Source organism: Balaenoptera musculus, chromosome 3, assembly GCF_009873245.2.
Source record: "Balaenoptera musculus isolate JJ_BM4_2016_0621 chromosome 3, mBalMus1.pri.v3, whole genome shotgun sequence".
NCBI classification, from domain to species: domain Eukaryota; kingdom Metazoa; phylum Chordata; class Mammalia; order Artiodactyla; family Balaenopteridae; genus Balaenoptera; species Balaenoptera musculus.
Window position 1 is genome coordinate 159,972,495 of NC_045787.1, and position 140,240 is coordinate 160,112,734.

General features: G+C 50.7%; 5 protein-coding genes and 1 pseudogene across 8 annotated transcripts; 2 read left to right on the forward strand and 4 right to left on the reverse strand.

Annotated features, from left to right (window-relative positions):
- Window positions 1-40,747: 40,747 nt before the first annotated feature.
- AP1M1 (adaptor related protein complex 1 subunit mu 1) lies at window positions 40,748-80,279 on the reverse strand. Of its 3 annotated transcripts, XM_036846972.1 has the most exons (13): window positions 80,115-80,217; window positions 74,626-74,746; window positions 74,354-74,510; window positions 71,807-71,874; window positions 69,918-70,048; window positions 68,931-69,078; window positions 60,021-60,147; window positions 58,831-58,973; window positions 58,304-58,375; window positions 57,509-57,667; window positions 52,070-52,195; window positions 51,374-51,449; window positions 50,311-51,213 (listed from the first exon to the last, which is right to left on the reverse strand). In XM_036846972.1, the coding sequence occupies exons 2-13, from the start codon at window positions 74,653-74,655 to the stop codon at window positions 51,191-51,193; spliced, it is 1,260 nt and encodes a 419-aa protein (XP_036702867.1). In that variant the 5' UTR covers window positions 74,656-74,746; window positions 80,115-80,217; the 3' UTR covers window positions 50,311-51,190. The 3 variants fall into 3 exon arrangements, with proteins under 3 accessions (XP_036702866.1, XP_036702867.1, XP_036702865.1); XM_036846971.1 differs by lacking the exons at window positions 50,311-51,213; window positions 74,626-74,746 and adding an exon at window positions 40,748-40,760 and having other exon boundaries at window positions 51,357-51,449; window positions 80,115-80,279; XM_036846970.1 differs by lacking the exon at window positions 74,626-74,746 and having other exon boundaries at window positions 80,115-80,278.
- On the forward strand, window positions 46,295-47,185 carry LOC118892367 (annotated as a pseudogene).
- Window positions 80,280-82,494: 2,215 nt separating the features above from the next.
- Window positions 82,495-88,110, reverse strand: FAM32A (family with sequence similarity 32 member A). Its single transcript, XM_036848956.1, has 4 exons — window positions 87,966-88,110; window positions 87,734-87,875; window positions 83,962-84,015; window positions 82,495-83,659 (listed from the first exon to the last, which is right to left on the reverse strand). The coding sequence occupies exons 1-4, from the start codon at window positions 88,037-88,039 to the stop codon at window positions 83,591-83,593; spliced, it is 339 nt and encodes a 112-aa protein (XP_036704851.1). The 5' UTR covers window positions 88,040-88,110; the 3' UTR covers window positions 82,495-83,590.
- Window positions 88,111-99,292: 11,182 nt separating this feature from the next.
- On the forward strand, window positions 99,293-105,140 carry CIB3 (calcium and integrin binding family member 3). Of its 2 annotated transcripts, XM_036847796.1 has the most exons (6): window positions 99,293-99,343; window positions 99,560-99,594; window positions 101,533-101,644; window positions 102,619-102,766; window positions 103,593-103,788; window positions 105,014-105,140. In XM_036847796.1, exons 1-6 carry the CDS (start codon window positions 99,293-99,295, stop codon window positions 105,033-105,035), a joined length of 564 nt encoding a protein of 187 aa, XP_036703691.1. In that variant the 3' UTR covers window positions 105,036-105,140. The 2 variants fall into 2 exon arrangements, with proteins under 2 accessions (XP_036703691.1, XP_036703693.1); XM_036847798.1 differs by lacking the exons at window positions 99,560-99,594; window positions 101,533-101,644 and having other exon boundaries at window positions 105,014-105,035.
- Window positions 105,141-106,772: 1,632 nt separating this feature from the next.
- HSH2D (hematopoietic SH2 domain containing) lies at window positions 106,773-115,348 on the reverse strand. Its single transcript, XM_036847795.1, has 6 exons — window positions 115,282-115,348; window positions 113,254-113,401; window positions 111,416-111,505; window positions 110,245-110,410; window positions 109,640-109,774; window positions 106,773-107,453 (listed from the first exon to the last, which is right to left on the reverse strand). Exons 2-6 carry the CDS (start codon window positions 113,376-113,378, stop codon window positions 106,896-106,898), a joined length of 1,074 nt encoding a protein of 357 aa, XP_036703690.1. The 5' UTR covers window positions 113,379-113,401; window positions 115,282-115,348; the 3' UTR covers window positions 106,773-106,895.
- A 3,630-nt stretch (window positions 115,349-118,978) lies between these two features.
- On the reverse strand, window positions 118,979-137,574 carry RAB8A (RAB8A, member RAS oncogene family). Its single transcript, XM_036848684.1, has 8 exons — window positions 137,379-137,574; window positions 132,635-132,695; window positions 130,565-130,625; window positions 126,405-126,482; window positions 124,807-124,896; window positions 124,168-124,233; window positions 122,597-122,647; window positions 118,979-120,332 (listed from the first exon to the last, which is right to left on the reverse strand). The coding sequence occupies exons 1-8, from the start codon at window positions 137,500-137,502 to the stop codon at window positions 120,240-120,242; spliced, it is 624 nt and encodes a 207-aa protein (XP_036704579.1). The 5' UTR covers window positions 137,503-137,574; the 3' UTR covers window positions 118,979-120,239.
- Between the last annotated feature and the right edge of the window lie 2,666 nt (window positions 137,575-140,240).

The following is a 140,240-nucleotide window of genomic DNA, read 5'->3' on the forward strand; positions in this document are numbered from 1 at the left end:
GTCCATCTTCTGACTCTGCCCTCCGAACTCCCAAAGTTTAACTTCTAAGCATAGACCAGATAGATCATGAGCCCCGAAGTCCGGAAAACCCTGGCTCAAATCTGTTACTTTTCATCAGGGCTGGGATAGGGTAAGGCAAGTGAGGTGTCCAGGTGCAAAATTTAAGGAGGTGTCCATCAGCAGGCTTGTGGAAGGCAAGGTTGGAAAAAACTCCCTGAGACAACTTGGGCACGTGGTCTTGGGTCACCGTGACAACACATGATGCTACTCCTCCCTTGCTGCATCTGTGAAGAGGGGGAGGGGATGGTACTAGAGCTGAGGCATGGGTTAAATGAGATAATATATGGACGCCACGCCCAGGGAAGTAAAAGCCCTGGAAATAATGATAAGAATTCATAATAATTACTCAGCCTCCTAGAGCCTCTCTTCTAAGTGTTTAGTGCTTACAACAACGTAGGAACTATTGTTTGTTCCATTTTACAGATGAGAAGACTGAGACCCAGAGCTGGTGGCAGAGGCAGGATTCGAACCCTGGCTGTCAGGCCCCCAGCCTGTGTGCACTTTGTGCGTCATCACTGTGCACATCCGAAATCACAGCTCCACCCGAGTTCCTCTCCCCCGATAGCGCCTGGGTTTGCATCCTTGGCTGGAGAAAAGTGATTTAAAACAGGAACACCCACGGTGGCCCTGACTCTGCCTAAGTTCTGGAAGCAGGGCAGCCTCGGGACTCTGAACTTGGCTGGTGTTTTCCCCCAGCCCCGGGGCCCAGGGACGGGGGTTTGGCCTGTCTCAGGTCCCAAACCACCTGCTCAGCCCAGCATCCAGCCAGCCTGCGTGCGAGTGAGGGAGAGAGGGGACCCTCCGCTGTCTTTATATACCGGGGTTATTTTTAACCCGGCCTTCCAGAACATTACGGAGCTTCCTCTCTCCGACTCGCAGGAAGCCCTACTTGGCCGTGTTTCCTGCTAACACGCGGCCCCGAGATTGCTGAGAACAACAGGCCCAAGACTGCTCGGCTCCGGGAAAAAAAACCTGGCTCCCTTTCAAAGCCCTGACAAAACCCTTTCAGAGCTCTGCGCTCCCGCCAGCCCGAGCATGGCCCCCACGGCGCTGACAAATTGGTCGAGACTATGCCCAGGGCTCGCAGGCAGGGGGCCCGACTCCATCATCCCTTCCCAAGGTGGGAAAAAAAGTGTGTGCCCTCCCTCCACCCCCAACTGGATAGACAAATACCTGCATTGGTGGATTTTTTTATGCTTCTGTTTTTTATTTTTATCCATGTATTTTTATTGAGATGAAATTCACATAACATAAAATTAGTCATTTTAAAGTGGAAAATTTGGTGGCATTGGGTACATTCACCGTGTTATGCAACCACCGTCTCTGATTCCAAAACATTTTCGTCACTCCAAGATAAAACCCGGTCCCCGTGAGCAGTCACTCCCCATTCCCCCTGCCCCAGTCCCTGGCAACCACTAATCTGCTTTCTGTTTCTATGGATTTGCCTGTTCTGGACATTTCATATAGATGGAATCATTCACTGTGTGGCTTTTAGTGTCTGTCTTCTCTCACGTAGCATCATGTTTTCAAGGTTCATCCACACTGCAGGATGAATCAGTGCTTTGTTCTTTTTTATGGCTGAGTAGTATTCCATTGTATGGATGCCCCCATGTTTTGTTTATCCACTCCATTGTTGATGGATGGATTTTGCTTTCCAACATACTTTGAAGGCTTGCGTTTGGAAGAAATTATTTTTGTCAACGTCGTGTCATTTTCCTCTTGGAAACGTTGCCGTTTGCTGCAGAGCAATTCATGTGATGTCTGCACTTTGGCGGAAGGTGCGGAGAAAACGTAGTTCTGGACAGAGGCATCTTAACACTTCTGTTCTGGTTTGACCTGTTCTTCCTGTGGTCTTCTATATGCGGTGATGGTTTCTCACGGGGAGGCAGTGGGGTGTGGCGGGCAGCCAGGACCTGATTCAATCCAGCCTCCTTCACTTACCAGCCATGTGATGCTGGACGAAGCCCTATGGTTCTCTTAAAGCCTAAAACCTTTGTACTCTGACATCAGCCCCCAGTATCCAGAGAAACTTTGCTCCAGCAGGGCCCTCTCTTTTACAAATGTGGAAACTGAGGCTTGGAGAGGGCATGTGACTTGCCCAGGGTCTCACAGGTACAAGAAGCGCTGGGGATGCAGCCCCAGCCACAGCCTAAACTTGGGTGGGCTCCTCTCCTGGTTGGGCTTGGGAATTCCTGCGAGCAGCCCCTCCCCTGTCCCTCCTGGTCTCCTTTCTTTGGCCAGAGCCCTCAGAGAAGCCACTGCCTCCTTCTCTGATCTCTCTTGTCATCACCTCCTGGGGTCACCCATCCTGTTGTTTGCTCCTTTGTGGCTTTGTCTCAGATGGGATCTTGTCACCACATCCAAAGACATTTGCCTGAGTCAGTGGTTCTTACCTGGGGGAAATTCTGCACTCCAGGGGATGTCTGGCAATGTCTGGGGACATTTTTGGTTGTCACAACTGGGGTTAGAGGGTGCTATTAGTTTTGAGTGGGTAGAGACCAGGGAAGCTGCTCAACACGCCCCCCCCCCCAAACAGGGGATGATGGATTCCAAATGTCGATAGTGCTGAAGACGAGAACACTGCCTTGACATGAAAGACCTTGTTTGCTGTCTGTTATTCTATCATCTTTCATCAGTCTATCTATCAATTATCTATTTGTCATCTATCGATCATCAATCAATCTATCAATTATCTATTGACCATCCATCTAATAATCTGGTGTCTATCTATCAGTTATCTGTCTATATCTATCTACCACATCTTCTATCATCTATCAATTATCTATCTATCTATCTATTATCTATCTATGTATCTACCTACCTACCTATCACAGAGAATGATCCAGTCCCAAATATCAGCAGTGCCGAGAAACCCCAACCCAGTGAAGGCCCAGATGTCTGTAACAGAAGGGGCAAGGTCCTTTCTGGGCTGGGTCCTTCTCACCTCCCACCGCCTGTGATCCTCCTATAGCCCTGTGAGGTGGGATCCTTTATCCCCAGGTGAGGAAACTGGGACCCAGGAAGGTTAGGGGCCTCATGTGAGAAGCAGAGCTCAGGCTTCATTCTGAGGGCAGTAGGGAGCCATGAGAGGTGTTAGGGCAAGGGAGGGAACCGGTTGAGTCTGCATGTTGGGGACATGGCTCTGGGGCCAGGATGTGGTCTTGACTGAGGCAGGGAGATTAGAGGGGACCCCTGTGGGAGAGCTGAAGGACTCCCAGAGGGAGGGGGCGATCCAAGTGGGGTTCAGGAGAGCTACGGGGGAGAGAGAGAGAGAGAGAGGAGGGCAAGAGTGTCTCTGTAAAGCCAGCTGCAGGCTGTGGCCGCAGAAGGGAGGGGGCCAGATTCATTGGGCTCCTCCAGGTGAAGATGGGGGAAGGATGGCCATCTTCTGGGGGGCCAGCCGTGGAATCCCCAGCTTGTCACTGGATAAACATTCATCAACATTATTTCTAGGCCAGATACGGTTCAGTGGGGACACAGAGACTTCAGGGAGGACCTGGCATGGGAAACTCCAGTCTGAGGGAGACAGCTGGACACAGACACAGTCCTATGGGGTCAAGACTGGGCAGAGGGAAGGACCCAGTGCTGGGGGCACCCAGAGGGGGAGCAGGGCCTCTGCCTGGGACTGGGGAGCAGGCCAGGCTGCAAAGGGGAAATGATATATAGGTTCAGGCAAATGGGGGAAGGGTGTTCCAAGCAAAGGGCACAGCACATGTAAAGGTCCAGAGGTGAGACTTTGGCAGATTTGGGAAACAGGAGGAGTGGTGTGTTGGAGGGAAATATAGGGAGGTGAGGCTGGATTATAAAAGATGGTAAAGCGAGTTGGAGGTGGTATGATGGGCAGTTATGGGGATCAGATGCTCTCTCTTACCACCCGCCCCCATCCCATCTTAGCACCCTACAGGTGCAGCTTTGGTTGGGAGCCTCATCTTTTTTTTTTTTTTTTTTTTAAATTTATTTTTGGCTGTGTTGGGTCTTCGTTGCTGCGCCCAGGCTTTCTCTAGTTGCGGTGAGCGGGGGCTACTCTTCGTTGCGGTGCGTGGGCTTCTCATTGCGGTGGCTTCTCTTGTTGCGGAACATGGGCTGTAGGCGTGCTGGCTTCAGTAGTTGTGGCACATGGGCTCAGTAGTTGTGGCTCGCGGGCTTTAGAGCGCAGGCTCAGTAGTTGTGGCGCACGGGCTTTGTTGCTCCGCGGCACGTGGGATCTTCCCGGACCAGGGCTCGAACCTGTGTCCCCTGCATTGGCAGGCGGATTCTTAACCACTGCGCCACCAGGGAAGCCCAGGAGCTTCATCTTAATAACAAGGGACCCTTGGTTCAGGGCGAGTTTAAAAGTTGCATCTCAATTTATATCCTAGGCAGCTTCCAAGCCTGCAGCTATTTCTTGTCACCCTAGTTTGGGTCTGCTGCCCTGGACACCTAACCCTTTGTAGCTGGCTCCACCAGCCTGGCTGGTCACCCGCTTCCCGGCACTGAACTTAGCCATCCGGCTTCGCGCCACCCCGTGTTGAGCCCTGTGTCATAGTACGGGCTACTGAAGTCATGCAGGAAACCCTCAGACTTTGGGTTGCGTGAGGCTGGGACCCCTGGGAAGTCTCAGCTCCATCCAGGCCATGCCTGAGGGGCCCTGAGTCTGGGGAGAACGAGCAGGACACCCCAGCCTGTGTGGTCAGGGCTGGGCCTGAGGGAGGGACGGGACACGGGCAGGGGGAAGCAGCAGGGTCCAAAATGGAATCTGACACGTGGAGTTAAAATGGGGGGACAGAGTGGGGTTCCTCTTGCAGGGGAACAGCGTGTGCAAAGACCCAGAGAGCTGAGGCAGCCTGGGGCCCGCTAGTGGGTGAAGATGCCCAGGGCCAGCTCAGGCAGGGCCAGGAAGCTGTGCCTGGGGACTGGGAGCCTGGACCTGACCTAAAGGCAGAGGGGTTCCTTGGAATCTGGGGAACGCCTGGGTTCCATCCCATTTGGGGAAGGTCCATGGCGGGGGGTGGGGATGGGTGTCAGCTGAGCTGGAGGGTTCTTGCTGCTTTCGCTTAGAAGAGCTGCAAGCATCTTCTGGTTTCTCGCTTCCGTGGCCCTCCAGCAGTGGCTTGTCCAAACGTGGAGCATTTTACTTCACGGTGGACGCTCGTAGCGGCCCCACCCCTCCCCCGCCTCCTGCGATTCATCTCTGCACCCACTCACTCATTCCTTTCTTCATTTACTCAGTCATTCCTTCCCTGTCCCTGGGGAGCCTGGCACTCAGCCTGCTTTGGTCCCCCGGGACCCCGGGCTCACCTTTCAGAGCACACCCATCCTCACCCGGTTTTGCCTCGTGAACAAGTCCCCCTTGAGTCTGAGTTCCACTGGCCATTCTGTCTGGGCTTCACACATTGTTATTCCCAGCGCCAACCTGTATGGGGTGGCCCCGGGGGTCTGCAAACTACAGCCCGGGGGCCAAATCCCGCCTGCCGCCTGTGGTTGTAAAGCCTGTGAGCTGAGAATGTTTGCTTTCCTTTCTTTTTTAACTTGTGGTAAAATATGCATAACATAAAATTTACCATTGTAACCATTTAAAAATGTACAGTTCAGTAGCGTTAAGTACATTCACATTGTTGTGCAACTGCCATCACCACCATCCATCCCCAGCACTTTGTCATCTTCCCAAACTGAAACTCTGTCCACGTTAAACCCTAACTCCGCATTCCCCCTCCCCCAGCCCCTGGCGCCCACCATTCTACTTCCTGCCTCTATGAATCTGACTCCTCTAGAGACCTCATATAAGTGAGATCATACAGTATTTGTCCTTTTGTGTCTGGCTTATTTCATTTAGCGTAATGTCCTCAAAATTCATCCATGTTGTAGCATGTGTCAGAATTTCCTTCCTTTTTGTGGCTGAATAATATTGCGTTGTATGGATGGACCATATTTTGCTTATTCTTTCATCCATCAATGGACATTTGGGTTGTTTCCACCTTTGGCTATTGCGTGTTTTCTTTTTATAACAGCTTTAGTAAGATATAGCTCACATCTCATACAATTTCACCCACTTAGGGTGTACAATTCCATGATTTTTGGTATATTCACAGAGTTGTGCATCCGTCACCACAAGTAGAATATTTTCATTACCCTGAAAGAAACCCACACCCCTTAACTGTCACCCCCTGATAAGAATGCCATTTACATTTTTTAATAGTTGAAAAAAATACGAAAAGAAGAATACTATTTTGTGACATGGGAAAGTTCTACTGAAATTCAAATCGTGTACATAAATAAAGTTTTATTGGCACCTGGCCCTGCCCGTTGGTGTACATCTTTTTTTTGTTTTTTTTTTTTAAGTTTTATTCCTTCACCCACAACATGATCGTACTACTTTCTCTCTCTCTCTCTCTTTTTTTTTTCTGGCCTTGTGGCATGTGGGATCTTAGTTCCCTGACCAGGAATAGAAGCCATGTCCCCTGCATTGGAAGCACAGAGTCTGGACTGCCAGGGAAGTCCCTGGTGTACATCTTGTCTGTGGCTGCTCTCAGGCTACAATGGCAGAGTTGAGTGGTTTCGGCAGAGACTGTATAGTTCACAAAGCTGAGCATCTGTACCATGTGTACCTTGGCAGGAAAAGTTTGCCGACCCTGCCATTTCTCCTCACCTCGTCATCCAGGCTCCAATCCAGCTGAGCCCCCTCCATCTCGCCCAGGGATGCCAGCACCAGCCTCTTGTTTCCTCCCCTGATGGATCATACTGCAGTAGAGTGTGAGCATCAAGTGTGCCTCCTTCAAGGTGTGGCCTGTAAACATCACTGAGGATGGCGTGTTTAGATCTAAGTTCAAATGTCCCCTCCAGTGGCCCCTTTAGTTCAGGAACTGTCAGCCTCAGCACCATTGACTTGTGGGGCTGGATCCCTCTCTGTGCTGGGGCCATCCTGTGATTGTAGGGGGTTGAGCAGCGTCCCTGGTCTCCACCCACCAGATGCCAGTAGCATCCGCCCCCCACCAATAAAACCAAAAATGTCTCCCGATATTGCCCAATGTTCCCTGGAGGTTAAAATCACCTTCCCCTTCTGTCTGACCCCACCTATCCTGGTTTGGTAGGTGGCAGAAGGGGAGTGGGAGACCTACCCCTCCTCCCATGGACAGACCAAGGGATAGACTTTTCACACCTAACACCTCTCCCACCCTTCACCACCCTCCTGTGAGATGTGAATTACTCGCCCCTTTAGCAGATGGGTAAACTGAGGTGCGGTGAGGGAAGCCAGTAACCTGTCCTTCTGCTCCCTGCCCCCTCAGGCTTTCTCCGGGCAGCAGAAATTACAGCCCTCAGAGCCCCAAATAGCTCCTTTCTCTCTCCCTTCAAGGCAGCCGCTGAGCACACTGGCCTGTGGTTTAGACTCCAAAGCTGCAGGGGTAAAATAAGAGATTCAAATCTTGTCTGCTGGAGATCATAAACTTCAAAGAAGGCAAAGGGGTCTGGTCCCTGATGATGGGGGCCTGATTGTGTTTGCCCGCTGCCTTGGGGAACCACCAAAAGTGTCTGATGGGGAGAGTCAAAATGAGCCCCTGAATGGGGAGATGGTGAACCCCCTGGGCTGTTCTGCTCAGTGAGTTCAGAAGGAGGTTCCTACAGACTTTTTGGTGAGAATGTGGGACCCTGAGATGGCACTGGGTGCAGCCCATTTGCAGGCATGGCTTAGAGGTCTCCTCCTCCAGGAAGCCTCCAGGAATGCATTCCTTCCATCCTCACATAGTCCCCTTTACAAAACTTCTCAGGGTCAGGGAAGCCATCCCTGGGCCCTGATGGCTCCTCACCAACTGGCCAGACAAGATGTCGAGGTGAGGGAGCCCCAAGATGGGTGTGGAGGCTCAGGCCGGTGGAGCTTTGCAGTTTCTCTGCATTTTCAGAAAATAGAAGGTGAGTTAAGCTGGTCATTTTCAACTCTGCCTGAACAGTCAAGTGCCCCCAGGGAGATTTTAAGATCTATGATCCCACCACCTGAACCCAGAGAACACAGTTAACCAGCAATGGTTAACACATTGTCACCAGCAATGGGACAAGCCAAGGTCAGGTGCCTCAGAATACGAGGCACCAGGGAGGACCAGCATGACTCCTGCAGATCCTGCCCCAAGACACACAACTGAGCTGGTCACCAGGAACCAGCAGGCCAGCCCACCGGTGGATGTGCTGCAAAACAACTGCCTGGACTCTGCAAAAATGTCAAATGTGAAAGACACGAAAAGGCTGAGAAACCGCTCCTGATAAGGGAGGCAAGAAAGACATGAGAACAAAAGACAGCAGGTGAGTCTGTCCTGGATCCTAAATGAAGAAAGAAAAAGTTGCCATTAAAAGACTAAAAGACATTAAAAAAAAAAGCTTAGTCTTTTTGCACAGCCATAACACAATACCAGAGACTGGGTGGCTTATAAACACAAATTTATTTCTCACAGTTCTGGAGGCTGCAAGTCCAAGTTCAAGGTATGGGCTGATTTGGCAGCTGGTGAGGGTTTGCTGGTTCATAGATGCTGCCTTTTCACTGCGTTCTCACATGGCGGAAGGGGCGAGGGAGACCTCTGTGGTCTCTTTTACAAGGGCACTAATCCCATTTACTGGAGCTCCACCCTCATGACCTAATCACCTCCCAAAGGCCCCACCTCCTTGATACCACCACATTGGGTGTTAGAATCTCAACCTATGAATTTTGGGAGGACAAACATTCAGACCACTGGGGGCAGTGGGGTTCATTTGACTACAAAATGTAAATTAGATCATGCTATTTCTCAATGAAAAATTTGGGGAGTGTGACATTTGTCCTGGAGTTGTGTGAGAATCTCCTGGTTCTCAGGATAGGCAAGCAGAAGAATTTAGGGATCATGGAGCGTGATGTCAACAGTGTATTCCCAAATCGTTCAAAAATGATATTATATTGCTATGAACTGAACACTTGTGCTCCCCGCTCAGATTCACATGCTAAAGTCCTAACTCCCTGTACCTCAGAATATGACTGTATTTGAAGGTAGAGTCTTATTTATTTTATTTTATTTATTTATTTTTGGCTGTGTTGGGTCTTCGTTACTTTCTTCTAGTTGCGGTGAGCAAGGGCCTCTCTTTGTTGCGGTGTGCGGACTTCTCACTGTAGTGGCTTTTCTTGTTGCAGAGCATGGGCTCTAGGTGCGCAGGCTCAGTAGTTGTGGCGCACGGGCTTAGTTGCTCCGCGGCATGTGGGATTTTCCTGGACCAGGGCTCGAACCTGTGTTCCCTGCATTGGCAGGCAGATTCTTTCTTAACCACTGCACCACCAGGGAAGCCCAGAGGTAGGGTCTTTAAAGAGATGATTAAGTTAAAATGAGGCCATACAACGGGCCCTAACCGGATCTGACTGGTGTACTTATAAGAAGAGGAAATTGACACAAAGAGACACAAGGGATAAGTGTATATATGGAGAAAAGACCCTGCAAAGAAGCAAGAAGAAGGTGGCCATCTGCAAGCCAAGGAGAGAGGCCTCAGGAGAAACCAACTTGCTGACACCTTGATCTTGGACTTCCAGTCTCCAGAACTGTGAGGAAATTAATTTCTGTTGTTTAAGACACCCAGTCTTAAAATGGCTGTTATGACAGCTGGAGCAGACTAATACAATATTTATAAATATATACATTTTTCACCTGTATATGTAATATATACTATATATACAAATTTTACATCATTTGTATCAATTACATATATACACATATGTATCAGTATATATATATATACTTTATATTTATATATATAAAGAGAGAGAGGGAATGTGATAAATTGTTAGCAGCTTGTGGGTCTGGGTGCAGGGTATGTATTATTCTAGCAACTTTCCTGTAGGTTTCACATTTTTCAAAATAAATGTTGCAAAAACGCAAAACAGAGCCTTGTTTCCTGGCCTCACCAAGCCCACTGAAGTCAGATCCTTGGGCATGGGTTGGGCACCAGGATTTTTGAAAGTGGCACCCCAGCTTCAGAACTGGGGTTTGTGGTGATGTGGAAGCATCATGGTTGCAACAGGGGGACCAGGACAAGGGCCCTTCTCTGAGGGCCGATGGGGTTGGTGAGGCCAGGGGAGAGCATAGGCTGCAGGCCTGGGCAGAGGTCCAAGTTGCCCCCTCTCCACTCCCCTCCCCCACCTTGGCGACCTCATGTCCATTTCTCTGTGTGGTCTCCTGAGTTGCCCCTCATAAGAGCAGTGTTTGCTCCATTTTGCTTAATTGGAAGTTACAGGCCTGGTGGCCATACGCTGAGGTGCTTCTCATGCCTGAGGGCAAAAAAACCCCGTTCCCATTAGCAGTCACTCCCCATTCCCCTCCCCTGCCCCTGGCATCCACCAGTCTGCTTTCTTTCTCTGTGGATTTGCCTGTTCTGGACATTTCATATAACTGGGATCACATACTCTGTGGCCTTTCATGTCTGGCTTTTATCACTCAGCGTAACATTTTTCGAGGTCCATACGTGTTTAGTATATATCAGTGCTTCGTTCCTTTTTATGGCTGACCAAATACATTATTTTTTAAAATCAGGGCTTTGCTTATAGAAATGCAAAATGCTATATTTGTCAAACATCAGACGATGTTTTTTTTTTTTATCCCCTCCACAAATAGCTCAAAATCGACTCAAGCTGCCAAACATCACACACTCCCAATGTTTAACCACAAGCCCATGGGTCTCCTGTGGAAGGGGTTCGGGGCTCAGGCATCCTTGGATGGCCCCCATGGGAATAACATTTTAATTAAAAAGGCTTACAATGACAGACTCGAAATGTAAACTCCCAGGCAGTGAAGGCCCGGGCCATGCCTGACATTCCAGGCCGGCCTCCTTGGAGCCCCAGCAGCCGCAGAAGTCCCCAAGCCGAGCCAGGAATAGTTCTGCCTTTTATTTGGAAAGAGAATTACAGGGCTTGCAGCCTAGCCCCAAGCTTGCTGCTTCGAAGCTGTATTTTTGAACACGACCATAACCGCACACTTGCCTTCGATGGTCCGTGCCAGGCTAAATGCTGCCAGCTGCTTAGACGCTCGGCTCAAGGCTCTAAACACAGGTTCTTTTTTATTCCCATTTTAAGGTCTGCCCGACTATTTCTGTGCAAAAACAGATTGAAAATCTCACTGGCTCGGGAGCCTCTGGCAGCTACCAAGGCCGCCCTGTTCTCTCTGCTCCCCGCAAGTGGATCTCGGGTCTGCCTTGTCCATGGGGATTTGCCTACCTGGAGGAGCTCTCCCTGGGTTCCCCAAATCCTCCCCTCCTCATCCCAAGCCAGGGGAGGGTGGGACTCTGGGATCAACAGGCTCACTGGCTAGGATGAGATGGGTGATTCCTGGAAGGAGAACCAGAAAAAGCAGGATGCATGATGGGAAGGAAAACGTTCATGTGGTCACAGTGGTTGAGCCAAGATTTGAACTTGGGTCCTAGTTAGGTGAGAGTCACAGGGTTAAAAAATGTTGAGCCCTTGCTGGTGGGAGTGTACAATGGTGTAGTGGCTGAATTTTGGTGGGTCCTCCAAAAGTTAAACATAGACTTACCAGCAATTCCAGTCCTACCCCAAAGAATTGAAAACAGGTGTTCAAATAAAAACTTGTACATTCGTGTTCATAGCAGCACTAGTCACAATTGCCAAAAGGTGGAAACAACACAAATGTCCATCAAAGGATGAATGGATAAACAAAATGTGGTCCATCCATACAATGGAATATTACTCGGTCATAAAAAGGAATGAAGCACTGACATGGTACTATGTGGATGAACCTTGAAAACATCATGCTGATTGAAAGAAGCCAGACACAAAAGGCCACATATTGTGTGATCCCATCTATATGAAATGTCCAGAATAGGCAAATCTATAGAGACAAAAAGTAGATTAGTGGTTGCCAGGGGCTGGGGGAGGGGGAGATGGGGAGTGACTTCTAATGGGTACAGGGTCTCTTTTGGGGGTGATGAAAATTTTCTGGAGCTAGGTGGTGAACTAGAGATGATTGCTACACAACCTTTTGAATGTACAAAATGCCACTGAATTGTTTACTTTAAAATGGTTAATTTTATGTTATGTGAATTTCATTGCAATTAAAAAAAAAAGCAACTCAGCTCTACCCTTGGGTTCAAGGAAAGGAAGTGTCCAGGAGCAGGTGGGGGAGATAACGGCATATCAGCAACACCTGTGAGAAAAACTTCGGGGTTCTGTTGGGTTGATATGACTCAGCAGGGGGAGGGGGTGGGGCCCGGGATGCGGTGAGTCTCTGCCACATCAACAGAGGTACAGGGTCCAGATAGAGGGAGGTGGGTTCCCTGGCCAGACCACAGCCAAGGAGTTGGGCTCAAATCTGGGGAGGAGAGGCAAGGACAAAGTGGAGATTTGGGGAGGGGCTCAGTAGGGCTGAGAAAATTTGAAAGCCCATCCCTTCGAAGAGAAATAGTGCAGCATGAACTCTAGAGCTGGGCTAATTGCATTAAAATCCCAGCTCTGCCACTTACCAGCTGTGTGACCTTGGGCAAGCCCCTTAACCTCTCTGAGCCTCAGTTTCCTAAGATGTGAAATGGGGTTAAGAATAGTACCTGTTTCACAGCAGGGTTGTGAGAATTCTGTGCCTTGGCGTAACTGCATTATTCCCAGCAGAGGGAACTGCACATGGAAAGCTGTGGCGATGTGAAGCCATGAGGGAGAGTGGTGAAGAGTGAGCAGATCTGGAGAGAGGCTGGGTTTCTGCCTCAGAGACACCGAGCACACAGTAGGTGATCAGATGGCTTCAGGTGCCTGCCCTCGCCTGGAAGAAACTAGCCATTTCCATCCTCTTTGCTTCAGACTGGCCCCCAGGAATTAAAGGCCCCCAGTTCTAGTCTAAAGGAGTTACACAAATGGGCAAGAAGCACATGAAAAGGATGCTCAACATCACTAATCATCAGGGAAATGCAAATCAAAACCACAAAGCACTACCACCTCACACCCATGAGGGCGGATCCTAACAAAAACACAGAAAATAACAAATGTTTTCGAGGATGTCGAGAAATTGGAACACTTGTGCACTGTTAGTGGGAAAGTAAAACGGTGCAGCTGCTGCGGAAAAGAGTACAGGAGTTCCTCAAAAAATTAAAAATAGAATTACCTTATGATCCAGCAATCTCACTTCTGGGTAGATCCCCCAAAGAATTGAAATCAGGGTCTCAAAGAGATCCTTGTACACTCACGTTCACAGCAACATTTTCCACAGTAGCTAAAAGGTGGAAGCAACCCAGGTGTCTAGCAATGGATGAATGAATAAGCAAAATGTGGTCTATCCATACAATGGAATACTATCCAGCCTTGAAAAGGAAGGAAACTGTCACACGCTACGTGGATGAACCTTGAAGACATGCTGAGTAAAATGAGCCAGTAACAAAGGGACAAGTATGCATGATTCCACTTATATGAGGTCCCTAGAGCAAATTCATAGAGACAGAAAGTAGAATGGTAGTTGCCAGGGGCTGGGGGAGGGGGACTGGGGAGTTAGCGTTTAATCGGGACAGGGCTTCAGTTTTCCAAGATGAAGAGTTCTTGGAGATGGATGGTGGTGATGGTTATACAACAAAGTGAATATACTCAGGGCCACTGAGCTGTGCATTTAAAAATGGTTAAGATGGTGCATTTTATGTTACGAGTATTTTACCACAAATTTTACCACAATTTGAAAAAAACCACACATTCTGAGATGTATCTGTAACAGAATAGATAATTCATTTATACCTGGGGTGGGGCTCGCTGGGTGATGCTGGGTGAACATCTCACTCTTTGGGTGCCTGTTTCCTCCGGTGCAAACTGGGGGTGTGAGGCCAACCTCTGGCATCATTAGGAAGGTCAAGATGTCATATGGGGAAGCCAGATGGGGATGGGAAGGGGTCCCACCCATCCGCAGGTCCCGCTTGGGAAATCAAACCCTGAATGTTCTGTTTTGGCTGAGGGAGCACCATGCCTGCACTTTATTCCACAGAAAGATGCCAAGGACTTGGAGCAACCGTAAAACTAAAACTTGCTGGTGTTTGTCCCGTGCCTGCCACGTGCCTGGCTGGCACTGCGTCTGCCCATTTTACAGAAGAGGAAACTGAGGCTCAGAGGGGTGAAGTGACTTGCTCAGGTCACATAGCAGGATGTGGCCGGGGTGGGATTAGAAGCCCTAATTTGCCTGACCTCAAGCCGTGGAGGCCCTGAAAAACAGCGAGGGGGCTCCTCGTGATGGTTTAGAGACACGGGCAGCGTTGGTTTCTTCTGACACAACACACCACAGTTAGTTGAAGAGAGTTCTGTTCTAGCTGTGCAACTCTTCCATAAATGCAAAATGTATTGATTTTCTTCAATATGATGGAGAAGGGGGTGAAAGTGCTCTTTTAAAATGTGCTGCCTAAATGCTATCGTGGGGAGGGGGTCATCCCCGATGAGATCCTGGAATAGCAAAGGGAGACCTGGAGAAAATCCGAAAAAGGTCTGGAGTTTGACAAACAGCATCGTCCCAAGGTTAATCTCTCTGTTTTGACAAATGTACCGCAGACGTGGAAGAAAATGGCTTTGCGGAGGCTGAGGGAAGGGGAGACAGAACTCTTTGTACCATCATTGCAACTTTTCTGAAACAATAATCTGGATGATCTAAAATTATCCAAAATAAAAACTTCCTTTTTATAAAATCAACGTAATTTCGGCTCAGATGGGGATGTGTCTGCGGGGGAGTCTTCTGCTTTGGGCTGGAGAGGACACAGAGCCCTTTGTCCCCATCAAGAATTGGTGATCTTGGGTCAGATGGCCTTGGTTCGCCAGACTTGGGCCTCTGGCCACCCTGGGGCCAAGAGGATTGGAGGGAGGAGCAGGCTTGGGGACATGAGGGACACGTGCCCAACACTTTCTTTTTCTCCCCGCCTCCTCCAGGTCATTGGAAAGTCCTTTTGGCCCTGCCTCCAAAATGTATCCTCATTTTGTTCCTTCCCTCCACTGCTCTGCACCATCCAGCCTCCATCACTGCTCCAAGCCACCCCTCTGGCCTCCCCACCCTCGTCTCCCTCCTTCTCTCCCTCCATCACTCTGTTCCAGCCACACTGGTCTCCCCGCCCAGGACTTCTCCACCTCAGGGCCTTTGCACTGGCTGTTACCTCTGCCCAGAACACCCTCCCCACAGGAAACCATATAGCTCCTCCTCTAACTTCCTTCGGTTCTGTGCTCTGGTGTCACCTGGGAGCAGTCACCCCTAGTCACTCTGAATCAACAGTCCCCTCTCATTGTTTGCTGCCTTGCTTTATCACCTGTCTCCCCTGCCAGATCCTCAGTTCCAGGAGTACAGAGGACATTGGTTACAGCTTTACTGTGGTACAGTGGCTATACAATGAGCTGCACTTAGTTAAAGCATGTAATTGAATGACCTTAGGTAAAACTGCATGCCCACAATGGAATTGGTGAACAGGTTTATCCCTGCAAGTTTCCTGGGTCCCCTGGTAATCCCTCCTTCTCCTCCCAACACCCACCTTCATCCCAGGCATCCACAGTCTGCTGTCTGTGACTATAGATTAGTTTGTGCTTGCTAGAATTTCACATAAATGAAATCATCCAAGAGGTTGCTTTCCTGTCTGGCTTTTTTCACTCAGTATCACAATCCCGAGCTCCCTGCAGGCCATCACATGTATTTGCAGTCCGTTTCTTCTCATGGTGGAGGAGGGTTCTGCGGTGTGGACAGACACAGTTTCTCCATTTACTGTTTGAGGGGCATCTGGGTTGTTACCATTCTTGACAATTATGAATAAAGCTGCTATGAACATTCCTAAGAACATGTGTTTTCATTTCTCTTAAGTAAATACCTAGGCGTGGAATGATGAGGTCAAATTGTATGTATGTGTCTAACACTTTTTTTTTTTTTTTTAAACGGAGGTGAAATTTGCATGACATGAAATTAACAGTTTTCAAGTGAACAGTTCAGTGCATTCAGTACATCCACAATGTTGTGCAACATCTCCTCTATTTAATTCTAGAACATTTCCATCACCCCAAGATGTTTAACCTTTTAAAATTGCCAGGCTGTTTCCCAAAGCGGTTGTACTCTTTTACATTCCCTCTGCAGCGCTCGAGCGTTCCAGCTGACCCACGCCCTAAGAGTCAGCGTTTTTATCTGCCTGTTTTACCCAGAGCCAGCCCAGGCTCAAGCAGGTGCTAAAATATTTGTTGAATATGTGAACAAATGAACGACCGTGATGACTCCTGGGGTGGCTTCTGAAATGCACGGATGGGACCTGGACTAAATCCGCTGAGTGTTGAGGAGGGAGACCCCCCCTGAAGTTCGGAGACCCTGGGGCATGCGAGTCATGGTACAGCTCCACGTGCTGGCCACCAAGCAGTCCTCAGCTCATCTGCAGCACTAGTCCCATTTTACAGAGGGGGAAACTGAGGCTCCGGGAGCACCCGGAGGATGCGGCATTAGCAAGGACTCTACAAGGGCCCAAAGGGCCAAGGCAAGAAGCCTCAGCCTGCACAGAGGCCAGATAAGAGTGGTTGGCTTGGTTTCAGGGGACATGGTTCGAACCCCAGCTCTGCTGCTGTCGCTGTGTGAGCCCGGGCAGGGCAGCCACTGCCCTGATCTCCCCTTTCCTCTTCCATGAAGGATTTATTGAGGGTCTTATGCACATGGAGGTCATAGCTGTGACTAGGACACTTGGTCCCATCAAGTCAAATTCTAGGAGGTGAGACCAAGGAGGAGGGGCAAGCTGGGATACCATCAGGGCTCATTTGTCTCTATTTTTTTAACTAGCAAATATCCAATATCCCTGGTTTTCCTATACATGTAGTATCAATATATAATTACCTAAACAAATATTTATGAATATATAAATATTTACAGTAAGTCCCCTACATACAAACAAGCTCCGTTCCGAGAGCGCGTTTGTAAGTCCAATTTGTTCATAAGTCCAACAAAGTTAGCCTAGGTACCCAACTAACACAACTGGCTGTACTGTACTGTAATAGGTTTATAACACTTTTCACACAAATAATACATAAAAAACAAACACAAAAAATAAAGAAAACATTTTTAATCTTACATTACAATACCTTGAAAAGTACAGTAGTACCAGCTACATCACCATTGCTTTTACACTTGCTTCTGGACATCCTGGGCTTGAAATAAAGATACTGTACTACTCTATACGGTACTGTACAGTAAAGTACACAAAAGCACAACTACTTGTAGAGGACACGCACGTGACAATGTACGCCAGACACGTGAACTAATTTTCATGATTGGACATGCGAACGCACGTTTGCATCTTTTTAATTAATTAATTTATTTATTTATTTTATTTTATTTATGGCTGAGCTGGGTCCTTGCTTCTGTGCGAGGGCCCCCTCCTAGTTGCGGCAAGCGGGGACCACCCCCCACCGCGGTGTGCGGGCCTCTCACCACCGCGGCCCCTCCCGTTGCGGAGCACAGGCTCCAGACGCGCAGGCCCAGCAATTGTGGCCCACGGGCCCAGTTGCTCCGCGGCACGCGGGATCCTCCCAGACCAGGGCTCGAACCCGTGTGCCCTGCACCGGCAGGCAGACTCTCGACCACTGCGCCACCAGGGAAACCCCAACGTTTGCATCTTTGAAAGTTCGCAACTTGAAGGTTCGTATGTAGAGGAACTGTATGTAAATATACAGTTATATATAAATATAAATATATTTACTGTATATAAATATATTTACTTATATATTTATATAAATATTTACATATTTATGTATCAATATATTATATATTTTTATATTTTATATAATTTACTATGTTACATGCAGATATATGCAGTCAGTCCTCATTATCTGCAGATTCCTTATTTGCGAATTCTCCAACTTGCTAAAATTTATTTGTAACACCCAAATCAATTCGCGGACACACAGAGCGACAACAAATTTGAGTTGCCAAGTGCAGGGTCCCATCTGACGGGGGACAAGGCGACACTCTGCCTTCCTGTTCCAGCTCTCAGACTGTAAACAAGCATCCTTTTCATGATCTTTTTAGTGTCACAGTTTCCCCACTTCTGTGCTTTTCTTTGGTGATCTTGCTGTTTAAATAGGCCCCCAAGTGTAGTGCTGAAGTGCTATCTGGTGTTTCTAAGAGCAAAAAGGCTGGGATGCACTGTTGGGGAAAAATACATGTTACTTCATTCAGGCGTGAGTTCTGCACAATATATAGTAAACAAAGTGTCTTTAAACAGAAACACACAGAAAACAAGATCATGTATTGACTGGTTGATGCAAATGTTGTCACCAGAGGCTCGCAGGAAACTAACCCTGTATTTCATTTAGGGTCAGTTGTCCAGTATTGGCTAATTCAGTGTTTTTGGTGGATAATGAGAATTGACTACACACACACACACAATATGTAGACATATATAAATATATGCAAATATACTATAATGTGCAAATGTGTAATATATGTAAAGCTATTACATATAAATATATACTTATATTTGTTTATACAGACATTTAAAAAATATATATATATATATATTTTTTTTACAGTTGGTTTGTTTGAATCCTGTTCCAAGCCAATGTGCAAGGACCTAGAGTCTGTCATACAGAGTGAAGTAAGTCAGAAAGAGAAAAACAAATATCGTATATTAAGGCATATATGTGGAATCTAGAAAAATGGTACAGGTGAACCTATTTGCAGGGCAGGAATAGAGACTCAGACGTAGAGAACGGATGTGTGGGCACAGGGGGAGGAAAGGGGGGAATGAACTAGGAGATTGGGATTGACATATATACACTACCGTGTGTAAAACAGATAGTGGGAACCTGCTGTATAGCCCAGGGAGCTCAGCTCGGTGTTCTGTGGTGACCTAGATGGGTGGAATTGGGGGGTGGGAGGGAGGTCCAAGAGGGAGGGGATATATGTATACACATAGCTGATTCACTTCGTTGTACAGCAGAAACTAACATTGTAAAGCAACTATGCCCCAATTAAAAAAAAAAAAAAAAAAGCAAGAAATGTCTTTTTCGTCTCTTTAACTTATAGCTTTTCCTCCCTCCTTTCTTTTCCTCTTTACTTTTATTTGTGAGGAACTGGGGTCACACGCGTGTCCTGTAGTTTCCCCAAATCTGGATTTTGCCGCTGGCGTCCCTACATGTTGCTCACTTTGCTGTGACTCAAGGTTGATTTTCTGGCGCGTTGACCCCCTTGAGGCACGGGATGGGTCACTGAGCTCCGTGCCATCAGAGGGACCCCGCATCGTCACGTCCTGTCCTCGCAGCCTCCAATGACCTCCGCCTGGAGCCACGGCCTCTGAGGCGGCTGCGTTTGGGGCTGGACAGCTGTCCCTCTAAAGCCAGGTTTCCGTCTGGGACTGGGGTTAGGACAGCGACGTGGGATCCCACCCCTGCTGGGACAGACTCGTCTTAATTTAGAACAGGGATACTTTGTTCATCGTGGATATTTTTGCACGCATTTTGATTTTCAAAAAGATCGCATTACATATTATTTATCTCGAAGATGGAGTTTTTTGGAGCACCCTGGGCCCCCCACCTCCCTCCTCTGGGTCCCCTGACTTTGATCCTCATCTGCATGGGAGAATAATAATAATATCTCCTCCCCCCACAGGGTTGGGGTGAGGCTGAAAGGAACCCACAGGCGAGAGAGTGGTTTGGGCCCCCTCCCCCCCAGGACGAGGTGGCCCTGGAAGGAAAGTGGTTCAAGGAGGGAAGTTGAGAAAGAAGAGGGTCAGCTGGTCACTGGGCAGCGGGGGTGGGGGACAGAGGAGCAGGGCACATTCCTGCCCTCCCTGGCTCTGTTGCTGCACCTGTAGCTTGAGGTGGCATCCCCATTCTTCTGCCTCCCTCTCTGTCTACAGACTTCAGGCTTTCAAAAACTGACATCCCCTGGTTCTCTGAGTTTCCTGAACACCTACTATGTGCTGAGCTCAGTCCCCGACCCTGGGGACACAGCAGTGAACAGGACAGGTCCAGTCCTGCGTGATAGAGCTGACATTCCAGGGGGATCAAGTCTGATGATTTGATTACAGGTCATGATAGATGGGGAATTGCATTAAACAGGGTGCTGAGAGAGGGGGAATCTGGGGGCTACTTTAGTCACTAGGGGAGGCCCAAGGGGCCCTCTTTGAGGAGGTGACATATGAGTTGAAGCCTGAAGGAGGTGAGGGAATACACTGTGTGAGGATCTGGGGGAAGGATGCTTTGGACAGAGGGCATGGCACGTGCAAAGGTCCTGGGGTAGGGAGCAAGCTGGGCTTTTGAGGAGTCATGGGGCTGCAGAGTGTGTGGCCCAGGCAGGGAGGAGGTGGGGGTGGGGAGGTGGGCAGAGGTTTGCCAGAAACTTCAGGGAACCAGGAGATCAGTTCAGGGATAAACATGCGAATCAGGCTTTCAGATGTAATTTCTCATAGCATCTGCCTTTCTGGGGCCCTTTGGCTGTGTTCTGCCTCTGAAGCACTCTCCCTCTCCGACCCTGCACTCCTCTCATCTTGGAGCTGTGTATTGGGAAACAGAATTATCTCCCTTGGCTTTGGAACAGGCTATAAATGCTCAGGGGTGGGGTGAGGGAGGCAGTGAGCGCTATGCCAGGTCCCTCCAGGTTTCAGGTCTGTGTGTGTTGGGAGGGAGGGTGTAGGAACCATGGCAGAGCCCTAGGAACCCCCAACCTGGCCCAGATGGGCATGGGCATCCTGGAGGCCTTCTTGGAAGCAGCGTCCAAACTGAGGCCTGTTCCCAAGCAGCCATATAGGGTAGGGTCTTGCTAAATTCTGTATCCCGGACCCCTGCCTGGAGCTCTGGTTGGCCTTGAGAGACCCAGTGTTTTCACATCCCCACCCTCCCTCCTTGCAGGTCCCTGAACCACCAGGAACAGAGCTCCTGGTGATGGCACACAAAGGCCTGGAGGGAAGGGTTCTTTTCCATTTTTTTTTTTTTTTCCCCGTCTTGGGACTCTCTGAGGGCAGGGGCAGGGCCAGGGCAGACCTTGGGGAGGTCCCAAGGGTCCTGCTCCTCAAACTTTGCCTCTTGGAGGTGGGAGGTGGGGGTGGGATGGGGCTGGACCCAACCTGACCCTCCCCTCAAAGCAGAGCATTTCTTTGAGGTTTCAGGGTGTATTTTGAAAACTTCTCTGAAGTTTTCACTCAACCCCTTGACGTTTTCTTGTTAACTTTGCTGTAAAACCACATGCGATTTTCTATTGAATCTGTGTGCACACTTCCCCCAGACACAATTTTCTCATTATTTAATGAATAGTCACTGAATCCATGATGGGCACCGGGGATGGTCGAAGTCCCTTCCCATATGGGGCTCTCGGGCCAGCAGGATGCGAATGATATCAGTAAATAGACACCAAATAGAATTCCAGGTACTGAGATGCTCGGAAGAAGGAAGGCCGGGGGGAGAGAGGGCGCATTCATGCCTGTGACTGTAAGCAAGCAGGAGGGCTTCTCGCAGGAGGTGAGAGAGGCCAGAGGGAACAGCCAGTGCAAAGGCCCTGCACCTCACAGCCATCCCACGTGGTGGGCGATTTTAATCCCATTGCTCAGGTTTAGAAACTGAGGCTCAGCTATCCTGCTGGACCCTCCAGTGGGTTAGTGGCAAAGCTGGCTCAGAATTTGGACGCTTGTTTCTAGCAGGAGGGTCTGGACTGGGCCTCCCTCCTGACCTGTCCCAGATTCATCCTGGGAGGTCCTGCCTCTATAGAACACTCACAAGGATGCCAGACAGGGGGATGCAGGTGGGGGTGGGGTGGGGAAAAGGAGGGCCAGGCCATGCCAGGAGCCGGGGGGAAGCCAGGCACCTGCAGGCAGACAGACAGCCAGGCAGCAGCCCGCAGAGGAAGTGGCTTAGCAGGTAGACAGGTAGCAAACGCATGGAAACCCCAGGCGGGCCTGGCGTCGTGGGCAGGTGGGGGGCCTGGTGACTGATGCCACATCTGAGGGGCAGCCCCTGGCACCTGTCCCACCAGAGGAGGGGCAGGAACAGCTGGGGCAGTTGGGGTTCCCAGCGGAGGTTCACCTGGCCCCGGCTTGGGTGACGGGGAGCTCACTATCTCCCTCCTTCAGCATCCCTCAAAACACTTCTTACCAGGAGGTTCAGCATTGCGTCCTGCATTTTCCAGCTCCGAGGAAGAAAAGGTCTCCTTTGTGCTTAAGTTTTGTTGAGATATAAATGCACATACCATGTAATTCACTCATTTAAAGTATCCAATTCAATGGTTTCTAGTATATTCACAGAGTCGTGCAACCATCATCACTGTCCGTTTTAGAACATTTTCATCACCTCAGGAAGCAACCCCGTACCCTTTAGCTATCACCTCACTATTTCTCCCCATCCCCACCCCCGGCCCTAAGCAACCACTAATCTACTTTCCATCCATATGGATTTTCCATTATCTTGATGGTGTCACCGGTCCAGCTCCCTCCAGTCTGTCCCAAGTGGTCTCACTTTATCCTCACACCACCCCCACGGGGTGAGTGCTACCACTATGCCCATTTCACAGATGAGAAAACCGAGGCTCAGAGAGTGCAAGTTGTGTGGGGATTTGAACCTTCACCTGCCCCTGTCCGTGGCTTAAGCTGTGCCAAGTCCCCACTGCTTTCGAGATAAGGCCCAGCTCATTAACTTCAACTTGCCAGGTGGTCCTCACCTCCAAGCCTTTGCCCATGTGAGTCCTTCCTTCTGCCTGGAGTGCCCTCCCCACTTTCTGCAACTAACCCTCACTCACTCCCCCGAGACCCCCTTCCAGCGTCCCTTCCACCAGGAAGCCCCCTGGAGGCCCTGGCATAGCCGTTCTCCCCCTCACGCCAGCCCTGACCCTTGGCTGTGAGACCAGGAGGCATCCGGCTGAAAATCTTAAAAATAAGTCCTGTAAACAAGTCATTGGGTGCATTAAAGGCTCTAATCGGCCGGGATCATGATGGGGGACCTGATAACCCGGCTGTTTTGTACTAGCTGCCCTGTGATGACATGGGCCAACTCTTCTGAGAAGTGTGCGCATGGAGAGGCCCCAAAACCACCCTCCCCCTGCCGCTGATAGCAGATAACATCCCCTGAGCTGTGGTTTTCGCAGCCATCAGACTTGTGGTGCCAGGTCGACCGAGCAGAGCGAGATCAAAACAGTATCTGGGCCCGGCCGTGGTCAGGAGCGAAGGGCAGCGCGTGGAGCGCTCGGGGATGCGAGGGGGAGGCAGGGGCCCCCAGTGCCTGATGAAAGCAGTGGGTTGGTATTATGCACAGTGGGGCTTTTTCCATTCATTTCACACTGGAGAACTTGAAGTCCGATCGGTCCTCATGCCGCATTCCCTGGGTCTGTCTTGGCCAAGTAGGCGTCCCGATGGGTACCAAACACCCTTTGCTTCATAGACAGGGTTCAGGAGTACTGGAATGAACTGCCGTCAGGCCTGGGGCTGTCCAGGGGAAATGTGTGGATCGTCTTAGGGGTTGGCAAGAAGTGCCAGCAGCTCAAGATCCTCTGCCTAGGATGGTGGCCTCTTTTCTGTCACACGATCAGGTCTCTGCAAAGGGGCAGCATGTGGGGGGCAGTCCTGTCTTCCTGGGTTCAGGTTCGAGGCTGGCAGTTGTTGGCCAAGGACTTGGGTCCTAGAGAGGCCAACTCAGCTGGGCTCTGCTGGAGACACAGCCTTGGCTCCAGAATGCACCCATGCTGTTCCACACCGTTTCACACTGTTCCATCTTCCTCAGGAGAGCACACACAGGCTCAAATTCACTGCACTCTGGGGCTTCCAAGGGCAGGTCTGAAGGCCCTGAAGTTCCAAAGGCAGGGCTGGGTCTGTGGTACATCCATCCACTTTCAGCAAATATTTTCCGAACAGCTGTATCATGCTGTAGCATACCTGACCCAGGTATGTCCACAGGCATGTTTAAGATAAAATCCAAACCCTTTGTTGAGGCCCACAAGGCCCTGTGGTCTGGCCCCTGACACCCTCTGACCCCATCTTCTCCCATTCCCAACACACCAGCCTCCCTCCTGTGCCATGATTGCATCGGGCACTGTCTGTCTCTGGGTCTTTTCACTGGCTGTTCCTTCTCAAGAATGCTGTTCCCTTGGCTCACTCCCTCTGGCTCACTCCCTCACCTCTTGCAGGTCTGAGCTCAAACAAGGAGGCCTTCCTTGACTTTCCCAGCTGAAATAACCCTCCTAGTCCCTCCCATCTCCTTAACTTGATTCGTTTTTCTGTATCATAAAGATTTTTCCTGATGTTATGTTGCACGTTTATACACTTACTGTTTCTTTCTCCATTGGCAGGTATCTTGTCTGTCTTGCTCACTGCTGTACCCCAGCCAGGCATGCTGCATCTGCATAATAAATAGCTGTGAACGGATGGATACAGTCAAGGGGAGGTGTCGGGGGCTGATTTGGGTTGGGGGAGGTTGGTGGAACCTCTCTGAGATGACACTGGATATGAGGCTTGGAGAGTTTGCTCCTGGGGAGGTCGGCCCAGGCGTGGCCCAGGACAGGGACAGAGCAATTGGGAGCTGCAAGGCGAAGGGGTAGCCAGAGTCCCTAGGCTTTGCTTGGGTCCCAGGTTCTGAGATTATTCTTTTTCTGTTCCCCCCATAGGATTTGGGGGTTGATGTGTGTTCATGTCCAGCTAACTCTTTAAATAAACTTTCTATTTTGGAATAATCTTAGGCTTCCAGACAAGTCGCACAGGCAGTACCCTGTAGCCCTCCTCCCAGCCTCCCCCATCAACATTTGACATTTTCACGGTACCTTTGCCAAATTGAAGGAATGAATGCTGGTGTGTTTACGTTACTATTAACGAAATGCCAGACTTTATTTGAACCTCACCAACTTTTCCACTGGTGCCTTTTTTCTGTTCCAGGATCCCACATTGCATTTAGTTGCTGGGCTGTTTTAAAAATATGGATTCTATGTATTGGAAACCCAGCTGTGAAACTGGAGAAGGCTTGAATGGGGGGGCTGGGTGGTGTCTGTGGACCTCTGTGAGGCTGTCCCTGAGCAGGAGGTCCCCAAGGTCAAGGGCATGCTGAGGGGAAGCCAGGGGAAAGTTGAGGCTCCATCTGGGAAAGAATCTGCTAACCCTGGGAGCCGATTCAGGGGCGAGGGTCCCACCAGGTTGCCCCATGGGTAGTGAGCGCCCTGTCATGGGAGCATGCAAGGAGGTTCTATTTGGGTTCCTAGAGATTTTATGCAGACCTCTGGCCTGTGCAGGAAAGTTGGATGGGATGAGCAAGTCTCTGATTCCTACTTGAGGCGAATTCCCTGGAGCACATCTGCCCTGTTCTCCTTGTGATCTACCCACATTTCTCTTTGCCTTCAAGTCTGAGGAGCTGAGTTTTCACGCTGTGCAAGCAGGTCCTCCTCTCTGAGCATGTTTCTCTGTCTGTAAAATAGGGGCTTCCACTTTTCACGCACTAGGATGGCTATCTTCAAAAAGACAAAAACAATCAAGGGTTGGTGAGGATTTGAAGAAGTTGGAACCCTCCTATACTTCTGGTAAGTATGTAAACCGGTTTAGTCGCTTGGAGAAGAACTTGGCGGTTCCTCAAAGTTAAACATCGAGTTACCATATGACCCAGCAATTCCCCTTCTAGGTGCAGACCTAGGAGAAGTGAAAACACGTGTCCACACAAAAACTTGCGCACACACACATATCCACACCAGCACTAGTCAGAGTCGCCAAATGTGGAAACAACCAAATGCCAATTGACAGCTGAGTTCATAAACAGAAAGTGGTCCATCTGTACAATAGGATATTATTCAGCCATAAAAAGGAATGAAGCTCTCATACATGTCACAATGTGGATGAACCTCGAAAACATTAAGGTGAGTGGAAGAAGCCAACGCGAAAGGCCACATAGTGTGCAATCCCATTTATATGAAATATCCAAACAGGCAAACCCGCAGAGACGGAAAGCAGATGATAATGGTTTGTCAGGGCTGGGAGTTGTGGGGGGGAGGAGAGAGTGACTGCTGATAGGGACAGGGTTCCTTTTGGGGTGATGAAAATGTTCTCTGGAATTAGATAGAGGTGATGATCGCACCACATTGTGGATGTGCTAAAAACCACTAAATTCGTACCCTTTAAAATGGTTAAAATGGTGAATTTTATGTTATGTAAATTTTATCTTGATAAAAAATCGGAGCTAGCCTCTGTGATCACCCCTAAAGTGGGAGTAGTTTTGGGGGGGGGGCACCTGTACTGTCCCCTCCCCCCCTCCCTTTGGACCCTCAGAGCAGGGTGGGCGCCGGCACCCAGCCCAGTGAGGGCGCCCAGTGCCCACCGACGCTCCTGCCCCACCACGCCCAGGTGGCAGCTACTCAGGCTAAGGATGGTTAAGGGGAAGTGGGGCTTTCGTGGTTCCAGGGCCCCTGGATTTGCATCGGCCACTTTTACATAAAAATCTTTCCAAGCTGTGCCAGCGGGCCCTGAAGCCGGCCATGGGGTCGGTGGGCTGTGCACCGGGGGGCGAACTTGTTGGAGGCTTCTGCAATATCCAGTCCGACCCACTGGTTTCCTGTTTTGGGGGGAATGTTATCATTGCTGGCTTCTTAGAAAGAGCCCGAGGTGGGGGGAGCCTACCAGCTCCCAGCGAGTCCTGGCGCCACCTTTGCTCTCTCTTTCCCTGGGGTTGGGGGGCAGACAGGAGCTCTATCCGGGGGTCGGCAGGGGCACGAGGCCAGGGGTTGGGGGGGCGGTGATGACAGGGCCATTTACCAAGCACTGCCTGTGTCCCTGGCTGTCTGTGTGCTGTGGGTTATCTCCTGGGACCCCCCCCCCCATAAAATGTGTTTCCCCCAAACCCATAGTTCAGCTGAGAACACAGGGGTTCATAGAGGTGTGATGGCCAGACTGAAGCCAGGCTGGGGTTCGAGCTGCTGGCCTGGTGTCAAGCCCAGGCCGATAAATCTCCTGTTGAGATAAGCTCGGGGGATGGCCTGCCACAGTTTATTCAGGCAACAAATATTTACCGAGCTCCTCCTGGTGCCAGGGTCTGGGCTGGGAGCCGGAAATTTGATGGGCAGCAAGCCGGCAAGGTCTTACCCTCCCAGTGGCCGATGGCCAGGGGACAGATGAGAGAAAGTCAAATGAGTAAGGTGATATCAGAGAGCATGGTAGGGTGACAGGGGTGGGTCCCAGAGCCACAGGGAGGGCCTGAGCAAGGGAGGTGGGCAGGGGGGTCTTGGTGGTGACCGGTTGCCTGCTCTGCGCGAGGTGGGTGTCCCCTGACAGGCGTCTCTTCCATTGCTCTCCCTTTCCTGCTTTGGTTTCACCCCCTCGGGCCTGCATTTGCATTATTGGGACATTTCTTCTTTTTAAAACTCCTACCTTCTGCCTTCTCTGCAGAGTCTCTCTTGGTGCAGGCTGGAGGGTACTGCTCCTATCCCACGGTCCCCCATAAACAAAGGATTTCTTCCTCGGCTTCGGGTTTCTCAGAAAAACCGCCTCCGTGGTCCCCGGGTTATGAAATGCCCCCTGAGCTGACCAGGAAGACCCTGTTGGACTCACTGCCTACCGAGTGCCCCCTGCAACAGGACTGGAAAGGACCCCTCATAACTTTCCCGGGTCCCCATTTTACAGATGAGGACCCAGAGGCCAGTGAGCTCAGACTGGGACCCGAACCCGGGATGCCTGCCTCTTGGGCGCAACGATCCTTCCTACCCTGAGGTGCACGGGGCATCCGACTGGAAAGAAAGAGACCCTGGGAGAGTCAGGCAGGCTCACACTGCACCTCCACCATTAACGTGTAGCCAAGTAGCCTGGCCTTGCTGGGCATCAGTTTTCCCCTCTGGCAAATGGGCTGAGCATTCCCCCCTCGCTCCATCATAAACACTCCTGCTTGTGGCTTCAGTGGCCTTTGCCTATGTCCACCCCATGTCGTCGGCCTCCACTTAAACCTCTTGATGGCATTGCTTTGGTTTCAGGATAACGTCCATGCTCTTGGCTGTGGCTTTTGAGGCTCTGTGTGGCCAGTCCCTGCCCCCGCCCCAGACCCGGGTCTCTGCCAGATCCTCAGACACATGAGGCCCCCCCCCCCAGGCCCCCAGGCCTTTGCACTTGCTCTTCCTGCAACCATCCATGCCTCTGAACCTCAACCAGTTATTGCCTACTTACCTGTCAGTCTCAGCCTGACGTCAAACTGCCTTCTTTCTTTTTCTTCTTCTTAAATGTTCTCTTCAAGTGTAACATATAGACAGAAAAGTGCCTAAATCCTAAGTCTACAGCTCGATAACTTTTCACAAAGTGAGCACACCTGTGTAACCAGCGCCCAGATCAAGAAACAGAACATCCCTAGCCCTAACCCCTCCTGCCAAACTTCCTGGTGGGCTCAACATTTTTGAATTGATGATTAATGATAACATGAGGGGCCCTCTGTCTCTGACGTAGCTGCCCAATAAGCTGCTGGGTCCTTGGGCTGCATTAATAGAGGTATAGACTCTAGAACAAGGGAGGTGATTTCTCTCCCCATTCTGGGTTGATCAGAGCAGGCAAGCAGCTGCTCCTGCCACTTTGAAATAAGGCAGACAGACAGCGGGTTCAGTGAAAACCACCGTGGTATGTATGTGTGTGTGTATACACTTCAGAGTGGTGCCCGGGGAGAAGGCACTGGAGGCTTTAAGGCATTTAACTTAGAGAAGGACAGACCCAGGTCCCTGTCACCTCGTCCGGGTGGTTCCATGGCAGAGCAAGGCAGGGTGGGGGTCCACTCTGAAGGAGGCACGGGTTCCAGGCTACTTTGATGGTAGCGAGCATCCCGTCAGGAGAACGATGGCAGCCTGATGCCCGGGGGGGCAGCAAGCGGAGCAGGAGCTCATTACTGCAGGCTGGCCAAGACAGGGGTAGTCTAACGCCTTACCTCACACCAGGCCTTGTAGAGAGGAGGGGGAGGAGGAGGACTGCAGGGGACACACGGCCATGCTGAGACCTTCCTCAGGGGGGAGATGGAAGCCCAGAACCTGCCTAAGCTCATTCGGCCAAAACTGGCTTTCCAGGCACAGGCCGGCCTTGGAGCTCTGGCTTTGGGTGGAGTTCAGGTCAGGTTATATCTGGCATGGCCGTTCCCTCTCGCCGGCTGCAGCTGCCCGGGGTGGGGGCCACTGGGCACGCTCCAGCACCCGCACTGGCAAGCGGCCGCAGGTGCTGGGCCGGCCACTTTACATAGCCACGCTTGGTCTCCCCTGCCTGGCTTGCTGTCCTGCCCCCTCGCCTCTCACCAGGAAAGGGCCAGGGGTCTGAGAGCAGGCGCCGACTCCGAGCCCCACTGAGCTCTTGAGTATTTTTATTTCACTTCTGCGTTTCACTTTTACTGGTCTTGGGCGAAATGTGCATGCTAGTCAGGCCCCAAGCAGTAGCTACTGGGTTAGGGATGGTTCTGTTCTGTGTCGACCAGGGTGGGGATGGGGGAGCACACAGACCCGGGTTTGAATCCCACCCCTGCCACTGGCTGGCTGTGTGGCCTCAGGAGCTACACTCAGCCCCTCTAAGCCTCCTGAGAGGTGCATGGGGTGTGGGAAGAGACCTCGGGCCTGGGCTCTGATGCGACCCTGCCTCTGGCCTGCTGTGTAGCCTCAAGCAAGTCCCTTCCCCTCTCTGGGCCTCAATTCTCTCTTCTGTAAAATGGGAATAACTACAGCCACATCCTTGGAATGTTGTCTCTCTGATCCAGCACTTGTTCAGGGTCTGGCTGGGTGCTTGTCCAGGGGAGGTGAGGCATCCTGGAGAGTTTGGACCAATGGCATGTCCTTGAACTTGAGAAGCTTGAGCTATAAGGATCTCATCACGCAGCTAGTTTAAAATGCAGATTCCTGGGCACTTCCCAGGGTCAGGAGGGGGCGGGTTGGCCCTCAGGTGTCAGCAGGTGCCACATCAGACCGAGAAACTTTAGGAAAGGCTCTGGGACCCGAGTTTGTGTTTCCTGGGACAGGACGGAGGGCTGTGGGGAGGGGAAAACCAAGGGCCAGAGAGGTGACGTCGTTCACCCTGGGTCGCTCAGCCGGCAAGTGGCTGCACTGGGACTGAACGGCGAGTCGCACACACAGGCCCCGGCCCCTCCAGCCAGCCGGGCGCGCTCTGCTCTGAGCACCCAGGTGTCCGTGTTCCACCAGCCTCAGGGCCAGCGGGAGCTGCCGAGGAACGTGACGCTTCAAGCTTCCCCCGGGAACAACTGGCAGCCCGGTCGGGGTTTATATAGTGGCTCCCAAAATATCTGGCCGCAGATAGGCTGAGGCAGGCGAGGGCGCGGCTGGCCAGTGCCGTAGCTTCCTGTCCTGCCAAGATGTTTCCTGCCGATAGCCAGGCCCAGTGGCCTTATCTATGACCCTGGGGCCGCCAGAAGGACAGCACCCCCTACCAGGGGACGGGCTGTTCTGGCCCGGGGAAGGGGCTGCAGGGACCCAGGAGGGGGTCAGAGCAAGCAGCAACCCTCTGAGGGTGGTGGGTAGTTAGGTCAACTCACAGGTTTGGGGAAGGAGCACTGTACTCGGAGCCCAACGGCCCCAGGGTTGAGTCTGCGGCTTTGGGGCTAAATGACTGGGTGACTCTCGGGAGTTGGGTCCCTCTCAAAGTCACCCTCATCCATCAGGTGGGGATAGTGGTGTCTCCATTTTCATTTAACATCCCCCACCCTGGCCCCCCAGACTGGCCCTCAGGGAGCCCCAAGTCTGGGGGAGACAGAGCTGGACACAGATCCCGTCCCCAGCCCTGCAGCATCAGGGCTTGGCTAGAAGGAGGGTGGAGGCTGGAGGAATTCAGGTGTCTGTCTAGGGTGGCTGCCTGGAGGAAGGATGCCACAGCTGGGGTTTAGTGGATATGTAGGAGCTCATCAAGCAGAAGACATGGAAGGGATGACCAGGCTGAGGGAACAGTGTGTGAGAATGCTTGGAGTCAAAGTGACACTCTCCCCATTTCACAGAGAAGGAAGCTGAGATTCCAGGAGGAAGTGATTCCATGGCTCTGAAACCTGGCTCTTCCTCCTGTACCTGCTGACCCGAGCTCCTGGGAGGGGACATGTTCCCTCTCAGTCGAGACCCTGGGACGTGGGGGACTTTTGTTTTTAATTTCAAATTTGATTTTACTGCAGCCCAAACAGTACAATTAATTATACATAAATAAACTATATATATGTATTATGTATATACATATGTATGTATATGTATATGCATACACATTTTAAGTTACAGGAAATAACAAAGTGAATAAAATTTTCTAGGAAATAAAGTTTATTTTGGTAGATGGTGTTAAAACTGAAGTTGCCTACAGCCATAACTCAACATCCTTAATTTGGTATAAGTGTGACACATTTTCTTGCCTTCCTGTGTCCTGCCAAGTCACCGTACCTACTGCTTTATTAAACTGATACGCTGATATTAAACATTACTCATTTCACTTACGCTCTGATTCTAAAAAGGGGTTTTCACCTCTGACTCTCACCAGCTCCACCATGGTCCTCCTGACCCTGGTGGCCAAGGCTAGGGGGTCTGATGGGAGCAGCACGGAGGGACTGGGGTCAAAGATGAGTCTCAAGCTTCCAGCTGGGGTCTGAGACAGGGTCACTGGTCCTGCCTCTGTCTTACCCTGTGGCTTCAGGGAGGTTGTCCACACCTCCCTGCCCTTGGAGGGAGGGGCCGAGATGCCCCAGAACACCAGCATCCCTGGACTCTTTACCCAAAACAACCCAGTTCCTGCCTGCTCACCCCATCCCCCCCTTGCTGGTTCAGGTTTGGAGATTTTGTGCACAAGGCAGGGAGGGTTATTGGGGTGAGAGGTGAGGGAACTGCTGGTTTTCATCCCCTCTTTCATGTTTTTCAAGAGACGTGAGCAAAATATGGAACTTTGTTCTATAAATCAGTGCTGCCTCCATGGGGCCTGAGCCACTTGGGTCTCCTGGTTGGAGGACTCAAAAATGTGTGGCAGAGGGACTCAAACAAATACATGTACATGAATATTCACAACAGCATTTTCACAGTAGCCAAAAAGTGGAAACAAACCAAATGCCCATTGATGGGTGAAGGATAAACAAAATGTGGTCCATAATACAAGGAAATATTAGCCATTAAAATGAATGAAGCCTGACACATGCTACAACGTGGATGAACCTCAAATTTGTCACACTGAGTGAAAGAAGCCAGACACAAAAGGCCACATAGTGCATGATCCCATTTATATGAAATGTCCAGAAGAGACAAATCCGTCGAGGCAGGAAGCAGACAAGCAGTTCCAGGGACCGGGGGAGGGGGGGACAGGGAGGGACTGCTCATGGGAACAGGGTTCCCTTTTGGGGTGATGAAAGCGATCTACAATTAGATACTGCTGGTGGTTGCACAACTTTGCAAATGCACAGAGTGCCCCTGAACTGTTCACTTTAAGATGGCTCCTTTTATGCCATGTGAATTTCACCTCCATTAGAAAAACGATTTTTAAACTGTGTGGCAGTGTCCTGGGGCTGGTTTCCGGGTGGTTTCAACATTTCAAATGGTGAAGCCTTGTGCTATCATCTGATTTTCTTGGCTGAGGATGGGATGGGCTCCCCCATTATGCAGTCAGTGCTCCTAGGAAGGCCTGCTATTGGAGCTGGGGTGATGGTGGCCCTGCCTCTGCTGTTCTGACCTCCATGCGGACGAAACACCTGAGCGCTTTAGCTCTGCCAGCCTGCTGGACCCTCAGCTGCACAGGGCCCCCTAGCCCCGAGTCCCCTCACAGAATCCTCCCTGAGACGCAAGGGCCACTGTGAGCCCATTTCCCAGATGATGGATTGAGGCTCAGATGCTCTTGGTTACCCAGCCGGCAAGTAGCCGAGCCCCGGTCTCACTCAGGTCTGGCTGGCTCCAACGCTGTGTGCTCGGCACCTCGCAGGTCCTCACTGTTGGGTCTAGGACCCCTCCCTCCTCAAGCGGTGGCGTGGTGGGTGCTTCAGTGTGACTGCACGCCTCCACACACACCCACTCACGTGGCTGGGCTCTTGCTGCTCCAGGCCTTCTGGGAAGCCGTGCCAGGTGCAACCTGTTTCTCTTAGAAGGGAGCAGAGCCAGGAGGGGGATGGGAAATGCTCTCAGTGTCTGAGTGCGGGCAGGGTGGGAGACGGGCTGTGCAGGAACTGCTGAGGGGCTGGGAACGTTCTGGGCTATGTGGAGAGGCGGGCAGCCTGTGGTTTTGGGAGCTGGGACAAGCCAGCCCCTGCTGGTTGACACTAGGCACATCACTCCTGCTCTCCAACCTGTTTTCTTCTATGAAATGGGCTTTATAAGAGCCACTGCCTCTCAGAGCAGATCTGAGGGATGGATGAGACAATTGAGGGGTCTAGCCGATGGGGAGCCCTGCTTGGCAGGCGGAAGTTGGGGCAGGAAGGACTGTTCAGGTCCTGGATGGGACGACTGAGAAACACTCTGGTTTAAAAACAAACAGCCAACAGTATGGCAGTTCCTCAAAAAAATTGAAAATAGATTGCGACAGACGAATGGATGAACAAAACGTGTTATATATGTATGATGGAATATTATTCAACCTTTAAAAGAAAGGAAATTCTGACACCTGCTACAGCAGGGATGAACCTGGAGGACATGATGCTGGGCGAAAGAAGCCAGTCGCAAAAGGACAAATACTGTGTGATCCCACTTATGTGAGGTCCCTAAAGTAGACAAATTTGTAGAGACAGGAAGTAGAATGGGAGTTGCCAGGGAAGGAGGGAAAAATGGGTAGTTAGTGTTTAATGGGGACAGAGTTTCAGTTTTGCAAGATGAAAAATTCTGGAGATGGACAGTGGTGATGGTTACACAACAGTGTGAAATGACTTAATGCCACTGAACTGTGATCTTAAAAATGGCTAAGATGGTGAATTTTAAGTTATGTGTATTTCACCACAATTTTAAAAAAGAAGCAAACAGCCCGATGATCCCTCCTGGTGGAGCAGCTCTGGGCTCAGACTGCACTAGATGAAGTTACCAGGTTTGTCCCTCTGACTAGAGGACCCCCAAACCATCTGCCTGCCAAGCTCCAGCTCATCCTCAAATGTCCCCTCCTCCAGGCAGCCCTCCTTGATCTCCCAAGTAGATTCTAGCTCTGCTATTGGGCACCCCCCAGCCCTTTCTCTGGCTCACCCCTGACCTCTCTGAGATGGGGTGTCTGCATCCGGCTCAGTCAAGGGGTGAGGCTGAGCCGATGAGAAGTTGGGGAGTGGGGAGCTCTGCTTTGAGGTTGGGAGAGTGTGGAGGCAGTAGCAGGGGAGAGAGGCTTAGGGGACCAGGACCTTTTGCTCAGTAGGCATTGTTGACTGCCCCTCCCACACCTGCCATGTGCCCTGAGGAGCCCCCAGGGTGGGGGACAGAGCAGGACACACAGTGTGTGGTCAGGACTGGGCAGGGGCTGAGAGGCAGAGAGGGACCTTTGACACCGGCTCAGTGACACTGGAACCTGGCCTGGCCCTGTGGCGGGAGCTGGGGGCCCGGGGGAGAGAGAGGGGCAAAAAGGATTGTCCCTCAAAGGCTGGCCTGGAGAGGGTGCGTGTGTGTTTTTGTGCTGTAGGCACACGTGTACGTGTGTATCTTTCTGTGTATCTGTGTCTGTTGTAGGCGTGTCTCTCTGTGTTGTGTGTCTCTCTGTGTGTCTGTTGTGTGTGTAGTTGTGTTTCGTGTGTATATCTGTTCACGCTTTGTGTCTCTGCGTGCTTATGCACGCGTGCGTGATGCACCCATGTGTGTGTGCGCGCACGTGCCTATGTGGCATTTTTGAGGAACTGAATCCCCTGCTCGGATGTGTTTGCTGCCCAGAGAGTATGGGAGGCCCTTCCATGCCGTCATCACCGCCACAACCTCCCTACCCCACAGCCCCAAGTCCCCAAGCCTTCTCAGCTCTCTGGCCACATCCCAAATCCGACCTCTTCTCTCCATCACCCAACACCCCAGGCCTCCCCACCTCCCTCCTGCCTGGGTTCTCCTCTCTCCCATCAGCCGCCAGGGGAAGCTGTGAAAACCTAAACCTCTCTGTGGCTCCCCATCCCCTTCTCTGGGGGGTCCTGGTCTTCGTTCTTCTCTCCCTGCCACGCCTGGCTGGCTGCGTCCTGCCCGTCCCAGGCCTCAGCCTCTACACTGAGTGCCCTGGGATGCCTCTCCACCCCATGCCAGGCCGGGGCCTCCCTGCCCTCATGCAGGTCCCGGCATGCTGTGGTGGAGATATCTGTTGCCCTTACCTCATGCCCCCGAGGGGAGGGGTTTTGTTTTTGTGGTTCAGTTGCCTCCTTGCATTGAGAACGTGGCCTGGTACTCAGCAGGTTCTCAATAAATATCCGAATGAATGAATGAATGAATGAGGGTGGGAGGAGGGGCTGGAGAGGTCAGAGGAACCAGATGCAGCAGGGACTTGCCTGAGGGCCTGGTCAGGGGACAAATGCTAAGAAGTGGGCCAGACAACACCTAAGAGGGGCAACGCATGGTCTTAGAAGCACGTGGTGTGAGTTGGACAAGAGGCAAGTGCCAGGGCTGGTAGGACATCCAGGACAGCTGGGCGCATCCAGTGGAGATGCAGGGGCTTAGGCTAGGAGGGTGCGGGAGGGGAGGGGAGAAGTGGGGGAGCTGAGACTCAGGAGGTGGAAAGGGTGGGATCATGGGTGATCCATGTGGGGGAGATGAGCCTCGATTTCCCGTTTGTGCTTTGGAATAGCTAGGCTGGCGCTCACTGAGGCAGGAGAGGCCCCCCGGGGTGAGGAGGAGAAGTAGAGTGTTGGGTCCTTCGGGGGATCCCTTAACTCTGTGGCCATTTCCTGGGAGGCAGGAGGACCTGGAGACCTTGTTTCAAGATCAAGCCGAGAAAGAGGATCCACGGAGGGGATGGAGACGAAACAGTGGTAGGAAAATACAGAGGGGGATGGTGGCCCAGAAGCCGAGGGCAGAGGGGGCCGCTCAAAAAGGTGGGTGTGGTCAGCACCCCACTTGTTCCTCAGTGGGGAGCTTGGCACAGAATCCGGTGGGTGCAAAGTCCAATTGCAGTGGGGTTGGAACATGCATGAACCACAGCCCTACCAGCAGGGCTGAAATGGAAAAGTCTGATAACCCTAAGTGCTGACGAGGATGTGGAGCAAATGGAACCCTAGCTCACCTCTGTGGGAGGTAAAATGGCACAGCCACCTTGGAAGACTGTTTTGCAGTGTCCACTGAACATAGATTCCCCCCTCCCCTATAACCCAGACATTCCACCCCTGGGTGTTTATCCACAAGAGATGAAAACATGCAGTAGCCACAGGACCTGGGCACACCCGCTTGGAGAAGCTCTGGACACAAGCTGAACACCCATCGACAGAACTGGCCAAACAAATTGCTGTATGGTTGTGCTGTGGAATAGTATACTGCAAGGAAAAAGGATGGAGGATGTGGGTGAATCTTTCAGGTACGATGATGAGCAAAAGCAGTGAGATCAAAAACTGGACACTCTGTGTGAGTCTGTGTACCTGAAGTTCAAGAACAGACAAAATGAACCAATGGTGTTAGCCAGCAGGATAGTAGTTCCTTCTGGGAGGTGGCACAAGGGAGCCTGCCTGGGGGATGGAGCGGTGTTATGTTATGTGTCAATTTGAACATACACAGAGGTAAAAACGCATCAGGCTACACACCTCAGATCTGAGTATTTGGCACAAATTGCTGTGTGTTATATCTCAATCCAAAGGTGAATATATACAGTCACAAAAAACAATTTGGGCAGCACTTGAAATACATGAGATTTGGTTCTGTAGGGAGGCTGGGCAGTGATCACTGAAAAGAACTTGCCAGAAATTTCCAGGCATGGTATTCCCAGTTTGGCCAGGAGTCATGGCCTTTTAGTCTTATAAAAACCAGTGAAATTCCTCAAAAAAACTAAACATGGGATTACTGTATGATCCAGGAATTCCACCCTTAGGTATATACCCATAAGAACTGAAGGCAGGGATGAAGATAGATATTTTTACACCTATGTTTATAGGAGAATTATTCACATTAGCCAAAAGATGGAAACAACACAAGTGTCCATCTACAGAGGAGTGACTATACAAAATCTGGTAAATCCACCCAATGGAATATTATTCAGCCATAAAAAAGGAATGAAGCACTGATACATGCTACAACATGGATGAACCTTGAAAACGTCATGCTGAGTGAAAGCAGCCAGACGCAAAAGACCACATAGCACGTGATTCCATTTACATGAAATGTCCAGAACAGGCAAATCCACAGAGATGGAAAGCAGATTGGTAGTTACCAGGGACTGAGGGAGGGGGATGGGGAGTGACTGCTCATGGGGACGGGTTTCCCTTGAGGTGATGAAAATTTCTGAGATTAGATAGAGGTGGTGGTTGCACAATATTGTGAATGCACTAGATTCCGTGGAATTGCCCACTTCAAAATGGTTATGTAAATTGTTATATGTTATGTGAACTTCACCTCAGCTAAAGGAACAAGAGTGAATTGGCGACACCAGGGCCTTGCACCTTCTAAAAGGATCTTGGCCCCTAGAGAGGGCAACTGAATAGTTCCTACATGGTTGACAACAACCTAGAACTTCCTCTCTTCTAACAAAATGGCATGTAGAAGCCCCATGTGGACATGGAAACAGGCCCAGAGAGGGTCAGGAGTCTGCTTGAGGTCACACAGCAAGGGGAGCCAGTCTGTGGGGCTCGGCTTTGGACTGGGGTTCCCGGCTGAGCTTGAGCAAGGGACAGACCCAGTTCCACATCTGTTGAATAGCTGGAAGGAAGTGGGTGAGGGGTGCCCTGTCTGCTCTCCCCCAGGAGGCCCCCGTCCCGACCCCAGGGAGCAGCACTGGGTGTAGGGGACCTGCCCAGTCCTGGTGCCCTGAGGACTGCTCCAGCCTGTCTTTGGGCCTCAGTTTCCCCATGTGTTCAGGGGGGCTGCAGGGCTCAGGCAGGTACTGGGCCACCTGCTGTGAGCTAAGGTTCCCTGAGTCTGGGAGGGTCAGACTGACTCCTTGGTGGCCCTAACTTGATCCTTTTAGCCAGGACAGGCTGGCCGGTGGGGATCACAGGCACCACCCGAGATCAGGGCCCCAGTGCCCCTGTCCTCCTTCCAACCATAGTTTCCCTAGCTTCTTCTGGCGGGGGTTGAGAGAGCACAGCTGAGTGATCTGGGAGCATTCGGAAACTGAGAACTTTCTATGACATTTCCGAGCCTCAGTTTCTACATCTGCCACAGTCAGGCTAAATGAGAATCCCCCAGAAAGGATAACATGTGTCTGGGGCACCCCCATGCTCAGAGAGGGCCTGATCTCCCCATCCCCAGGCCTGTCCCGCCCACCTTTCTCTGTGGCCTTGGACCCAAGTCCGCAAGCATTTATTTCTGACCCGTGGGCGCCCCCTGGTGGCCACCACTGGCAGAGCCTTGTGGGCATGTCCACAGGTCCCAGTCCCAGCCTAGCACTGCCCTGGATCCTGGGGACACAGCAGTGACAAACCAAACAGGGGACCCTTCCCTTGGGGGGCTTCTAGGCAGATAGGGGACACAGGAAATGTGGAACAAAGAACAATTGTATGTATGGACAAGCTGGCCTGGCTCGGGGAAGGCGAGATTTGAATTGAGATGTGAGTGTTGGGAAGGAGGCAGCCGATATGGGTACACGAGGTGGAGGTATCTGCGAGTGCAGAGGTGGGAACAAGCTTGGGGCACATAGGTGGGGGTGGCAGGAGCAGAGGGGAGGAGGGCGAGACTGGAGGCCTGAGAGGGGATGAGACCAGACAGGTGAGGAGGGAGGGTTTTACTCTGAGGGCACTGGGAGCTATGGTAGGATTTTGAGTGAGGGTGGGACAAGCTTTATTAACAGTGATCTTGGGCTGTCACAAAAACACTGATGATAATTTAACATGTATGCACCACTGACCAGAAGAAATATAAAACTTGACAATGCAATCAAGGCCCATGGTCCCCAGCTCAGCCCTGGGCGTTCCTCTCCCTGCCCCAGAGGGTACCTCTGTCTAGAATTTGGAGTTAGTCTCTCCCGTATACCAGCGGTCCCCAACCTTTTTGGCACCAGGGACCGGTTTCATGGAAGACAATTTTTCCATGGGCCCGGGGTGTGTGTGGATGGTTTTAGGATGATTCAAGCGCATTACATTTATTGGGCACTTTATTTCTATTATTATTACATTGTAATATATATTGAAATAATTATACAGCTCACCATAATGCAGAATCAGTGGGAGCCCTGAGCTTGTTTTCCTGCAGCTAGATAGATGGTCCCATCTGGGGGTGATGGGAGACAGTGACACCCGAAGTGTGTTGCTTATATCTAGCCTACTCTGTATGATGCAGCTTCATGGTCACTTGCCACTCACTGATAGGGTTTTGATATGAGTCTGCAAGCAACTGATTTATTATGGTCTCTGTGCAGTCAAACCTCTCTGCTAATGATGATCTGTATTTGCAGCCACTCCCCAGCGCTAGCGTCACCGCCTCAGCTCCACCTCAGATCATCAGGCATTAGATTCTCATAAGGAGCGCGCAACCTAGATCCCTCGCATGCGCAGTTCACGGTAGGGTTCTCGCTCCTATGAGAATCTAATGCTGCCACTGATCTGACAGGAGGCAGAGCTCAGGCGGTAGTGCAAGCGATGGGGAGCGGCTGTAAATACAGATGAAGCTTTGCTCGCTCACCCGCCCCTCACCTCCTGCCGTGCAGCCCGGTTCCTAACAGGTTGGGGACCCCTGCCTTATACGATTTTATATTTTATTATATACTATGTGACCATAGATGTCAAAGTGTTGTTTTATGTGATTTTAAACTTTGTATAAATAAGGGGGTGGGGAACATCCTCCTGCAGTTTGCTCATTTCATTAACAAGGTTTATGTATTTTTAGCTATTAGTTTTTCAGTTTATTTTTAAACTTTGAAAAACTGAGGTATAACACGTGCACATAAAGTGTTTAAAGTGCATGTCTTCAGTGTACGTGACTTACACATGTGTAAGCAGCACCCAGGTCACAATGTAGAGCTTTCCCATCATTCCAGAAGGTTCCCTCCAATCAGTAGCCTCCTGGTCCCAGCAACAGCTGCTTTCGCTCGTGCCTGTGATCCGTTCTGTGGTGGCATGGGGAGAGCCCTTCTGCTTTTTTTGTCGCTGTATAATATTCCATTGTGTGGCTCATCTACACCTTGTGTTTCTAGTCTGGGGCTATCATGTGTCAGGCTGCTGTGAACATCTGAGCCCCTGTCTTTTCATGGCATGTGTGCTCAGTTCTCTTGGGTGAATGCCCAGAGGTGGAACTGTAGAGTCACAGGCTGGGCAAATGGTCAGCTTTGGTAGAGACCACTGGGCGTAGCTGAGAGATGTGGCCGTGTCAGCATACCCAGCCCTGGGCCATTCACTGAGCGAGCAGAATATGTGCCTGGATAAACTGACAACTGTTCTGCCATCATCCCACCAGCTCCCATTTGGTCATTTCCCATTGTTAGCTCTTACAGAGCTATGGTGAGTGTTCTTGGACCGTTTGTGCTTGTGTGAGGGGTATACAGGGGACTTGTGATGGAATTTGGGCCAGGGCCATAGGACAATGACATTGTTACTTTAGCCTCTAATTAAAATTCAGCATTTCTGAGGCGGGGCTGTGAAGTCATAGGGGGCTTAGGGGGGCATCGATTACTGGCCCTTCCTGCCGGCTGTGTGCCTGTGCCAGAGAAAGCCTTTCCTTCTGTGCTTGTCTACTAGGATCTCTGAGAGGGGCACTTTCTGATGTTTGATGGTAAATGGGGATCATTTATGATGGGGAAGTAGCTTCCTTCTATCCCTACACCTGTTTCTACTAGAAAAGTCTGCTGTGTCTTAAGCATTCCTTTCCCAAATTTACTGATATGGTTCAGTTTGGTGGTGGGATGAGTTATGTGGATCGAGTGGACACTGTGGAACCCATATCCTTCCTGGAATAAACCTTGCTTAGTCAGAGCATGTTGTAGTATTGACCTGCCGCTCAATTCTGGTTTGCTAATATTTTGTTTAGAAGTTTTGCTTCTAAAGTAAGGCTCATCTACATTTATTTATTTGTTTGTTTTTATTTTTGGCTGCATTGGGTCTTCGTTGCTGCGCACGGGCTTTCTCTAGCTGCGGCGAGAGGGGGCTACTTTTCGTTGCGGTACGCGGGCTTCTCATTGTCGTGGCTTCTCTTGTTGCAGAGCACGGGCTCTAGGCACGCAGGTTTCAGTAGTTGTGGCACGTGGGCTCAGTAGTTGTGCCTTGCGGGCTCTCGAGCACAGCCTCAGTAGTTGTGGCGCACGGGCTTATTTGCTCCGCAGCATGTGGGATCTTCCCGGGCCAGGGCTCGAACCCGTGTCCCTTGCATTGGCAGGCGGATTCTTAACCACTGCGCCACCAGGGAAGCCCCTTTTCCCCTATCTTTAACGGGTCTGGGTATTCAAGTGCTGACTGCTTCCAAGACTGAACTGGGGAGCTTTCCACCATTTTGATTGCCTGGAATTAGAAGCATCTGATTTGTAATAGATTAAACTGGGGGGAATTATAATATCGTACTGTAAAGTACATGAAACAGAAATGTACAGTTTAACAGAATTATGAGGCAAACATCTGTGTTACCACCATCCACTCAAGAAACAGAGTACGGGAAGCATCCCAACCGACAACCCCTGGTCCTTCTCCTCTCCTCCCCCTCCCCCAGGTAGCCCTGTTCTGACTTAACCTTCATCTTGCTTTTTAGAGTTTTTCCCTTACTCTGGAAGCATCCCTGAAGAATACAGTTTAGTTTAAGCCTGTTTTTGAACTTCATCCCAAAGGAATCACCCTGTTTATGTTGTGTGTCTGAATCACTATCCATTAAGTAGGTCTTGATGCCCAGCTAAGAAAGCCATCCCATCTTATTCTTCTTCAAGATTCTTAATTATTCTTGGCCCTTTGCTCTTCCATGTACATTTTAGAATTCGCTTGTCAAGTTCCACAAAAACCTGACTGGGATTTTGATGAGGAATGCATTTAATCTATAATTCAATTTGAGGAGGGTATTAGCTTCTTATTGCTGCGGTAACAAATTACCACCAAGTTAAAACAACACAAATTTATTAATATAACAGTTCTGGAGGTCAGAAGTCTGGAATGGGTCGCACCATGCTAAAAGCAAGGTGTCAGCAAGGCTGTATTCCTTCTGGGGGCTCCAGCGGAGAATCTGTCTCCTCACCTTTTCCAGCTTCTAGAGGCTGCCTGTGTCCTTGGCTCACGGCCCCGTCCTCCATCTTCAAAGCCAGCAACAATGGGCTGAGTCCTTCACACACTGCCACTTTCTGGTTCTTCCTCCTCTGTCACTTTCTTCCACATTTAAGGACTATTGTGATTACATTGGGCCCATCCAGGTTATTCAGGGTAATCTCCCTATTAAGGTCAGCTGATTAGCAACCTTAATCCCATTTGCAAACTTAACACCCCTCTGCCATGTAACTTAACATATTCATAGGTTTGGGGGATTAGAATGTGGACGTCTTTGGGGGGCATTTTTCTGCCTACCACAAGGAGTACTGGCATCTTTGATACTGTGACCCTATAATCATGGTGTATCTACCCACTAGGTCTTCTCTAATGACCCTCCATAAAGTTCCTTTACAGGCCTTGTATATTTTTAAAAATTTAATCCTAGGTACTTCATTTTTTTGACACTATTGTCAATAGTTGTAGTTTGCTTAAGAGTTGTTTATTCTTTTAAATCATAAATGAATGTTTAATTTTTTCAAATACTTTACCTGTACCTACCTATTGAAATGATCACATATGTTTTCCTCCCTTACTCCTTTTAAGATAGTGGATTGCTTTTCCAGTATTAAACCAATTTTGCCTTTCCAGGATTTAACCCAATTTAGTCACAATGTTATGTCCTTTCTATACATTGCCAACTCCACCCCCCCACCTCCTGGAATTTTATTTAGGATTTTCACATCTATGGTCATCAGTGAGATTGGTCTATAATTTTCTTGTCTCAGATTGTTTCATGGACATGCTGATTTCCTAAAATGAGTAAGGGAATGTTTCTTATTTTTCTATTCTTTGGGCAGAGTTTGTGAAATTCTTCTTCTTCTTCTTTTTTTTTTTTCTTTAATGTTTGGTAAAACTTTCCCAATAAAGTCATCTGGATCTGGAGTTTTGACTAGTTTAATTTCTTTAGTAGTTATAGAACAATTCATATTTTTCATTTCTTTTGAGTCAGTCTTTTTCCCCTCTAGGAATTTACCCCAGTTATCTAAAATTTTCAAGTTTGCTGGCATAAAGTTGTTCATAATACCCCTTTATCCACTACTCCTTGCCCATATGGTATCTTCAGGTGGATTAGAAAAAGACAGTCCTCCTCGAGGTGGATGAAGCTTTGGGCCAGGCACACAGCTTGGTAGACAGAAAGTGGGCTGAGTGTCTTTGTGAAGTGGCACTTACCTTATTCTCATCTTTTTAATGTTTCAAAAGCTACAGTAATGTCTTTTTTCCCCCCCCATTTCCAATAATAGCTATTAGTGCCTTTTTTTCATCTTGCTCAAAATTTCCAGCAGTTTTTCAATTTCATTCATCTTTTAAAATAGCTGACTTGTTGATTCTTTTTATTTGAATGTTTGTTTTCTATTTCCTTCATATCTGCTCTTTATTATTTTCTATCTATACTCAGGTTTATTTTGTTCTTTTCCTAAATTCTGGAGACAGATGCTTAGCTCATCATTTTCAGTCTTTCTTTTATAATATATATTTTATCAATATATATAATGTTGTATTACATATTACATATATGCAACATATATTGCATATATTTCAATGTCTAGTATTAATACACTTAAGGCTACAAATTTCCTTCAAAATGCTACTTTAGCTGCATTGCACAAGTTTTTAAATGAAGTATTTTCATTATCTCTCAGTTCAAGATAGTTTTCCAAAAATTTAATTATTTCCTAAAAATTAATTTCCCTAAAATTTCCTAAAATATAATTTTCCTAAAATTTCTTCCTTGATCAATGGGTTACTTAGAACTGGTTTCCAAAAAATGGAGATTTTTCTTATTATTGTTTTAAAATTGATTCCTAACTAAATAATGTTTTGGTAAAGGGACTATTTCCTTCAATCTTGCTTTATAACCCAGTGTGTGCTTAAAAGAAGAATGTATTTTGTAGTTGCTGAATACAATGTTCTACATATACAGGCCCATTAGGTCAAATTTATTAATTGTATAGTTCAAATATTCTGTATCTTTACTGACTTTTTTGGTTTATTTGTTCTATCAACTGCTGAGAGAGATGAATTTAAATTGCTCATTATTACTGTGGATTTAACTATCTCTCCTGGTAGTTGTGTCAAATTTTGCTTTATGTATTTTGAGGCCATGTTATTAGGGTCACACAAATTAAAAATATTTTTATCTTCCTGATGAATCTTTTATTATTATTATAATATGTCCGCTTTATCTCCAGCAATGATTTCGGCTTAAAGCATATGTTGTCTAATATTAATATAACCATTCCAGCTTTCTTATGGTATTTCTATGGTTATTTTCCCCATCTGTTATACATTTTTAAAAATTAATTAATTAATTAATTTTATCTTTGGCTGCGTTGGGTCTTCGTTGCTGCACGTAGGCTTTCTCTGGTTGCGGCGAGCAGGGGCTACCCTTTGTTGCAGTGCACGGGCTCTAGGCTCGCGGGCTTCAGTAGTTGCAGCACGCAGGCTCAGTAGTTGTGGCACATGGGCTGTTGCTCTGCGGCATGTGGGATCTTCCCGGTCCAGGGCTCGAACCCATGTACCCTGCATTGTCAGGCAGATTCTTAACCACTGCGCCACCAGGGAAGTCCCCATCTTGTTATTTTTTTTTTAAAGTTAAGAGTCTTTTTTTTTTTTTTTTTAATTTATTTCTTTATTTATTTTTGGGTGTGTTGGGTCTTCGTTTCTGTGCGAGGGCTTTCTCCAGTTGCGGCAAGCGGGGGCCACTCTTCATCGCGGTGCGTGGGCCTCTCACTATCGCAGCCTCTCTTGTTGCAGAGCACAGGCTCCAGACGCGCAGGCTCAGCAATTGTGGCTCACGGGCCCAGTTGCTCCGCGGCATGTGGGATCTTCCCAGACCAGGGCTCGAACCAGTGTCCCCTGCCTTGGCAGGCGGACTCTCAACCACTGCGCCACCAGGGAAGCCCCCCATCTTGTTATTTTTTTAACTTTCTGTATTTTAACGGTTTTTATGTGTCTCTTATAACATAGAGTTGAAATTTTTAAAAATCCAGTTTGACAAACTGACCTTTAGCTGGAGTGTATAGTCCATTTATACTTAATGTAATAATTGATATCACACTTAAATCTAGATTTAAATCTACCCTATTAATTTACTTATTTTTACCCTTTCTATGTTCCTTTTTATCCCCCCTCTGGCCTCTCTGGCCTCCTTTTAGGTTGTCTGTGGCTTTTTAAAAAAATCATTGTCTTCCCTCTGAACATTTGGAAGTTACAATTCTGCTTTTATTATTGTAGTGATTCCTTTAGAAGTTATAATGCATGCTTATCAAAATGCAGATTTCATCGATGTTTTTTACTTTTGTCCCACACAATCGTGGACTTGGAACACTTTAACTCCATTTACTCCCTGAGGACTTTTTTTTTTCTGTTGTACATTTTAATTCTATCATTTTTTTTAACTCCAGGAAACATTATTGTTGTTTTATGCAACCTATGTTTATTTAGGTTTTCCCATGTATTTACTCCTTCTTTATTCTTTATTCCTTCTTACATCTTGACCTTCCATCTGGGATCACTTTCTTTTTGCCCAAAGTAATATAATTTAGAATTTTCTTTAGTGTGAGTTGGCTGCTGGCAAACTCTTATGGGCTTTGTCTGAAAAAGTTTTTATTTCAACCTCATTCTTGAAATATTTTTGTTGGGTTGGCAGTTTTCTTTCAGCACATTGAAAATGTCATTTTGCTTTCATCTGGCTTCCTTTATTGCTGATGAAAAGTAGGCTGTTTACCTTGTCACATTTTTGAAGTTAATGTGTTTTCCACCCCCAGCTGCTTTACAGATTTGTTGTCTTTTTTTTCTTTATAAATTTTACTGAAGTGTAACATATATACAGAAGAGTGAGCAATCATAAATGCTTGATGAATTTTCAAAAGTGAGAACACTCATGTAACCTGCATCCAGATTTAAAACAAAATCACTGGTATTTTCTAATTTCCATTACATTTTCTTCTTTAATTACACGTGGTAATTTAGAAGTGTTCTTAAAAACTATATTTGAGCTCAGTGATGTGGCGGCCCGGGCAGGCCCGGGGCGTGGCAGTCTTGGTGGTGGCGGCGGAGCTAGAGCAGAGTGGAGCCACCATGGGGCCCTGGCTGAGCATGTTGGGCCACGTGGTCCTCTCCCCAGTCTGGTTCCTGTGCAGCCTGCTCATGAAGCTGTTCCAAAGCTCCACCCCAGCCATCACCCTCGAGAACCCGGACATCAAGTACCTGCTGTGGCTGATTGACAAGGAGGTCATCAGCCTTGACACCTGATGGTTCCACTTTGCTCTACCGTTGCCCCAGCACATCCTGGGCCTCCCTGTAGGGCTAGCACATCTACCTCTCGGCTCGAATCGATGGGAACCTGGTCGTTCGGCCCTACACGCCTGTCTCCAGCGATGACAAGGGCTTTGTGGACCTGGTCATCAAGGTTTACTTCAAAGACACCCACCCCAAGTTTCCCGCTGGAGGGAAGATGTCCCAGTACCTGTAAAGCATGAAGATTGGCGGCACCATTGAGTTCCGAGGCCCAAATGGGCTGCTGGTCTACCAGGGCAAAGGAAAGTTTTCCATCTGTGTGGACAAGAAATCCAACCCTGTCATCAAGACAGTGAAGTCTGTGGGCATGTTTGCGGGAGGAACGGGCATCACCCCAATGCTGCAGGTGATCTGCGCCATCATGAAGGACACGGATGATCACACCGTGTGCCACCTGCGCTTTGCCAACCAGACTGAGAAGGACCTCCTGCTGCGGCTGGAGCTGGAGGAACTGAGGAATGAACATTCTGAGTGCTTCAAGCTCTGGTACACAGTGGACAGAGCCCCTGAAGCCTGGGACTACAGCCAGGGCTTCCTGAACGAGGAGATGATCCGGGACCACCTTCTGCCCCTGTGCTGATGTGCGGACCCCCGTGCATGATCCAGTACGCCTGCCTGCCCAACCTGGACAGCGTGGGCCACCCCAAGGAGCGCTCCTTCGCCTTCTGATGGGCGGGCCCGGGCCGCTGGCTCTGCCCCACACTCACCGTGCCCTGTCCGCACCCACCCCTCCTGCTGTTGTCTGTTAACACCACTCTTCCCCACATCTCCCGCTGCGGCCGGGTTCAGCCTGGCCTGCCCGTGCCTGGGAGTTCACCCCGCTGGGCTGGTCCCCAAGGGGCCCCTTTGGGAGCAGGGCTCTGTTAGACGTGGGCCGCTGTCAGCCACCTTTAGGGCAGATTCCTGTCTGAGCCTCACTGGAGATGCCCTTCCCCACCCCCTCTTGGCAGGGGCTGCTGGGTGAGAGGCTGCCTCGACCCCAGGGCACAGCAGGCCCAGCCAGCAGGGAGTTGCGCTCTCCCTGGGGCTGGAGTAGGAGGAGGGGGCTGGCCGAGGGCCCTTCCAAAGCCTCAGCATTTCCCCAAAACACCCAAACATTCGGGCAGCTTTGGAAGCTCCAAGCAGTCGACCTCTGATTGACCAGCTTGGGGTCCCGGGCTGCCAGCCCTGATGGCAGAGCTAAGACGATGTATTTATCCCTCTGTCCCAGACCCCCCTCCCGCTGCCCTCACCCCAGGTGGGGGAGATTTTGAGCAGAGCCTCTTGTCTGAGGGATATTCTCAGTGGCCTCGACGTTGCCTTTAGACCACAGCGTGTCAGCCTCTTGCATATCGGCATTTTAGAGTCATTTATGAGCAAACATAACATTGAAGTAAAACTTTGTTAATTTGGAAAAAAAAGAAAACTAATTATATTTGTAAATATTTTAAAGAAATTCATTTGTTGTTGAATTCTAACTCAATTCTCTTGAGAATTCCCTAGAGAATGTGGACTCTAATACCAAGAATTCTTGGGAATTTGTGAAAAGTGTTTCAGGGTCTAGTACACTTTTTTTTTTTTGGCCTGAAGTCTATTTGGTCTGATATTAATATAACTACATGAGGTTTATTTTGGTATTGGTTAGCATTATTTTCCTTTTAACTGTGTTGTGTACTTATATTTCAGGTGTATATTTCACAAACAGGATATAGCTGGATTTTGTATCTTAAACTAGCAGGTTTGCTTCGTTTACATTTATTGTGATTCCTAACATTTGGATTTATTTCTACAATCTTATTTTGTGGTTTCTATGGCACAGTATGAAAAGTTGTGCAGTTTTAAGTGTTATTATTAAAAGATTCTCAGGACACCTTGTATTTATCCCGCTTTTTCATGCTCCTCTCTCCTTTCCTGTTGGTTTGTTAAAATTTTCTTTAAACCGTTTCCCAACCACTGGTTTGGAAGTTATACAAGATATAGCTTTTTTAGACTTTAGTCCATCTTCTTCCCAAACAGTGTAAAGACCTTGGGAGGTATCGATGCCAACTGCCTATCTATTTTGCAGGATGCTGTCCAGAATTTTAGTTGTACCTTATGTTACTACTCAGACATTACTAACTCATCATTACCACTGCTTTATACAGTCAATGATAGTTTAGATATTCCCAATGTTTTCCAAGCTTTTTCAGCAATCCTCCTCAAGTCTCTTTCCTTCCTCCTGCATTGAATCCTTTTTTTTTTTTTTTTTGTTGGTGGTGTTGGGTCTTCGTTGCTGTACACGGGCTTTCTCTAGTTGTGGAGAGCAGGTGGCTACTCTTTGTTGCGGTGCGCAGGCTTCTCATTTTGTGGTGGTTTCTCTTGTTGTCGAGCACGGGCTCTAGGTGCATGGGCTTCAGTAGTTGCAGCACGCAGGATTCAGTAGTTGTGGCGCATGGGCTTAGTTGCTCCGCAGCATGTGGGATCATCCCACACCAGGGCTCAAACCCGTGTCCCCTGCATTGGCAGGCAGATTCTTAACCACTGAGCCACCAGGGAAGTCCTGAATCTCCTTCTTGTTGTACGCCAAGTTGCTTCGTGAGGGTCTGCTATTGTTAAACTTCTAATTTTGTTCTTTTGCTGGGCACAGAATTGGTCATCACAGATTAGTCATCTTCTCTCAGCAATTTGAGCCTATTCTTTATCTTCTGACTTCCATTCTTGCAGTTGTGAAACCAGCTCTCAGCCTAATTGCTTTTTTCTTTTGTGTGTGTGTTGTGTGTTTTTATCTTCTTTGCATTGCTTTTTATGATCTTCACTGAGTCTCTAATGTTCTGCATTTTGACTGTGATGTTTTTTAGTTTTAGACTTAGGTTTGTTTATCCTGATTTGGGCTCACTGGTTTCCTGAATCTGAGAATGTAACGATTTTACATTTAAAATGTTTAATTTTGGAAAATTCTGGTCATTGTCTCTTTGTATATTGTGGCCCCCCAGGGTCTTCTGGAGGGAGGCCACCAGGGCTTGCTGCAGATGTGGGCATGAGAGTGAGGGGTGGGGCATTAAGGGTACCTGCAAGGGCTTTGGCCTGAGCCCTGGGCCAGGGCAACGTCCTTTACTCCACGCAGTAGAAGGCCAAGATTCCACTCAGGCTGATGCCCACTAGACCTCCAAGGAGGAGCTGGGTGATATGGGAGAGGGAGGAGAAAACACAGCCCTTGAAGGCAAGAGGGTGTGGGCCAGGAAGGGCCACTAGCGTTGGAAGGACAGTGGGTGCAGTGCCTGCAGTGGGAAGACAAGCTCCTCCTGCCCATGTGCCCACCATGATCCCCTCTATGGACCAGGCAGCGGTTCTCAGACTCCAGTGCGTGCACGAATCACACGTAGAGCCTGTTAACCGGTCTCCTGGGCCCCATCCCGAGACTCTGCCTCAGCAGGTCAGGGTGGGCCTGTGAACCTGCATTTGTAGTGAGCTCGAAGGGGACGTTGATGTTGCTGGTACCAGGACCACACTCTAAGGAAGACCACTGGGCTGGGGAGGGATGGGGGCAAACTGCTGGTGATCTGAGGATTGGGGGTTGTAACAGTCATCTCAGATGAAAGGGATACATTTTGCTCATGTGCTCTCCTCTGTGTGGCCCCCCTAGAAGGGGTGGCCCTGGTGGCCCAGTGCAATGGCTCTGCCGCCCCACTGCCTGTTCCCGTCTTCCCTGGGGGATGTAGGGGCACTGGGAGCTGGTGACACCACACGGAGCCACACATAGGTTGGCGTGAGCCTGCACCTCCCCCTGGTCATCCAGGGGGAGTCAGCACCACGCTGTATCAGACGGAAGGCAGGCAGCATGTTTAATTGGCGGAATTTAATGTACTCATGACACAAACACAGACAGGGTTGAAGGGGGTGGTGTCCAAGCACGGATGTGGATGACCCGTGCGCCCCACCCTCCGAGGCCGGGGGCCCTTCCTGGACCCCACCTCCCCTGGTGGGACAAACACTGATGTGGCTGAGTGACAGCATCGTGTGGCACAGGCTGGCCCTGAGAAGGCGCCTCTGTTGAAGCCTATGCGTCCAGGCCAAGGAGCCTCCAAGGAACAGCCATAAGCTGCAGCCTCCGATCAAAGTGCCAGGTTCCGGCCTGATGTGGGAAGGCGACCCAGCGTCAGCCTCGCTGGGGAGGAGGGCGAGGGACGGGGAGGTCCTGTCCTCGCCAAGTGCTGCCTGAGCGCTTCAGGATGAGGGGCAGGAGGCGTGGACAGTGAAGTTCACGTAAACAGCAACGGACCAAGACAAAAATCCAGGAACACTCAATAAACCTACAACATTCAACAGAACGGCAGCAAAACGGTGGCCCTGCCAGCCCGGCCAGACAGTGGTCTGGCGAGCATTTCCCAATCTTTTTGTGACTAGGAGCTAAACAGCACAGAAGGCTGTATTTGAACTCTGGAGGGAAAGATTTCTTTCCTTCCCTTCAAACTGACTCGGGGGCAAAGAGACGAGACTTCTTGAAGATACGCCTCTTCTGGGAAAAGGGACTTGGGGGATAAGAGTGGCGACGGCACAGCAGGTGCACCTGGAGGAGGAGGGGCCCCTGGGTGGAGCCGGGAGGGTGGCTGGTGTCCAGGGGAGCCCTTCCTTCCGGCAGGCTTGGCAGGTGCTTCCTCCCAGTGCTTCCACCAGGAGCCCCGGTGCCGGGCCGGGAGCGCTGGCCACCATGGCCCCTCACTGGGTCCGGAGCTGGTAATCTAGGAGTGGGGAGGAGGCGTCTGTCGTCTGCTCTGCACCCTGGACCCACCTGCCCCGACCCTGGGGCTGCTCCGTGAGCACCACCCCGGAGACAGCGGCATGCCCACCAGGGACCTTTTCAGCACCCCCCGACCTGCCCCACGGGTGGGCCGCACGCACCTCCGTTCTGAGTGATGTAACGAACCCACGGCAGGGCCTGGTAACCGCTCTTCTCGATGATCTTCAGGTAGCGCACCTGGGGCACAGGTACCAGGGCCCTAAGCATGCACACGCCCCCATCCCCCTTCCTGGTCCCCCCTCCGTCATTTCTCCCGGGGCCGGGCTGTGACCAGGAGGGCGAGGGAGGGGGCAAAGGGCCTTGATCTGTCTGAACCTCTCAGAGGCTGAGGGAGGGTGGAGGTACTTCTAGAAGATGCGGCAAAGAGCCAAATGTGCACTCTCGGGCACAGCCCTCCAGCAGATTCCTGGAGAAGGGGTCCCGTCCAGGGTTCTCGTCCCCATGCAGGTTTTCTGCGGAGGAGCCCAGGAAAACGGGTCCCATGGTGGCAAGTGTGTGGATGCTAGAGGCTCAAACTCTAGTTTTGGGGACTGGATGCGTCTCTGAGCTTGGAGCTCAAGAACAGGTCAGGTCTGGGTAGACAACTGTGGGCCTCTTCCCATTAGGGCCGGGCTGCCCTTGGAGACACGCAGAGCCGGGGAGCACCGCGGAGCCCCGGGACAAGCCAATTAGCACCCTTTCCTAACTGGTTGCACTGATGTCTGTCACCTGCAGCCCTGTGAGCCTGGACTGACACCTGGTCCCGGTCCCTGTGAGGCCCCCCTGGGCCTGCCCATGTCAGCCCTGGCCGCGCGTACCTGGATGCCGGAGGTAGTGAAGTAGGGGATCTCAAACTTGACACTGATCGGGGGCTTGCCCTCCTTGTCCTCCGCCTCCACGCTGGGCAGGCCGAAGTGGGCCCGCATCAGGTACTCCTTGCCGCCCTGGGGGAGAACACCAGGCTGGAGGTGGTCAGGCTGAGGCTCCGGGCAAGCTCAGCCAACGGCTGCCCCTGGAGAATGCCAGGCTGCTGGCTCGGCCACCAAGCCCCTTCCTGTGTGGCCTGCAGTCACCCAGTGCCTTGGCTTCTCCAAAACACTCACACTTGTCCTCCAGGCCTCACGGGCTGCCCCCACCAGCCCCGCTGGGGAAAACTGTTGAATTCTGAGGATGAAGAGAAAATTTCACAAGTTGCCAGGCACAGAAGTCTAGCTGCTTCAAGGGAAATAAGACCAACAGGCCTTGGGAGGGAAGAACAGAGAGGGAGAGCGTGCGCACACAGCACAGAGGTGGGCTGCCGTGGGACACGGGCCCTGCCTGCCCAGGCCAGAGTCCAGGTGAACAGCCCAGAGCCCAGTGTCAGGAAGGTGTGTGAAAGCAAGAAGGACACGTCAGAATGAAGAAAAGGGAACAGGGAGAGGCAACAAAATAAGAGACCAAGGTCGGGGGCTGACTGATGAGCTGGCCCCGGGTCTTGCCCCCAAAGGGGGTGGCTCTGGCCCTGGAAGCTGAGCAATGACTCCAGAGACGGGGCGTGGAGCAGGGCCAGGAATGACTGGAACCCTCCTCTCAGCACGAGGAGGCAGGAGTCCTGGCCTGGTTGTCCAAGCGCCCGGTGAGTCTCACCCAGAACAGCAGGGAGCGGTGGGAAGCACGGCTCTCGTCACACGTGGGACATGGAGGGTTTTGATCCCCAGGCCTCTGGCAACAGGAGTCACTGCCGACCAGAGCTACTTCTGCATGCCTCGGGCAGGGCACGGCAGGGCAGAGCCACGCCTCCCCAGGGCTGAGCTCATGCTCCCCTGCCTGGGATGAAGCGAGTGGGCAGTCTCTGCTCATCAGTGCACGAATGTGGACTCTGCCTGACTCGGTGCTATGTGCTGAGCGAAGATTCTGGGACAACGAGGGGAGAATAATGTGGTCTCAGCAATAAACGAAGTAGGCAGCAAAGGAATAAAGTCAGCTCCATCAGCCTGTGTATGAAACAATAACCTGACCAAAAATCTGAGCCTTATCAAAACAAAGTGGAGGGACTTCCCTGGTGGCGCAGTGGTTAAGAATCCACCTGCCAATGCAGGGGTCACGGGTTCGATCCCTGGTCCGGGAAGATCCCACACGCCATGGAGCAACTAAGCCCATGCGCCACAACTACTGAGCCTGTGCTCTAGAGCCCGCAAGCCACAACTGATGAAGCCTGTGTGCTCTAGGGTCCACGTACCTACGTAACTACTGAGCCTGCATGCTGCAACTACTGAAGCCCACGCGCCTAGAGCCCGTGCTCCGTAACAAGAGAAGCTACCGCAACGAGAAGCCTGTGCACCACAACAAAGAGTAGTCCCCGCTCGCTGCAACTAGAGAAAGCCCGCACGCAGCAACGAAGACCCAAACGCAGTCCAAAAAAAAAAAAAAAAAAGTTAAGAGTAGTAATTAAAGAAAAAGCAAAGTGGAAAATGAAAGCAAAACAACATGCAGAGAGACAGGCCCTCTCTGGGGGGTGGTGGAAGTCTGCAAGCCTACCTTGTGTCAGTCATGTCCATGTAAATGGGTTTACTTCTCCTATTAATGAGAAAGACTTAGAGGTTGGCTCACAGACCAAAACCCAACTCCACACTGTAAAAGCAGAGTGAGAAAGGCTAAACCAGTAGAAAGAATGGGTGAAGGCGTGCCAGCCAAAGTCAAACAAAATAGAGCAGGGCTGCTGCCACAGCAGAGAATTCAGGGCAAAGAATTACAGGTGCAGAGGACGATAGTCCACAATCCTAAAGGCTATTCTTATGATCCATAGGGAGGATACAATAGATAGGAGTATCTATGCACCAAATAACATGGCAGCAACTTTTGTTAAGCAGATGCTACAAAAGAGGAGAAGAGAACCAGAGGAAGGCAGAGCTGGCCCAGCTCTCTGTCTGACTGATGCTGTCATGGCATCATGGCAGACCTCATGGCACATGTGTCAAATTCTCTACCCCAATAACAGAGGCCCTATCTTCTTCTCAACTACATATGGGATATTCACAAACTTTGACCTTTTATTAGTGCACAATGAACACTTCAATAAATTCTAAAAGTAGAAACAGCATGAATAACATTCTCTGGTCTCAAAGCACCAAATTTATAGTGAAGACAAAATGGAAAAAACCCCTTGACCAGGAAATTCAAACAAAACAAAACTAAACAAAAAAACACTCTCCATTCAATTACAGAATTTCTAGATAATATCAAATATTACATGCAAGATCTATGGGCTACACAGCTAAGGCAGGGTTCAGAGGAACATTTGTGGCTTAAATATTCATTTATATCAATACAAATTTTAAAACAAAATAATCAAATTAAAATACATAACTTGAAAACTAGAGCAAAGAAAGGATGAAGAAACTAAAATTAAACACTTATAAAACTGAAAACTATTACAACAAATAAACTAAAAAGTGAATCTGGAAAAAAAATACACAAACCACCAGGTAACCTTATCAAGGAGAAAAGAAGGCACAAGTACGCAAAATAAGATATAACAAGGGAGAAGTAATTGTCATAAGAGAAGGGGAAAAAAAGACACCAATTTTCTACAACTCTGTGTAGACAAATTTGAAAACCTGGTTAGGGTGGATAATTTTGTAGAAAAATACAATTTACCTAAACTGACTCCAACAGAAATAGAAACTCTAAACGGTCTAATTTCCACAGATGAGTTAGAGAAAGTAACAGAGATACAGATGGTCACACAGCCAAATTCTACCAATCCTCTCAAGGCGAGACGATCTCAAGGCTACTTAAACTGTTCTGCATCATGGAAAAGGGAGACAAAAAAATAATGAAATGGGTACAATATTGATACCTGATAGAGACTGTACCAAAAAAAAAAATCAATCTCAGTTATGAATCTCAATGTAAAAATCCTACATACAATGTTAACCAACAGGATTAATAGCACATTAAAGAGAAAATAGATCATGATCAAGTGGAGCTTGCCAGAATGCATGGATGGTTCAAGATCCATCCTATATTAATATAGGAACTTATAGACACTGAAGAGGCGTTTGGGTAAATTCGCTGGCCATTTGTGCTAAAAACACCGTAAAGGGGACTTCCCTGGTGGCACAGTGGTTAGGACTCTGCGCTCCCAATGCAGGGGGCCCGGGTTTGATCCCTGGTCAGGGAACTAGATCCCACACGCATGCAGCAACTAACAGTTCGCACGCAGCAACTAAGAGTTCGCATGACACAACTAAGGAGCCCGTGTGCTGCAACTAAGGACCCCGCCTGCCACAACTAAGACCCTGCGCAACCAAATAAAAATAAATAAATATTAAAAAAAAAACAAACAGTAAAGTAGGACTGAAGTGAATTGTAGCCCAAAGCAGCAACACACTTAAGAGGGGAAACCCTGCCAGCTCCAGCTGGGGGCAAAGCCAGGAGGCTGCTCTCTCCACCGCCATTTACAGGCAATGGAGACAGCAAGTGAAGCAGTGAGACGCCAGAAGCCATAAGGTACCCAAGAATGGGAGATGAAAAGGGGAAACTGCATCTGGCTGCAAACAGTATGGAAGAATATCTAAAAACCCATGAGAATTGAAAGAAAAACTACCACAAACAAAAAATTTAGTAAGTTACCAGGACACAAAATTACCATACAAATGTTAGCAACCTGTTGTAAGATATAATGGAAGAGAAGACCCCGTTTACCAAAACATCAACTTAAAAATTATCCTAATGAGAAATATGCAAAACCAGAAGAGATCCTTGGGGTGTCCTGGAGGCAAGGAGTGTTCTGTGGCTTTTATCCGGTTCAGTTGTGTTCACTCTGAGGAAATTCACTGAGTTGTGCACATATCACTTGTTACTTTTCTGCATGTTATATTTAAATAAAAGTACCTTTAAAAACAATGGGAAAGGCCATATGAGGTATATATAAGGTAAGCATTAAAACATTCCCAAAAGGCACAAAGGTGAGACTGGGACAAGGCTATTGATAGGATAATTCGGCCTCAAAAAGGTGTTAATCCTTCCCAATTAACTTACAAATTTAGTGCAAACAAACTGATTCTAAAATTTATAAGAAAAATGAAACAAGCAAGAGTTGCCAGGAAACAGACAAGCAGTGGGGTTGTGGGGAGTTACGATGGTGGGGGTAGGGTTGGCCCTACCAGATGTTAAAACATAAAGTTAAAATGTGGCTTTGTGGCATGGAGAGACAGACAAGAGGATACCCAGAAAGAGACCTAATGCCGCATGAAAATTTGATTTTTGAAAAACACGGCATTTCAAACCACTGGGGAAAAGATGGGACTTTTTAGTAAATGATGTTAGGAAGCTGGATAGCCATGTGGGAAAAGATAAAGTTGGATCTGTATGTCACCCATTTACCAGACTGTGCTCCAAAAGGACCTAAAGTCTAAGGTGAAAAATACTACTGTCCTCGTTCTTGAAGCAAACATGGGTGAATTGCTTTATAGCCTGGAATGGGGAAGCCTTTCAAATCATGACTTAAATTCCAAACACAATAAAAGAAAAAGACTGAGAAATGTGACTACATTAAACAACAGTTAAAAGAAGAAGCAATCAAAAAGGTTACACAGCAAAAAACACCAGAAGCAAAGTCAAAAGACAGACACCAAACACTGAGAAATACCATTTGCAAATGATATCAAAGAGAAGGTACTAATCTTGCCCATGTGTAAACAGCTTTTGGAAACTAAGAAGAAAATGAGCAAACTTGATAGAGAAGTGAGCAAGAGACAGCTACGACAGTTTCCAGAGAAAGAAGCACACACAGTCCTCTGAGACATGGAAAAGGTGCTCCACCTTGTTTATCATGAGGATGGCAACGGCCGCACCCTGAGTCGGCACAGCCGCGTACCCATCTTCCAGTCCCAGGGCACTCTCCCCACAAACCCAGACTCAAGTGCTCCAAATCCTGAACACAAGCCAGGTGGCTCTACCAGCCTGTGGGCCGGGGCAGGAAGTGCTCTACCTTCCTGGAGCTGGTGCTGGATTCCCGTGAGGCTCTGGCCCCAAGGCGGTCTGTTCCCCAGGAGGGAAGCTGAGTTCTAAACAGGAGTGTCAGAGGGAGAAAGAAGGAGGGAGAGAGGGAACCCTGCCGTGACTCTGAAGACAGGCCGGTTCACACACAAGAGGAAGGTGGAGTGCCCCCCTACCCTGGGCCCCGGCCCCGCCCCTGCCCCAGCCAGGCTGAGCGGAGCCGGCCTCTGCCCACGCCTGTCTGGAGGCGGTGCCCCGCCGAGAAGGGTGCTCACCGGGAAGGACTTGATGGACCACACAATCTCACTGTTCTCGGGGACCCACTTGACGCTCCCCACCGTCGTCTTGAACTTGGGTGAGTCGGCATCGTTGGGCACGGGGATGTGGATCTCCACGTTGTTGGCTGTTGACCGCCGCTTGAACTGGCTCTTGGCCTGGAGACGAGGCCGATGCGGCCAAGGTTGTGGCGGGCGAAGGTGAGACAGCCTGGCTCCCACCCAGCCTGCTCCCACAAGGGCCACATGCCCCTTGGCCTGGCCTCTGGGAGTCCCCCCCCCAGCACCAAGCTGACCCCCACGCCCTCTTCCCACCCCGAGGTTTTCCTTAAGCTCAACTCCGGACGGTCAGTCTCTGCCCTCCTGTCCCCTTGGCCTTTGGGACTCCCGATCCCTCCCTCTGGCCCTGGCCTCCAGGGAAAACGTCTGTGTGACCAGGGCTGGCCTGGGCTAGGCGAGGTGACTGAGTGGCAGGAGTGCTCCACCTGGACACTTGGTCACAGGCCACTGCCACGGTGGCCGCACACAAGACCCGGGCAGTGTGTCCTCTCTGTGCCCAAGGCCCACGCTGTGCATGAGCTCACAGTGAGGCAGCACGGATGACAGCCACAGGCCTCACGCCTTGGGCAGGTGTCACAGAGCCCCAGCGTGCCCCCAGTCCTGGGTTAGGACCCTGTGCCAAAGGCCCCGGACAGGCCAGAGATACCAGAAGGCCTGCACCAGGCGGGGAAGCCCAAATCCCCCCTCTTACGGCCCGCACGCCTGGCTGATGCTGCGTGCAGGATGCACACGCACCTTGATCATGTACTCGATGCGGCTGTGGGAATGCTTTTCAATCACGGACTCGATCCAGATCAAGGGCTTGACCTGTCGGGGAGAGTGAAGATGGCGCTCACAACCAGTCGTTTTACAAAGCCCTGTTTCACAGAGGGGAAACTGAGGGCAAGGGACCACTGGGCCAGGTGTGAGCCCAGCACACTGCTGCTCGGGGCTCCACAGCTGGTGCCAGGATGGGTCAGAGCATTAGAGAAAATGCAGAAAACATCACCGAGGACGCTCTGGTGGGGATGCCTGGGAAAGGGGCAGTGGTGCCAAAGGCCCCTCAGTTCAGAAAGTTCAGAGCCTTGCATTGTCAAACAGGCTCCTTGGAGCCCAGGCTGCTCGTGGGGAGCCGTGCCCATCCTGGGCATCACCTCACAGACGTGAGACTCGCTGTGGACGGGGACGGCTCCCAGCCAGCAGGGGAGAGGAGGGAGGCTGCCCCAGGGGAGGAGCAGGGAAGGGGCCTGGGGGCCCTCTTGGCTGGCGGCTGGTGCACTCACATGGGTGTTGAGGCGGTAGGACATGAGCTCGAACTCGCCATCAGGTGGGATGAAGGAGATGGTGCGGTCGTTCTCAAAGCGAGAGAGCCGCACACACTGGTGGAACTTCACGTCCTCCAGCTCCACGGACTTGCTTTTGCCACCTGAGGGGAGGTGGGGGTGAGGGCGGGACAGTCCTTAGGCTCCCCAGGCCACTCTCTCAGCAATGCTCCCACTGTCTGGGGTCCACTCCTGACAGAGCACAGCAGAGCTGCCCCCAAATCTGTGAGAGTATCTTGGCCACGAACACCAAGGGGGCCGGCTTCTGAGGCAGCCACGCCCCATCTCTCCTCACCCCCCTGGAAACCCCATCACGTCCCAAGATTGGGCTGAGGGCAGGGCTAGTAGGCCTAGTTCACACTGAGTCCCCAGCCAGGGTTGCTGCCTGGGACATGTTTGCTGAATGATTAACAGACCCCACTGGGGGTGCTCGGTGATGACTTGGGGCCCCCTGAGGGCCCCGGTCCTGTCATCCCTGGGGTTCTGTCTTGGTTTCCCAGCCCAGAGAGGCTGTGTGGGTTGAGCTCAGTCCTGAGAGCGCAGCTGCTCTGATGGGCTAACGTCAGAGAGGCCCTCACTAGCGATGCTGCAGACGTAACTATGACAACACGCGCCACTGCTCCGGCCGCCGGTGGACCTGTGGTTGGCGGGGAGGTTGGTGGTCCAGTTTGCAACCACGGAGCCCGAGCCACCCTGGGCTCCTGAGGCCGCTCTAGCCATGCCCCACCATGGGAAGTGCTACATCCAGGCCAGGCAGCGCATGCTCGAACCACTGTATGTGGCTTTTGAACAGCCCAGACCCAACGCCAGAGGTGAGGGCAGAAACTGGGCCCGGGAGGGGAGAGCGAGCCCCGCGGTACCTTCCAGTAGGTGGAGGTGAGGACCTGTGGCATGATGCTCCACGCGCTTTGGCAGCTACGGTACTCACCTGCACCTCTGGCCCTCGGAGCAACAAGGGGGCTTGACTTGAGGATTTTCACTCTCCCATGTCCTCTAAGTCCAGGTGTTAGTTTATTCGTTTTCACAGTTGTCTTGTAAACAACGTGAAAATGTTTCTAAGCCAAGTGCTTGAGATGAACTTGTTCATCACGCAGATGAACAGTCCCTCAGCTGCCCCAGGGGTGAAACCTGGGCCCCGGTGGCATACTCACGGCCCGTGTTGTCGAAGAGAACCTTGTCGTTGAGGCCCAGGCGCAGCTCAGGCATGCCCGACAGGAAGACCCGCATCTTGATGGAGCCCACAATCTCACTGCGTAGGACGTTACCGTTGGCGCTGACCTAGGGGGTGGGAGGAGGGCTGAGGGGAGGCCCCACGCACCGGTCACTGTCCCCCCCACGCTGTGTGACCCTCCCGGCCACTCCCGTTCTCAAAGCCCTTCTCACTGTCCCCTGAGCTGGGGAGGCAGTGCCAGGCCAGGCCAGGGAGGCAGACACTTACAGGTCCTGCCTTCTAGGCCTCAGGCCACACGAGGCTCCTCCCTCTCAGATGGGCCAGGCGATACTGCGCCTGGAATCCTCTCTGAGGGCTCTACTCTAAGTTGCTCTTGGGATGCCCGGGGCAGACCTGGTGGCTTGAGGCTGCATGCTCGGCTGGCCTGGGCAGGGACTCTACCAGGTCTGCTCATCTGCTAGGCTCTCTTGGAGCAGGCCAGACTCACTTTCCTGGAAATCTCTATTTCTCCATGTGGGGCCTGGCAAAGCCCCTAGGGCTTGTTGAAGACGGAGCTTCCTGGGCCCTGCTCCCAGGGCTGCCCTGATGTCTGATAACCACTGATGCAAAATAACAATACACTTAAGCAAATACAATCAGAGCTACAACACTCCTCAACAGGGCGGGGCTGTGACTTGGGCGACCTTTTAACTCCTGTGCAAACCAGAAGGCATCTGAGAGTGCAACTAAAAATCACAGCAGGACGATGGGCAAACCCGGAGACTGTCCTCAGGGACCCAGGCTGCTGGAGCACCTCTCCTTGGGCCCATTTTAGAGACGAGGACACTGAGGCACAGAGAGGATGCCACACGCCGAGGGCACAGAGTGGCTGGCAGAGGTGCTGGGGCCACAGCCTGGACCACCACCCCGTAGTGCCATTCTGTATGAGGCCACATCCACACCAGCAAGTGAAACAGAGGGCTACAAACTCAGAGGCCCTAGGGCCATATGGGTCGTTCCTTGGAGGGCCCGAGTTTCCGATTTCTGCAGAGAAGCAGGAAAATCTGTCCAGTCTTTAACTCAGACGTCTGGAAGTAACACGTGCACACGTGAAAGCCCTTCGCCTCTGAGGGAAGTGGAGAACTGAGGCGCCATGTGGATGACGACCCCGAGAAAGGCGCAAAACAGGACAGAAGGCCCTGCAGGGTGTGGCTCCGTCGCTTCCCGTCGCTCACTATACTCTGACCACGCTGGCCTCTCACTGGCCTCGCCTCGGCAGGCAGCGAGCTGACCCTGCAGCACACAGAAGCCGCTTCCCCCTGCCTCTCGCCAGCCCTGTCTGCCTGTCCACCCATCCTGTCCGCGCTCTGGCGAGGGGCCATGGCAGGCTGCTCACTGCTGGGTCCAGCACGAGGACAGTGCCTGAGGCAGCGGGCACTCGGCGAGCCTGTGCAGACACGGCCCTTCGCCCCTGGGCTCTGGGCAGCTGGCACTACCACCTGCCTTCCTCTGCAGGTCCTCCGTGTTCCCCCCGACAGTCTGCCCTTAGACCCCCTTCTCTGGGGGGCTATCTCCCCTTGGGGAGTTGGGACTGCACCGCCCTCTATAGCTGAACGATGGGAAAGAAGGCTCAGGAAGTGGAGACAAAAGCCATGCAGCCTCTAAGGCTAATCCTGGCTCTCTGGGCAGCAACCAGGACGGTTCTGAGGCGTGACTGGCAGCCCAAAGCTGGTGCCTTCCCCAGGGGGGCGTGGAGGAGATGTTTGCTGGGGGATCGGCTGCCTAATTATACTAGTACAACAAGATTTTCAGAATCTGGAGGCCAATGTTGACTCTGAAGGCCGCCAGTTCTGCAATCAGACTTAGGAAGGTGTGTTCCAACATGCCTGGGATGTCCATACCTGCCTCTTGCTGCCCCTTATATGGAAGAACAGGGGTCCTTGGGCAGTGCCATGTGTAGGGACACACTGTGGCTGGGACGCCCCTGAACTCCCGGCACTTTCCCAGGCAGCTGTTTATAAGCTGCTCCCTGGGATTGCTTCTCCACCTTAGGACACCCTACAGCCATGTTCTGGGCTCAGTAAACAATTCAGACGAAGGTCCTCAGGCAGGAGGGGAACGCAGTGAGTGAGGCCACTGTCTTGCCTCATGGCTTAGTAAGTAAGACAGCAAATACGTTTACATTCAGTCCACTGGGAGAATCTTTTTGGAAAGCACTGTTACTTAGCAATTGCATGTCTGGGAACTCGGCCCTCCAGAAATCCTGCCCAGATAAGGGAGATGCCCAAACACACGTCTGAGGATGAGCAATCATGCTCATTTCTGCACTGGCTGTAACAGTCAGAAATGGGCACACCTAAGTGGCCCACATGACTGGATTGGCCCAGCCAATCCTTGTCTGCCCAAGTAATGGGAGTGAGGCCCTCTCCCGTGCGGTGACAGGCAGGCTGCAGGTGAGGTGGAACTGGCTTGCATCACCCTTTCTCTACCACTGACTACAGCTATAAAACCTGGGCAGGAGGCATGGGCAACTACTGGAAGACTGAAAAGGTGGGTCTGGGAGGAGCCAACTGAATGGGCAGTCCTCCCTACCCGCCTACCCATGTGAAAGTGCAGCAGAAACCTGGAAGTGGAACCAAGAAGTATGGTGCAGTCAGAGCTTGTGGAAGCCTCTGGCTCTAGCTCCAGGGCCAGAAGGGGAACTCCTGCCGCTCAGAAGGAGTATGGAAATCCCTCATTTACCCCCTTTTCTCTGTTTTCTCACATCCCAGGCCCTAGGCAATTCAGCTGCCTTTCCAAGATGGTGGGGCAAACCCAGGATTTCAGCCCAAGTGCAGACAAGCATGAGAGTAGGGATCTAGAGCCCCAAGTTTTTGGCCACAGAACCAAAAAGGGAAGCCCCCAGCCAGAAAGCACCAGGTAAAGAGCAGAGAGTGAAAGGTTCAGGTAAACAACCTCGTGAAGTTGTTTATGTCTCCAGATCTCTCTAGAACCAGGCGTGCATGGATATGATCCTAATTAGCACGCCAAAGACATCAAGAACCAAACTCTCCCCAGTCCCGGACGGACCACTGGGCAGTGCATATTTGGGATAGATTTAAATAGCAAAGGGCACAAAGGCTTTGAGAACTGAACTGATACTCATGGCCCATAGATTGGGGGTTGAAACTTGTGGCCTGAACCTAACCAGGACAACTGTCAGCTAAAACAAACAAACAAACAAAATCAACATTTTCTGTATAATTTAAATAAGACCTAGAATCTTACCCCAGGATATAATCTAAAATTACTCAGCATACAAAGAACCACGAAAATTTCAGCTCACATGGAAAATACAATCAACGGACACCAACAATGATATGGATATTGGGATTATCTGACAAGACATTAAATAGCTAGGATAAAAACTGCAAACACTCTTGCAACAAATGTCAAACTAGAAAGTCTTGGGAAAGAAACAAGACTATAAGAAGAAGAATCAAATGGACATTTTAGAACTGAAAAATAAAATAACAAATAAATCACTGGATGGGCTTAATAGCAGAATGGAGATAACATAGGAAAGGGTCAGTGAACTTGAAAGCAGATCAATAGGACTTATCCAATCTAAACAACAGAGAGAAAAAAAGATGGAATAGAATGAACAGAGCCTCAGAGACCCTTGGGACAATAACAAAAGGTCTAACATTTATGTCACTAGAGTCCAGACAGAAATGAGAAAGAGTGAAATGGTGAAAACATATTTTAAGAAATAATGGATGAAAACATCCCGAGTTTGGTAAAATACATAAATCTACAGATCCAAGAAGCTGAACAAGCCCCAAACAGTAGGAATCCAAAGATATCCATACCTAGACACATCATAAGCTATCTGCTGAAAACTAAAGACAAAGAAAAAATGTGGAAAACAGCCAGAGAAAAACAACACATTACCTACAGGGGAATACTGATTCGAGTGACAGTGGATTTTCATCAGAAACCATGGAGCCCAGAAGGAAGTGACACAACATTTTTAAGGTACTAAAAGAGAACTGTTAACCCAGAATTTTATATCCAGTGACAATATCCTTTTGGAATCAAGATGAAATAAAGACATTCTCAGATGAAGGAAAACGAAGGGAATCTGTAGCCAGTAGGCCTGTTTTGAAAGAATTGCTAAAAGAATCTTTTTAGATGGAACTGAAATTGTACCAGAAGGAAACCTGGAAAATTGGGAGTGAGGGGAGAGCAACAGAAATAGTAAATATCTAGGTAAATATGGTAGAGAGTCTTCTTCTTTTTGTCCTCTTGAGTTCTTTAAAGTATGTTTGACAATTGAAAGCAAAAATTTTAACACTGTCTGATACGGTTTTCAATGTATATAGAAGAATATATAGGACAACTCTATAAGAGGGTAGTAAAGTTTCTAAATTCCAATTGAAGCTGTAAAATATTAACTCTAAGTAGAGTATTTTATAGCAACCACTAAAAAAACTATACGAAGAAAAAAAAGAGTGAAGAAACAAAATGGAACACTACAAATGTTCAAGAAGATCACAGAAAGATAGGAAAAGGAAACAAAGGAATGAAAAACAGAAGGCAAGTAATAAAGTGGTATATTTTAATCCAAGCAAATTAGCAGTTACAGTAAGTATAAATGCTCTAAATATATAAAAGACAGAGACTGTCAGAATGGATTTTAAAAAATGAATAAATTATATGTTTGCTACAAGATATATGACACAGGTTAAGTTAAAAGTAAAAGGATTAAAAAAAAAGGAGTAAAAGGATAGAAAGACATATACCATGTTAACACTAATCAAAAGAATTCTGGAGTGACAATATTAATAGCAAAACAGACCTCAGAGCAAAAAAATTATCAGGAATAAAGAGGGGCATTATATAATGATAAAGGGGTCAGTTCACCAAGAAAACAGAAGAATCCTAAATCCATTTGCACCTAATAGAAGAACTTCAAAATATGTGAAGCAAAGACACAGACAAATTCACAATTATAGCTGGAGATCTTAATGCTCCTCAGTAACAGGTAGAACCAGTAGACAGAAAATTAGCAAGAATTGCTAGAAGAATTGAACAATGCCATTAACCAACTGGATTTAATTGGTATTTACAGAACACTCTCTCCAACAAGAGCAGAATATACATTTTTTTCAAGGGTACGTGGAACATTCACCAAGATAGATCATATTCTGGATCATTAAAACAGACCTTAACAAACTTTAAAGAACTGACAGTATATAAACTATATTCTCAGACAGTAATAGAATTAAATTAAAAATCAATGACAGGGAATTCCCTGGTGGTCCAGTGGTAAAGAATCCGCCTTACAATGCCAGGGACGTGGGTTCGATCCCTGGTCAGGGAACTAAGATCCAACGTACCACAGGGCAACTAAGCCCGCGTGCCACAACTATTGAGCTTGCGCGCCTCAACTAGAGAGCCTGTGTGCCTCAAACTACAGAGCTCAGGTGCTCTGGAACCTGCGCACCACAACTACAGAGCCCATGCGCCCTGGAGCCTGGGCGCCACAACTAGAGAAGAGAAAACCTGCACGCCACAAGTACAGAGAAGCCCGTGCACCGCAGTGAAGATCCCACATGCTGCAACTAAGACCTGATGCAGCCAAAAATAAATAATAAAAAATATATATAAATAAATAATAAATAAATCTTAAAAAAAAAATCAATGACAACGAGATAACAGAAAAACCTGCAAACATTTAGAAATTAAACAACACTTTTATTAAATAAGCCATGGGTCAAAAGAAAGTCTCAAGGGAAATTTGAAAATATTTTGAAAAAAAATGAAAATCCAAGATATCAGTGTAGGATACAGCTAAAGTAGTGCTTAGACAGAAATTTATAGCATTAAATGTTTATATTAGAAAAGAAGAAAGTTTCAAATTAGTATCTTTAGTTTCCACTTTAAGAAACTAGGAAAAGAAGAGCAAAATAAGCCAAAGTCATGAGGAAGAAAATATTAGAGATAAGAGCAGAAATCACTGTGACTGAAAACAGAAAAATAATAGAGGAAATCAATGAAATCAAAAGCTGATTCTTTGTGAAAATCAATAAAACAGATAAACCTCTCATAAGATTGATGAAGAGAAAAGAAAGACAACATAAATTACCAATATCAGAAATGAAAGAGAGGGTATCAGTACAGACCCTGTACACATGAAAAAGGTAATAAAGGAATACTATAAACAACACTGTGCATATAAACTCAGTGACTTAGATGAAATAGATCAATTTCTCAAAAACAGCAAACTACCAAAACTCACTCGAGATGAAACAGAAAACCCAAATAATCCTATAACCATTAAATAATTGAAATTCGTACTGAAAAATATTCTGAAAAAGAAATCTCCAGGCTCAGATAGTTTTGCAGGTGAATTCTACCAAATAAAATAAAAAATAATAAATTTACAATGGCTTCCAAAAAATGAAATACTTAGGTATAAATCTAACAAAAAATTTGTACATGGTAAAAACTAGAAAATGCTGATGAAAGAAATCAAAGATGACCTAAATATATAGAGAGAGACATACTGCACTCATGGATTGTGAGACTTAATATACTAAAGATATCAAATCTCCCCAAATTGATTAATAGAGTTACTTAACACAACACCAATCAAAATCCCAGACAAGCTGATTCTAAAACTCTACACAAAGGAACTAAAGAGCTAAACAATTTTGAAAAAGAAGAATGTTGTGAGAGTCACATTATCTGATGTTCAGACTTACTATAAAGTTACAGTTATCAAGACAGTGTGGTTTTTGGTGAAGGAACAGATATACAGATCGATGGAAAAGAACAGAGTCCAGAAATAGACTTGCACAATATGGCCAATTGTTTTTTGACAAAAATGCAAAAGCAATTCAATGGAAAAAGAATAATATTTTCCAAAATGATTTTACAACAAATGAAAAAAATTGTTCGATATGCAAAAAAACGGATATATGCCTCATACCTCAAATAAAATTTAACTCAAAAATATCATAGACCTAAATGTAAAACTATAAAACTTTTAGAAGAAAATTTAGGAGAAAATCTGTGTGACCTTGGGTTTGACAATGAGTTCTCAGACATGGCACCAAAAGCATAATCAATTAAAAAAACTGACATTGGACTTTCTCAAAATTAAAAACTTTTGCTCCGTGAAAGACAATGCCAATAGAATGAAAAGAAAAGTGACAGACTAGGAGAAAATATTTGCAAATCACACATCTGACAAAAGACTTTATCCAGAATATATAAAGAACTTTCAAAACTCAACAATCAGAAAACAAACAACTCAAAAATGATCAGAAGATATGAAGAGGGACTTCCCTGGTGGCGCAGTGGTTAAGAATCCGCCTGCCAATGTAGGGGACACGGGTTCGAGCCCTGGTCCGGGAAGATCCCACATGCCGTGAAGCAACTAAGCCCGTGAGCCACAACTACTGAGCCTGTGCTCTAGAGCCCGTGAGCCACAACTACTGAGGCCACGAGCCACAATTACTGAAGCCCATGCGCCTAGAGCCCGTGCTCCGCAACAAGAGAAGCCACAGCAATGAGAAGCCCGCGCACTGCAACAAAGAGTAGCCCCCGCTCACTGCAACTAGAGAAAGCCCGTGCAAAGCAACGAAGACCCAACCCAGCCAAAAATAAATAAATAAATTAAAAAAAAAAAAAGATATGAAGAGACACTTCTCAAAAGAGCATAACGATGACAAAGAAGCAGATAGAAAGATGCTCAACATCATTAGCCATCAGGGAAATGCACATTAAAGCCATGATGAGACACCTATTAGGATGACAAAAATAAAAATGTTGATCGAGGATGTGGAGCAACCGGAACTCTCATCCGCTACTGGTGAAAATGCAAAAATGTTAACAGCCACTCTGGAAAACAGTTTGGCAGTTTCTTACACAGTTAAACATACACTTAGCATATGACCCAGCAATCCCACTGCAGGGTATCTGCCGTAGAGAGATGAAAACTTCTTTCCACACATAAACCTATACATGAAATGTTTATAGCAACTCTTTTCACAACTGCCAAACATTGGAAACAACCAAGATGCCCTTTGATGGGTGAATGGATAAACACACTGTGGTTCAAAATATAAAATAAACAAATATAAGAAGAAATAAACTTTTGATAACAGAGCAACTTGGATGACTCTCAAAGGCATTATACTGAAAGAAGCCAGATTCAAACTGACACACACTGTATGATTCCACTCATACAACAATCTCAGAAAGGCAGAGCTATAGTGATGAAGAGCAGATCAGCAGTAGCCAGGGGTTGGGAACAGGCAGAGGGTGTGACTACCAAGAGGCAGCATCCAGGGAGGTTTCTGAGGTGATGGAGCTGTTCTGATTCCTGGTTATGATAATGGGTACACAAATCCGTACACGTGCTAAAATTCACAGAAAATATGGTCCATTACCAAATAGTAACTTAAAAAAATAAAATTAAAAAACAAACAAACAAACAAACACAAAACAGTAAAAACCAAAAACCAAAAAACCCCAAAAACAAGGCACAGAACTACATCTTATGCTCTCAGTTTCACAGAAAAACAACGTATGTCTGTGTATCTACAGCACGAGGTCCCAAAGGATGACAATGAATCCTTAAGCGATGTGGCCTTTCTGATTAAAGAGCCCTGCACTTTCAAACTCTATACACTGCTTTTTTTTTTTTAAATGATGTGCATGCATTCACTCTAAATAAGAACAGAAACTAATGAAGATAAAACAAGCTCGCATTGCAATGAGCAGCCCAAACTGAATCCCGCTGATCTGCTATCACACAGAAACTACCTGTTTCTCAGGGCCTTGCTAATTTTAAAAGTCGAGCTGCTTTTATTTCCAATCATGGAGAAGACAAAATTTTAAAAAAAGAAAAGGAACCTACCAGGAGATTGACGGACTCAATGACGTCCAAGAACACCTCGTTCTTCCGGTACTTGATGCCCTCAGAGCGCCAGGACACTGCGTTGGTGACGGTGGCTGGGGGCCGTGGGGCCCCTGTTTCCAACTTGTGGCCTTCCTGAGTTATGTACCTGTGGGCCCAGGCTCACAGTTAAGCAGCTCAGGCACTGACATTCTTCAAAACAGCCCCTCCCTGTAGCAGGCACCAGGAAAGGCAGGCTCTGGTTTCACCTGAGGCTGTTTAACACAAGAATATCTTAGGATTTCCAAAGCCTCCAACAAACTCTTCAGTTACAGTGAGTGCAGAGTGGTCACTTTTAGGGGGCCAAGGAGACAGTGTTGGTGAGGAAAACAAGAAGTGGGCATGAAGTGCTCCCCCGCTGGGGGTGCAGAAGGGACCAACCTCCTGGGGGTGTAATCTGGTGACCCTGACTCCACTTGGGGAACAACAGATGTGAGCTGTGCTGAAGTTATGCGGCTTCTCTGAGTGCCCCTCTGCTCCCCTGTAAAATGGGAAGACAGCACCTCTGATTGTGAATGGAGTGAAAAAAAGTGCTTGCACAGGGCCTGGTTCACAGAAGTGCTTAATTCATGGTGACTGTTATTTGATGGGCAGGATTCCAAAGGAGGGAGATTTTTCATCACAGCTTCATTTATGACAATAAAAACAAAGGCAGGTGACTCCCTAATAACAAGCCATTTAGCACACTTCTGTGGATGGAAATGAAGACCTCGCAACAGGAAAAACGCTCATGCTATGCATGGATGCTGAGTGGAAAAAGGACCCACAACTGTCCCAGTGACTTAGTAAACTTCTGGTGCGGCTGGAGACAGGGCAGGGGGACCAACAACATGAACATACGTTTGCTTCCTCCACCTCCAAACCTGCTGACGACATCAATGTTGTGACGTCACCCAGGAGGGGCCTGACCCCCGCCCCCCATCCCCGGGCCCCATCCCACCCACTCACTCCTGCAGGATCTTGCTGTCTGTGGTCTGGGGGTAGCCGAAGTCCATGAGCTCATCCAGCAGCTCGTAGATGATGACGAAGTTGTCGCGAATACTCTCCTCTTCCAGCTCCTTGAAATATTCCGAAAATACCTGTGGTGTTGCGTGGGGGGCAGATCGTTGAGAGGAAGGACGAGGAGGGGATGAACGCTTGCATGAGTTCATTTGCCCTTCATGCCCTGAGGCCCCTGCTAACAGCCCTTTTGTCCACAAGCTGCGTTTGCCCGTTTCCCAGAGTGCTATGGACGAGGCCTTGGGCTCAGGGAATGTGGGCAGGAGGACAGCAGTGGCCGCCTATGAGGCGGGAACCAGGCTGGGGTAGTACAGGCATCAGGCCTGGTCAGAAGCCCGAGTTCCCACCCCTGCGGGCCCACTCTCCTCCCCTCCCTGACAGACACTCCCAGGCCTGGGGCCCCTTCCCATCTGCTCTTTAATCCTGACTGTAACTATCACCCTTTGCCTCTTGAGTCAGGAGCGACTCAGGTGAGGGAGAAGAACCACTGCGGATGGGACAAGCGGCTCTTCCGGCCTCCTCTGGCCTCCCTGAACTCCAGTCTGTACAGCTGTGCCTGCAGACGAATCTGCCCCATCTCAGCAGAATATTAAGAGGATCAAAGCAGGGACGCCAAAGGAGACCAAGTGAAGAGGGGCTTGGCAGAAGCTCTTTCATGAGCACAAACGCTGAAGCAGAAAGGCAGTGCCAAACACTTCAGGGAGGAGAACCTTCCTCCTTCCCGCTTCCCCGTCTCCACACCCCAGGACTGCAACCGCTGGGCCTCTCCTCTGAAATCACAGGCAGCGCAGCCCAGCCTGCGACAGCTCCGGAATGCAGGCCTACCCCTCAGCCTGCACTCGGGGCCTCCCCGGGGGACATGCTGCTCTCCTGCCCCCATGTCCTCACTGCCCACACCAGCCTGTTCCCTAGCGTCTGGCGTAGGTGCCTCTTGATCGGGCTGCACAGGGCACCATCTGAGGGATGAAAGCTTCCCTGGGCCCACCCCAGGCCTCCTGGGCCCAGCTGCCCACTTTCTTCAACCCCACAGCCCCCACTTTGGCCGCGCCCCTCCATCTCTCTCCTGGAAACCTGTCTGGCCTCCCAGCTGCCTTCAAGTGCTTTTTCTACTCAGCAGCCAGAGATGATCTTACCTCGAATCAGGTCTTGTCAGTCTCCTGCTTAGTGCCCTCCACCGTCTCTCACGAGACTTGGAATGAAATCTGAACTCCTCACGAGGCCCTGTACATCCCACCCCCGCCCACCCCGCCCACCCCTATGGTCTAGCCCTGTCACCTTGCTGACAGCAGCCCCGCACTGTCCTGAGCACACTGGCCCGCCTGATGTTCCCTGACTGCACCACGTGCACTCCCACCCCAGGGCCTTTGCATGTGCTGCTCTCTGCCTCCCCAGCTGTCAGCTGGGCCTGCTGTGTGTCACCTCTCTCCAAGGTAGGGTCTCGGGCCTCTGCGCCTTTAGGTACTCCTCCCCCCCCCAACCCCGCAAGATTCTGAGCAGAACTTGGCTCCGCCCTCCTCCTGCTTATCCCACCTTCCGAATCTCTGACGCATCAGGTTACCGTCCACCCTTCCATAGCCAGCTAGGGGGCGTACCTGTCCCTCTTGGAGTCATGGCGCACCCCTGGCCTGAGCCCCACCTCCCGTTCACTTTCCTCTCCTCACCAGGCAGAGGGGCAACTAAGGCTGCAGAATCCCACTCACGGATCACGTGGAGCTCCCCCATCCCACTTCTGGGGTTCCAGCTCCAAACTCCCTAGGGATGCTGCAGCCCTCGGGTGGCTGGTATGGAGAGGCACACTGCAGTGCCAGGGCGACGGATACCCCTGTGGCTCAACTCACCTGCACCACCTTGTAGAGGAAGGAGAACACCAGTGACACGCACGCGTTCTTCTTAGAGGTGGCGACCACTGCGTGGCGGCTGCAGTTAAGGAGCAGTCAGAGGCCTGGGCTGCCACCCCACAGACCCCAGTTCACTGCACGTTTTGGAGCCACCCCAAGCCATGACTCGGCCCTCAGCGGGTTACCGAGCTCCTGGTCTGAGCTGGGCCTGGGACACAGCAGTTACAGCCAGAGGAGGTCCCGGCTCCCAGGGAGCACTCAGCTGACAGAGGGGCAGCAGGGGGCACAGGGAACCCACCCCAGCTGCTGGGCAGCAGGGGCTGCCCTGAGGAGGTGATGCCTGAGCTGAGGGCTGAAGCCCAGGGTGTGGTAGAGGGCACTTCAGGTGGGGTGAGCAGCCTGGGGCGGGAGGAGGTAATGCGGGTCATCCCAGAGCGGGAAGCAGGAGCACAGTCGGCCCTTCTCCAAAGCCCATCGCTTACGTGACCCTCCTGAGGTCCAGGGCTCCCCGGGCAGGCTCCGGCGGAAGCAGCCGGGGCCAATTCTAGCTCAAGCCTTTCTTTGAGCCTTTGCCCCTGAAGCAAACCTTTTGAATGAAGCCTCCATTTTCTCACTAGTATGATGGGGGCCTGAGAGTGGATTTACTGAGGTGATGTATGTAAAGTGTCTGGCACACTCCCTCTGATGGGCGGGGGGGACGGGGGGTATGTCCCCACCTCTTGGGGTCAGTGTATACTGGGCACTTCCTGTTCCTCTTTCCTTAAAGGGCCTCAAGCCACCCAGGGAGGCCAGTTCCTGTGCACTGCGCCCTGGCCATTCACAACAAGCCTGTGCCACCCCAGGGCCAAGCTGTGAGCTCTGGGAGGGAGAAAGGGACTGCCTCCACCTCACTTCCTGCCTCGACCGGCCCAGCGCAGGGCCCCAGGAAATGGAGCTGGGCCAGTCAAAGGAGTGCTGGCTTCCCACCTCTAGTCCGGGCAACATGCCGTCCAGGTGCTTTCTAAGGAGGGGCGGAGGGCACCTCTGACCCTCATGGCTGGGCCTTGCTGGAAACTGCCACCTGACGATGGAACTCAGGCTGGAGGTGAGAGGGTGTCCACTCAGGCAGGGTGTGCTGGGCACTGGCACCCAGAGGGGCAAGCCCTCGATGTCTCCTCCCTGGCTGCCCATGCGTGAAACACTGGGGCCCAAGTGGAAACTGGTCTGACGGCTCCTGCTGCGCTGACACAGCTGCCCCTCCCTCCTCTCCATACCTGGGCAACCACTGCCCAGACCCAGGGCAGCTTCCAAGATAGCCAACTCTTGGCTCACAGGCCACCTGCCATACTCTACAGAGCTGCCCCTGAGGCCTTCCGGAGAGGGGTGAAGAAACAGAGGCACGATGAAGGGAGCCAGACCTCAGGGCACTGGATGAAGGTCCCAGGCCAACACCTCCCACCCTGTAACATGTACACAAGTCACTAGGGATGGCCTTGCTACAATGCAGATTCTGACCAGGCAAGGCTGCAGGGGGTCTGGGATTCTGCATTTCCAAAAGGCTCCCAGGGGATGCTCGGGCCCGTGGACCACACCTGCACTAGCAAGGTCCTGTGTGTCTCCATGAACATGGGAAAGGGGACAGAACCCACGTCTGCCGGGTGTGATGCATATGCACCAGCTCAACGGACCCTAAGAGTCCTGCTCTCACTGGACCGTGGGAAGGTGAGGACTTGCCTCCTGTCACATAGCTACTGGAGCTTGGGTCTGAACAGGGCTGTGTGCTGCAAAGCCATGCCCTTCTTGCAGCAGTGCGGATACCGGAATGTGCCTGACCAAAGCCATGGGGGGGCCGGTCAGACCTCACGGATGGAAACTGGCTCAGCCAGGTCTCCACATGAGCCTGAGCATGGGGGACTCTGAGATCTGGGCAGGGTTGGGAGGAATCTCTCCCCTCCTCTGTATCCCACCACCCTTCATGGTCCAGGCCACCACCCCACCCACGTGGATGCCAACCTCGGCCTCCCTACCCCTCCCTATGCCCACTTCTGATCCCTGAAGTCTGGCGTCCACTCAGCAGCCAGAGACTTTCAGAAAATGCAAACATGCCCGTGTCACCCCTCTGCCTGAGAACTTCCAAAGACTTCCCAACACACTTAAGGTGATTTCCTGTGAGGCCTTGCAGTGCACACCCTGCTGACCACTTGGGCCTTGCTCCTACCATGCAACCCCCTCCAGCACTCCGGTCACCCCTACTGCAGCTTCGGAATGGGACTTCGCCTGGGCTAGCGCTCCTCGTGCCGGCCAACTCCTGTGGCCTTCCTGCAGGTCTCCTCCAGGATGTCACCTCCTCAGGGAACCCTTCCTGGCTCCTTGGACCTCTGTCACACTGGTCATCCTTGGGCAGCAGGGAGCTCCAGAAAGACAGGGCTGTGCCTCATGGCCCCCACTGGCCTGAGCCAGCTCTGGGTCAGCCGGGGCAGGGGCCGGCAGCCCTCAGTTGCACGTGTGTGTGTATGCACACACATGTCCACACAGGAGCCCCCTGGGAGCACCCCAGCCAAGGGATACGATACAGGTTGTTGTGCTTGATCCACATGAAGCGGACTCCCCCATGGGCCAGGATAGGTGACAGCATCCCCTCCTCCTCTTTCTCCATCAGGATGGGCATGAAGTGCTCCACCTCCGACATGTCCACGTCGCCGCGGTAGTTCCGGCAGATGAGCACCTGCGTGGAGGTGGAAGAGAGGGAAGACACTTTCATCTTGAGTTCCACCAGCTGGATGGCTGGGGTGGGGGGTGAGACGCACCAGCTTCCTTCCCTCCAGGGACCCCAAACACACCTGTCCATCAAAGGGCCATCCGATCTCCATCCCCCAGGGGATTCCTCAAGGAAAGCATTTCGCCAAGTGAACTTCCACAGGGGCCAGTGGAAATCTTCCCAGAGGGAGCGTTGGGGGTGGGCTATGGGGCAAGAGTCCAGGACCGCGTCACTCGGGAGATGCCAGGTTAAACAATGTCCCGTAGGCTCTCATTGCAGACCTTCTCAGAGCCTTTCTGCTAATGAGCCCTGCTCTTCTGTCTGTGTCAGGAGAGGGACACTGCTAAGTGTTTGCATCTACTAGAACCTGCCTGTGGCCTGAAGAGAAGCCCTGCTCCTCATCTCTCACGGCCTGTGGGCTTGGATGTGCATCAGCGCTGCCGATAGGACAGGAAAATGGGACAACCACTTTGGTAAAGTTTGACAGGTTCTCAGAAAGTTATACTCCAGCTTATAACCTAGCCATTCCTCTCTTAGGTAGTCACCCAAGAGAAAGGAACCATACGTCCACATGAAGACGCGTGCATGGGTGCTCACAGCAGCTTATTTTAAATAGACTCAGGCTGGCGAGAATGCCAACGTCCTTCAGCAGGTGAGTGGAGACATAAACTGTGTCCATCCACACCACGGAACACTCCTCAGCTATGAAAGGGAATGACTGCTGACACCGGCAACAGCATGAGAGAATCTCAGGATCACTGAGCCGAGTGAAAGAAACCAGACAATGGAGAACGTATCTACGTGATTCCACTTAAATAAATAAATCCTGGGAAATGGTAACAGAAAACACATCAGTGACTGCCTGGGGACACGCTGGATACAGACGGGTGTGAGGAAGCTTTAGAGGGTGATAGAATGTGTGCTTATGGTTTCCTGGGTATACACAATGACTGAACTCATCAAACTATATGCTTTAAATAAACACAGTCTGTTACATGGAAGTTACACCTCCCTGAAGGAATGAAAAAGGAGGTGTGAAGCTATGCCATGCTGAGCAAGGCCCCATTTGGAGATGCCGCCTAGAGCTGCCGCCACTCTTGTGTGTCCATGAGGACAGCTGGCGGCGTAACTCAGTAATGTGCTGAGAATGACACCACAGAGCTGACCAGCCTGGGAGCCGCCTGCCTCAGAACCTGTAGTTTCGTAAGATACACTGTCTTACTGTTTCAAGCCAGAGAGAGAGAGAGAGCGCGGGCGAGAGAGAACCTTCCTTTTCTAGTCTCTCCTTTGTGGCCTATGGGCAAGGGACCCTGTGCCCTCACTGCTGTTCAGAAGGCCTCTTAGAGACTCAGCACCCAGTGGGTGAGCTTGTGGGTACCTGGACCAGGCCCTGGCACAGGGATTCCCACGTACCCTCTCACATACTCTTTGCCAGGAGTATATATTGCCTCATATACTCCCCCCACCATGAAGCAGGACTGGTAGTTTTAAAGAGATGGACAGTGATGTCCAGAGAGGTGGCACCACCTGCCTGAGGTCACACAGCAAACAACGGTGAGCCAGGATTCTAACCCCACTTCTCACTCCCTGCAGGGCCACTTCTGCTTGATAAATATTGCTTTCCTGGGCTTCCCAAGCCCACCTTCTACCCCAGGTATCCAATTTTGGGGGATGCCACAGGCATGGAGTCCCCGGGCCCCCAGTGTGTTCAAAGGAAAGAGCAGGGAGCAATTTATTTTGCTCACCTTCATCACCAAGGCTGCAGAGAGGTCCACTCATTCATACCGTCTACCGTACATCATGCTGGGCCTGGAGACACAGGGGTGACCAGGACAAACAGGGTCCCTGCACTGAGACAGCTACCTGGTCAGGGGGAAGTGAGAGACTCTGCAAGGGTATGACCTTCAAACTGAGGCCTGAGGGGACAGGCAGGATAGAAGCAGAGGGACCAGTGTGGCTAAAGCCATGGGGTTAGGGGTGCAGCCCATGTGGGCGTACCCAGGAGCACTGGTTAGGTAGAGTAGGGGCAGCCTCGGACCTCAGGCTGCAGGTCAGGACAAAGGCAGGAGACAGGACAGATTGGAGGGAGGCAGGCAACAATGAGGGGACAATCCTCAACCCCTGCTGCTGATCTTGACCCCACAATTCCTTCCTCGCAGAGAGTGAGACAGGCCTTCTTAAACGGAATCAGATCAGATTGCTTCTTGTTTAAACTGCTGCTACCCCAGCCTCCCCTCATACAGAACAAACTGCAAGTCCATCCCCATGGCACGTCTTCACAGCCCCTCCAATGCCTCTCCATCCACGCTCCCCGGGCTCACCCCATTCCAGCCATCCTGGCCAGCACCCTAGCTCTCTCTAAGCGATCTACATTTGCTCCTGCCTCAGGGACTTTGCACTTGCAGTTCCCTCTGCCCAGAATGCCCTGGCCTAGATCTTCTCGGTTCTCAGACCTCAGCTCAGATGGCACCTCTTCCAAGAAGTCTTCCCTGCTCACCCTGGCTAAGATCATATCCTGCCCCTTTCCACTCCCAAGCCCTCTTTACCTTCACTGCCCACATCACCACTGCATTATATATTCATATCCTCATTTATCATCTGTCGCTTCTACCAGAGTCTAACACTCCCTGAGAACAGTGACTACTTTCGTCTTGTTTACGGCTGTGTCCCAGCACCCACAACAGAGCCTGGCCCATAGGAACTGCTCAGTAAAGTCTGTGCAGTGAACATGGTGGTGAGGAAAAGGAGGCCAGGATAATGCCCATGTCTCCAATGTGGGCAGCTGCATGGATGGTGGTGTCAATCACTGAGATGGGGAGAGAGAGCAGGGCTGGCGGGTGGCGGGGAGCTCATCTGGGGAAATGCCAAGTTTGCGGTGGCCGTGAGACCTCCAAGGTGTCCTGGAGGCCAGTGGATCTCCAGATAAGTGCTCTGGACTTTGGAACAAATTTGAGAGTCATTGGCACAGTGACATAAATCAAAGCGTGCCTCAAGGACAGCAACAGTACGGGAGGCACGCCAGGCCCAAGCACGAGGAGCTGACATCCAAGGGGAGGGCAGAAGATGAGGGGCAGCAGTCAGTGAGAGAAACGGGGAAAACAGAGAGCACAGCAACCTCGAGGCCAACAGAAGCCTGCTGAGGAGAAGCGCAGTAGTGGTGTCAGAAGCTGCAAAGAAGCAAGAAAGATAAGGGCAAGAAATATCCATGGAGGGCTTTCTATCAGCTGAATGTGGCCCCGTTGGTTTCCTCGGTGATCAGAGGCTCTGGCTGGCAGGTAGATGTGTGGTTGTGAATTTCCTGACCTTATTTTTTATTAAATGCAGTCTGCACAGAAGGCAAACTTTCAAAACATGAGGTCCGTGGGGAGTGGAATAATAAATGGCGTGATGGTCACTGAGGACAGGAGGCAAACCCACAGCTGCCTCAGGAGCTTCCTGAGAGGCACGTATAATCATGCTTCTTCCAGGCTATTGTCTCCTTATGGTGGCTGTTCCTTCTTGGGATCAAAGTGGTCCCCTCTGTCCTGCTCTCCCGTCTGGACATCCTCAACACCCACGGCCCTCTTGGTGCCATCCTCCAGGCTCCAGCATTACCCAGGACTTCTGGCTTGCCAGCGCCAGCGGGCTCACTGTGACACCTCCTCGTTCACCTGACTGCCACCTGGTCACCTTCCCAGGTCTGGCGTCTCCCTCCTCCAGGAAGCCTTTCGTAACCACTTCTCCTCCCGCCAGCCCAAACTGAGGTTGGGTAACTGCATTACCTGGGGCCTTGTCCTTGTGGCTAATGGGATCTGACCATTCGGATCCACGCATCTGCTTGGATCTGTCAGCTTCCATGCACCTCCCCTACCAGAGCTCTAGGTCCGTGGGGACTAACGTGGCCTGTGGACTATGGGTGGTGCTGAGCCTGTCTGGTGCGCCTGCTCAGTGAGTTCACACACTTGCCCTAGGTCATGCGGCTGAGCAGCAGAGACAGGTTTTGAGCCCAGCCCTAACTTCTCAGTCACAGAGCGATGGTCCGCACTGGAATTGGTGCCTACTAGGTGCTCATGAAATGTTTGCTGAAGAAATGAGTGATCTGAGTAGGCAGCCTGTAGGACCTCTGGCGACACAGTGGCCAGGGAGGAAACAAGAACACGTGCTACAAAGACTTGGGGAACACTGCACCCTCCCAGCCCCTGGTGTGCCCTGTGTCTTTCTTTGCCTCCAAGAAGGTTGAAGAAGGGAGCCTAGTACTGGGTCTCACTAGCTGTTGACTTTGGGTGGCATCCAAGGCAGGCAACCCACTTAAGGGACTCTGGGAAAGTGCTGGGGGTGGGGAGTGGAACAGCAAGGGACAGTCACTTCACCTCTTCACTCCCTACTGCTTCTGAGCTAACTACTGCCCACTTCACCTAGGCCCGACACCCATGTTTCTCTCACTCACTGATGTGGGGCTTGTTTAATATTGTTGGTCCTGTCCTATTCTTGTTACTCCCCAATGCAAGAGGCCACATACTCGCTTGGCTTCTAGCCGGGATGGACTTGGGGGAAGGCAGCAGGTCACTTCTGAAAAGTTTTGAGATCCCTCCTTTATGAAGCTTTCCCAAAAACCCCTGGGAAAGGCACCCAAGTCCTAGTTATGTCCAATTCCTCCTTCATGTCTCAGCCGGGTTTGTCACTCCCCCTGCGCAGCCCTTCCTGACCCCCAGCAGAGGCTGACTCTCCCTATTATATCATCACTGCTCCACCACTGCAATTTATATTTCTTTGTGCTTTTTGAGATCAGTGTCCCTCTCGCCCACCAGATTGTGAGCTCCAGAAGGACAGGGACTGATTCTGATTTTGCCCCCCAAAGGCAGCCCAAGGCTTAGCACCCTGCCTGGCACTTAGTAGGTGCTCCTCAAATATCAGCTGAATGAACAAATGATTCTGGGTTCAACTCCTAGACCTGCCACTTCTCTGTGACCGGTGTGACCTTGGGCAGGTTGCATCGCCTCTCTGTGCCTCAGTTTCTCCCTCTGTTAAATGGCACTCCCACCACCCACTTCACCTGACCGTTGTAACTCAATGTCACAGTGAACGTTAAGAAATCCCTACAGGGACTGGCACAGAAAAACCGCTGAATAAACATAAGCTGCTGCGCTCCCAGAGGGCGGGACTGGCCCGAGGGCACACTGTCCCGGCAACGCCTCACCACCTCTGGTCAAGGGTCGTGCAGCCCCTCGGCGCCAGGCCTGGCTTCCAAGCGGGCTGCGGTCCGCGCTCCCCGTGGCCTCGCGTTCACCGAGGTCCCCACGGAGGCCTGGGCCACCAACCCACAGGGGTGGGGATGAGGGTCTTGCAGCCGGTTACCTGGCAACGGCGGCAGCCCACCGCGTTACCTAGCAACGAGGCAGGGCTAAGGAGGACCTAAGATCCCTTCCTGGATACTTAGCAACAGGGTGGAGGCCTCAGGTGAGGCCAAACGGCTTCCTTGCCTAAGACCAGGATGGCTCCCATTGGCCGGTTAACTAGCAACAGGGTGGGTCCCCATGGGGCGAGGCCCCTGCCAGTTGCTTGGCAACGCGGAAGGTGGGGCGCCCTCGGTACCTTGCCCTTCAGGTCCAGCACGTAGACGGCACTGGCGGACATGGCGGCTGCGGAAAGCCTCGGCACTGGCCGAGGGCGGCGGCGACAGCGAGGACTGCCAGGCGGTGAGCCAGGCCGGGCGCGCCCCGCGACAGTTCCTTTCCACTTCCGGTCCAGGGAGCCGCGCGCGGACCGTTATGTCCGGCCGGGGACGAGCTGCCAAGAATGCGCCGGCGCAGGGCGCAGGGTGCGCAGGCGCAGTATGTCCAATGCGCCCTAATTTCCCGCTCCTCCCTCAAGCATCACGGAAGTAAGACGAGAGGGGCGGGGGCGGGGGCGGGGGCGGGGGCGGGGGCGGGGGCGGGGGCGGGCCGGGCCGGGCCGACTGAGGCAGGGCACTCTAGCTGCCTGACTGGGCGAAGCCCCTGCAGCTGAAAACCCCACTTTGTGGGCCAAGTTAGGTAAGAGATCCTGGTGGTTGAACCCACCTGGGGCCCAGCCGTATGGAACTCATAGCCTGGTGGGAAAGTCGAAAACAAATATAGTCACCAATTGTGATACCCTTTATAGGGAGGGGTAAGGTGGTGGTTACTTGGAAAGAAGTTAAACTCTCTGGCAATCGAGCCGTATCAACAGTCAGTTCCTGTCACCTGTCAGTGTCAACGTTTGTCAGTGGACAAGTGTGCCAGTTTATTGCCTGAAATGATCTCCTGAAAGCCACACGCCACTGAACCTAGGCAAAAAGCAGGTGATTTATTTCTGTAGTTAGTGGTCACTGTGGGTAATGCAAACTGTGACCCCCAATTAATCTAATTAAATTATATTTTATTTGCTTTTGTGAATACTCAGCCTTTGGAGAAATGCCTGCATTCTGTCCCAATGAACCATCACAGTGCCCTGGGCCCAGTCCTGCAGTATCAGAACCATTTACCCAGGCTGCTTGCCTCTCTCTTATCTTTTATCTTCTCTACTACCTCCACTTGGGGTTTTCAAAGATAGTTTTTGCAACTCTGTGGTTGTATATCCTCTACTTGGGGTAGAGATGTAAGTGCAAGAAAATCCAGAGAAGAAAACTGGAATCTTTAAAGGTTATCAAGTGAATCCTGGGCTGGAAGAATTCTTCCACAAAGCAGCCAACTGAGGCTTTTTGACACCAACTCTCTCTTAAGAAATCCTACCGTGCCTAGCCTCATACCTTGCCCAATTTATTGCAGTGTTTTAGAAAAACATGTCTTTTTTCTAACTACAAAACTGTACATCTCACTGAAGAAAAACTGAGGAAATGCCAAAAAGCATAAGGCAGAAAGAAAAGCCACCCAGGAGAGGCAACCCTTTCCATTATGGAGGATTTCTTTTCAGGCTTGCTGTGGGCATTTTAGATGTTTAATACAGTATCGGGGGGCTAGGAGGACAAAAGTCTTTTGAGGAAACAAAGACTTCCAAGTGCCAAGAGTACTGTCACAGTAAACACTGTTTACACATAAATTACTTGTAACCTCCTTTTCTCCACATGTGGAGGCAGGAATTTGAATCATATCTGTATTTCATTCTTGGCAATTAATGTATAAGTCAGATTTGACCTCTGTGACATCTCAGAAAAGACCATACTGATTGTGCTAGACCAGAGTTTTTCAAACTTTGCTGCATGCTGGGGTCACCTGGGGAGCTCTGAAAAATCTCATGATGGAACCCCACCCCAGACAGCATCAGTGGTTCTTAATGCTCCCCAGGAGAGCCTAACATACAGATTTTGAGAACCACTGTGGTAGACTGTAAGTGATGGCCCTCAATAAACCACATCTTCTGGTGTTCGTGCCCTGTGCAATTCCCTCCCAGAGTGGGTTTGGCAATGACTTGTGTTGGCGATGGAACAGGTTATGTAAAGGGAGATTCTGGAGGACGTTCTGGCCCCAGGTAAGTCAATGTAACTTACACATGAACTAAACTACACCTCATGGAGCAGAACCATCCAGCTGGGCATGGTCAACACACAGAATCGTGAGAGAGAAATTCCACTGTTTTCAGTCACTCAGTTTTGGAGTGATCTGATGGGCAGGGAGAATTGGAATAGCTGTCTTCCCCACTACTGAAGCAGGCTTTTCACAGCGCCACTGCATCATGCTCACAGACCCCAAATGCTGACTCATGGATGGCAAAGGCCTGGAAGTGCCTTTCTACCAGTCAGAGGGGTAATCCACCACAAGGAGCCATGCTAGCGAGAGACTATGTCACCTCCTTCAGGTGGGTTGCAAACCCCAGGTGGAAACACATGTCATCTAAATTTTCTCCAAATTGAGGGAGAATAGTTGTTTTGTGGTACGCACATTCTTTGTGTGTGATAATCCTAAAGGCAGTGTTTCTAGTGGTAGTCAGCCTGTAATTATGATACTCAGACTCATAGTTAATAACTTTTTTTTGTTTTATTCTGCATTTCACATATGACAGTCCCAAACCCAACACATGGTTTTGTTTTCTGCCTTTCTTATTCTCTCAGCATCTATGTCAACACATTTTTTCCCAACAGCATATGCAATCTGATCCTTATCTGGTGGGTATAAAGAGGCCCTCAAAGATCCTGGCTCTCCAGCACGGGAACCTGAGTCCTTCCTTTCGACTACACCCACGTCTGTCTGTGCTGGGGGTCTGCCTCGGTCTCATCACCCTCGAGGTGTCCTTAGGCCAGTAACGCCAAACATGTTATGTGCCAACTCTGAATAAATACGGGGGGCTGCTTGGAGCCCAGGGTTGAAGGTAAGATGGCAGGCTGTGTCTGGGTTCCATTACAAAGAATGCTGTGCTTGACAGGCAATGCCTGCCATGGCAACACCCACTAGACATGTCTGGAATGGGGATATTGGGAGAAGAGGCTACATGCTGGCCACAGGTTTAGAAAGGGACAAGGTGTACGTTCCATCCTTGCCTTAGGTGGTTGTTCTGTTTCCCAGGCTGTGTTGTCTCACTGGCCAGGAGGCTGAGGGGGCAGTCTGAAGACCGTGAAGCTGCAAGTGGCTTCCCCAAGCCCTGGATGGGAGAGCATAAGCCCCAAGCTAGAGGGAGCTTGGAAGGGCAGCCTGTGCAGGGCCCTACAGGGGTCTACATGCTGCAGGCTACGCTGGCATTAGCTCCTTGTCCTCTGGAGTCGGTTTCATCCAGGCAAAGCCAGCTGGCTGGCTGTCAAAGAGTCAGATACAACTCGGGGGTAAAACCACTCTTCCATGGCACTTACACAGAAATAACCTTAATCTCTGGATACACTTTCCAAACTAAAAATGTTTCTCTTCTATGTGCTACTGAGAAATCAAAATAGAGTAAAAGGACGGTCTTATTTTAATCAAGTTCCAGAATGAGGACATACAGCTTTGAAAAGCACTGTCTCAGCAGATGATGCAAGGATGTGTGTAAAAGAATGTTTCTAGAAAATACCAAAGGCACCAAATATAACCCCAACTTTGCCTTCTGCTTCTCCTTGATGCCACTCCATACCCCAGGAGGGGAGGCTACTTTGTCCAGCTGACTTTGGGAATGTCATAGTGCTCCGTGAGTGTGTCCAGGTGTCTGTTGAAGTCCTGGGAAAGCCGAGGAGAAAGCCCATGTCAACACAGACCCAAGCAAGGCACTAGGGATACGCAGCACTGCCCACTCCCACTTCTCCACATCCTGTCTCTCCTCAGTGAGCCCCTTCCTCTCAAAGCCACCCTGCCAGGCATTATAGATGCCTGAACCCTGGCCTTGCCCCTATATGACCCTGGGGAGGTTGGGTAAAGCCCCTCCCCGCCAACACTCCAGTGGCTTCTCTACCAGGCTCCTAGCCTCTGGGCCCAGCCTGGTCCCTACATGGCTCAGTCTCCCCCACCAGCACGTGACTTACCTCTACTCTCTGCTTGTGGGTTTTGGATGCTTTCTTCAGGATCCTTTCCATTTGCTGGAGAGAGGAGAGAAATGGAGGTGAGTCACATGCCTGATGCAGCCCAGGCCAGCACGCGATGGAAGATGAGAGCCCCCAGCCAGCCTGGCTCTCACACTTAGAATGGCTGGAGGTCTCAGGGTGAACACCTCGCCCCTCCCTCAACTCCACTCAGGTGGGTCCAGCAGGGATGCCTGACCATAACACACCCCAGTGGGAACTCACATCAGCTGCCCTTTGGTCTGAGTGGCGGGAAACGTCCTAGCACTGACTTAAGGAGACTCCGCTGGGAGCTGTACATGTGCTTCCTGCATCCTTGGGCAACTGACTGCATTCCCAGTTTGCAGAAAAAGAAAGCCTCAGAAGGGGTCTGAGGAAGGATAATAAATGAGGAAGGTAAAGAGGCTGACACAGAGTAGGTGCTTGAGTGACAGTACACAGAGCCAAGAGGGTTACAAGATCCAGATCGCCTTGACAAGTATGATTCTGGAACGTGCATCCTGGACCACCACGACCTACCCGACTCCTCATGCTTAACACCAATTGTAGCTGGTATGAGTTAAGAGCATGGGATGCAGAGCCAGACAGAGCTGGGGCCGCACCTGGCTCTACACTTACTAGCTGGGTGACTGTGGCCGACTCCCTTTGGCGGCCCCCCCCCATGAACCGAGCTGCCTGGTACTGGTGCCCTGGTGCAGTCCTCTGTCGCACTGACTCTGGGTTGGTCCTGTGACATGGTTTACTTAACAGAATGCAGTGCCAGTGCTGGGCTGAAGCTGTAAGGACACCTAGCAGGTTTTGCCTTGTGTTCTTGGAAGCTAGCCACCATTCGGGAAGTCTGATGACCTTGCTGCAAAGAAAGGACCTGGAGAATAAGATGACATGTGGGGAGGGAGGCCATGGAAGGAGCAATGAGGCACCAGACATGTGATGGTGAAGCTATCTTGGATTTTCAGCCCAGATGGGCCTCTAGCCCCAGCTGCCATCTGACTGCACCAGGTTCCAAGGCAGGCCAGCAGAAGAACCACCCAGCGAAGCCCAGGCAACCCACAAAAGCATGAGGTATACTGTAGACTGCCCCCTGGCTGCTCCTCCCTCTCCCTCCTCGTCTCCTTTGCTGCCTCTTCATCTCCCTCTGTGTCCAGTCAGCTCCCACCCGGCTGACACTCCCTCTCCCTCTGAAGTATCTGCCTTGTCCATCCCTGCCCCTTCCTGCTGCTGTGAGCCCACGTGAGGCCCGTGTCTCCTCACAAGAGGCCACACTGACTTGACCAGCTGTCACCAGTGCCAGGCACTTTGGGGGGCTCCGCCCTCCCTCTTCTCACTCCACGCACCAAGTTCAGCGGGTGTCATGGGTGCTGCTGCAAACCCCACTTCACAGACAAGAGAAAATGAGGACCAGAGTGCACAGTGGGTGATGGGGCTGGAAATGCCAAGCTCTGATCCTTTCCACCAGGCTGGAGCCTTCCTTCCAGGAGCTGTCCAGCCTATAAAGCCCACTGTGCTCAATCCAACACTCTTCCACAAGGGAATCTGCATTTCCCAACTGTACCTCGCTTTGTCCACACCTGCTCCCTTCTCTCTCATCCACCTCATGCACCTCCCTCTCTTCCCCTCTCTTTCTCTCTCTCTCTTCCTGCCCCCCTCCCTCCCTCTGCTGGGTCAAACAAAACCCTCAGGAGTGTTTCTGGTATTCATTGCCAATAACGAGAACTTCACCTTGACCTTCTACCCTCCACCTAGAGGCCCATTTCTCCATTCCCTTTGACAGCAAATCTCCCAAGACTTATTTCTAATCCTTGTCTCCATCTCTGCCTTTCCCTGCCCCCACTTGGATCCACTCTAATCAGCTTTTCCTCCTTCTCATACCAAATGCCACCTAAGGCTCTGAGTGCTCACCCGCCTAGACCTCCTGCCAGCATATGACACAGCTGATCACGTCTTCCTTCTTGAAACACTTTCTCCACTTGGCTCCTAAGGACACACTCTCTCCTGGTATCCCTCCGTCCTGTGCTCCTTTGCAATTTCTTTTCTGCCACCCTCTGATCACCAGGGGTCAGATCCTAGACCTCCTCTGTCACTATCCTTCCTCAAAGGATCTCATGCAGTCCCCACAGCAATTCCCAAATGTTTATCTGGGCCCAGACCTTTCCTCTAAACTGCAGATTCAGGTATCGAACTGTCCATGAGAACTCTCCGCTTGGGTTTCTAACAGGCACCTCAAATTTAACTTCTAAAACGAAGCTCTTGATCCCCCCCCACTTTAGAAACCTGCTTTACTTACAGTCCTTCCTATTTCAGTAAAACAGCACCTTCATTCACCCAGCTTCTCGCACCAAAAATCTTGGCCATCCTTGATTCCCCTTTCCCAGCCCACACCCAACCCATCAGCTAATCTGGCTGTTCTTCCTTCAAAACCTATCCCAAACCGGTACCTTCCATCACCTCCACTATTACTGCCCTGCTCTGAGGGGCCATTATTAGTCACTCTGATGGTTGCATGAGCCTCTCCCCCTCTGCACCCCAACTCCAGCAGTAAAATCCCAGTCCCGCCTCTGACGATAACCTTAAGGAACGGGCTTAAGTGCATTCACTTGTTAAGTCCTCACCACCTATGAGGTTGGAGCTTGAGTCCCACTTTACAGATGAAGCAATTAAGGTGTGGGAGGTGAGCCAACTTGTCTAGACACCACCAACAGTGGTAGAGACAGAATGGGACGCAGGTCTGTCGTGTCAAAGCCGGTGAGCCTCTCTCTCTCTCTCTCCTTTTTCTCTCGTATGACTCAATTAGGCCTGGGAGTAATGAGTTAACTTTTTCCTGATGTTACTGGACCAAATCACCAAGACCACCGTTAGCGTTTCTCAGCCTGGGCACTATTGACGTTTCGGGCCAGATCAATCCTTGCTCTGGGGGACACTGTCTCAAGCACTTCAGGATGTTGAGCTGCATCTCTGCCCAGCCCCGCCCCACCCAAGTGGTAACAAACAAAAATGTCTCTAAACATTGCCAAATGTCTCCTTGGGGCTGGAGGTGGGGGACAAAATGGCCCCCAGTTGAGAACCACTGGCCTAGACTGATTATTCCTGCCAAACACAATGCGCTGAACGTATCTATCCTACGCTGACCTCTCCTATCCTCCGCCACCCAAATTTATTAAGTATTTAATATTAAGAGAAATCATTTTTCAGAGCCTGAAAATACAACGTATTTGAAGCTGCCGAAGTCGTCATGGAAACACTTCGTGGTGACCTACAGCAGTGAGTATGCCCATTTAATGTCAACAGCTAACATCCATTGAGCACTGACTTTATGCCAGACTGAGTGCCATTTGCCCGCGTTACCTCATCGAAAGTTCCCATCCCTCTTAGGAGAAAGCATGATCCTGACCCCTACATATGTGGAAACTGAGGCATCAAGAGGTGAGTCACTGACCCAGTGTTACGGGGCAAACGAGCGACAGCGCTGGAATCCAAAGCCGGGTCTCTAGCTCTCCCCTCTGCGGTCCTAGCCGGCCAGAAAACCTTCTTGTCCTCGGAGCTCCCCCACCGTGGACTCTTCCTCTCTTACTCACGCAGCATCTTCTCCCCGGAATTAAGGTCCTCACTGACCGCTTGCCCTCCCCGGAGCGTTCTGGGGTAGATCCCGGTTACGGGTCTCCGGGTCCTGCCTCTGAATCCACCCCAGGAGACCCAGGCCAGCGATGCGGGACATCCCTAGGCTTCCCACCCGCCTTACCCGCTTTTCCTGCATCTTCTCGAAGGCCGCCTGGGCCGGTGTCCGTTTGTCCAGGCCGCGCCGCTTCTCCTCCTCGTTCTTTTTGCTTGTTCCCATCGCTTCCAGCAGTTTCGCCTTGTCTTTGTCCTTCTTTTTCTTCTTCCTGGGAGGGGAGACGGGGTAACGGCGGGTCAGAGGGCAACGCTCCGGGGTCTCAGGAAGAGGCTCAAAGGGACAACCTCTCGGGACTCACCGCTTAGTCACTCCGAGCTCTGCCACGCCTTTCAGCTTCAGGGGCGCCTTCTGGACCTGCTCGTAGGCCTCCATGGCGCCCGGCTGACGTCCGGAACGTAAGAAGGCCACACTTCCCTATTTTCACCTGAACGCCCGCCTTCCTTCGTTTTGATTGGCCGATCTATGCTGTGCGCATGCGTAATTGCATCTGGACGGGGGCCACACTTCCGGGTTCAGGGCCGGATTTGGAGAGTCAAGCGCGTCCCCAGCTTCTGCATCCTGTTTCCTGCCACACTTCCGGTTTGGGCGCCCACTTCCAATTTCCCCCGCCTTGGGCACCTAGACCTGGGAAACCTTTTTGACAAAGCACCGGTTTCCTAAAACCCAACGTTCTATTGAGTGTTTTGCGCGTATTTGAATGCTCTGTTCTCCTTTATTGCCATATTTTGAGGGTTCAATAGATAACCTAATTTTGTAAGCCTAATAAGTACTCGTTAGTTTTTCAGCTTTTGGTAAATGACGGTAGTATGTGAAATATATGTCCGTGGTATTTAAAATAAAAATCGATTTCATTGACGTACAATTTATAAACAGTAAAATGCACCCATTTAAATTGTAGCCTTCCACGAGTGTAGTCACATTTATACACCTATGTAATCGCCTTCAGAATCAAGATAAAGAACATTCCTTCACCCCCAAATTCTTTTGTTCCTCTTTACAGTTAATTCTCCCATCCCTTTCCCCAGGCAACTCCAAATTTGTTTTCTCTCACTATAGGTCATAATGGTCTTTTTTTTAAAGTTTCATATAGGTGGAATCATAAAACGTGTGTTCTCTTGAGCTAGAGTACTTGCACTGGGCATAGTGTGTTTGAGATTCTTCTTGTTGTTGGGTATAACAGTACTGCATTTTTATTGGTAAGTGTTATTCCATTGTAACTGAGTAGGACCCTTCCTGGAACACACCCTCCCCCACCCACTCACCCACCATGTCTTCTGCCTGCCTCTCGTTTGTAGAAGAGCTTTAGCCTCCTAGGCTGTCCCCAAGTTCCAAAGTGTAAATTTAATCAGAGAAGTGAGACAATGCAGAAAGAAAGGAAGACAAAGTAATAATACTTTAGCCATTAAACAAGGTCAAGGGGACTTGCCTGGTTGTCCAGTGGCTAAGACTCTGCGCTCCCAATGCAGGGAGCCTGGATTCGATCCCTGGTTGGGGAACTAGATCCTGCATGCATGCCGCAACTAAGAGTCCGCATGCTGCTACTAAGACCCGGTGTAGCCAAAATAAATAGATAAATACGTAAAAAACAAAAACAAAGTCAAAGACATTTAGTTCCTCCTCAAGGGCTACAGATAATATTCTGAGCCATACCCTTTGAGGGTTTCCCCACCAGGTAGAAGAAGTTAACTGTATGCTGACCACAAGCACATAGATCCCAGACCTGTTGGAAGCAGAAGATTGATGATGTTGACTCCCAATTGCCTCATGACCAACCAATCAGAAGAAGGTCCATGAGCTGATCACATACCCCACAATCCCCCTTCCTCACACTGTCATTAAAAATCTTTCCCTGAAAGCCTTCAGGGAGTTCAGGCCTTTTAAGCACTAGCTACCTGGACTCCTTGCTTGGCACCCTGCAATAAACGCTAAACTTTCCTTCACCACAATCCAGTGTCAGTAGATTGGCTTTACTGCACACAAGCAAGCGGACCCAAGTTTGGTTCGGTAACACCATTATATATAAATGTATTCAACTTGCTTATCCACTCACCTGTGGATAGATATCTGGGTTGTTTCCAGTTTGTGGCTATAATGAATAGAGCTTCTGTGAACATAGTATATATCTTTGTATGGACATATTTCTCATTTCTCTTGGGCTCACTCCAGATGCCTTTGCTTCTTGAGGTAGAATTGTAGCCAGATTTGGTTTTCCTCAGAATAAAATGTTGATTCTCAGCCACTCTGGCTTTGAGGCTGTGATAAGAGAAAATAGTTGCAGAAGGTGTACCAAAAAACCTGATCTAATAGTGTCATAACACTTGGGACTCCAGTGAGTTGGGCTTTTAATTCCCTGATATCACAAGTAATTTGTTTGTTGAATAAGCAGAACTATTGTCATAACCAAAACACAGTTCTATCTTTGTTTCCTTCCATTCTTTTAAACATTATATTTTTCAATGTGGATCATCTTCCTCTGCCTTGGATGAAAATGCTGTCAGCCCCATGGCTCTCCTCTCATTTTTTCATGTGACATAGAGGAAACTCACTTTATGTAGTAAATAAGCCTCAATTCAATAAATGGAAAGTCCAGAACTTGATTTAGAGATAATAGTCTCTTCTCTCCCACAGCTGGAACCTACACACTGCTAAAAAACAAACAAGACAACAGACCTCAAATGGAGTCACTTATACTAAGTGCCACATCACCAAACTGAGACTTAACTACATTTTTGGCTCTTCCAGAAATGGAATCTCAAACTAGTCAATCAGGAATTGCCTGGTCAGCACTAGTTAGGTCATCTGCCTGATAGACTCCTACCATCCCCTAAAGAAAAGTAACCTTGCAATAACCAACCAGGTAAATAGCACAAAACATAAAATTTACCATTGTAACCACATTAAACTGTACAACTCATCAACATTAAATACATTCACAATGCTGTGTATCTATTTTTTTTCAGATTACAAAAGATATACAAACATTAATTGTGGAATACACAATAGAAAAAAATACAGAGAAACCCAAAGAAGACAGTAGAAATCGTTCCCATCCAGAAAAAAAATATCTGTTAGTGTTTTGATTTCTTTATTTCAGTCTATTATTACTTATAATTTTAAAAAATAAAAATGGGATCTTATTCTATACTTGCTTTGTCACTGACCCTTGCCCCATCAGAATACTGTGACTGCTTTTATGTATTGAGTTAAAAATTTTATCATTGGGTTTTTAACACTGAAACAGGGAAGAAGCCCAAAATCTCCCATAATCCTTTGCTGACTTTAAGATATATGTATAAATCCACATGTTCCACGTAAGAAAACCACACAGTAAAAAAAAAGGTTAAAAGAAAGAAAGAAAAAGGAAAACAAAAAAGTAGAAGCTTCCCTTCCCACCTCCTTCCAAAGCGATTAACAAGTTCATTTTGATTCTTTGCAGCACAAAATGTGTATATGCCAACATATATATATATATATATATATATATATACACACACACACGTATATTTTGTGATGTTCTTTTATTTCTGCCTTCAGCTTTTCACTTATCAAAATGTCTTGAAGCTCTTTACAAGACAGCAGGTACACTTCCACCCCACCTTCCTCAAAGCTGGATGTCCTGTGGCTGAGTGAAGCCCTCCCCAACCAATGACCATCTAGGTGCCCACAAATCTTATCTGACTTTTGCAAGTGGCCTGAATCTGTAGCAGTGGAATTGCGGAGTCCAAGAGTATGTGCATTTGTGCATTTAAATTTGGACTGCTGTTGCCCAAATTGTGCCAGGGACCGTTTTTGGAGGGCATTATGGGGGTGGAGGAGAGAGAAGAAGAGAGAAGCAAGCGCCCCCAAATCTAGAGGGGGTCGACAAAGGAGGGCACGATGCCTGCCTTTTCCCATTCTACCTGCAGGGGGCAGCAAACGACTGCCCAATTCTCCAGCCATAGGCTCAACCTTTGGCGAACCGGAATTGATGAGATCGCCAAGAAAGGAGTGGATGTAAATATATATATATATAACAGATTCACTTTGTTGTACTCCTGAAACTAACATAACATTGTAAATCAACTGTACCCCAATACACATTTTAAAAAAAGAAAAAGAACGGGCTTCCCTGTGCCTGTGAATGGGGGCGACCAAGTGGCGCCAGCCTACTTGTGGGGCTGTCCACGACAGAATCAACTCCGCAGGGAGGGACAGGACAGATTCAGGTGTGGAAATCTGTCCTCCCCAAGCCAACCCAGCAGCCTTGGAGCTCCTTTTTGGCACTTCCAAGGCTGTGTGCCCTGGAGCAAGTGGCCTGACGTCTCTGAGCTTCTCTTTCCTCTTTTATAAAATGGGAGTGATGATGATGATAAAAACAACAGCTAATACTTTATATGGACTCATATTTCGAGATCATCTAAGTTACTCTCACAGCCACCCTATTATGTAAACCATCCTGATTTTATAGGTCGGGAAACTGAGGCACAGGCATAATCCAATGCACACTGAGGAGTGTTTGATCCTTGCTTTTGTTAACCACTATGAGGCCATCCACTCAAATTAGATGCGTCACTATTTTTTTTCTTTTTATTTTATTTTATTTTATTTTTTTAAAAACATCTTTATTGAAGTATAATTGCCTTACAATGGTGTGTTAGCTTCTGCTTTATAACAAAGTGAATCAGTTATACACATACAATATGTTCCCATATCTCTTCCCTCTTGCATCTCCCTCCCTCCCACCCTCCCCATCCCACCCCTCTAGGTGGTCACAAAGCACCGAGCTGATCTCCCTGTGCTATGCGGCTGCTTCCCACTAGCTATCTATTTTACATTTGGTAGTGTATATATGTCCATGACACTCTCTTACCCTGTCACATCTCACCCCACCCCCTCCCCATATCCTCAAGTCCATTCTCTAGTAGGTCTGTGTCTTTATTCCCGTCTTGCCACTAGGTTCTTCATGGCCTTTTATTTTCCCTTAGATTCCGTATATATGTGTTAGCATACTGTATTTGTTTTTCTCTTTCTGACTTACTTCACTCTGTATGACAGACTCTAACTCCATCCACCTCATTACAAATACCTCCGCATCACTATTTTATAAACCTTAAGAAAGTGTTTTTCAACCTTTTTTCCCCCCTTATTACCCCCTAAAGAGACCATTTTAATTTAATTTAATGAGAGAAGTTAAATGCTGATGAATAAGATTTTGCCAGGGAGGGTTAAGCTTTGGAGGGCCACAAACCACTGAAATATCTAAGATTTTTTTGTCGCCTCCTCCTCCCAAACCAATTTTCACCCCCTTGGGGGCAGTATTACCCCCATTGATAATTTGTGTTCTAAGAGGGAAAATGTGACATGTGAACTATGACACAATGCTTTCGATCCCTTAGAAATTTTATTTTACATCCTTTTAAAGAGTCTTGAGATTTTCATTATATGCTACTGCTGTGTATACATACAAAGAAAACCAGTAAATCAGTTAAGGCTTCCTAAATGTCTTCATATTCAGAGTATACTCTTCAAAATCACTTTCCAACTCTAGGTTGTCAATGCCTGTGCTTTATCACATGACATCTCCCTCTGTGCCATCAAGGACTCCTGTAAGGAGCATTTCTTTAAGACAGTCTGCACTGTTTCCAAAGAATAGGGTATGGAAAGGGAAAAAACATAGGGTATGGTGGGAAAACATGGGACATATCGCCTTCCAAGTGATCAAAGCCAACGTTGTTGTTGACATGGTATAGCTCTTGGTATGATGTGATGATGAAACTGAGCAGGACCCTGCAGGGCCTTCCTGGGAACACACCCCATGTCCTCCACCTCTTGTTTGTAGACAAGCTTTAGCCTCCTACGCCTTTCCCAAGTTCCAAAGAGCAAACTTAATCAGAGAAGTGAGAAGATGCAGAAACAAAAGAAAATAGTCAAGTGAGACAAAATAATAATAGTTTAGCCATTAAACAAAGTAAGGGACCTTTGGTTCCTCCTCAGGGTCTATAGATAATATTCTGAGCCATATCCTTGAGTTGTTTTGCAGATACTAAAACCCCTACCAGATGGAAGACATTAACTGCATGCTGACCACCAGCACATAGACCCCAGACCTGTTGGAACCAGAAGGTTGATGATTGAGATTCCCCAAATACCGCCCTGCTACCTCACCACCAACCAATCTAAAGGACATACACGAGCTGATCCCATACCCTATGACCCTCTCCCTCACCTTGCCTTTAAGAACACTTCCCTGAAAGCCATCAGGGAGTTCAGGTCTTTTGAGCATGAGCTGCCCATTCTTCTTGTTTGGCCCTGCGTTGGGCACCTTGCAAAAAACACTGAACTTTCCTTCACCAAGACCTGGTGTCAGTAGATTGGGTTTGCTGCATACAGGCAAGCAGACCCAAGTTTGGTTCAATTACATTGAAGAAGGGCAAATGAGGTGTTTCCTGTTTTGGGCTATTATGAATAAAATAGCCATTTTAGGTTTTTGTGTGAATATAAGTTTTCATTTCTCTGGGGGTTGCCCATGAGTGCAAGTGCTGGGTCGTATGGTAGTTGCATGTATTTTATTTTATTTTATTGTGGTAAGAACGCTTAACTTGAGATCTACCCTCTTAACAAAGTGTATACTACATTATTGTTGGCTAGAGATACAATGTTGTCCAGCAGATCTCTGGAGCTTATTCATCTTGCATGATTGAAACATTATGCCTATTGATTAGTATGTCTCATTTCCTCCTCCCCCAAGTCCCTGCCAACCATTTCTACTCTCTGCTTCCAAGAATTTATTTTAGATATCTCATATAAGTGGAATCATGCAGTGTTTGTCTTTCTGTGACCGGTTTATTTCACTTAGCAAACATCCTCAAAGTTCAACCATGTTGTCACATATTGCAGAATTTCCTTCTTTTTACAGGTTGAATAATATTGCATTGTTTATATATATACCACATCTTTATCCATTCATTCATTGATGGACTTTTAGGCTGTTTCCACATTGTGGGTATTGTGAACAGTGCTACAATGAACATAAGAATGCTAACATCTCTTCAAGGTCCTGATTTACATTCTTTTAGATGTATACCCAGAAGTGGGATTGCTGGATCATATGGTAGTTCTATTTTTAATTTTTGAGGAAACTCCATACTGTTTTCCACAGAGGCTGCACAATTTTGCATTCCCACCCACAGTGTGCAAGGGTTCCAATTTCTCCACATCCTTGCCAACACTTGTTTTTTGTGTTTTTTTGTTTGTTTTGTTTTGTTTTTGTTTTTTGATAGTAGCCATCCTGACAGATGTGAAGTGATATCTCATTGTGGTTTTGATTTGCATTTCCCTGATGATTAGTGACATGCAGTATTGTTATTATGATTCTGAGTTCTATAGCCTATATTATTATTGTTTTTTATTTTTGTTTTTTGTTTTTGGCTGTGTTGGGTCTTCTTTGCTGCACGTGGGCTTTCTCTAGTTGTGGAGAGTGGGGGCTACTTTTCTTGTGGTGCATGGGTTTCTCATGGCAATGGCTTCTCTTGTTGTGGAGCATGGGCTCTAGGCACACAGTCTTCAGTAGTTGCAGCACACAGGCTCAGTAGTTGTGGCTCGCAGACTCTAGAGCGCAGGCTCAGTAGTTGTGGCGCACAGGCTTTGTTGCTCCGTGGCATGTGGGATCTTCCCAGGCCAGGGATCGAACCCATGTCCCCTGCATTGGCAGGCGGATTCTTAACCACTGTGCCACCAGGGAAGTCCTATAGCCTATATTATAAGGGGATTTAAAAAGACCTCCTTGTTCCCCATTGCCTCATGGTTGAAGTCCAGGATATACTATAAGGTATTGTTGCGTATAGTTTATCATAATAAAGCTGAAATTGATCTATGCCAAGATAAAATTTATTTATTTATACCATGAAAAATGATTTCTTGGAAATGCAAAAAAGAAAAAAATTCCATCATTGGAGCTGGTGTATCAGAGAAGCAGTCTCTAATGGCAGACATGAGCAGAAGCTTAATTAACAGTTATTAATTAACTTAATCGTAGTTAGTGCTTGCTGAGCCCCTACGTACAGCACTGGCTGGCTTGCTCTCTCTCAACTGTGTGATGCTTGCTCCAGCCTCAGGGCCTTTGCACTTGCTGTTCCCACTGCCAAGGACTCTCTTCCCACTCAGCTTACTTCCCACTCACTTCCTTCCAGTCACTACTCATATGTCACCCCAACAGAGGTGCCTTCCCTTCCTAATCTACATAGCTCACCCTCATCTCTCTCTATCTCTGCCCTGTTTTATTTTTCTTCTTAGAACTTAGCCCTCCTGACTAATTATGTGTTTATGTGGTTGCTTGCTCACTGGAATGTGAGATCCATGAGATCAGGAACTCATTTTTTTCACGAATGTATTACCAGGACCTAGGACAGTGCCTGTCACACAGTACATGTTCAATCATTAATTGAACATTAATTAATTGGGGGGGAGTTACATAACCAAATCACAAAGTGTTTGATGGGGTCAGGCATAGGAATTTGGACTTCAATCCTGAGGCAATGGGGAGCAAGGAGGTCTTTAAAAATTAGTTTTGTTATTGTCTTCATTTAAAAAATGTATTGACAGGCAATAAAATTCACCCTTTTTGTGTACAGTACTATGAGTTCTCACAAATGAATACAGCCATGTCACCAACACTACAACCAAGATATAGAACCATTCCATCACCCCCCAAATTCCCTTGTTCCCGCTCCTGCCCCCCAGCCCCTGGCAACCATTAATATATTTTCTGTTCCTATAGTCTTGTCTTTTTGAGAATGTCACATAAGTGGAATCATCTAGTGGATGTCTTCTTGACTCACTTGAAGGAAGTGAGGCTTCTTTCACTAAGCGTAATGCATTTGAGATTCATTCACACTGTGCATATCGATAGTTCATTCTTTTTTATGGCTAAGTAGTATTCTATTGTATGGACAAACCACAGTTTGTTTATCCATTCCCCAGGTGAAGGACATTTGTGCTGTTTCCCGTTTTTGAAGGTTATGAATAAGGCTGCTATAAAAATTTATGTACAAAAAATTTTTTTAAAGCTGAAATATAATTCACATACCATAACAGTCACCCTTTAAAGTGCACAATTCAGTCACATTGAGTACATTCACAATGTTGTGTAACCTTCACCACTATTCAGTTCCAGAACATTTTCCTCACCTCAAAAAGAAACCCCATACCCATTAGAAGTCACTCCCCATTCTCACTCCCTCAGCCTCTGGCAACCATGTATCTATTTTCTGTCTCTGTGGTTTTGCCTGTTCTGGACAGCTCATATAAATGGGATCATACAACATGTGACCTTTTGTGTCTGGCTTCTTTCACTCAGTATAATGGTTTTGAGGTTCATCCACGTCATAGCATGAATCAGTGCATCATTCCTTGTTATGACTGGATAATATTCCGTTGTATGGATAGACCGCAATTTCTTTATCCATTCACCCATTGATGGCCATTTGGGTTGTTTCTACTTTTCTTTCACGTACAAGTTTTTATGTGGACATATATTTTCAATTCTCTTCACCTAGGAGTAAAAATTCCTGGGTCATAAGGTAGCTATAAGTTTAAATTTTTAAAGAACTGCCAGACTGTTTCCCAAAGCGGCTGCATCATTTTACATTCCCACCAGCAGTGTCTGATGTTTCCAATATCTCCACATCCTGGCTAACACTGTTATTGTCTGTCTTTTTTAGTATAGCCATCCTAGTGGGTGTGAAGTGGTATCTCACTGTAGTTTTGATTTCCATTTACCTAATTACTAGTGATGTCGAGCATCTTTTCACATACTTACTGGACATTTGTATATCTTTTTTGGAGAGATGTCTATTCAAATCCTTTACCCATTTTGTTTTGTTTTAGTAGACTTTGATTTTAGAGAAGTTTTAGGTTCACAGCAAAATTGAGAAGAAGATATTCAGAGTTTTCCCTTACATCTCCTGCCCCACTAATGCACAGCCTCCCCAGATATCAACATCCCCCACCAGAGTGGCACATTTGTCACAGGTGGTGAACCTACATTGACCCATCATCAGCCAGAGTCCATAGTTTAATTAGAACTTGCTCTTCATGTTGTACATTCTATGGGTTTGGACAAATGTGTAACGATGCAGAGCCATCGTTATAGTATCATACAGAGTAGTTTCACTGCCCTAAAAATCCTCTGTGTTTCACCTATTCATCCCTCCCTCCCCCCAACATTTGCCCATTTTTTTCTTGGGTTATTTGTCTTTTTGTTGTAAACTTCTAATAGTTCTTTATATAGCTTGGACACTAGTCCCTTACCAGTTATATGATTTGCAAATATTGTCTCTATTTCATGGGCACATACAGGTTTTTGTGTGCACATAGGTTTTCATTTCCCCTGGACAAATACCCAGGAGTGGGATTGCTGAGTCATGTGTAAGTGTATGTTTAACTTTATAAAAAACTGCCAACCCATTTTCCATAGTGGCTGTACCATTTTGCATCACACCCGCAATGTATAAGAGTTCCAGTTGCTCCACATCTTTGTCAACACTTGGTATTGTCAGGTTTTTTTTCCCCAAAAAAATCATCTTCAGGGGGGTCTTTAAAGCTTGATCATAGTCATATTTTACAAGATGGCTTCACACGCTGGGGCAAAGTATGGAAGTTGAGGCAGGGGCCAGAGGAGTCTTGTGGGAGGAACTGCAATGGTCCAGGCCAGGGAGAGCGGGGATGAAGGAAGGGGAAGACTCAAGAGTGATTCAGGGGGCCTGGGGTGTGGGGCTGGAACCGGCTGAGCAGGAGAGGAAAGTGGAAGGAGGCCAGATCCAGAGTGAGAAGGGCAGGGAGTGCCAGGCTGGGAACTTTCAACTCCCAGATTTTCTGCCCAAGAGGATTCTGAGTCTTAATAAGGTTGGGAGCTGCTACATTGTATTTACCCCTTGAGGATGCATGGGGCACATTAACATATTAAAGCCTCTGACAAGTCCTGCAATAAAGAACTCTGGCGTTATTTAACCCAAACGTAGACATTGGATTGCTTTCCTTAAGCCATAACATCATCCTCACCATCACCTCCAATGCAGACCTCATCTAGCTTGTTTACCATTATGTGCCTAGAACTTGCTTGTATCCAGTGGTCAAATACTTTTTGGGGGGTTGTATTAATGATCTCATTAGATCTTCAGAACAACTCTATGAGGTAGGTCCTAATATAATTTCCATCTTACAAACAAGGCTCAGAGAGGCCAGATGACTTGCCGAAGGCCACACAACTAGTGGGTAAGGAGCTGGAATTTGACCTGGGATGTGCTGGCAGCCTCTCCACCACCCTGCCCATCTCTCAAAGGTGCCCCATACCCCCGGTCTCACCTGGTGGTGGCAGGTGTGCTCTCCCCACTGAGGGCTACCCTGTGACCTCCCAAAGCCCTTCTCCTTGCTCTGGTGGCCGTGGACATACTCAGGCTGTTGCCCAGAGAGCTCGGCTGTAACTTGAGTCTCACTCAGGCTGGGGGTGATGAGGAGGGTGGGCAGGTGACAACCAGGGCAGGGAGATTTGCCCAGACACTGGTACGCAGCAGCCTGCCGACCGGTGTGGCCCCGAGGAGTTTGGGGGCTTTGGGAGCTTGTTCCAGAGTCCTGGCAGTGGTCTTCACCATGGGCAACAAGCAAACAGTCTTTACTCATGAGCAGCTGGAAGCATATCAGGTAGGGGTGATGGGCCGGGCCCTCGGTGGGTTTGGCAGCCTTGGTTTCCTGGCCCAAGAAATGGGGACAGCATCCCTTCGCCCTGGGTGTGCAGTCAGCAAGCGTTCTGGGGCGGTTCTGTGTGTGGCTTCGGGCAGCGATGGGCGTGGGCTTGTGGGAGAGGAAGGAGGCCCCCCCCAGGCAGGGTCTGGGTCAAGCCAACATCTCTCTCCGCAGGACTGCACCTTCTTCACGAGGAAGGAAATCATGAGGTCAGTCGAGGGAGGAGGGAGGAAGAGCTGGAAACTTTCTATACGTTGCTTGATTTGCAATTTGACCACACTCGATGCTTCATAAGGGTTAAAGCACTAATGGGGGCATTGCGTGCATGGTCGGTGGATGCATGCAGAGATGGGAAGGCTGAGAAGTCACATCTGGTCCTGTTGTCATGTCTCTAGGCTGACAAGCTTGGGCTTTCTCCCAACGGTGGCGGGGAGCCATAGAGAGTGTGTGAGCATGGGAGATGCAGGTCAGCATGTTAGAAAGATCCCCCTGAGGCCAGTGTGAAGAGGCTGCGAGGCCAGGGGCAGAGTCTAGAGCCAGTTCTGGGCTGTGGGGTTGACATCAATGTTAGAGAGTGAGAAGGTGGCCCCAGGCTGCTGCAGGTCCCTGGTGTGAGCGAGACAGGCATAGATGGGTATTCTACATCATCACTCATCCCATGGAGCTGTTATCCAGAGGCCCCAAACCATGAACTTGGAGCTGTGAAACCGAAGCTGGCTGGGGTTTGGCTGCAGAGTGATCGGGGCCAAGGCCCCAACTGTGTGGGCACAGGACATCCATTATTGATGGACACACCTTTCACCAGTGAGCCCCATTGTCTGGGTGAGGACAGCTTGCAAGGTCACCCTGGTCATCACGATTGGATTACTGATGGGGAAACTGAGGCTCAGACAGGGGAGGTTGACCCCAGGCCCCTGGGTAGATGGGTAGAGCCCCAAGGAGTTCAAGACTAACATTTTGTCTGCCTCAAGCTTCTCGCTTGTCAGACAGACCTACTGAGGGGAAAGGGGGTCGAGGGGAAGAGGGACTTACTCAAGGCCATACAGAAGCCCAAAACCAAACCCAAACCCAGGCTATTCTCTGAAGGAAGCCAGGACTGAAGTTCCAGATACCTCCTCCTCGAGTTCCTAGCCATCATGTGACCGAGGGGCTCCTGTCCCCCTCAGAGACAGTCCCTAGCAACTTGGGGACCTCTGACTCATCAAGGATGGTCTCTACAAGGCTACTGCTCAGCATGTTTCAATGATGGTATGGTGTCACCAGGTGAGGGCATTAGGGTGGAGAGCTGGCTCTACCATCTAGGTAGTGTGTACAGCATTTGGTGTTTTGCAAAATGTCTTTCATTTACCCTTTTGAAAAACCTGAATATTAGATTTTTGTGTTTGCTCTGCCCCATTGAGAGAACCCTGCCCCCCATTATGAAGGCAGAGAAGGAAAGTGTGAGGATGTGGGCCTTTAGAGGCCTTGCCAACGATGTGATAATGTCCAGAGATACATAGATTGGCTCAGATTCTCTGAACGTTAAGTGTGAATGCTATTTCTCTCCTAGCATGGAGCAATGCTGTTTAATTTTTTGTTCATTCATCTGCTTACTTCTTATTGCCTTTCTCTCTGAGGAGACCCAAGGGCAGTGACAGTGTCTGTTTTGTTCACCGTCCGTCTCTGTGCCTGGCACATAGTAGGTACTCCCGTAAATACTTGTTGAATGAATGAATGAAAATTTATCACAGTGCCTGGCACACTGTAGGCACTCAATAAATACTTGTTGAAAGAGGGAGTGAATGAATGACCTTGCCTTAAACACTCTCCCTTTGTCAACCCCATCTGCTTGGTAAGCTCCTACTCATGCTTCAAAGCCCGGCATCAATGCCCCCTTCTCCAGGAAGAATTTCCTCCTCCCTGGCTTGCTTCCCGCACTCTAGTTTTCCCTAGCTCTGGAGTCCTCTCTTTACCTTGGCCTTGTCCCCAGGGTGATAGAGGCACCTGTGTCTGGCTTTGTGTGTATGAGGCTTGGGCCCAGGGCTAATGGCTCTTGGGGACCCAGCATCTTTCAGTGTAGAGTAAGCAGCTGCAAGAGTGAGAGAGTAGGGACAAGGCCACACACACTCATCTCCCAGACCTTCTCGTTGTTTCTGTCCCCACACCAGGCTCTTCTATCGCTACCAAGACCTTGCCCCCCAGCTTGTCCCTCTCGACTATACCAGCTACCCTCATGTGAAGGTTCCCTACGAGCTCATTGGCAGCATGCCTGAGCTGAAGGTATGCCTGGGCCATGGGGCAGGCAGGGAAAAAATAGTAGGGATGTCCCTCGCTGCACTCCTATGAGGTGAGTACTGTGATTATTTCCATTTTACATATGAAGAAACTGAATTTCAGAGAGGTTAAGACACTTGTTCATAATCACACAGCTAGGATATGACATAGACAGGATTTAAACCCTGAGTTGTTGGGAAGATGAGATGAGATAATGCAGGTAAAGGGCTCTGTACAGGGCCTGTGACATGGCAAGTACTCAGGGAACATTAGTTTTTCTTTTCATAGTAGGAGCTATTAAATGTGGGTTCTTCTCAGCTGGATGTTTGACCCATAGTTTGTGACTCTGGAGGGGACTTGTGGGGTGAGGGACTGTGAATAGAGATTATTTTATCACAGGGGACAGAATGGGTTGGATCACATGAACAAAAAATGCAGGGAGAGGCCTAGCATCACATACAGCTGGAACCAGGGTCTCTGAGGATATGCTTGGGAATCTCCCTCCATCTTTCAGCTTCTCCCAGGAAGAGGCTTCAGTCTCAGGCAGCCTGTTCTCTTGAGGTAGTGAAGGGAAACACCAGCTGCCTCAGATTTCCTCCGATAAGCTCTGCAACAAGCAGAAATAAGGTTCCTCCACCACAACTTTTCAGCAACTCTCCCAGGGCAGCCTCTGATTGGCAAGTTTGAGTCATATGCTCATCCCAGAGGCAATCACGGTTGCCAGGTGAATGGAAATCCCTGACTGGCCTCACCCGGGTCATGTGACTGCCTCTGAAGCTGGAAATGGGGTTAACGACACCCAGACTACTGGGGTGGAGGTTGGAGTTGCCTGAAGTCCTCTCCAGGGATCATGGGAGGAAGAGAGTCTTGGTGAGGGGTACTTGGAGGTTCCCAGGAAGGTGGATGTTGAGAGTGAAACCATGCGGAGCCCTCCCCCCAAGGTCCTGGTCAGGGATTGGCTCCCTGCTTCCTGTCTCTAGGACAACCCTTTCCGTCAGAGGATCGCCCAGGTCTTCTCCGAGGATGGAGATGGCCACATGACCTTGGACAACTTCTTGGACATGTTTTCTGTGATGAGTGAAATGGCTCCCCGCGACCTCAAAGCCTACTACGCTTTTAAAATTTATGGTGTGTGCAGGGCCCTGGGGTGGGGAAGTGGGTATGAGACCGGGTCGGGCCAGGGGCTGCCCTGCCATCACAAATGTCTCCCCAAGGGCTCTGAGGCCCTGCGTGGCCCTGTCCTTCACCTCACCCTGGTACCTCCCCACCCCATCCGTTTACTGACTCCATTCCAGCCACAATGGCCTGGCTCTTTCCCCAACACACCAAACTCTTTCTGCCTCTAGGTCTTTGCCTCTGTTGTGCCCTTGTCTAGAATACCTTTCCCCTGGCTCCTTCTTACCTTGAAATTTTGGTGAAAAGTAACCCCTGCCCCCGAGTTACTCTCCATGCCACAGCCTATTTCTCTCCTTGCATGGAGCAATGCTGCTTAATTTCTTGTTCATTCATCTGTTCACTCCTTACTGACTTTCTCTCTGAGGAGACACAAGGGCAGTGACAGTGTCTTTTTGGTTCACCATCTGTCTCTGTGCCTGGCACATAGTAGGTACTCAGTAAATACTTGCTGAATGAATGAATGAATGAAAATTTATCACAGTGCCTGGCACACAGTAGGCACTCAATAAATACTTGTTGAAAGAGGGAATGAATAACAATTATCACACGCCTGACACATAGTAGGTGCTCAATAAATACTTGAGTGAATGAATGACCTCCCAGGAGTTCCAGGCCCAATTCCAAAGCAGGATCCAGCTATTACCCTAGGGTCTTGGGTTCCCTCCAGTGGCTCAGTTTCCTCCTCTGTAAGACAGGGACAAGATGTGCCCATGACTGGCCCAGCCTGCCTGCCCCTGTGTCCCCTCACCACCACATCCCCACCTGTTCTGCTGTGCAGACTTTAACAACGATGACTACATCTGCGTGTGGGACCTGGAGCAGACGGTGACCCAGCTAACGCGGGGAGAGCTGAGCGCTGAGGAGGTGAGCCTGGTGTGTGAGAAGGTGCTGGATGAGGCCGATGGGGACCACGACGGGCGACTGTCCCTGGAAGACTTCCAGAACATGATCCTGCGGGCACCGGACTTCCTCAGGTGACATTCCTCTCCACCCTGCACAATCCGTTCCCATGTATGAGAGAGGTTCTTATGGAATGGGTTCATAGACTCCCTTTGTGAAAATCCCCCTGTTCATTCATTTGTGACCTTGGGGAATTTTCCCGACCTCCCTAGCCTCAGTCCCTGTGTCTTTAAAATGGGGATAATTAGAGACCCTGTGAATACTTCCTCTGGGTGGACACAGCTCTTTGGGTGAGTGGAATATGGTTGGACTTCAGCCCTCAGTTGCTTGAACATTTTGTAGTGAACAGACTGTACAATAGCACTTGGCAGCCCTGGGGAGAATCAGTGCTCCCACTGTAGGGCGGATAGCATGGGTTAAATGAGTTAATACAGGGGGTAGCCCACCACCTGGTTTTGTACCTCCCGTGAGCTAAGAATGGTTTTTACATTTTTAAATGGTTGGGGGAGAAAATAAAAGAATAATCATACTCCATGACACATGAAAGCCATATGAAATTCAAATTTCCGTGTCCATTGCTAGTTTTATTGGCACACAGCCATGCCTGTTTGTGTACGTAGTGTCTACGGCTACTTTTGAGCTACATGGTGGCACTGAGTCATTGTGAGAAGTTGAAAATATCAACTATTTGGCCCTTTGCAGAGAAAAGTTGAGTGACCTCTGAGCTAGTATATGGAAAGAATTTAGAGCAGTGCCTGGAATACAGTAGGTGCTCAATAACTGTGCTTTATGGTTGCTGTTGTGGCTGTTATCATTGGTGATATCCTTTCATGACCAGAGGGCCTCCTTCCTCTACCCTGGATAAGCAAGGCTGGTCTCCTGCCACAGAGACATGAATAATGACACCAGGATGAATCCCTTGCTACTAACTGAGCACCTACTGTATGCCCCACGCTGTACATTTGCCTCTTTTTAGCCCTTATTACAGCACAGTGAAGGAGGGACAGCTATTATCCCCATTTTACAGGGGAGTAAACTGAGGCCCAGAGAGGAGTAGCCACGCACTTAAGAGTCTGGGGCAGAGCCAGGATGTAAACTCTGATCCAAAGTGATGTGCTCTCAACCCCTGTGGGGGCAGGAGGGCCACGGCCTGGGGTTTATTGAAGGGGTCCATCTCCCCCCCACCCCGCACCGTAGCTCCTTGCATGCCTCGGGGACTCCCAGTGGGAGTGCTGGGGAGAAGGACGAAGGAAGGGTACCCTCTGCCTGCTGACAGACTCCTTTTCTCTTTGCACCCAGCACCTTCCACATCCGCATCTGAGGGTACCGCGGAGGAGGAGCCGGGCCAGAGGAAGGCAGGGCGACCCCTCATCTCACTGTAGAATCTGGTCTCCCTGGGCTCCAGGAATAAACACACATCACTGAGTCACAGCTGCTCCGAAAACATGTTTCCCAACTTAAGCCTGGCAGACAAGAGGGAGGCGGCCAAGGATCTAACCTCTGTCCTCACCATGTGATCCTGGGTGTGGCTGCACCCTTTCTGGGCCACAATCTTCCCATTTGTACAAGGAAAGGGGTGACTTCTGGATGTCTCTCCACTGAGAGGGCTGGAAGTGCCTCACTGCGGGTCTCCGTGGGCAGAGGCGAGGTGTGGAGATCAGGCCCGTGCTGTCCCAGCTCAGGGCCTCCCAAGGCCCAACCCTACCCTCGACTGCTCAAGTCGCCTTTTTCCCCCTCCATCCCTGAATTCCTCAAGGGAACTAAAGCTTCACCTCCGCATTGATTCATTAGAACCGCCAGAGGAGGCCTCTGGAGAGGGTGTGGTGGCAGGAATGTCATTCACTGAGGCTGGCACAGTGCTTTACAGTTCATGAAACACCTGCCCTTCTTTCATCACATTGGCTGCCTGTGACATCCCAGCAGGGTTGGCTGAGGAGAACTCGCACTTCATTCAGAGGCAACGGGGTGACTTGCCCAAGGCCACCCCTGAAGTCATCTGCAGAGGTGGACTTGAACCCAGGCCCACTTCACTCCAGATCCCAGACCTCTACATCTTGCAGATTTGGGAAACCCCATACCCAGCCCACCTATGGTCAGCCTGGGGGCCCATTCCATGTCCCCAGTCAATCCAAGGAGTGGTCATTCCTGTAACAGAGACCAGGCCACCAGGGACCCTCCCAGACACCTCCACTGTGTATCATTTCTAAGGTGCCCACTCCCAACCTAACCCCCATTTATTAAGCACCTACTGTGCTTTGAATTCTGCTGGTTCATCCTGAGAAAGAGGGACTGCTCTTCTCCCCGTTTTCCAGATGAGGAAACAGGCCCAGAGATGCCTAGTGACTCACCAAAGGTCACACAGCCCCACAACCCAAGATTCCCTCCAGAGCCCATCCCCATCCACAGCCCTAGGCTGCCTCTCCCTTTTTAAAGGAAAGGGCCTCTTATGCTTCTCCTAAAGCTGCCATTGATGTCAGGAGTGCTTACTGTGTGCCAAGCCCTCCACAAGTTTCATCTCCTCCATTTGCACAAGAACCCTGAGAGGAAGGCATGAACAGCCCTGTTACAGACAAGGATGTACTCTATGAGTTGTGCCTAGGTTACGTGGGGAAAGGGCTCAGACTGACCTGGCTTTGAATCCTGGTGCTGACACCCCAGCCATGTGACCTTGGCCACACCTCTTCTCCTCTCTGAACCTGGCTCTTCTTTATTTTTTTTAGTTTTAATTTAATTTAATCGTTTTGGCCGCGTCGCGCAGCTTGTGGGATCTTAGTACCCCGATGAGGGATCGAACCCAGGCCCTTGACAATGAGAGCACGGAGCCCTAACCACTGGACCGCCAGGGAAATTCCTGTCTCTTCTTTAAAATGTGCAGAATGAGCCTACCTGATGGGCCTGCTCAGAGGCATAAAAGAAATAATGAACATGGAGGGTCTGGTGTGAGGCCAGGCACAGAGTAGGTGTCCTAGACACCACTGCTGTAACATTATTATTATTATTATTACTATTACTAATTATTATTAAAATGACCAGGTCACCCTACTGGCAATCGCAGGACCAGGCCCAAGCAATGTCTTTATTACATTCTTCAGGTCCCTGAGGGCTAGTGGGTCATGGCAGAGAGCAAAAGGTCCAGGTGTGAACGGCCCCCGGCAGAGAGGGTCCCAGAGCCGGGGCGCACCTAGCAGTACCCGGGGGCGAAGGGTGGCGGTGAGCGGTACTCTTCAGGGAGACAGTCCTGTGGTTCTTTCAAGCCCCTTGGCTCCGGTTTGGACGCCTGTGAGGACAGGGCCCTCATGACTGCCTGGTGCCAGTCCCTGACCCTCGAGGTTGTCTCGCTCCAGCTGGTCGACCTTGAGGCTTTCCTGGAGGGCTCATCTCTGTTTCTTGGAGCTTGGGGCTGTGAGGGGCTTGTGGCCACAAAGGGGTCTATGTAGACGTTATTTTTCCAGGCTGAGTCTCCTGCTTCAGCTCCAGAGCCATGGGTCACCACCAACGGCCTGGGGTCCCAGAGTGATGAGGAGCTCGCAGCCACCAGCTGGGATTTCAGCTGCCGCTGGACCTTCTTGCCCATCTCGGGGAGCATCTTGAGATTCCTCCAGATTTTCTGGCGGGCCTCCTCAAGAGGAGCTTTCGGGGAAGCTTCCTCCGAAGTAGCTTCCTCCGTGGACGCCCCGTCCGGCTCTGCTAACGGCTTCCTTTCTTTTCGCCGATGGAGCAGGACCGGGTCTGTGAAGGTCTGAAACTGGGATCGGGTGAGACCTGGGGCCACCCCGCCTACCACAGCTCTGAATCTGCCCCAGAAATTGGGATCTGGGCTCCACCCAGACATCCTGGGGCCAAGAAAGTCCCAATGAAAACCCCCAAACCTGATCCCACACCCCACCCTTCCTGTCTCAGTAAAGGGCTTCACTGTCTCCCTCAGTGGTTGGCAAACTTTTTCTGTAAGGGGTCAGAGAGGAAATGTTTTCAGCTTTGCAGGTCAGTCTATGTTTCATTACTCACCTCTGCTGTTGTAGGGCCAAAGCAGCCAGAGATCATACGTCAGTGAGCGAGCGTGCCTGTGTCCCTATAATACTTTATGGACACGGAAATGTGGGTTTCATCTGATTTTCAAGGGTCATGAAATACTATTTTTCTTTTGATTTCTTTCAGCCATTCAAAAACATAAAAGTCATGCTTAGCTCACGGGCCATACAGAAGGAGGCAGTGGGCCAGATGTGGCCCTTGGGCAGTAGTTTGCCAACCCCTGATCTACCAGGTTGTTCAGGCCCCAAACTTGGGTGTCATTTGTGGCAGATGCTGTCAATGCCCCATCCACATCCCTTTGTCCTGAGCATTTTGGTGCCCCCAGCTCCACTCCCAATACGCCAGCAGTGGGGACTCTGCCTTGGGGACTTCTTTGGCCACTTTGCAGACCAGAGGTGCCAGAGAATTAAAACCTCCCAGAGACAGCGCTTGACTAATGACTGATGGAAGGGAGGATCAGTACCACAGCTCCTTGCCCCTAAGGTGGGGTAACTGAAGTGCGTGTTCCACAGGGTCCACAGGGGTAACCTGCTCACTACAGCACCCTCCTTTGGTGGCCCTCTCTCTCCTGACCCACTTTCCTGCTCCCCTCATGGCACCTCCTGGGATCACTTCCCAAATAATGGATGACCGGGGGACTCAAACCATGACAATGACCCTCTTCCCCTCACCCTCCGCCTCCAAGCCATCAGCAAGATCCACCCTTAGGGCTCCCTTTCTAGTTTCTCCCACGTGGATACTGTCCCTGCCTCCTTCCCGCCCCCAGACAGCCCCTTCTGCAGCCGGCAGCCACAGGGAACACCATCAGTCCCACCATGCTCAAGCTCTCTCATGGCTCCCCAGCACACCTGGAACAGATCCCAGCTCCTCACCCTGGCCCCAAGACCCTGCATGACTGATCCCTGCCGACTCTGGCCCCTCACCTCCCAACAATCTCCCTTTTGCTCACTCCACTCTGTCCACACATTGGCTTTTGTTGTTCTCCTGTTTTTCACGCTGAGCCTCAGGACATTTGCATGTGCTGTTTCCTCTGTCTGGAATGCCCTTCCTGCATCTCTGTGTGTGGTTGGCTCCTCCTCATCCTGAATGTCCCAGCTCTATGCCACCTACTCCAGGAAGCCTTCCCTGACTGTTCCCCCACCCTCACCTGCAAACCCACTGATGTGCCAGGTCCTCTCTGAGGGACAGGAGAAGCAGTGGTGAACAAGCCAGATTCCCAGGCCTCCCAAAGCTCACAGTCTGATGGGAGAGGCAGGCAGGAAACATGAAAACTCATAAATAAACAAGACTTTTCAAATCTTACAGACTGCTCTGCTGCAAATAAACAGGATGATGTGATGGAGAAGGCAGAGGGGCTACTTTAGGTCTGGAGACTGGGGAGAGAGATACTTGAAGAAGAAGTGGTGAAAGAAGCCAGGCATGGGAAATCTGGGGGCAGAGCACACAGCACATGCAAAGGCCCTGAGGTTAGCTTGATGTGTCAGAGCAGCAGAAGGGTTGGCAGAGGGGCTGAAGTTGGGCTGGTGATGGGTAGCGGGACCTGAGATCACAGTTGGGATTTTAATCTCAGTGCCTTGGGAAATCACTGAAAAGTTTTTTGTTTGTTTGTTTGTTTGGTTTTTTGGGGTTTTTTTTTTTTTGCCACACCCCACGTGGCATGTGGGATCCTTGTTCCCTGACCAGGGATCAAACCCGCGCCCCGTGCATTGGAAGTACAGAGTCTTGACCACTGGACTGCCAGGGAAGTCTCCCTGAAAAGTTTTAAGCTTGGAGCTACGGGATCTAATCTTCATTCTAGAAAGTCTCCTCTGGCAGCTGTTGGCCACCTCTGCTCCTGCATCCCCCTGCCCCACCTCCCACCTTCCAGATTGAAGGTGCCAGTTTTCTGTCACATACCTCCTCAAGTGGGGCCATGGGACAAGAGGAGGGATTCTGATGTTTGCTGAGGCCAAGAGCAGAGCTGGCGGCTTCCTCAGCCAATGCGTTGGAGAAAAGGAAGAGATCCTTATAATCCGCATTTGCTGGATCCTTCTGCGGGGCAGAGGGGACATGCAGCTTAGTCCCAAGGAGGGTACAGGGATGGGGCTGTGGTCCCAGATGCTGGAAATGGGGGCTCAGAGGTTGCCCCATCCACAAACCTTGTAAGGAAGAATGCCCCTCCCACAGCCCCTTCTGAGGGCCTAGGCCATGCCCATCAATCCTTATTAGGAGATATGCCCCTCCCACAGCAGCTTGTGAGGGCTGGGCCCCACCCACTGAGTCTTATAAGGAAATATGCTATTCCTGTAGATCAGCCAAGGTTATACCTGGCACATGAATTCCTGTAAAAAAATCAGCCTGCGGGCCAGGGAACAAGGACCAGGAGGGGCGGGGCCACAAGGGAAACGGGGACCACAAGAATGACAGACTCACAAGAGGCTGAGGAGGCTGAGGGAGCAAAAGAGTCTGGGGAGCTTGGCCCTTGGGAGGGCGCTATGGCCCTTGGGGGTCCCAACCCTCACCTGCTGGCTGGGCTGCGTCAGCAGATCCCCGTGTGGCCGCAACGGCTGCTGCTGATGGAAGGTGACCAAGGCATGTAGAGAGGCATGGGCTCTCTCTTCCCCAGGGATAATGAAGCTCCCATCGTCCAAAAGTTTCACCATGAAGTGGCGGCAGCAGTTCTGAGCTCTGCGGAGACACTGCCATCGCTTTCCCCATCATTCTGTCCCCACCCCCCCCAGCCCTTGACCTGGCAGCATCATGGCTACAACCCAACTGCCTAGATTCCCTTGTAGGCTCCTCCACTCACCAGCCATGTGACACTTGGCAGGTGACTGCGCTGTGCCTCAGTTTCCCCCTTTATAACATGGGGCTACTAAGGCTGACCTCAGGACTTCTTGTGAAGATGGAACAAGCTACTGCAGGTAAAAGCTTAGCTCTGTGCCTGGCAAGGGGTAAATGATCAATAGAAATGACAACAATGAAAACTGGTACAGGTACCCAATAAATGCTCCATTATTAATGAACGGATGCATTTATTAATGGCCCACTACATGCTTATTACGTCTCATTTAATCCTCCCATCATGACTCTGAATTAATTTTAGCATTCTTATGTTAGAGATGAGGACTTTGAGGGAGGCACAGAAAGGGTGAGTAACTTGTCCAAGATCACACAGCGTCTTAAGTGGCAGAGCCAAGCCTTGGACTGTGTGACTAAAGGCCTAAGCTTTTCCCTCTATGGGTAACTCTGTAATAGGTCCATTAAAAAAATTTCTTTGGCCTGGAATCCTTTTGACAAGTAGTTTGTGCTGCCGAATCCTCTAACTGAGATGCTGGATCAGGCATTGAGAACTTAAGGAGCTGGGCTGCCCTGGTTTCCCTTAACATGTCCCCCTGGGTGAAGTCAGGGAGTTGACATTTAAATGGTGGGGGAGAGGGGTAGTAAGGGGAAATGCAGCTGCCACTCTTGGGTCCCCAGCAGTTCCTGTTCTCAAACACACAGTCTCAGTTACCGCCAGGCCCAAGTCTGCTGGTTACAGCCAGACCTGCAGCTGCCTACTCTTCAGTTAGATCTGGCCAGACCCTCGCACTGGTTGCTCACTGAGAAGTTGTTGTATGAAGCACCACTTGCTCCTCCAAGGAAGCCCCAGAGCCCTCCTGTCTCTGCCCTGGTCCCTAGCCCAGGCCTTACTTGTAAGAGAGCGTGTAGCCCACGTGGCTGTGACTGACCCTGATGAGGAAGGATCCCAGTGGCTGTGACTCCAGCAAGTTCTCGGCATCCCTGGAAGGGCAAATACAGGAGAGAGATGGCTGAGCATACTGGCCAGACATCCGGTATACCCGTCATCCCAGTACTGGTGCCCCCTGAGCCAGAGAGGCCTGTACTTTTCTGTTTTCTAAGTGAACAAACAGCCTAAAAGTCCTTCTTTTCTTGGTTATTTCAGACCTTGGGATATTCAGGGACAGGGGTGTTCTCCCAGAGGTGGCAGGAAGCCTCTGATGACCTTGACCATCTCTCAGAGCCCCTGCTTGCCTTCCCAATGCCTGGAAGGCACCCCCCAGAGGCACCTTTGGGTAGATCAAGGTGTCACAGGTAATAAAGCAGGAGCTGCTCTTAGATGCATTTGATTTTAAAATCCAGCACTGCTTTTCATTAGCTGTGTGACCCCTGGTGAGGGTCAGTCCCTTTCTGACCTTCAGCTTCCTTAAGGCGAAAGTAAACTCTTACTCTCAGGGCCCCACTTGAGGACAGATGACGTGCGTGCAGCGTGAGTGTGGGAACTGCCAGCTGGTAAGAACACACAAAGATGTTCACTACAGTAACTCCCCTACATACGAACCTTCAAGATGCGAACTTTCAAAGATGCGAACGTATTATAAACCTCTTACAGTACAGTACTGTTGGGTTGGCCAATAGTACTGTTTGGGTTGGCCAAAAAGTTCGTTCAGGTTTTCCATAACATCTTATGGAAAAACCCGAACGTACTTTTTGGCCAACCCAGTATATAGCCAATTGTGTTAGCTGGGTACCTAGGCTAACTGTGTTGGACTTACGAACAAATTGGACTTCTGAACACGCTATCAGAATGGAACTCACTCGTATGTAGGGGACTTAGTGTATTATTGTTACTATTATCCCGGGTTCACAAAGAGTAATGTGGCCTTCTAGGAGACAGAATGGGGATTTTGGGCCCGAGCTGTCTAATACAAAGGCCACTGGCCACGTGTGGTTGCTGAGCCCTTGAAATGTGACTGGTGGGAATCGAGATGTGCTTTTAGCATATAATACGTGCTGGATTTTGAGGACTTAGTGCCGATTACATGTTGAAATGAGAATATCTTGGATATACTGGGTTAAATAAAAAATATGATAAAAATTAATTCCACCTGTTTCTTTTCACTTCTTTTAACAAAGCTACTAAAAAGATTTAAAATTGCAATGTGTGGCTCACATTGTATTTCTTTTGGTGCACCCCAGGACTCAGACACCATGCCCAGTTCCTCCTCTCTGTGGCTTTCACAGTTTCTTCAACTTCCTGCATGCAGAATATGGCAATAAATGTTCTTCTAGCCATTTATTTAGAGCCAGCCCCTAGGGGTGACTAGGTGGATTTGTTCATGTCCTCAGAGCTCAGTCTGATGTAGGAAGTGCATGTTGGGACTGAGAGCAGCTGTTTGGGGCACTGTGTTAAGAAAGATTCTGAGGCTGCATTCTGCCATCATTGACTGGTGAGGTTGCATCCCCACCTGGGTGAGGTGGGGGACGGGGGCCTGTCAGGTCCCTGGCAGTACTGGTCTGGTGGCCACTTGTATAGAGAAAGCTGAGAACCCGTAGCTTGCTCAAGGTCACGTAGTGAGTCCCTGGAGGAGGCAGGATTCAAGTCTGGGACTCCAGAGCTCTTTTCACCCACCCTCTTAACACACTTAGCTGAGCTAAGCCCAGAATTCTGCAGTAAAAACCTGCCTAGAGTCAGGGCAGACAAGGGAAGAGGGTGAAGGGCAAGGTGGAAGGTGTGGGTGTGTCCTTACTCTCTCGAGATGGCACCATGGAACCACTCAGGGACCCCTCCACAGGTCAGCTGGTCCACCTGAGTCTGCACGAACCAGTCCAGTCTTGGAGGCAGTGGTGGGGGCAGCTTTCTGGCCTCTGTCATGGCTTCCAGGGGTGAGGGGTGACCTGGGAATGGGAGGGAGGAAAGAGAGTCAAGCCTGGTCCACCTCGCACCTTTGCTCTATTCATGCAGCTCATGGTGTTTCCTCCTTTAAGAAGTCCTCCAGGCTGGACAGAGCAACAGGATTGAAGTTGGCTTGAGTTTCGTGAGCACCTACTATGTGCTGGCACTTTATGCACATTCATTCATCGACTTGTCCCAAAACACCCCCCCCCACCAAGGATTTTTCCTTTTCCTTTTATTCTTATTATGTCATTACTACAAGTATTAGAAAGTCCCTTTTAAAAATATATTTAAGAACTGAGTTTATTTAAATATTAAGTAAATATCACTGTCCTGGGAGGGACGTGGAGATGGCAAAATGATAAGTGAATGAATGAAACAGCAGGTACACAGTGGGTGCCATAAAAGGTTGCCATGGTTTCATTAAACACTACAGAGATGTGGCCCCAAACAGTTTCTTCTGCCACCATCGTCACCACAAGTGGTGGCTACAGATGGCACACCTATAACTTGTCAGGTGCATGGTTAATTCACACTCATTCTCAGCAGTTTTAAGCTCAGGTACCACAGGACTTTGTGAGCCAAGACAGAGAAAACAGAGCTGGAAAACAGAAAGAAAACAGTAGCAATTTGCAAAACAGTATTAAGTCAGTGAAAAACCAGCAAAAGGGTTGTGCCCTGCTGGGTTGTCCACACATGACCCCTCACTTTTACCCTTAATTCTGTCCCCAAACTGCAGCTCGCCCCTTCTCCTCCCACCCACTGGTCTAACTTTTCAATATCTCAGAAGGTTTTTGTTAGCAAGCTGTTTCCACAGGGAGGGGATGCGTTTATCAACCCAGTCAATACTGACTTTCTCCTGCCAGAAGACAGACACCAAGCACACCCTCTGGGGAAGGACCCAAAGGAATTCTGCAGCAAGTGGAATTAAATAGATCCATTAAGAAATGTTAAATGAAGCAGGGTGACAAATCAGTTGAGCCTAATCAGAGGCAGACCACCTGGGTTCAAACCCCAGCTCCCTCACTTAGCTGCTATGTGACCTTGAGCAAGTCACTTAACCTCTCTGTGCCTGAATTTTCATCTGCAATTTGGGGCTAATGATGGTAATTACCTGAGAGGGTACAGTTGGCACAGCGGTAAGCACTGTATGTATATAATGAACATTCATGAAACCAGTAGTGACCTAGCATGAGGTAATGTTTACAAGCTTGTTCTTTTTTTCTACCTGGAAGAACTCTTACTTATCCTTCAAGAGTCAGCAAAAACATCCCTCCTCCAGGCAGCTTTCTTGCCTCTTCTCTAAGACAAAGCCCTGGGCATCCCTCTCTGTCCCTCACCTTCCCCACCATTCTGGTCTAGCCTTGCCTCATGGAGCTGGAGTGTCTCTGTCTGGCTCTGTCTCCCCCATATTAGGAGCTCTTGAGGATTGGGTCCAGGGCTAGGTTCTTTTGGATTTTTCTGGGTCTCCAGCATCACCTGGCACTGGGTGGGCACAGAGGAGGGTGCAGGGCTATTGGCTGATGAATGAAGTCATACTGTTTTAAACTTCTGACCCTGGCATTGAGGCCTCCCTCACCTCCTCATCCCCACATCCTTGCTCTACCCAAAACTGATCAAGCTGTCTCTCCTCTCCATGTCTTTGCCCATGCTGTGCCCCTGCCAGGAATGTTCTTTCCCTAATTCCAGCTCTATTTCCCAATGGTCACCTACCAGTGCCCCCAGAAAATTCCTCCTGCCTCTCTGGACCCCGCCAGCCCTGTCCCTCCTTCTGGCCCAGCCTGGTCCCCATGTGCTATCTTCTCAAGGGTGGAGATGAGGCTGAGGTTCTGGGGGCCCCGGTCTCACCCAGCATGGGGTGGGCACAGAAATAGGCACGTACCTGGGAGAACCCTGGCGGGGGCCCGAGGCCCTCACTCTGGCTGTGCCGTGGCACCTGCAGGAGCCTGGGTTTCTGTTCAGGGACTGCACGTCAGCGGGGTGGGGCGTTGCCCCAAGCGGTTCCTGTTTCCTTAAGTAGGTGAGCCCTGGGCGGGGACTAGGACACCCCGCCCCCCGCCCCGCCTCCCCGCCCCATCTGCAGTCTGACCGAGCTGCTGAGCTGCATGCAGGTGGATAGACACCCTTGCTCCATCCAGACCTCGACAAGCCTTTACTGAGCACCTATTGTGTGCCAGATCCTCAGGGAACAAAAGAGGTGACCCCAAGACAGGCATAGGTCCTGCCCTCCCAGCATCTAGAACCTGGTGAGAAACGAAGAGAAGTGAGAAATGATTAATGTCATTTTTTCAAAGTAGACAGCCTGTCAGGAAGGGGGAACTGGAGTTGCAAGAACCCCGCAGAGGGGGGCCTAACTGATCTGGAGGAAAGGGCTTGCTGGGGGGGCAGGTAGGAGTCAAGTTGATTGCCGGGTTGTTGCACAGAAAGAGTGCTCTAGGGGGAGGGAATGGCACGAGCAAAATCCCTGAGGCAGGATTGAGCCTGCACAGGCTGAGGCCTCACTGGGTGCCACGGGGCTACATTATGACTTGCTCTGTAAGAAAACAAACAAAAAAAAGAACACACCCATTTAAAATTATATTTTACAACCGCCTTGATATCAAGACCAACGTACCCTGGGCTGGATTTATTTTATATATTCATTATTATTGTATCCATTTTTTTCTCCTGATTTTTAAACACTAAAACATTTTGGGGGCCCCTACACACATTGTGGGCCCTGAGCATGGGAACCCCTGCCTAACAGATCAGCTCGCCCCAGACGCGTGCTGGCTGCCTCACCCGTCCCCGGCACACAGGCAAAACCACTTCCTCCTCCCTCTTCAGAGAGAAACGGCCCAGATCCTTGTGGCTGAGCTGGGGGCCTCCCTGCGGACCTATCACCCTGGTGCAGCTGGTCTAGATAGCCCCCCCATTGCAGGCTCAAGCTGGATGCCATCACCATCCCCTGCTCCTGGGGTTGTTGACGGGGGCTGGGGGTGGTGGTGCTGGCCTTGTCTGGAGCCTGTGGGTCAGTAAGGCTCAAACAGGAGACACATGGAACCTGGTTTCTCACTCACTCACTGTGCGGCTTTGGGTGAGTCACTCAAACTCTTCTGGGCCTCAGTTTCCTCATCTGTGAAGTGGGCACGAAGATAGCCCTCCTTAGTCACGTGACGACGATTAGGCAAGACAAACTTCAAGCGTGCAGCATGGGGCTCAGTTAAGAGCAATATTAGGACTCTTCCCTGTGACTTGAGCTGATGCCTTTGTGCCTGGCTGGGGTAGATGCAAGTTTGGCCTCCAGATCTCACAAGCTGGGCTGCCTTGGGCAACTCATTTCACCTCTCTGATCCTCCATGCCTTCCACGGCCCAATGGACCAGGTCCCAACCTCGAGGAGAGGAGCAATGCTTTGGGCAGGGGATCAGAATTGTCCAAGAGACCCTTGTCACTTAGAAAGTCTGGCCATCGGGGATCTCATTTACATAGAGTTCAGTCTCCAGAAACATGAGGTGTTTCAGTTCACCTCCAGCCCACACCCCTGAGGCCCCACCACAGAGGGCACCACCCTGATTACCCTGACCTGCCTGGGGGTGATGCGGTCTTTCCCAAACTAATGTCCTCCCCTGAGACTGTCACAACAGAATCATCCCCCATCTCTTGGTGGCCACAGTCTTTGAACATGGCCCTCAGAGGAACATTCCAGAAGGGGACCAGCAGGGAGATGGTGGGGCTGGGAGACTCCAAGGCCCCTGCCCCTCTGAAGTCAGCCCCTTACCCTTCCAAAGTCAGGTCTGGGCTTCTCACTGGAGGCCCCAGCTGGTGAGTGGGACATTCACTGGCCCCCATGTGGGGTGGCTCTCGGGGTAGGTGGCCACAGTGGTGTCTCAGCCCAGGGATATGCTGGGGCTGTCGATGTCAGGGGTGGGGAAGCCCTTAGGCTCTGTCAACTCTGGGCTTGACGCAATTTCACAGTTCTCTCGTTCTCCAATGCCTCCATTCTATTCATTCATTCCACAAAAACTGACTGAGCCCCAACTGTGGGCACCATGTTAGGTGCTGGGGATGAAGCAGAAGACAAAACAGGCCCTGTTCATGTCATGCTGGAGCTCACACTCCACCGGGAGACTGATGCCACAGAAGTCCACATGCAGGAGAGGCTGGCAGAAGAGGAGACAGCAGGGGCAAAGGCCCTGGGATAGGAACAAACTTGGCACACTTGAGAAGCAGACAATAGGCAAAGTGTCCAAAAGGTGGAGACAACCCAAACGTCCATCAGTGGATGAACACATAAAAGATATGGTCCATCCACACAATGGAATACTGTGCAGCCATAAAAAGGGATGAAGCTCATGACTGATCTCTAAAACTTTATGCTGAGTGAAAGAAGCCAGATGCAAAAGGCCACACAGTGTGCGATTCTATTTATACGAAACGTCCAGAACAGGCAAATCCATAGACATAAAGTAGGTTAGTGGTTGCCAGGGACTGAGGGAGGGAGAATGGGGAGTGACCGCTAATGGGTACTGAGTGATAAAAATGTTCTAAAATGGACTCTGGTGATGGTTGCACAATGCTGTGAATATAGTAAAGACTACTGAATTGCACACTTCCGTGGGTGAATTGTATGGTGTGTGAATTACGTCTCAATAAATCTGTTATTAGAAAAAGAGCCAATGTGTCATCTGTCTCGGTACAACAGGATGGTAGCTGAGGAGCTGCTTCCCCACCTGCCACCCCATCAAAGTCTTTAGACACAAGGAATAGTAATGACTCTCTGAGCAAGAGGTTGGTACAAGGTCGGACTGAGGAGTTCAAGGATGCCACCTGACCTGGTTGGGGGGGGGCCACTGGTGGAAATTTGGGGCATTATGGGGCAAATACTTACAGCTCAAAGCTGTAAGCTACTTGGATGACTTGTTCCCCATTAGAGACAAGGTGCAAAAAGAGAGGTGAGCTTTTCTCTTGGGGCACAAGACAAATAATGATGCTAATGATAATGGATATGAATATGATGACACAATGTGACAGCGGTTAGCTTGGGATGCGCCCTCTCGCGGGCTCTTCACAGCCATCCTATGAGGTGGGAGCTATGATTGTGCCCAACTGAGGCTCAGCCCCTGGTTGTGCCGTGGGTCTGAAGCAGGATCATGGGGAGGAGACTTCCTGAGAGGTGAGGTGGGGGGGCTCAGAGTGGAGCGCTCAACTTGGCAAAACGGGTGCGGTAGGGACCAAGACAAGAGACACTTGGTGGCATGACGGGGACTGATGTGGACCCAGCGGGTTAAGCCGGGGGTGTGGTGTACGAAGTGGTGCTGCGGGGAGGGACACCTCCTCGCTTTCCTGTGCTGCGTGTGTTCGGGGAAGGGGGCAGGTTGGGAAGCTTATTTTCCCAAGTCAGTCTTTTGATAACGGTGTCACCTCCTCAGAGCTTGGGGTGACCTCCTCCTCCAGCTTGGGGTAACCTGCCACCTCTACTTTGATCTTGTCCAGACCTGAGGCCCCTGCTGACCTGGGCTGTGTTTTAAATAGCGGGCATCCTGTGAACCCAACATCTGGCCACATCTGTGTACCTACACAGAGAATGCGGACATAAAAATCCGTTAACTTTAAAATGAGCTTTAATTTGTTTTCCTTAAGTGCATTTATCGATGTAAACAGAGCATGTTAAGAGATACCAAGGGGAGAGCAGACGATTGCTGGTATGTTGGTTTTAATTCAAAAAAAGAGAAAAAGAAAGGCTCCCTGGTGACACCCCCCGACCTGGTTACCTGGTCCCGACTGCAGTCTCTACGGGAAGGCAGAGCTGTCAAAACAGAACTGAGCAACGGCAGTTAAAAACCCACCCAGACTGCTCTGCAGTCGGGCCCCGCAGGCCACCCGCACTCTCAGCCATGTCCCAGAGGTTGGGGGAGGGGGGGTGCGTGTGTTCCCGATCACCTGGGTCTGCTGTTGGAAATCAAGGACAGAATCACCTCCTGACACTACAGATCTGGAAAAATAAAAATCTCTAGAAAGAACGTCCGACTTGGAGACAGCGGGAGGACGAAGAGGAGTAGGTGCCCCGATCGAGGGTGGGCCGTGCGTGATTGCATTTTGGGCTCACCCGTGGCATGCATGGAGACCCCTCAGTGCTCAGGTGGGGACTGTGGAGGGACCTACTGGCCATGCCCAAGGCCCGGCTGGACCACGGGACCAAACCTGGCTGTAAACAGGAAAGGCCACTCCATGCTTCTTTCCTCAGGATTTCCTTAATTTGTGCTTCCCTTTGGTTTGACAGTTAACATGGGGGTGGGCGGGAGCCGGGGGGGGCGGGGAGTAGATAACGGTTTCTGTCACTTGTCCAAAAACTGAGAGAAGAGGTGAAAGCAGGCGTTGGATTGGTTGGGCAGACGCTTCCTGGGCCTGATGTGAGTTGCCTCGCTCAGGGTGCAGAGCCTGGCTCCCCCGGAGCTATCACTGGCCTTTGGGGGCCTCGCTTCTGTCGCGGGGGACATGGACGGGCTTTCCGGCGGGGCTCTAGCTATGTCGAGGCCCAGAGATGGAGGCCTGCCGTGTGGGCTGCTACTGACGGCCGTGCCGCGGCTCCACCTCTCTCTCTAGCTTCACACGGTGCGTGGACCCATTCAGTGGATGTCGCAGGAAAGGTAGCAGATTCTTAACTTCTTCCGTCTCCAGAGTTGAAAAAGATCAGTTACTAAAATAAACAATTTCTCGATTGTGTTCTGGTGGCCACGGGCCCGGTGGCCGCGGCGTGGCGGGGAGTGGTGAGGGGGGAGGGCCCCGGCTGAGTGAGGGGCTCACTCAGGACAGGCACAGTCAGCTCGGCTGAGCGAGGCTCAGGGTAAGGCGGCATTCCTCACAGAAGAACACATCGGAAAAAGCTGCTCCTCTTCTGCTGGTCCGGTGTGATTTTGACTCCCTGGTTGCTCCCCTGGGGGCTGTTGCCTTCCTGAAAATCACAGGAGGTTTTCTGAGGTTATGGCTGAGCAACATGAGCTCTATGTCTCTTAACCAACCAGCCAGTCAACTAATGAACTAACCAACCAACCAACCGCCAGCCTATGTACCCATCTGTCACCTTCCAACCAACCCTCCATCCATCCCCTTCCATCCAACCACCCATGCCCTCCCATCCATCATCCATCCATCCCCTTCCAACCAACCATCCACCCATCCATCCAGCTGTCCCCTCCAACTAACGATTCATCTTTCACAGACCCATAGATCTGCTTTTTATCTACTACCCATCACTCCTTCCAACAATTCATTCCTTTAATCACTCATTCACGTACCTATCCACCCCTTTCCATTCACCCTCTCAACATCTTTCCAACCGCTTATTTACCCATCTCACTCTCTTCTTTCCCTATTTCCTTCTTTCCATTCACCCACCCCTCCCTCCTTCCCATCCATCTACCCATCTGTGCTGAGCACCTATCAGTGGGGCAGCTGAGGGCAGCAGAAAGGCACTCTCTCTTGGGATTTGGAGGGGCTGGGTTCAATGTCCCAGGGCCACTCACTCACCCGGCTGGTCTCCCTGCCCCTGTGCCAAGGCTCTGGCTCCCCACCTTTCCCCACAGTTCACCCTCCACCCTGCTGCAGGTGAGATAAGCCCTAAACTCAAGCCCTGTTGAAAATCCATCAGTGCTGTCGCCCGGCATCTGAAGCCTCTGTTCTGGTCCCTGCCTACCCTGGGAACTGAAATCCTATTTTCTCTCACATCACCTTGTTTGGAAAGGTTCAGCCCTGTTTCTTTGACTAATTCCTTCTCATCTTTCAGCTCTCAGATAAAACCTGAATTTATGCAACAGTAACTGCTGAATGCCTACACGGTGCCAAATTTACACAATGTCCTATGTCAATTACATAAAAAAAAAAAAAGAAGACTGATAGAAGTGGTATGGGGTTGCAACTCTGAACATAAACAAAGGTGGTAGGAAATGAATAGAATTTAACTGTTGGTGATTTGCAACTTAGTTAAGAAAAAAAGAGAAACTGCAAGGATTATGGTGAACATGAGCACTTCACAATCTATGCCTTGGAAGGATATGGCACATTCCGGAGGCAATCAACAGGCCGGTATCAAAAGCACAGGCAAAGTGTTGCCACGAGGCTCAGTGTAAATCCCGGTGGGCATGAGTGAGTCAGTAGGATCGTTAAAAATCTAAATTTTACTGTTATATTGAAGAGAAGAGAATTCTAAGAAAATTACAATTGTAAGAAAATTCTTCTCAAAGTACAGTGGTTTACACAGACTCTTTTCTGTTTTGGCTAAACAGCTGCTACTAAATTGATCGTGTGCCTTGCAATTCAATTCACAGCATCTTAGAATTATGAAAATGACACTCATTTTAAGTCAGATGTGAACTACTTGAATGGCGTTTTGTATTGTGTACGCAGTCCTATATGCGCAGACATAGAACAGGTCACAAATAGAGTGCGTCATGCCCTCGTATCAGACAACAGGGAGCATCACTTGGCGGGAAGAGTGGTCGCTGGGACAGAGGCTTTGGAGTAAGACTCACGACAGCGTTTAGCCACTAACATGCGCAAAATATAGTTCAGCGTTCAGACCCTACCAAGAAAGCACTAGTTATGCTGCATGCTGGGGACTGTGAAACTGCTCATGTGCTAAACAGAAAAGCTAGAAATGAATGAAAGGGTGGATGCGGAGGGATTCAGGCGGGACCTCCTGGAGGCCTCAGGGCCCCGGCACCCACTGAAGGTTGTCACAATCTGCAGAATTTGGGGCTGGAAGGAAGAAAAAGGCTATCGACCTGCTGGACTCATCAGGATGGAAAGCCGGCAGCTGTCAGACACGAGCCTTGCTTGGGGGCCTTGTTACGGGGTGGACCGTGGTTCTGGGCCTGCCTGGGGGGCTCTTCTGCAGGAGGCCCTCTAGCTTCGTGCAGGCTTGGCTCCCAAGAGGGACGGAAAGGGTCCGGTGTGCCCAGCTAGCTTGTGTGCTTAGTGAGCAGCGCCTGGTACTGAGCAGCTCCGGGCCACAGAGGAAAGATGAAGTTGAGAGGCATGTTCAGGGTGGATGTCCCCGCCACACCTGATAACGCTACCCCCCTTCCTAGAGATGCCCTACTAGGTGCACCTGGGCCCTAAGAAGCAGGATCGGCCCGGGGATGCATCACGCCACCGAGAGCGATGCCAGCCAGCTCCAACAGGGGGGCATGTGGGGATCCGGGGAGGACACACACTCACCAATTTTTTATCCATTTTTGCTTTGATGTCTCTGGCGAGAGTGAAAAATGCCTGTGGAATAAGCATGTAGTTAGGAGCCCAGGAGTGGGAAGCAGGTGGGGGCCTGCTGGTTCCTGGACGCTGCCACACAGAGGGCGTGGCTCAACAGCAGGGCCAGTGGGGGGAACAGTGTTAGGACAGAGACCTGGGCATGGGTCTCACCTGTTCAGCCCCATCTCCTGCCCCTACAGGGATACCCCCACCCACCTGGACCGCCACTTCCCCTAAACCAATGACCCTGGAAGGTGGGATCACCCTTGGCTGGTCAGAGAGGAAGCTGAGGCTTGGAGAGGGGGTGCCCAAGCGACTTGTCTCAAGGCACTCAGTGGCTAACTGACTGATCGAGCTCTCCGTCCCTGACCCCTGTGCTCTATCTGCCCACTCTGCCCCGCTTCTAACAGTCAGGGGTAGGGCAGAAAGACAAGTGGCTCCTTGGCCAAACGAGCTTCATTCTGGGTCCTCGCCCAGTAAGAAGGCCTGGTAGGTAGGGTGAAAGGTTCATCTTCCAAGGGTTGGCGAAGGCCTGACCCCAGGCTGCTGCCTCTGTCACAGGCTCCTGACCGTTTCTTCTCTTCCCCCATCCGGACACTTATAAACCCCACTCTGGCACCAACCCTTCTCCGGGCCTTATACAGAGATGAGTTGGCCTCAGCATTTGCAGTCGAGGGGCTCCTGGTTCGGCGAGAAGCAGAGTCTTAGCAAATACCCATGTGACGTGGAAAGTTGTCGCGGAGGGTGTCTCGGGGTGCTGGGGATGCCTAAAGTGGTGGGCCTCAGGGCCTGGGGAACGGCAGAGGCCCCCTCGGGAAGGGGCCACACGGGCTGGTCCCTGATGGGAAGGGGGGGGCACGGGGACTGTGGCAAAGGCCTGGAGGAAGGTGAGGCACAGGCGGCCAGGGACGGAGAGTGGTGGGCGAGGCCTGAGCTGTGGGCGGCACACACTGGTTGGGGCCAGCTAAGGAGGGCCTTCTGTGCCTCGCGCAGGGGCTGAGGTTGGGAGTGGCGTGGAAGATCCATTTTGGAAAGATCACGGGAGTGGCGGAACGGAGGAGAAGGCAGGTGAGCTGCAGGGCTGGCGTTGCTGGCGGACAGGAGGAGGAGGCCTGGGCCAAGGCTCGGTCAGGGTGCCCTACTCTGTATGGGCTTGTGACCCAGTCTGTGCGGGTGGTGTGAATGAAAGCACAAACCCGGAGGCCGGCCTGGACGCCAGCCGGCGCAGAGACTCTCTGAGCCTCGGTTTCCCCACCTGCAGAACTGCGCCTGCTCCCCAGGGCTGCGCGAGAGCCAGTGAGATCATGTCCTAGGCGCCCAGCTGGGGCAGGCACCTGCTGATGTCAGAACGTGGGGGCGGTTCCCCCAGGCCCCCTGGGCCTTGCAAGAGGCCTGGCACACGGTGCCGCCCAAGAAGTGCCTCTCAGCCGTCTGTCCAAGAGGCAGCCGAAGCTGTGGCCAGTCCCTGTGACAGAGCCTCCCTGGAGGGTGCAGCCCGACCCTTAGCCCTAAAGGGCCGGCGCCGTGGGCCCGGGACTCACGTTCTCCACGTTGATGTTGGCCTTCGCGCTGGTCTCCATAAACTTGATTCCATAGTCCAGGGCCAGCTGCGAGGGAAGGAGAAAAACATGCGCATATCAGCCACCAGGCACCCAGACCTCTGCACGGCGCCCTGAGGGGGGCCGAGACAGACAGAGTGGGGCCTGCTCCCTCAAGCCACCAGTGGAGAGCAGGTGGTGAACGTCCCTGGCAGGAGGGTGGAGGGGGCCTGGCTCAAACCACGGCTCTGTTCTCCGCCCCCTGTGGCCTCGACGGGTCCCACGAGGCGCTGTGCGGAAGCAAGCAGAGCACACCCAGAAGCCCTCGCTGCTTTCAGTCTTTAGCCTGAAGCCCGGCTGGGCGTGTGCTTTCCACCTTCCCTTCCCATGGCATGTGCCCCACTGGGACAACCGACTCATCTGCGTGCCCAGCCAAGCCCTGCATCCCGGAAGATGGGTCATCTTATGCTCAGAAAGATTGTAAGGGAGTCTCCCCAAAAGCCCAGCCTCGCCATCAGTGAGCAATCGGGGGCCCTCTGGGGCAGGGCAGGGCTGGCCTCCATGCAGGGAACTCCAGACGCTGAGGTCCCTCTGCCCCGAGGTGTCTGGCAGTGCCAGGCCCAAGCCGGCCACCATGCCCACCTTTTCTCCCCGTTCCTTGGAAACTTGTCTCTTGTCGTTCACGTCGCACTTGTTCCCAAGTATCATCTTTTCGACGTCTGCAGAGGCGTGCTGGAGGGGAGGGGCAGATGGGGGAGGTGAGAGGTAAGGTCACACTGGACTACCAACCAACTGGTAGCCCATCCCCCAAGACCAGAGTGATGGGGCCAGGGCTGCTAGGCACACCCTGCACAGATGACAAGCTGAAGCTCAGAGAGGCTGAGAGGCCCGTCCTATGTCACTGAGCCAGCGCCAGGACGGAGTTCAGGGTTCTGGCTGCTACCCTGACCAAGCGCACGCCTTCTGGCTGCCAAGGACAGCTTCTCTATGGGCCACACCAACTAGGCTACCATGACTGTCCTCGGACTCCTGGCCAGGTCTGGCCTATGGGAGGCAAGTGGGGCTGGGGTATTGACCCCTGCTCGCCTCCCTCCTTCCCCGGCTCCTCTGCTGGAGACCCCAGCTGCTGTCCTGGGACCTTCTGCCCTGCTCCAGCGCCCCTGTTCTGGGCTCCAGAAACAGGCTGTGCCGGGGATGGGCGCAGACCTCGGCCGCCACCAGCCCTTTGTGCTTTGCCATCCCCTGGCGTTCCCTTAACTCTGCCTTCATGCCTGAAAACGGTCCCTTCCTCCAACCCGCCCCCACATTCCAACCCAGTGGGCCTCGCTTCCTGAAGGACTGGACCATCAGAAAGGCCCTTCTCGCTGCAGCTCAGATCTGGTCTCAGGGAAATGCGCTCCTGTGCTCCCTAACTTCCTAATAACTGGAAGGCTCTCTCGCCTACTGGCCGGAACACAGAAGTTCCCCAGAGACCAGTGTGAGGAGCCCCTCCTCAGGCCAGGCGCAGCCTCCTGCCAGGAAATCCGGGGTCATCGGGAGGTGGCCCAGTGCAACCGCTCACAGGTGCCAGCTGTGATGTGACCTTCTGCCGTGTCTTCATGGGTGGGCAAAGTTCTCAGACCCGAACCCCACCTGGTGAGTCATCACAAGCCACAAGCACCTTGTCCAGGGAGGCTCTGGGGGTGAGGGTGAGCTCTGTGGAGAGCGGGGAGGTGACGACACTGGCTTTGGGACAGGGAGGCGGCGCTGGCCGCCTTCTCTTCCCTCGGGGTTCAAGGTCTCCTTCAACAGGCAGCTGCTGCTGCTGGCCTGAGCACGCGCACAGAGCTCATACCAGCTCAAACCCTGCTCCGTTGCAGTTCAAAGTGCAACCTGACACATGCCCTCACCACACCCACCAAATACAAAGGTCATGCCGACTCTAAAACCTTCCTTCTCTAGAAAGCACCAAATGCTCACAGTGACTGGATATCCTTCTTCCTTGACCTCGATGTCGCCCAAACCCGAAAGCCCGGCTGGGGAAATGGGCTCTCGGGGTTGCTCTGTGATGAGGCTGGGCCAGCGTGTTCTCCAGGGTTGACTGCGTGGGTTCCCGTCTCCCTGACTCTGTTCCCAGTGAGTTACTTCTAGGTGCCTCTGGGCTCAGTGACCTCATGTGTAAACCAGGAAGCTCCGGGGTGAGGGCTGAGGGGAGGATGCGTGGGAGGTTCCTGTGCATGGGAGGGGTCCCCAAGCCTTACCTCCTCAATGTTCCGAATCCAGTTCCGGATGTTGTCGAAGGACTTCTCGTTGGTGATGTCGTAGACCAGCATGATGCCCTAATAAGCAGGGGGAGACAGAGACACGCGCTCTGGACAAGCCGCGAGCACTCTGAGGGGGGAGGCCCCAGCAGGGTGGGCAGCAGGGACCCCGACAGGACACCATCCCCGGGACCCTTCCTTCTGCTGGGCTCCACCACTAGCCTCTCTCTGGTGTCCCAGGCTCCAGTCCCCTACTCCTTGGCCACTGACGTGACCCTTCACCCCGTAGACCAGACCCTACCACACCTGTGCTTACAGAGGAGCCCTGCTGTTTCCCCACTACTGGCAGGATGAGTACAGCCCGTGTGCCTCGGCAGCCAGCGAGGTCCCGGCGGCCAACCTCTCAGCCTCGCATCCTGCAGCCCCCTGTCTACAGGCTGCATTCCATGGCCCTGATGCCCACCGGGCTCCCCCCCTTGCCAACCCCTGGCTATGCTCAGCCTCTTCCACACCCTCACTCGCCCCCACCCTGCCCTGAGTCATCTCCTGGGCTCAGCCAGGGCCGCCTCCACTGGTCGCCCCAGCTTCACCCCTCATCTGGTGCCTACCGTGAGCCAGGTACTGCGACTGGGTCTCCCTGAGCCTCACAGGCTTGGGTCGGGTGGTCCCAGTGTCTGCACTGTGAGAACGGGGAACCTGAGCCTGGGGGGTGGGGGGCTAGGTCCCTGTCCCCAGTCACACGAGAGAGAGTAAAGGACGCAACTGGGGTCTAAGCCCGGGGGGACACACCCTAATGCCCACGTGCCTTCCAACAACCCCACCGGAGTCGGGGCTGGCTTCAAGCGCTGGGGCAGGCAATGCTGAGGCCTCTGTGATTCCATAACCAACGCGTGAGCAGCTGGGAGACGGTCCGTGGGTTCTGAAATAGCTGCAAAATGAACCTGTCTCTGCTTGAGCCCACAGTCTCGCCACTGCTGAGAAGAAAGGCAAATATCCCCACTCGATAAAAGGGGAAACTGAGGTGCAGAAAGAGGTGACCTTTAAGATTCTAGCCCAGCTCTAAAGGAGCTGATGACACTGGCTCCCGTTAGGAATCTCCCTGGGTCCTCATCAGGATCAAGCAACGCTCGGGGCCACCCTGCGACAGTCCCCGTGTTGCCCTGGACATCCTCGCAGGGCACGCGTGGTGAGCCAGCCTGCAGCAATACTATCGCCAGCCCCCGTGCGGCTCAGCCCCGGGGTGCCAAGGCCCCAGCTGTCCTGCCCAGGCCCGGCTCACTCCGTTCCCTCACTCTACCCGCTCCAAGGGCCTAGCCCTCCATCCACAAGCTCTGGTGCTGGCCAAGACGTCTCTGAGGCTGCCTGAATTTGCAGAGTAAGAACTCTGGGCCCTGTGTGCTGGGCAGATAACCGCAGGGGCGAGGGTGTGTGAAAAAACCACACAGACAGGGCAAGCGAGCCGCTGCAATTCCAAATCCCCGCTGTGACCTTGGGGATACGCACAGCGGCCTTAGAGCCTGCTGCAGCCACAACCCCTCAAAAATGCCAACTGGGAACCCTCATTCAGTGGTCTCTTGGGGAGACTGAATAGAGACTGCTGACGGGAGGACTTGGAGGAGCTTTTAGCGGCTGTGATGTGTGACGTGCTCCAGCCAAGGCCAGAGTGAGTACAGACAATGGTGGATGGACTCTGTGAGCCGAGCATCACTGGGGCCTCTGCGCAGCAGCTGGCCTCCCACTGTCAGGCGCAAGAAACGCCACAGGGCTCTGAGGGCTTTTTGCCCCTTGATCCAGGGATTGGCCCTTTTGATGACCCAGGATTCTGCCACTACCGCCACTAGGCTGGCACCATGTATGCAAGATTCCAAGGTCCCAGATTTTTACCTATGCGGTATCGGGGGCAGTGAATAGAGCTCTCTATCAGGAAAGAGCAGAAGTCCCTGGAAAACATAGTGTCACCCTATTCCACGTTCTCCATGAAGCTCCCTTCGGGGCTCCAAGTGACCATTTTCCTGGCCCCAGTCTGGGCACAGCTCCCCATATCTGTTTGCAAGCTCACAACAGGACACCAGACATCCGATGCTCCCCAAATCTGGGACCCAAGGGTCCACTGCCACAAGGACAAAGGTGATGACGGGGCTGCAACATTGCCAACGTTCTCTGTGCTGTCCTATACGGTCTCCACTGGCTGCACGTGGCTCCGGGGCACCTGAAATGCAGCCAGTGCGACCGAGGGGCTGGATTTCCTACTTTTACTGATTTGGTTTCAAATAGCCACACACAGCCAGCGGCTTCTGTACAGGTTAGCGCAGGTCTAGGAGGATACAATCATCTTGGGGCTGGACAAGGTCTTACAGATGGCTCAGTCCAGCCTCGTCAGGGGCTGGCTGAGATGTGGGGGCTGGAAAGGGCCAGCCACTACCGGCCCAGACATTTACCCTATGTGTGAATTTAAGCAGGGCCTGGAATGGTGCCGAGCCTCAGGCTCACCTGTAAAATGGGGATAATATGGCACCCACACTCAGGGGTTTATGGCCAAGACCTGGGGCCACTGCCTGCTGGAGGGAAAGGCTTGGTGAATGGGGCAGGGGGTGCTATTTCAACCCAGAGAGGGATGGGGCCTACCTGAGGCCATACAGCAGAAGCTCCCCCAGGACCCCAGTGCCCCAAGGCCCCCTGCCCCACCAGAGCAAAGCAAGGTGAGGGGAAAATTAGTAAATTAATTTTAATGAGGAGCACTAAGGTTGCAACCCACATGATTGAGTTTCTGTTATGTTCAGACGCTGTGTGGGATGCTCTAAATACTTAATGCCTCTATTCATTTCTGCCGTCCACCAGCATTTCCTGAGCTCTACCGCATACTCAGCATGGTCCCAGGCACCGTGCATGTGGCAGGGACCAAGAGGTGGCCCAGCCCTCCTGGAGCTTACGGCCTAGTGGAGGAAACGGGTCTATAGCTGATTGATGGGGTGCATGATGGAAAGGATGGGGTGCAGTGGGAGCTGGAAATGGGGAGCTGGCCATCTATCCTCACAGCTGCCTGGAGCATACTCCTCTGTTCCACTTTCCAAGTAAGGAGACCGAGCTCAGAGGGTGACCCAGGGGGCTGAACGAGGTCCTGGGGATCTGCCTCCCACTCCCCACGGCCCCCAAGCACCCCGCTTTGTATACCCCTCGCAGGTGCATGACCAGCTCAGGGCTCTCGAGGATAGGACCCTGGCCCAATCCAGGTTGCCCTCTGCATCTAGTTCGGCCTGGCCTGGAGAAGGTGCTCGGTAAAAATATTTGAGGGATGGGCTTCCCTGGTGGCGCAGTGGTTGAGAATCCGCCTGCCAATGCAGGGGACACGGGTTCGAGCTCTGGTCTGGGGAGATCCCACATGCTGTGGAGCAACTAAGCCTGTGCGCCACAACTACTGAGCCTGCGCTCTAGAGCCCAAGAGCCACAACTACTGAGCCTGCGAGTCACAACTACTGAGTCCATGAGCCACAACTACTGAAGCCTGCGCACTTAGAGCCCGTGCTCCGCAAGAGAAGCCACCACAATGAGAAGCCCGCGCACAACGAAGAGTAGCCCCTGCTCGCCACAACGAGAGAAAGCCCACGCGCAGCAACAAAGACCCAACATAGCCAAAAATAAATAAATAAAATAAATAAACTTATAAAAAAAAAAGAAACACATTTGAGGGATGATGAAAGAGTCTTCCTATCACATGACCCCGCCTCAGGCGCAGGCAACAGATGTTAACGGCCAACAGCCCTGAGCAAGTCAGCTCCTGGATGATCTTCAAGTTTTCAGTAGCAAGTTCCAGAGAGTCTGACATGGGCCACATGAGCACTCCTAAGTGTCGGGGCATGCTGGCTCTGATTTCTCTGACCTCACCTGGAAGAACCGGCTTCCTGTGTCTTTCTTCATTCCTGGAGAATTAGGTTTCCTTGAACCCTGTATTGTCTCTGGAGCCAGAAGGGGAGGTATGGAGGATGAGGGGGCAGAGGTGGGGCACACAGCCTTTTCCTAAAACTAACCTGGGACCAAGGACCCCTGAGAAGCCAGAGCACGGGCTCCTCAGAAACATCCAGATTTTGGTATCCAACGCACTGATGTTCATTTTGACTTAAAAAAACCCAAAGACAACCCCCCTGCGCCAAACCAATCCATACCATGGCGCCTCTGTAGTAGGCCGTCGTGATCGTCCGAAACCGTTCCTGACCAGCTGTGTCCCTAACGATGAGGAGAAAAAGGGATATTAGCGACACAGAAAGAGAACAATCGTCACAGTGAGAATGAGGGGCATTTACCCAGTATGGACGCCCAGCTTTCTCATGGGTCATCTCCTGATTCATCGTCCTGCTGTGGGGCAGCCCCCCATTACAACAGAGAAGGAAACTGTGGCTTGGGCAGGTGTCTGATGTCTCCTGGCTAGGGATGTGGCAGAATGACTCCTCTGCTACATCTTGTCGTCCTGGGGATTTTCCCCAGTTTCTGGGCCACAGAAGAGCCAAGGTTGGATGTTATTATTTGTGAAAATCTTGGGCCTTGTATGTGGAAGAGGCTGGTCATGTGGCACGGGAACACAGCCCTTGCTGGTGGGCTGAGCTGGTCGAGCTCAGCGGGGCTTAGGAAGCACCTCCACGCTTATTATTTGTGAAAATCTGGGGCCTTGTATGTGGAAGAGGCTGGTCACGTGGCACGGGAACACAGCCCTTGCTGGTGGGCTGAGCTGGTCGAGCTCAGCGGGGCTTAGGAAGCACCTCCACGCTCGCCATCCTGGTGGAGGTCAGGAGGAAAGTCCGTCCTCGTGGGTACGGTGGAGGTACCTGGGTAAGACACACCCGTGCCTAGCCCAGCTCCTGGCATGGAGGGTATTCAGTGTTTGGTTTAAAGGTGACAAGTGGTCAGTGGCAGAGCCAGGGCAAGACCACGTCTTCTGTCTCTGGGCCCAGGGCTCCTCCTCTGGCCCTGCACCTCCCCCTGTGCAGGGCTCTGCACGTCTGGACTGTACAGACACACCTCATTTGGGGCTAAGGTGACTTTCTGCCGCCAACAGCAGGTGATGTTAGTGGTTATGATCAGTTACTTTATGACTGTTCTAGAAGAATTCTAAGAGAGTCATTAACCCCCCTGCGACTGCTAAGAGCAGAAGCAGGAGGACAGGAGGAAAAGAAATCAAAACTTCTGCTTGCTGGTACAGTGTCACTTTGGACTTGGGCACCGAGACTGCTGGGGAGCCAACGTGGTGTAAACAGAGGAACTTCTGCGGCCCTGTAACTTACGAGGCGGCCAGAAACTGGCTGCCACCGCCGCAGCTCAGTAGGGTCGGTTCGGCCACACCCAGATTTCGATTCTGAAGCCAGGTTCAGAGGCGGATACCACCGAAGTCAAGGGGACCTGCTGCGCAGGCGGGGCTGTGTTCGGGCTCTGAGACTTGAGCTGGGGAGACACGCTGCAGGGAGGGAGGCTTCACAGCCCATCTCACGGCACCCCTCCCACCCACAGGCACGTGCCTGGCCCGGAAGGACCGAGCCACTCTCCCAAATGTGACTTCTCTCTCTTTTGCTCAGGGTTCGTGCCTCCCTGCAGGTGATGCGGCTGCAGGGTAGGACTCTCCTAGCCTCTGACCATCTGAGCCCAGCCTTCCTAGCGCAGTGGGCTGCAGACCAGAGTCACCATCCGTGACGGGGACTCACAAATGCCCTGACTTTATGTAGCATGGGAAGTCAGCCCCAGGTGAGCAGAACAGAAACAGGTCTCACTGCTGGGCCTGGCCTCAGCTTATTTTCAGTTCTGGGATTTCAGGTCTCTGTATTAGGAAGTGAGGCCTGGGCGTCCCCAGGAGACAAAAGAGGAAGCGATGTCAGGCCTTCTTCAGCGAGCTGATAGGCTTAGAAGGAAATACCGGGCTGTGGTATCTTGCTATCCTGGCAGCCTTCACCGCCACCAGGAGGGCTCTCTCCAAGTTCAATGGGAGCAGGTGCCTCTGAAGCCCAGGCCCAGACTGTGCCCACATCGGAAGTGGGCCTGGGAGCTATGTCCTCAGAAGGGTTGACACAGACTCTAAGCCCCAGCAGCCAGCAGGGCACCGTTCCTGGGGCTTCTGAAGAAAGCCTGATGTGTCCGGGCTGGGCACAGAGAGATGGCGGCCGTGGTCACAGGGAGGGGGACGGGGCACCAGGGGCTCCTGGCTCGAAGCACTCACTGGGTGAGGGGCTGATGAAGGAAACGACTCTTACCATATCTGTAGTTTAATTCTCTTGCCATCGAGCTCTATGGTCCTAATTTTAAAGTCAATTCCTGAAAGAAAAGAAAAGAAAAAAAAAAGGCACATCACTGTCAGTCCAACTCCCAAGCTGTGTCTAGGACGGATGGTGACAACCTGTGCAGGTAACAGCTGCCATGGTTTCTGGAGCACCTGCCGGGCACGCGCGAATCTCGGAATCCCGCAAACCGATCTGGAGGCACCCGGCCAGCTTCCTCCTCTCACAGAAGGGGAGGCTGAGGCTCAGAGGGCAGAAAGGAGCGGCACAGAGTGAAGCTGGTGAGGGCCAGAGCTGGCGGGCAACCCCAGGTAGCTCAGGTGCCAAAGCTGTGTTCTCGTCCCTTTCCCGGGAGGCAGCCTCGTGAAGTGGGCTCCACAGCCCTTTCCGGGCCAGAGCCCCACGCTTCCCGCCGCCCGCACCTGGCCTTCCAAGCACACGGGACGCTGGGCCCCGAGATGTACCCGATGCAGGTGGGCCTCTAGCATTTACACATGCTGTTCCTTCTCTGTGGGTGGTCCCTACCCTGCCCACCTGTCAGCCTGGCAAACTTCTCCTCCTTTAAGACCTGCTGGAAGGTCACCTCCCAAGAAGCCTTCCTGACCCTGCCCTCCTTCTCTCCCACCCTCTGGCTTTAGTCCTCTTTCCCCAGGACCAGGGTGACCTCTCAGCCTCCTCGGCTGCTCTACAGGCTCCCACCGTTGTCCCCTCAGTCCCCTCCCCAGCTTCCAAAACACACACTCAACCATGTCACCAAGCTAAGCTCTGCTCCAAACCTTCCAGTGTGTTCACCAGCAGAAGAATGAATAAACAAAATGTGGTCTTTCCCTACAGTGGAATATTACTCAGCCATAAAAAGGGATGAAGCATTGACACATGCTACAACGTGGATGAATCTCGAAAATATAATGCCGAGTGAGAGAAGCCAGATGTGAAAGGTCACACAGTATGTAATTCTATTCATATGAAATATCCAGAATGGCAAATCCAGAGGGACAGAAGAGAGATTAGTGGTTGCTGGGGCGAAGCGGGGGGAGGTGGGAGGGGGGCGCAGATGTGAGGAGATGAGGAGATGAATGAGATTGACCAAGGGGTGTGGAGTGTCTTTTTGTCATAATGAAAATGCTCTAGAACTGACTATGGTGATGGTTGCACAACTCTGTGAATATACCTGACGCCACTGACTTGTACACTTTAAATGGGTGAGTTGAATTATACGTCAATAAAACTGTTTTGGGGTTTTTTTTGTAATGTTTTTTTTTGGCTGCGCCACGTGGCTTGTGGGATCTTAGTTCCCCGACCAGGGATTGAACCCGGGCCACAGCAGTGAAAGCCCGGAACCCTAACCAGGAGGCCACCTGGGAATTCCCAACAATAAAACCGTTAAACAGTTAAAAACCTTTCCACCGCCTCCTGGGCCCCAGAATAAAGTGAAAACAGTTGCCTGAGTGCTCCTAACCTTGTCACCTCATCACCCATGGCTCTTGCCCTCCTCGCCAGCCACAATGCCCAAGCGTGTACCAGCCTCAGGGCTTTTACGCTTGCTCCTTCCCCTCCTGGAATGTTCTTTCATGCCATGGCCATCTGGCTCCCCTCTCCCTTCACTCAGCTCTCTGTTCAAGTCACCTCCTCAGGGGAGCCTTCCTAACCATCCTTTGTCCCTTCACCTGCTGCATCTTCTTCACGCACTATCCCTGACATTGTATATTCGCTCCATGCAAATGGGAGCAAAACTTGCCAATTGGAATGGCCTGCGTGGAGGGGTAACAGCCAAATCCAGCCTTTGCCCCCAGGAGTTGGTTCTAAATCTCCGCCTGTGAAGCCTTGAGACTGAGGCCTGGCTTGACCCCCACAGAACACGGCACGGGGATGCTAATTCCATCCCTGCCCGCCTCAGGAGCTGTCCTGGGGACCACAGGGAATATAAGCCTGTATTTGAGTTTTGTCTCCTAGAACATAAGCTCCAGGAGGGCAGGGGCTCACACGTCTTATTCATGGTTGCATCTCCATGAATGCATAGCAGGGGCTGAGTATGTATTTGCTAGAAGCCGATCATCCCGTCCTGCACACACACTTTGACTACAGGCCTTGCTACAGTTCTGCTTCCCTCTGATTCATCCCAGTCATCTCTGCAGCCCCTGCACTGAGGCGGATGCCTGGTGCACAGCAGGCACCGGGGAAAGATGGCTGGATGAAAAAATAAAGAGCAACGGGATCTACGTGGTGCCGCACAGTTTACCAAGTAAGCACTTTCACGTACATCAACCACTTCTCTGAAGGAATGAATGAATGGGGCCCTGAGGAGGAGCTGGGGGTTGAGCCAGGCTGGGGAGAGCCAATTCCAGGAGCCACGGGGCCAAGTTCACACCACAAATGATCGATTGACGGAGCTTATGAGAATAGGCTTTGGCAAAATGTAACCTGGGCAGACGGTGAATAGCCACTTAATCCCTGACCTATACAGAAAATACAGAGATACACTCAGTGCCAATACAGAATCACCTCTATGCATCAGGTTGTATTTCAGGACTAAGCCACCCAGCGTTAACTCTTCCTGAAACATATCCCCGCTTCTCTCACAGATGCACAGGACATATGAAATCAAGAAGCACTGTTCAGTCCACAGAACCCAAAGCATCACTCTGTTCTATCTTCCTCCTGGGTTTTATTAACACACCAAATTTAATTAGGAAGTGTAAACTTTACGAGGCCTAAGAGTCATGAGGCCATAACTTCAAGGTCAGGGAGAATTAAACTTTCCTGGAAGACAGAGGCCTGCAGGAAGGCTACAAATGTAATGAGAATCCCGGGGTGGGAGGGAGGGAACCTGGGTTCGAGTGCCACGCCCACCTCCTTAGACGACCTTGCCCAAGTTACGTCCTCATCTGCAAGTGGAGGCTGGCCTCCTCAGAGCCCTAAAGGACTAGACTGGGTTTTCTGGTCAAGAATTAAAAAACAGACAAACCACTCAACCCCCGAATTGATCTCACTAGGAAGGTTCTGACTCTGGGAAACTGAGGTCTGGGTTGAGAGCGAGCCACAGTCTACCAGGAGTTAATATCACTTCCTGATTGGTGGGGACGCACGGGCTATCCCAAAGTTTGACCTTGGAGTTAGGGAAGGGCAGGAATCAGAAAGACATGGGCCTAGGGGAAGGATGCGGTCACTACAAGAGACATTCTGCTTCCTCTCCATGGTCTCTGGCAGTGGTGACAACCCCCTATTCATTGTACAGTTCTGATCCTCCACCATCCAGGCGATGGCCAAAGCAAAGAACACCACTCCTAAGCTGAAGAAACAGGGCTCAGAGAAGCGAAGTGCTTGTTCAAGGGCAAACAGCAGCTGGAACCCAGGCATGATGATTTCCAGTCCAATTCTCTTTACATCTGGCAGCTAAGTGTCTTGCAAAGTGCAGCTCCTGGAGGATGGCAAGGATGGCATCAGCAGCTCATTGTGGGGTTTAGGAAGATAAGGTACACAGGGGTAAAGCAAAGCCCATTCCCTAGGTTTTTTCCAGCTCTTGGGCTTGGGGACCATTCTCCTGCTTCCCCACTCCAGAGCAAGACTGCGTAGCTTACAGGCCACTCTGCTTGCTGCGTGTTACTTCCAGGTCGAACTTTTCATGTGGGCAATGGCTGTTTTTGTGGTGTGGGAAGAAGTCAGCTCCACTTTTGTGGATGTCAGAACTGGGTAGCAACAAGCCAATTCTGCTCAACCACAATGTGGGCTGGCCCTGCAGGAAAGGCTGTTCTGCAAAGTGACAACCGGTGTCCTGGGTCTAGCGATAGGGAAGTCAGGGCTGTCTGTGGCAGCCGCTGATTTTGGTTTCTCACTGAAGCTTTTATCTGGCATCTCCTCCGGATGACAGGTCCCAGGGCAGGCAGCTGCCACTCCCCATTTCTGCCACCCTCGAGTGAGATGGAAGTCCGCGCGCAGGAGAAGTGTCTGGACTCCCTCTCACCATTCCTTCCAGAAGAAATTCCTTCATGGGGGCAACAGGGTCAGGGAGAGGGGCTCAACCCCTGAATATTCCAGAGGAAAGAGCAGGAGAGGTCTGGGTTGGAGTCCTGGCTTCGAAGTGGATCAGCTGTGCTCGCATCTCTCTGGGATGGTTGAGCCTTGAGTTTTGGGTCAGACACACCCAGGTACAAATACCATCCTTGCCACCTGTAGACCGAGTGACCTTGGGCAAGTCCAGTATCCTCCCTGAGCCTCAAATTCCTCCACTGTGAAACGAACTCATAACAGCACCTGACACAGAGGACTGGAAAGTGTGGTAATGCACATAAAGCGCCTGGCACACAGTAAATGCTCAATAAGATCAGATGTCACTTGTCACTGTCCTTTCCCCATGGACAACTCTCCGCGCCTCAGTTTCCACTTCTGTAAGACGAGGACCCCAAAGAACTGCTTCAAGGTATGCTGCGAGGACAGAACAAAATGACGGGCGCCAAGACCTCGTCCAAGCCATACACTCCCTGAGTAGGCTGAGGGTTGGTGCCTCAGTCTCCCCATCTGCGAAATGGGCACCTGGTGCCCACCCCGCCCATGGCCCGGGAACCGCCAAACGGCGGTGCAGGCGACAGCTCTTTTCCCCTCCGGCTCCCTCGACCCTCTGCTCTTTTCCCCATCCGGCCCGGCCGCTCCCTCAGCCCCAGCCCCTCAGGGGCGCGCCCGGCCCGGGCCTCCCGCACCCCCGGCCGCTCCCCGGCCCTGCTACCTATGGTGGAGATGAAAGTGGAGTTGAAGGCGTCCTCGGAGAAGCGGAACAGGACACAGGTCTTCCCCACCCCCGAGTCCCCGATCAGCAGCAGCTTGAACAGGTAATCGTAGGTCTTCGCCATATTACACTCTCTCCCCGACGGGAAGTGCTGCCAGCGCCTCGCCACTGGCCCCTGGGCCCGTCCATCAGCGCCGATCCCACCCCCCCATTGGCTCCCGGCCCGACGCGCGTCACCGCGGCCGCCGCCCGCCCCCGCGCCCCGCCTGTCTCGGGAAGATGTGGGGAAGGGGCGAGCTGGGCACGGAGCCGGAAGCAGCCCGAGCGTGCCGCTCATTGGCCGGCGCTCAGGACAGGGAGGACTGCGATTGGCCAGCGGTGAGGAGTCGAGGGGCTTCAAATGGGGACAGGGTAGAGGCGTGGCAGCCCGTGTCCCCTCCTTCTGCCCTCCACTCTGGGGCGGCCCCGCCCCCCGATGAGAGGGGGAGTGCGGGGAGCTTGGCCAACGGCTCCGCGCGCCCTCAACCCGGGGGCGGGGTCTGGGGCGCGTACGCACGGCGCGCCGGGAAGACCGTTGGGCGCCAGCAGAGGGCGCACGCGCGTGGGGGGTCTGTGGCTCCCGCCCTTCAAGGGCCGCGCAGCCTCAGTTGGTATCGGGACGAGCGCGGGAAGGCGGCGTGGCTGTGTTGGTACCGTGTAGAGGTCTCCGCGTCCGGCCAGGGGGAACCAAAGAGAAAAGGAGAATAGGGACGCCGTCATAGTCGAAGCGAGGTCCCCTCGAGACGTGCTGCGGGACCTCGGCGCTGGCCAGGGGACCTACCTAGAGATAGCCAGGCCCCAGCCACCAAGCTGTGTACTGAGGCCCACAGGACTCCCCTGGTTCTGTGCCTGCCAGTGTTGTTAGCACTTATAAAAAATACATGAAATACTTTATCCCCACCCCGACCCACTGAGGTAGGTATTATTGTCCTCCCCGCCCCGCCCCCCCCCTCCCCCCGTTTTATGGTGAGAAAACCGAGGCCAAATAGGTTAAGTGACTTTCCCAGGCTATTAACCAGGTAAGTTGGTTTTTGAACTCAAAGTGACCAGCTTCAGAGGCTGAGGTCTTGATCATGATGGTTTCCTGCACTGTAGAGACGGGCCACACACCACCAGCGTGGCGTCACCGCTGTGTGTCACTCTGGGGTCAGTTCTGGAGACTTGCCCAAGGATCTTAAAAAAGATGGCCCCGCCTCTCCTCCCTCCAACTGCAGCACGTTCTTCTGCTTATTTGGCTCTGGTTAGGAAAAGCTTCGACCAGGGCCATAGACCACTTGGTTGGCTTCAGCCTCTGTGGCATTTGATACTCTTGACCACCTTCGCTGGCAGTTCTCCTTTTCTTGGTACACTTCCCTTTTTTTTTTTTAATTAATTAATTAATTATATTTATTTTTGGCTGTGTTGGGTCTTCGTTTCTGTGCGAGGGCTTTCCCTAGTTGCGGCAAGTGGGGGCCACTCTTCATCGCGGTGCGCGGGCCTATCACTGTCGTGGCCTCTCCTGTTGCGGAGCACAGGCTCCAGACGCGCAGGCTCAGTAGCTGTGGCTCACGGGCCCAGTTGCTCCGCGGCATGTGGGATCTTCCCAGACCAGGGCTCGAACCCGTGTCCCCTGCCTTGGCAGGCAGACTCTCAACCACTGCGCCACCAGGGAAGCCTGGTACCCTTCCCATTTTATTTGCCTGTTTCTTTTATTACCTATACCTCCCCTTCTCTGGGTGCTGCTTCTCAGATTCCATTGCAGTCTTTTGGGGGGGGGGGTTTGCTTGGTGTTCCTCATGGTTCTTTCTATGTCTGTTCTTGCTTCCGGGGTGATCGTATTCACTTCTTGGCTCCTACTGTCTCCATGCTGGTGATTCTCAGAGAACCCATAGCCCAGCCATCCCTCCATGTCCCAACTACTTCCTGGGCATCTACCTTTGGATCTGTCAAAGATGCTTCAAACTCATCATGTCCACAACTGAACTTGTCGTCTTGTACTCACACTAGCTTGTCTTGAATTACTTTTCTGAGTGAGACCTAAGCCATCATACTTTTCTTTCATCCCTCACAGCCTGGTTTTTAAGGATGTTCTAAATACCCCTTAAACCTTGCTTTTCTATTTTTTTTAAAAATTAATTTTATTTTCGGCTGTATTGGGTCTTTGTTGCTGCGCGGGCTTTCTCTAGTTGGAGCGAGCAGGGGCTACTCTTTCTTGAGGTGCATGGGCTTCTCATTGCGGTGGCTTCTCTTGTTGTGGAGCACGGGCTCTAGGCACGCGGGCTTCAGTAGTTGTGGCATGCGGGCTCAGTAGTTGTGGCACGTGGGCTCAGTAGTTGTGGCACACGGGCTTAGTTGTTGGTCTGTGGCATGTGAGATCTTCCCGGACCAGGGATCAAACCCGTGTCCCCTGCCTTGGCAGGCAGACTCTTAAGCACTGCACCACCAGGGAAGTCCCTTGCTCTTCTATTTCTTTTGCCCGTTGTATCATCACATCTCTCCACTGCTCTCCCTGATCGTTCTCTAATCCAGATTCCACCCTGCAGTGAGCTTAGTCTAAAACATTTATCCAATATCCATCCATGGTCTATTGGCAGGATATATTCCTCACAATCTGGTCCTAACCTCACCTTTTGTTCCACTCACCCTTCATGGGATTGGGAACTCCCCAAGAGCTGAGACATGTCAGTTTAACAAACGTTAAATACTTATAATAGGTGCTGAGGCACCAGGATGACTAAAACAGTATACTGAGATTAGATTACAGCCCAAGGGGGTGGGGAGGAGGGAGAGGAGGAACTTCAATCTAGCAGTGGTAGGGCACTTAGAGGAGGGCATTATACTTTA

What these genes read in the sequence shown, in the direction of transcription:
- AP1M1 (XM_036846971.1), bottom strand. Translation starts at nt 80,156, where the DNA reads ATGTCCGCCAGTGCCGTCTACGTGCTGGACCTGAAGGGCAAG. An exon ending in TGCTGGACCTGAAGGGCAAG is followed by an intron (nt 74,511 to 80,114) that starts GTACCGAGGGCG and finishes ACCTCCACGCAG; the next exon opens with GTGCTCATCTGCCGGAACTA. An exon ending in TTGAGTCCGTCAATCTCCTG is followed by an intron (nt 60,148 to 68,930) that starts GTAGGTTCCTTT and finishes CCCACCCCCTAG; the next exon opens with GTCAGCGCCAACGGTAACGT.
- FAM32A (XM_036848956.1), bottom strand. Translation starts at nt 88,039, where the DNA reads ATGGAGGCCTACGAGCAGGTCCAGAAGGCGCCCCTGAAGCTGAAAGGC. An exon ending in AGAAGATGCAGGAAAAGCGG is followed by an intron (nt 84,016 to 87,733) that starts GTAAGGCGGGTG and finishes TCCTCTCTCCAG; the next exon opens with CAAATGGAAAGGATCCTGAA. An exon ending in CCCACAAGCAGAGAGTAGAG is followed by an intron (nt 83,660 to 83,961) that starts GTAAGTCACGTG and finishes CGGCTTTCCCAG; the next exon opens with GACTTCAACAGACACCTGGA.
- CIB3 (XM_036847796.1), top strand. Translation starts at nt 99,293, where the DNA reads ATGGGCAACAAGCAAACAGTCTTTACTCATGAGCAGCTGGAAGCATAT. An exon ending in ACGAGGAAGGAAATCATGAG is followed by an intron (nt 99,595 to 101,532) that starts GTCAGTCGAGGG and finishes TCCCCACACCAG; the next exon opens with GCTCTTCTATCGCTACCAAG. An exon ending in CTACGCTTTTAAAATTTATG is followed by an intron (nt 102,767 to 103,592) that starts GTGTGTGCAGGG and finishes TCTGCTGTGCAG; the next exon opens with ACTTTAACAACGATGACTAC.
- HSH2D (XM_036847795.1), bottom strand. Translation starts at nt 113,378, where the DNA reads ATGACAGAGGCCAGAAAGCTGCCCCCACCACTGCCTCCAAGACTGGAC. An exon ending in TGACGCAGCCCAGCCAGCAG is followed by an intron (nt 109,775 to 110,244) that starts GTGAGGGTTGGG and finishes TCTGCCCCGCAG; the next exon opens with AAGGATCCAGCAAATGCGGA. An exon ending in CCATGGCCCCACTTGAGGAG is followed by an intron (nt 107,454 to 109,639) that starts GTATGTGACAGA and finishes TCCCAGTTTCAG; the next exon opens with ACCTTCACAGACCCGGTCCT.
- RAB8A (XM_036848684.1), bottom strand. Translation starts at nt 137,502, where the DNA reads ATGGCGAAGACCTACGATTACCTGTTCAAGCTGCTGCTGATCGGGGAC. An exon ending in AGAATTAAACTACAGATATG is followed by an intron (nt 130,626 to 132,634) that starts GTAAGAGTCGTT and finishes CCTCATCGTTAG; the next exon opens with GGACACAGCTGGTCAGGAAC. An exon ending in GGATTCGGAACATTGAGGAG is followed by an intron (nt 124,897 to 126,404) that starts GTAAGGCTTGGG and finishes CCTCCCCTCCAG; the next exon opens with CACGCCTCTGCAGACGTCGA.